At 33.0% G+C, this 143811-nt stretch overlaps 14 protein-coding genes across 28 annotated transcripts; 8 read left to right on the top strand and 6 right to left on the bottom strand.

The window, feature by feature from the left end:
- Positions 1-50487: 50487 nt before the first annotated feature.
- On the top strand, positions 50488-52155 carry LOC138935451 (carbonyl reductase [NADPH] 1). The gene is made up of 4 exons (XM_070300029.1): positions 50488-50659; positions 50786-51046; positions 51346-51584; positions 51703-52155. Exons 1-4 carry the CDS (start codon positions 50642-50644, stop codon positions 52004-52006), a joined length of 822 nt encoding a protein of 273 aa, XP_070156130.1. The 5' UTR covers positions 50488-50641; the 3' UTR covers positions 52007-52155.
- A 70-nt stretch (positions 52156-52225) lies between these two features.
- Positions 52226-53161, bottom strand: LOC138935552 (U6 snRNA-associated Sm-like protein LSm2). Its single transcript, XM_070300209.1, has 4 exons — positions 53004-53161; positions 52815-52882; positions 52643-52733; positions 52226-52538 (listed from the first exon to the last, which is right to left on the bottom strand). Exons 1-4 carry the CDS (start codon positions 53004-53006, stop codon positions 52410-52412), a joined length of 291 nt encoding a protein of 96 aa, XP_070156310.1. The 5' UTR covers positions 53007-53161; the 3' UTR covers positions 52226-52409.
- Positions 53162-53415: 254 nt separating this feature from the next.
- LOC138935468 (ribosome biogenesis regulatory protein homolog) lies at positions 53416-55426 on the top strand. Its single transcript, XM_070300062.1, has 5 exons — positions 53416-53775; positions 53898-54156; positions 54336-54637; positions 54707-54889; positions 55250-55426. Exons 1-5 carry the CDS (start codon positions 53705-53707, stop codon positions 55380-55382), a joined length of 948 nt encoding a protein of 315 aa, XP_070156163.1. The 5' UTR covers positions 53416-53704; the 3' UTR covers positions 55383-55426.
- A 771-nt stretch (positions 55427-56197) lies between these two features.
- Positions 56198-58006, top strand: Wal (electron transfer flavoprotein subunit alpha wal). Its single transcript, XM_070300107.1, has 4 exons — positions 56198-56334; positions 56709-57038; positions 57165-57617; positions 57711-58006. The coding sequence occupies exons 1-4, from the start codon at positions 56293-56295 to the stop codon at positions 57885-57887; spliced, it is 1002 nt and encodes a 333-aa protein (XP_070156208.1). The 5' UTR covers positions 56198-56292; the 3' UTR covers positions 57888-58006.
- A 237-nt stretch (positions 58007-58243) lies between these two features.
- Mrpl22 (mitochondrial ribosomal protein L22) lies at positions 58244-59729 on the top strand. 2 transcript variants are annotated; one of them, XM_070300292.1, is made up of 4 exons: positions 58244-58372; positions 58824-59060; positions 59132-59345; positions 59468-59729. In XM_070300292.1, the coding sequence occupies exons 2-4, from the start codon at positions 58827-58829 to the stop codon at positions 59686-59688; spliced, it is 669 nt and encodes a 222-aa protein (XP_070156393.1). In that variant the 5' UTR covers positions 58244-58372; positions 58824-58826; the 3' UTR covers positions 59689-59729. The 2 variants fall into 2 exon arrangements, with proteins under 2 accessions (XP_070156393.1, XP_070156394.1); XM_070300293.1 differs by having other exon boundaries at positions 58810-59060.
- Positions 59730-59772: 43 nt separating this feature from the next.
- Rpl39 (ribosomal protein L39) lies at positions 59773-60811 on the bottom strand. The gene is made up of 3 exons (XM_070300294.1): positions 60706-60811; positions 60481-60584; positions 59773-60017 (listed from the first exon to the last, which is right to left on the bottom strand). The coding sequence occupies exons 1-3, from the start codon at positions 60706-60708 to the stop codon at positions 59969-59971; spliced, it is 156 nt and encodes a 51-aa protein (XP_070156395.1). The 5' UTR covers positions 60709-60811; the 3' UTR covers positions 59773-59968.
- A 522-nt stretch (positions 60812-61333) lies between these two features.
- Positions 61334-63803, top strand: LOC138935605 (ubiquitin domain-containing protein UBFD1). 2 transcript variants are annotated; one of them, XM_070300291.1, is made up of 5 exons: positions 61334-61459; positions 62013-62384; positions 62477-62667; positions 62744-62932; positions 63029-63803. In XM_070300291.1, the coding sequence occupies exons 1-5, from the start codon at positions 61447-61449 to the stop codon at positions 63137-63139; spliced, it is 876 nt and encodes a 291-aa protein (XP_070156392.1). In that variant the 5' UTR covers positions 61334-61446; the 3' UTR covers positions 63140-63803. The 2 variants fall into 2 exon arrangements, with proteins under 2 accessions (XP_070156392.1, XP_070156391.1); XM_070300290.1 differs by lacking the exon at positions 61334-61459 and adding an exon at positions 61608-61856.
- Positions 63804-66632: 2829 nt separating this feature from the next.
- Positions 66633-69381, top strand: LOC138935506 (uncharacterized). 5 transcript variants are annotated; one of them, XM_070300142.1, is made up of 4 exons: positions 66633-66687; positions 67436-67549; positions 67710-68590; positions 68681-69381. In XM_070300142.1, exons 3-4 carry the CDS (start codon positions 67847-67849, stop codon positions 68894-68896), a joined length of 960 nt encoding a protein of 319 aa, XP_070156243.1. In that variant the 5' UTR covers positions 66633-66687; positions 67436-67549; positions 67710-67846; the 3' UTR covers positions 68897-69381. The 5 variants fall into 5 exon arrangements, with proteins under 5 accessions (XP_070156243.1, XP_070156244.1, XP_070156240.1 ...); XM_070300143.1 differs by having other exon boundaries at positions 67303-67549; positions 67846-68590; XM_070300139.1 differs by having other exon boundaries at positions 67303-67549.
- Positions 69382-69496: 115 nt separating this feature from the next.
- Positions 69497-74247, bottom strand: Wbp2 (WW domain binding protein 2). 2 transcript variants are annotated; one of them, XM_070300146.1, is made up of 6 exons: positions 74094-74247; positions 73415-73749; positions 73133-73285; positions 72328-72486; positions 70309-70394; positions 69497-69865 (listed from the first exon to the last, which is right to left on the bottom strand). In XM_070300146.1, exons 1-6 carry the CDS (start codon positions 74147-74149, stop codon positions 69830-69832), a joined length of 825 nt encoding a protein of 274 aa, XP_070156247.1. In that variant the 5' UTR covers positions 74150-74247; the 3' UTR covers positions 69497-69829. The 2 variants fall into 2 exon arrangements, with proteins under 2 accessions (XP_070156247.1, XP_070156246.1); XM_070300145.1 differs by lacking the exons at positions 69497-69865; positions 70309-70394 and having other exon boundaries at positions 71806-72486.
- A 1452-nt stretch (positions 74248-75699) lies between these two features.
- Ent3 (equilibrative nucleoside transporter 3) lies at positions 75700-85032 on the top strand. Its single transcript, XM_070300279.1, has 10 exons — positions 75700-76094; positions 77079-77233; positions 77623-77751; positions 78161-78235; positions 78489-78712; positions 79064-79172; positions 79315-79485; positions 79696-79883; positions 80077-80317; positions 80493-85032. The coding sequence occupies exons 1-10, from the start codon at positions 75925-75927 to the stop codon at positions 80885-80887; spliced, it is 1857 nt and encodes a 618-aa protein (XP_070156380.1). The 5' UTR covers positions 75700-75924; the 3' UTR covers positions 80888-85032.
- A 592-nt stretch (positions 85033-85624) lies between these two features.
- On the bottom strand, positions 85625-92502 carry LOC138935403 (serine/threonine-protein kinase dyf-5). 4 transcript variants are annotated; one of them, XM_070299945.1, is made up of 10 exons: positions 92397-92502; positions 90047-90319; positions 89645-89766; positions 89363-89575; positions 88852-89199; positions 88200-88364; positions 87852-87983; positions 87501-87773; positions 86533-86747; positions 85625-86155 (listed from the first exon to the last, which is right to left on the bottom strand). In XM_070299945.1, the coding sequence occupies exons 2-10, from the start codon at positions 90200-90202 to the stop codon at positions 86043-86045; spliced, it is 1737 nt and encodes a 578-aa protein (XP_070156046.1). In that variant the 5' UTR covers positions 90203-90319; positions 92397-92502; the 3' UTR covers positions 85625-86042. The 4 variants fall into 4 exon arrangements, with proteins under 4 accessions (XP_070156046.1, XP_070156045.1, XP_070156047.1 ...); XM_070299944.1 differs by having other exon boundaries at positions 92401-92502; XM_070299946.1 differs by lacking the exon at positions 92397-92502 and adding an exon at positions 91268-91557.
- Positions 92503-93662: 1160 nt separating this feature from the next.
- Positions 93663-114557, top strand: Aralar1 (calcium-binding mitochondrial carrier protein Aralar1). Of its 5 annotated transcripts, none has more exons than XM_070299832.1 (18): positions 93663-94011; positions 105677-105733; positions 106057-106199; positions 107006-107121; positions 107235-107374; positions 107801-107947; positions 108261-108402; positions 108679-108772; positions 109181-109216; positions 109607-109697; positions 109815-109890; positions 110216-110334; positions 110410-110580; positions 110824-110964; positions 111052-111246; positions 111316-111418; positions 113346-113436; positions 113901-114557. In XM_070299832.1, the coding sequence occupies exons 1-18, from the start codon at positions 93970-93972 to the stop codon at positions 114070-114072; spliced, it is 2076 nt and encodes a 691-aa protein (XP_070155933.1). In that variant the 5' UTR covers positions 93663-93969; the 3' UTR covers positions 114073-114557. The 5 variants fall into 5 exon arrangements, with proteins under 5 accessions (XP_070155933.1, XP_070155937.1, XP_070155936.1 ...); XM_070299836.1 differs by having other exon boundaries at positions 93664-94015; XM_070299833.1 differs by lacking the exon at positions 93663-94011 and adding an exon at positions 100894-100984.
- A 4307-nt stretch (positions 114558-118864) lies between these two features.
- Positions 118865-122003, bottom strand: LOC138935774 (venom allergen 3-like). The gene is made up of 7 exons (XM_070300607.1): positions 121926-122003; positions 121641-121762; positions 121044-121131; positions 120381-120550; positions 119952-120052; positions 119291-119382; positions 118865-119082 (listed from the first exon to the last, which is right to left on the bottom strand). Exons 1-7 carry the CDS (start codon positions 121936-121938, stop codon positions 118865-118867), a joined length of 804 nt encoding a protein of 267 aa, XP_070156708.1. The 5' UTR covers positions 121939-122003.
- A 2419-nt stretch (positions 122004-124422) lies between these two features.
- LOC138935520 (venom allergen 5) lies at positions 124423-136569 on the bottom strand. The gene is made up of 7 exons (XM_070300165.1): positions 136224-136569; positions 130724-130845; positions 130004-130085; positions 127728-127888; positions 126480-126580; positions 125713-125807; positions 124423-125277 (listed from the first exon to the last, which is right to left on the bottom strand). The coding sequence occupies exons 1-7, from the start codon at positions 136321-136323 to the stop codon at positions 125231-125233; spliced, it is 708 nt and encodes a 235-aa protein (XP_070156266.1). The 5' UTR covers positions 136324-136569; the 3' UTR covers positions 124423-125230.
- Positions 136570-143811: the final 7242 nt, after the last annotated feature.

Below are 143811 nucleotides of genomic sequence, written 5' to 3'. Positions count from 1 at the left end.
TACGAGAGTATCGGCGGAAGAGGGGTCCCGATCGGCAGGTAACCCGTTCCCCCAAGGTTACGTCAACTTCACGGCGGGTGAAGAAACTTTCGCGACTTGCAAAGTTTCGACGACGGAAAATTGGGCTTCGAATCTTTTCTCGTATACATATAGTGTCGCGTATGCACCTCCATGTAAAGTAGAATCGCGCAAGTGGAAAGTAAATAGATAAACGGAATGTCTATATACGAGGGGAGAAAGAGTATATTGTGGATTTAAAATCTTTCGTAAAAAGATATTTTGTATTATGCTTTTAACGGAGCTCCGATATTCTGTAATATTGATTGGACGAACGAATATCGGTGTGTAATCATATATAAAAATAATTATATATAAAAATATATTAAACGACTTGTATAAAAAGAATCACGCGATATTATATCGAATTCAGCTCTTGCTATCGATTTTTGAACAAGGTAACCACCATAATGATCAAACCGGCCTAACTTTTTGCGTATACCGTACGTAGAATACGTTACGCAAAAATAACAGACAACTTGACGGAGGGATATTAAAAATTACAAAACGGGCTGCGCATTTGTGTGCGGGAATTAAAAGCGGCGAGAAAGAGAGAGTCCTGAAGGACCCTCGACGTGACGCAGGCTATCTCGAAATCGCGAGGCCCATCGAGTGCCCTCGAAGATAAAAATCAAATTCTATACGTAGCGACAGAGGTGCGAAGCTCGTGCATGCATGGGTGACCGCATTGTCGGTCCCGGTGACGTCTTAACTAAGTCCTACGTGGAAAAGGGTCGCCCGGGCCAAGGCCCGGATACTCTTCGCCGGTCAGATATCGCGATTCCCTACATCTGCCGCGAGGATGGACGGGCGGAATTAGAGCAGATCTTTGTCAGATCTAAAGGATTTAATACAATTCAACGTCACGAAGAAACGTAACATTCGCGAACGCTCGATAGGGTCGCGAGAAATATATTAGTCGTAAATGTGCAATATATTATTTAGATATCTAAGATTTCAACTTCTTCTCCATTGTTCGTTACGTATACGCGATGTTGCTTCAAAATAAATTTATTTATTTAAGAGAAAATTATATTAATGCAAATTTTTAAAGTGAATAGAAATTTTGAAATATAATAATCTTATTTTTTATATCTTCTATTTTGACTGTGTTACAATACTGTTATTATTCGTGCATTCCACTTGTCGCATTCCGTCAACTATCTCGTTGGAAAATCGAAGATCCATTATAGCTGTTCGCTAATCGCGAAAGACCAGTATCGAATCGGATTTTTTACGGCGGATAAATAGCTGCGTCGATTCGATATTTTTGGCGAATCATTAATTATCGCCATCCGTATGAAAATCACATTACGATAAGCAATAGTTGTCAAAATGACTGTTCCGGGGGGGGAGAGAGCAGAGGGATTTACGGCGGGGTCTCTTCTCCTCCTCGTCTCTCAATGAACCGAGAAAAAAAAACTTCAGGTAGTTCGTTTTTCGTGTATGGGGGGGGGGGCCATATTTGGGCCCCATACGTGTGCACTCGCATACGCGTGCACTCTCGGCGTGTGATATATGCGTACATGCGCGCTCGTATCAGGGTAGGAGACGCACATGGGACCCCATGGAATATGCATGCGTTTTGTATTCAGGAATATGTTAACCCTTTCGCTTAGTCTTTCGATTGGCGTCGCGGAGGCAACACCTCGGCGATGGAGCAACGGCGTTCCTCGGACTGTCCGCGATTTTTCTTCAGGTGAGATATTACAACTTGCACTCTCAGTTTTCACGCGAATACCCTGCACTTACCGGCGTTGCAAAATCGTTCACGACAGCAGAATATTTGCAAGAACATCAGAAATTTCATTACAAGCTGGCGTTAAACTTTTGCATACGTGCGAGTTTTATTTAAAAATATTTATACAATGATATATGAGATATCTTTTAAATAGATATAATATATTTGTGCGAATCTTATTGCAGCGAGCAATAAATAAATTATGCGATTGAACAAAGACTTGAAAAAAATATATAAAATGATAAAACATTTAATAATATATTTTTCATCAACAAATGACATTGCATAATTTATTCAATAATTTTTATCGAGCGAAAATGTATTTATTCTCGTCCATAAAAAGAAGTCAATTTGATTCGTTGTATATTTGAAAATATTTATATATTGATACTTGAAAAAAAAAAAAAAACAAAGCTTTTAGCAATAAAATATGCGCGCGATACTTGTCACAAAATATGAAAGTGATGCGAAAGTAATATTATACATCCATTGATGAAATGGCACGGTAAACCTCCGCTCGTTAAGAAACACCGGAATTCTAATATTGCGAAAATTATTTGTCACGAGTTTGTTCCGTAAGAAGGATGCAATTGCGCGGAAAATGAAATGATATCAAACATTCTGAAATTTCCAGCAGAATTTTGTTTGCTATTAGAACAATTACGATGTTGCTAATAAAATTGTTGCAATTTTAAATTTACATCAATTTTGAAGTATTTCACGTTCCTTCACTCGAGTTTTGATACATTTCTATTTAATTGATTTAGTCGCGAATATAATTAAACACAGTGCTTAGCAAATACTATATTTATGCGTCATAAAAATTTTTCTCGTAAATATTTTCTCGCTAGCTATCGAAAATTGATACATTTATTTTCTAATTTACGTAAAACTTGAAAAATTTTGTCCCCATTTTGGGTTTATTTTATAAATTTCTTCAATTCTTTTGTAGACATGTTGTATTTATTTAAATATAAATATAAAATGATAAAATTGTGAAAAACTCAAGTTGGTTGCTGACATTTTAATTTTTCCAGAATTTTTTAAACGCTAAATTTTACTGAATATTGAAAAGAAATTACTCTTGTTCAAGCGATTTTGCTCGGGGCATTTCAGCTGTCCGATTGTCCGATTCGAAAATGATGCGGAGCCATTTTGTAAGAGTTACCCCTTGTCTAAGCTTCGACGGCCATCTCTGCACCCCCGCGGGCGCCATCCCTAATTCATATTCCGTCCAATTGCCTCGAACCGACACGCTCACCCCCAGACTCCCTGCTGGCCAGCAGTTGACCGTCGGTCAGTTCTCGCTTGACCGTAAATAATTCGATTTTCGACGATAGCCCGAGAAACCTTTAGAATTAAATCGTGCAAGCCCAAAACTTGAGCGGGCATTAAATAAAAGCTGTCCAGCAAGCGTTTCAACAGCTTTTTTTCCGATATCTTTTATAATAATAAAAAAAAAACTATTAAAATAAACAAATTACTGACTTTAGTATGACGTTAATAAAACATGATTGAGGATATTTTAGAAATAACAAGTAACTCAAACAAGATATTTATATTGCTGAGCAATTGACTTGTCGTATCATCGATTCAACTTGCGCAATGTTCAGTTTCCTTTCGTAAACCCCGTGTCGTCGCCGATTCTCCGCATCGCGCTTATCTTTTCCATTATTCATTATCAACGTCGGCGAATTAGCCACAGTGACGCACCTAATATTCAAATTACGCGACAGACTGTCACTCAATCGAAAATTTCGACGTCACAGCAACCGCTGTTTGACAGGTACGATTTCCTCGGATCACGTGGCTCTCGCTTAAAACTATCCGGATGAAAGTACTCGCTCGGGACGGATATTAATTTTCGCAGGCTCGAAACGAGACGGTAGGTGCTAATAAACGATTAAACATCGGCCCGCCGATAAATCACTTGCAGAATACCGTGCTGGGCGCGTGCCGTGAAAAGGAGCGACCGAACATTATCGTCCAGGTCAACCTGGACGAAGAAATGGAAAGAGAAAGATAAAGAGAGAGAGAGAGAGAGAGAGAGAGAGAGAGAGAGGAGATCCGATTGGCGGTTGAATATCCGGTTTTGCGTCTCTCCGGGTACTCCGGCGAGGGTCAGCCGGGCCCCCTGACCCAGGTCGGGGGTCAGCCCAAACAACCTTTCCTCGGAGTCAGCCCACCGCGTATTACGATTCTGATTTACGGCCCGCGTTACCACGCTCGATCTACGCGAACAGCCGAGAGCCGGTGACCGGAAGGTGACCAGGTCGACAGTGACGCAGTCCGACAGTGACCAATTAATCTCGATTGTGCCTCGCATCGTAACGATGAATGTTTCTCGATAGACAGGGAAAAATGATCTGTATACGCTATAATTTTTATTCGTCTAAGATTGTTTTCTTTACGGAAACGGAAAATAATTATTGTAATATAGTGGGAAAAAAGTATGGGAAAAAAAAAAATATTAAATCTTAGGAAATCACAAAAAAAAATTTTTGCTAAATAAAAAAATGTTACATTATTACAATCGCACATATAGGCTTGTTCACACTAAATAATCTATAATTCTCATATAAAATTCGTGATAGAATTCTGTATATAATTTTACGCGTCGTGCGTGTAATACGAAAAATTTTGAAAGATTACAACACATATCCATCGCAAATTCTAGATTGTTCAAAGTGGTCTTAAGAAACAGGAATATACTCGGGATACATAAATGATTAAATTTAATCAAGAATCTTAATAATCTTGCAAAGACGAAAAATATCGTGATTAATTAAATATTAATATATCATCAAATTCTAATTATAAGCCAACGCGTGATGCCAACGCGGGATTACAAGAAGCGAGCAATTAGCGGCAAACATCGACCATACACACCGCTGAGATCTTACGAAAGAGCAAAAGGGGTGAGGAAGGAGGTCGGGAGATAAGAAACTCTTCGAAAACGGACTACTACAATTTGACGGCGGCCTGGGTTTTGAGAGCTCTAACGCGAATCACGCGCGCTCGCGCAGACTAAAAGACGAGTGGTTTAGAGAGCAATGACGGAGAGATTTCTAAGAAGCAATGCCAAACACAAATTGGCGCAAATTGGCGGCGGTTTCCGCAGGCAGGACGCGCCACGCAAGTCTGCATAAGACGCTAAGCCACCGGCAAGCAATTGCAAAGTCTCGCTACATCGAGCCGCGCTCGGAGTTTAGACGTGAGGGTCGAAAGAGGACGGGGAGAGAAGAGTAGAATAGACAGAAGGTAGAGTCGGAGGGAGCAGCTATACGATGAAACACAGAATAGACAGGAGGAAGGGAAAAGCGAAGGACAGAGAGAGAGAGAGAGAGAGAGAGAGAGAGAGAGAGAGAGGGAAGAGATCGTTAGGCGTCTTACGTCTTGCATCCTGCCAGGACGACGAGGGCTTTATCGTGCACCGTTGCACGTACAGCGTGCTCCTTCTGCTCCTCCGGTACATGTACGCGAGAGGACGTACGGTAGGGTGGTTTTGGCAGGGTTCACCCGCCCGCGTCTCGACCCCGAAAACCACCCCCGGCATCAGTAGCGAGGGTCACAAGCCGACGTTGCACCGGTTCAAGGCGACAACGTGTTTCTAAAATCCCCGAATATTCTATCGAGAAAAAAAATCTCTCTATATATATATATTTATAATCTATAATTATGCAAATAAATATATATCATACAGTTGCTTATAGACATCAATCGATATGGAATGATACGGAAGCGTGTAACGAGTCTTGTACATAAATATATTTTGTATGATCTAATGCTTGTGCGCACTCGAGATAAAAATTACATCGTAGCAATATTTATTTATACGTAATTTCCAAATGTTTACAAGTGATTAAGCAGAGTGACAAATATATTTTCACGACGATCGGAGGTACGTGCGATTGTTCCTACATAGATTGTCTCCGGGATTTGCCATCGGTCCCGTGGCTTTTTCCGCGGGAACCGCGTAAGGAGCGGAAATTAGAGAAACTTCCGAGAGATCTGAACGGCTCGAGTACCTCCCTAGGTACTTGTTTGACGAAGCAAGTTCGAAACTGCTTCGTTGAGTATTCCTTATTGACTGGCAGGCAGTGGGAACGGGACATCTTGCGGCGCGCCAGGGGGGAGGTTGCTTAGGCAACTTGAAATTAATTTCAAACGCAGGAAGAAACAATACCTAATACCGATGCGAGTCGCGTTCTACTGTGATAATTATTTTTCGACGAGCATCCCTCTCTCAGAAATCTCTCTCCGCTCTTGTCGAATATGTCGTGACATTTCAAGGGTTGCCTGTCAGAGACGTAAAACGCTCGCGAATCCAATAGATTTCTACGTCATTAACGTCAAGAGAATCGAGTATAATTGACAATCGTCTTTTAATCTTCCGCATTCAAAGGATGAATTAAGCAGCGATTATATTTTTTAATCGTATCAATCTTGTGTACTGAAGAGTTCTCGACGAATTTTCTTCATAAAAACTCTATGTCGCTCAAGAAGAATTAACACGAGATATTAATTGCTCGCATAACGAATATCGTTTGACGAAATATACGAGCATGCGATGTTAATGGAATTCGACCCGGACGAGATGGTTTTGAGATTCCATGTACTAGAACGCGAGGAGAGACAAGGAAATGCGAACGATCGTACAAAGGGAAGGAGAGAGCTCGTGTAATTACGACGTGAAGACTCGGTGAGTCTGCTGCAGTTTCGTACTTTGGTACGAAAGGCTCCCGTGTCGGTAAGTGCAAGCATTCGCGCAGCCCCGAGGACACGAAGCATCCTTTCTGGAGATGCCTCCGGGTCTCGCACAGGGTTTTCCTCTATTCCACGAAACATCCTCGCGCACTTAATCGCGTCTTGTTCGCCGATATACGCGGATGTGCGCGCAAAATATAACGAACCAACTGTAAAACTTTGCGTTAATTCTCTGGAGATTTGAACTCGTCTCTCTCTCTCTCTCTCTCTCTCTCTCTCTCTCTCTCTCTCGTCTCGATAAAACAATTAGCGATAAGATCATGTAGTATAAGACTTTATTTACGTCTCACAGCCAGTTCTTGTTCGACGAGAAGCAAGGAATTGTCACGATGTCACGCAAAGAAGCTATCGAAAATAATTGATTCGATAATTAACTGAGTAGCAAATTATAGGGCTACTAATCAGATTAAAAAATTTTTAAATGAAAAAAATGTAAAATATTTTATATTTATCTACGAATATTTACACAAAGATTAATATTTCAGCGAGTTGAATTTGCGAATTTTTCTTATCTCTCTCTCTGGAATTGTATCTACTAATTTTTCTGGCAAGGATTTTATTAAATCGCGATGTCACAGAGATACGTATTTATAATGCATGTTGCAATGATTATTACATCATTATTCCACGGTATAAGCTCTAATTATCTATTAACTAGAGTATTAGAAATAATTCAATCTCGTAATTGGCTTCTAAAAATCATGAATTCAATTAATGTTTGTCAAGATTGACCAACATCAAAATTCGATTTCTCAACGAGATCTAGAATATGAATCTCGGCTTTTATACCGCGATTTTTTATTATTTAACTATAATGATACATTCTTATAACAATTCCCTCAATTCCGCCTCATCGACACGTCAAATATCTATCATCGCGCATTCGATGAACGGACAGCCTGACGTTCGATGATCGAACGACTTCAAAGCGGAGGAACCAATGATTTCCGCTCGAAGAACGACAAATCCTATCCCCCTTGTGTCGCCCCCTTCTTCGCTATCCGCGACCGGGAATCCATGTGCGTGGGAGATCCCGTAGAATCAGAGTCTCTGGCCGTCTTAACCGGCAACACGATGGATCCCCTCTTTGGCAAGCCCAGAAGGTTACCATGACGACCAACACGTGACGTAACCACCCACCCTCGTGCCCGCTGAAACAAATGAAGGCACGTCCTCCTCCCCGTTACCCCACTGCCCCCTGGGCACCCTCGCACCCACCGCCTGGTTCTTCTCCTTTTGCACCTCCTGCCACTATATTTGCTCTATCTCTCTTTCCCCTCCTCTCTCTCTCTCTGTTTTTGTGGTTCCACCTTCCGAGATCACCGCGAGAGAACGTGGTCCAGAGTGTAGGACAATATGCAATGATGACGAAACGTTGGGACACAAACATTGTTAAACGAAATTGAAAGAATTGCGAAAGAATCTGGAAAAGTCTGATTGACGATATTGGAAGAAAAGATTCTACATCCCGATTGATACAGTTTTTCAAAATAATATGATAATGATTATGGATTTGATTATTTATTTGGAATGAAAGATTTTATTCGCGTACGAAATCGCAGGTCTATCATATCACCTGCTGTATTCGCGAGATACGTCCTAGTCACCTTTGATTTTGATCTGCTCCTTTTCGCCCAAGTACACGTTCGCCATCTTTTCGATACGACGCCGAGGATTCGATTCCGTACTCCCAACACGCTCCGATTTCTCACCAAGTCTTTTCACCGATTTTTCCAATTCTCTCTGTCTTTACCTTTTTCCTTTTTCGCTTACCCAGTCTCTTTCTGCAATTTGGCGGATCCAGAACATCAACCTTCGGTAGGAATATATAACGAGAGGACGCGCGAAAGGACAAATTTCGAATCAGGGTGCCCGAAGGGACGGAAGTCTTTGGGCCGAGGGCGAAGAGTAAAAGAGCGGAAAATATTCTCAAATCTTACGTCAAATCTACCAGTATTCATTAGCTTCGAATGATTTTCTCTGCCCATTCTTCATCATTGACGAGCGCGATTTCTTGGAAGAAATTTGTCGTAAATTCTATCATTAAAAAAAGAAGATAAAAAGAAAGGATAGGTACTTGAGTTTTAAAGAGTTTTAATAAGAAATGTTTGATTAAAAATAAATTGCTTTGCTATAAATGAAATCTTATACGACGCATTACTATTATAAAGTTAGTCTAATTAAGCGACAAAAAATCACTTCGATTTACATACCATTCTCTATTATGGATGACAAAACAAAAATAGAATATATATATAAAAAAATCGTAATCCAATTCATAATCACACGGGCTTCAAAAGACGTTCAAACACGGATAATTTGGAGCAGAAGAAAAAGGGGGCAAAGAAAGAAAAAGAGAAAATTTCCGTATTAGCAGCCGCCTTTGATGAAATTCGCCCTTCGATTCCTTCCAGCCCATCGCTCTCCTCTTTCTTCTCCAAGCAATATGACGCGCCGAGGATAGGAGAACGTCTTGGCGCCGCGTGCGCGTGACACGCTCGAATTCCCTTCCTTCGGGGGTCAATTTTCCCCGCGAGAGACGTCAAGAGTCGCGCGAGGCCACGGCCCCGGAATTCCGTTCGAGTTTAATGTAGAAACCGGCGAGAGAACTAATTCTAAAAAAGAAAAGGAACGAGTGTCGTCAATGCCTGTCGCTCGAGAGAAAGAGGCTCATCCGGAAGGTTCCTTTCTTTATTATAGCTAGTAAAATATTTTTGATATATCGGGGGTAAAAAAGAGAAATATTTTTTATATGAATTTAGCAATTACCTGAAATTTTTGCATTGTTTTAATATTAATAAAAAAAATTATATATATATATATAAATATTTGTAAAATAATATTTGTTGTTAGATTTTTTAATTTCGAGTAGATTAACAAAATTATATAAAATATAAAAAGTGAACTATTAGCTTCACGATTTAATTATCGTAGATGAAAATATAAATATAGACAGTTGAAGCTATATATCAATGTGTCTCGATACCAATTGATCAGAAAATAATTAGCTCCAAGATCGGGATATAAACCATCGTCGAGGACTCGCGGGAGTGGAACAAAAGGGAAATATAACGGGGGTCGATCGACACAAACGGGTGTCACGAGTTGAACCATTATCCCTTCAGATTGGTTATTTTCGGTAAATACCATTTTGAAAAGCCAATAATGCTGTTCCCCATTGTACCGATTTCTCTCTAGTGATCGTGGTTTTTCCTTCTCGCTTTCGCTCGGGATTTCCGCGAGCGTTGCGTTTGTCTGCTCTTGTCTCTCTACGGGGTGTCCTGACAACACAAACCGACAAAAGTAATCCCGAAAACGGCACAGGTGATGCAGCCTCCAGTGGGAAAAAAAATGGGTCCGGAACTTACTGCGGAAACCACGCCGCGAGGGGAAGCTTCGATTCAGGTAACGGGTTAACTCTGTCTCTTTGAGAAAGAGAGACAGAGAGAGAGAGAGAGAAAGAGAGAGAAAGAAAGAGATAAAAGTACCTGGATGTGTATACCTGCAACAGTTTATCGCGCATATCGGAAAATCTGAAGAGGAGGATATAAAGGGGTCCAGTAGGGTATGCGAAGCCCAATTTTCGAATAGCGGGGTTGCCGAGAACTCTGCACCCATAAGAGTGAGAGAGAGAGGGGGGGGGAGGGAGAGAGGGAAAGAGTAGAAAAAGGGTGATGGCTCGAGAGAATCAGTAAGTCACGATCTGCGGATAACGGCAATATTTCACGTGAACTACTGCATTAAAATATTGAAAGAAACAAAACAAGAAAAAAAGACTTTGCACATTCAAACAGAGATACGAGCTAGAAAATGCGGGGAAATGAATGCAAAATTAAGTATAGATGAAAATAATGATTACATTAAATGGCGCATTACAAGATCCCTGAACAATAAATTTTAAGTCATATATAAACGATGCGAGATCTTTTTGAAGGGAAGCGATTTATTGGATCGCCCGTTTGAACGTTTCAACTTCGTTTATCGAGGCTTCAACGTCAAATTACGAGTCGGCGGGTATCACGGAAAGTTCTATAATAACGTCAGCGTAATAAACTTGGTCGGGTATAATGATGACAGTGAATGTGCATGAATTCGACGCATGCTCTCGCGTGTACTTAGTAAATTAACATACTCTTTCATTACGCAAACACGTGCGAAAATTATTATATATAGCATATATATTTATATAAATAAGAAAATGACCATTTTGTCTGTAAAATAATTGACCACGCGCAACGAAATTATGATTTTCTCAATGATCATTCCGCGTTTTTTTTTTGTTTTTTTTTTTTTTTACAAAGATTATTTATTTATGGAAAATTTTATATTTTCGAAAAAGAAATAATTATATATACACAAAATGAACGAATCTATACACAAAATATTTTTACGATTACGGGCGTTGAACGATCGTTCGGGCAGCTTATCGAAAATACGCTACATGAAAGCGGTGCTCAAGAAATGCGAGAGATATTATGATAATCCCGCACATCACAGCTGTAAATCGTCGAGTTTCCGGCCTCGAGTTTCAAAGAAAAGAAAATATCACTGAAAAGCTCTTCGAGGAAAGGAACGAGGAAGTAAAGAGACGCGTAAAATCCGTGCCGACGACGCTGCTGTAAAGAGTAAGCGAGAGGAGAAAAATGAATGAGAGAGAGAGAGAGAGAGAGAGAGAGAGAGAGAGAGAGGGAGAGGGAGAGAGTAACAGGATAAGTGGGAAGAGGGAGGAGGGAAAGGATGGAGGTGCAAGCGTTGAAAGAAGGAAAAAGAGGAGCCAAGGTGAACCTCCCCTCGAGGCGTCGGCCTTGAACTACATTTTTAATTGCGACTTTCTCGCGCATCCCCCACCTCGCCTCTTCTTGGCAAGCTTCTCTGGATGATAAGAACAAAAGGGAAACAGTTTTCCGTCGACGACGCCGCCGCAGACGCCTACCATTACCTTCTCTCTTCCTCCTCCCTTGAATCCTATATACCTCCCGCGACCGCCTACGGAGTTTTCTCCCAGCGTTAAGGCACCCCGTGTACTTCCCCTCTCTCGCCAAAGGTAGGGGGCCAACTTCTGCCCCCTACCTTTTCGCCGATCCCGTCCCCCGCCTCTCATCCCCTTCGCTCCGCTGTGGTCCGTGTCTGCATTGCCCACCCCTTTTCTCCGTGCAACAAGTAGCGCGTTCATTTAAGACGCGTCGGCGTTCTTTTGTTCGTTTTAAAAAGCCAAAGTACCGGCAAAGTTCCGCTTTAAGAAGGCAAGACCGTTATCCCCACCGCGAGGTAAGATCATGGGGTGGCTGGCAGGGCGTCTGTTCCGCTAGCTTCATGCCAACAGATACGGTTTATGTTCGTGTCTTCTGGCTTTTTATCCTCGTTATCGGCTAGTTACTCCTCGATCATTCTCGACGATTAACCGCGATCGTTTATCATTCGAATCGACTTTGGCGAAAATTTACTCTACGCTCCCGCCATATTTATGTTTGTTATTTAATTTACGAGTAAAAATATACAAATAATAAAATATATAAATTCTATTAATTATATAGTTATTATATTGATATTAGAAACATTTTTTAATGAGAAAAAGAAAACTAAAAGTGGGGCAGGTTGTGCATTCCGGGAGGGTCTTGACATATGGCTGATACGCATCATATCCAACCTAGTTAACGCTGGCTTGTGCGCCTGTATATTTGGTACGGAATGTGCCATATACGATCGGAGACGCATCGTCGTCCCAGCATCCCATTGAGAACTATTCAATGGACCATCTCGCTTCGTTAACCAGTCTGTCGCATTTTTTATCCATCACCTATAAAACATTCCCGCGGAAGGTACAACCCTTTTTCTCGCAATTTGAATACATTGTACCCTTCGGCCGACATACATATGTATATCCGACCGATACTCTTTCCCCCCCTCTCGATCCCTCGCTACGAAGCGTTCCTTCCTGGTTTCTCTCTGTCTCCCTTCTCCTTCTCCTCCTCTTTCCCCGCGACTTGCACACATATCGCAGTTTCTACCTGGCTAACCCTACGGGGGGTTTTGTTGTAGCTTGACCGAGTTTTTCCTTCTTTCTTCCATTCTTTTTTTCCCGTGCTACCCCTCTTCATCGCGCGCGCCGCCCCACACAATGCATCTGATTTTGATTTATATGACGCGACCGACAGCTCGAATCACCAATGAAAAAAAGAGAGAGAGAGAGAGAGAAAGGGGGAAAGGGGTACCGCGGGATGCGTGGAAATTATAAATTCATGCATCCCGTGTGTGTATAATACGTACATGCATATGGGAATCCCGAAAAACGCGCGGTTCGTCTCCGCGTTTTGGGGACCCCCCGAATCGCAATCCCGTCTTCCCCCTCTTCCCGGTTCCGTCGCTTTTCTTTTTATATGTCACCCTTTTTGCGCCGGCGAATATGAAAACGATTTCGATGACGCGTGGAAACGCCCGGAGGCATTGTTCGCGGAAGCATCCTCCGACGATTGAAGCTGCATAAATATTTCGACGGATGGATGAACGGGTACAGAAACTGCGAGCGGTGCGCAACAGCAACTGTCTGTTAAAAAAAAAAAAAAAAAAAGGAGGGAGATAGAGAAAAGTTTACGATAATAACTGATTGACATTCTTCGTAAAATACGTATTAGTTTGTAGTTGAGACGCGTGTCGATCAATATTTCACATACAAATTTTTTGTACATTTATTTCATCTTTATCTTCTTCTATGCACAATTTTCTATTAATAAGGCAATCGCGGCACGTTTCTTCATCTAAATTACGTTGACGTGAATTGCGTCGATGATACGCGCAATTCCTCCGTCGCGCTTCATTCTGATCCCCTCGCAGATTTCCGCCGCAGATGTCACTCGAGAACCGAAGAGTACTCCCTGATCCGCGTGTTATCAGGACACGTGACACGCGGAATCGCGATTCAGAATTAAACACGTACATAATTCCGCGTCGATCCGACCTAACTCCGGTTTGATTTGGCATCTCGTAGGCATCGCATTGGGAGCATAATTCCATCCGTATCGTCTCCTTAATGTCGTCGGTCTCCGCTTCATCTAAAGACGCGACGGCTGTGCGCCATCAATAACTGATATCCGTCTACCGCCTTAAAGACCCCTAGGTCCTAGAACCCTCGTGACACACATAAGCAGTTACATTTGCGTACACACGCGCGCATGCCATCTCTACGAGCGGACAGACGGATCAGCAATGTCGCTAATGGGAGCGGAAGGTTCTTTGATCCGTCGGAATTAATAAAGGGTGTAACGGGAAGAATGTGTCGATCTCTTTCTGTCGGGAAGAAACTGTGAAAAAGACGGCACCGTAGAAATTCGAGACACACCCTTTCGGAGACTTTTCACGCAACCCTTTGCTTCGCAACCCTTTCGCGAAGGATGCGCGTGGAAACCGTGCGAGATCTCTTCTGGGATTTTTGTATGTGTGTTTGTGTGTATGTGCGCGCGCGTGTATATATGTTTTCTTCTCTCTGTCTCGTTGACCCCAAAAATTTTGTACGCGACGTTCCACCATTCGGCGAAGGTTCCTTGAGAATCACTCTGTTATAAATCACGCTTCAAAGAGTTACGGAAGGATTACGAGCCATCGAAAAATATTCCCATGTAAATGAGCGACGGGAGTTGAAAAACGATTTGAATGGGGAATAATTGGTTTCTTCATGATCGAAAGGCTAAGGTAACAATGCGCCGAGACATGTGAGAAAAAAAGAACATATAATTTATATTTATTGACGAATTTGATTATACGATAAGTATCTCGAAACTACGATTTAAAATGTCGTTTGCTATGATCTTTGCATTAGATGCGTTTAATTATACAATTTTATTTACGATAATTCGACAAGCTTATCTCAAACATTCAAATTTGGAAGCTATTGAGAATAAAAAGAAAAGTTAACGGAGTATCCGTTGAGAGAAGCTACAATGACACCTTTCATCATCTCGCGGGAGGATCCATGGCAAAGTAGTTAGGAAAATATCTTACTTAAGAGAAAGTTCGTCGACCGACAAAGGATGAGGGATGAGAAAGAGGAAGGAGAGGGGATGGTAACGCGGCGAGGATCGTTGCGAGCGACCCTGGCCCAGAAACAAAAGCGAGAAGAAGCTTGTGAATAATTCAACTACGCGGGAAATGAGGAAAGAGTTCGTCGAGAAGTTTCCACGAAGAATTTTACGCGCGCTCTTTGATCACGCCGTGCCCTTGAAACTCGCGAGGGAAAAGTTGCGATTAAATCCTACTCCGCCGCTACGTTTGAGCCATTTAATTAATTCTGCGAGCATCTACCGTCGATATCTTTTCATACAGAATGTTTTTCCTTCCCTGCGGAAAAATTTTAATCGCACACTATTTCTTCGTAATATTGTAATTTGGAGAATATCGTAGAGTGTGATCAAATCGGAACCTATTGCAAGGGGATCGAAAGGGTCGCGCGAAATTCGCGCTTAAGAGAAAGTTCTCGGGGTATTCTCCGAAAGAAAGGGGTCCAACCGGGACATGCGAACGAAAGGGAGGTACATTGGGGGAGGCAGTAGGTAAAAGAGCGTAAAACAAAGAACCGCGGGGACAAATTACGGATTCAAACGGCCGGCCTTTGTCTCACGGTGTTTATTTCTTTGTTTTTGCGCGGGCCGCATTGTTTCGCGAGAGCTAGACGACGCGAGAGAAGAGACGGAGCAGGATAAAGCCCGGGCACCGGGCTTTGTGGGACCTCCGGAGGCTTTGTTGTGTGCCTTATATATGTACCGGCTTCACGTCGCGCATATTTGCGACTTTCTCCCTCGCCCTTCGCTGACCCCTCCGTTCTTTTTGTTCGCGTATACGAGCCGTTCGCGTGTCTCGTCGAAACGACAGAAATTGCGGCCCGATTGGACCCTGGGAGATCTGTCAACAATTTGCAGTTGCTATCAATCGTTTCTCGTCGCTTGCGAGAATTGCGCTCGTCAAACAAAAATGTTATTATTCACGGAATAATAATGAAACCAGCGAAAATGTAATGAAGGCTGTAAATTGACAGTAGAAATTCATTTGAAATGCCTCGAAGGAAATATTGAAGGAAAATACGATTTAATAATTAAATAATTTCCAACAAATTTAAACTATTTTGTATCAAAAACTAATTAATTTATAGATTTCATGTATAAAAATAGATAGTTTTTAAATGAGAAAATTTATTTCATATTAGAAACCATCGCAGTCTGCTGATGATATTTAAAAATCGATGCTTGTTGATAATTAGCGACTCGGAAAAATTTGGAAAACATTTAGCGCCTATTATCGTTGTGATTTTAATCTAAAAAAAAAAAAAAAAATCTTATCTCAATATTATTTTTTATAAATGCGCGCACAATTAATCGTCTGAAAGCTATCCTACTATTACTTTAAAATTCATACTTTCTTTATTATGCGAGTTCTTAACAATTAATACGATTTAAACTTTGATCATTGAACGTTTGAGTTGGACAATTCGAAGACGCAGATCGTTCTTCTTGCAATACCGTAAAATTTTATAGAATCGATGGGTCCAACTAGATCTCACGAATGAGAGTTAATACGAGACGAATCGCGGTCGACTAAGTCGAACGGTTATTTCAAGCCGATTAATTAACGGGATTATTTGTCAGGCCGGCGACTCGAAGAATATAAATCTTTCAAGAGTGACGGCGATAAAACGATTTTCGGGAAACGAAAACCGTGAGAAGAAGCGGGGAAGGAGGGGAAGTAGAAGAAAAGGCGAGTGGAGACGGAGCTTGCAATTTAAACGTGCAAACGCGCGCCTTCGCGGTAAACTGACAACGAACGTGACGTCGTTCAAAGATTCACGAAGCTCGCTCTCCGGCAGTCTCGGAGCTACATTCTTCTCGCGCTGGTTATCACTAGGACGAGCGATAACGAATAACTTAAGATAAAAACCTGCGTAAAATTCTAGCCATTGCCGAAAAATCATTTAGAAACGGAGACGAAAGGACGAGGACCTCACGACGCGAAAAGATAAGAATATTGATCTGAATCGAACCTGTCGCACCTCTAAATGAATCATCGGGCGATATAAATTCAAATCGGAAAAGATTAATTTTCCAAGCAAAATATGAGAAATGAGGCAGCTGAAATTATTTGAAATTAAATCGAACGACACTATAATTTTTTAATGGTAGTATATTTTAAAATTAATTTGTTATAAAACTTTTCAAAAATCCTAAAATAATCGCATTTTGTACATCGAATAGCACTCTTCGTTTCTAATTTATTTTCGCACAAATTTTTGCGAGAAATGCGCCAAATTTATTGTCGCCGCTCGATATTTTCTCGTTGTAATCCCGTAACGCAACGTTAATATGACAATAGCGATATGCACTTTAAGGAATGCTTTAAATATTAATAGTTGCTAGACATTACGCGTGTGCACAAATACTTTTAATTGCACTGGATTTGTAAATTGCATTATCGCTTGTCGATTTATATCGAGTTTCCGAGCTTTAAAATACTCGTTTCGCCTAATTCAATTGCCAAACGTTTTAATTAATACGGACGCAAGTAGAATAATAATAACGTAAACGGTGAAAACATGCGATGATTATTGGACGATTGAATAATTGCATTTTCAAATACGATTGAATACCAAAGTATATTTCTATGATTTGTAAAGTACTTTTCATTAAATATTTTAAATAAAATTTTAATTCATATACAAACGAATTATTATTTCACATTTATAATCGAGTTAAAAATAACTTGTATATAAATATTTCTATTCTTTATTTTAAAATACTAATTATGCGCATCTCTATCTATATTCAATCGACATTGGAAAATCGGTACAGAAAATGGATTAACCGTGATGCCACTTTTATAAAACACATTTTAAGCGAGAAGGAAAATCGTAATTCATCTCTATGTCGCGAACACAAGGACGAGGAAGAAAAAGGCAGACGGCACGAACGGAATAACGTTACATCGCTGGTCAGACTCGATCTTTTTCGGGAGGTTGGCGACGAGAACGAAGAAGCGAGGAGCGAGGACCGGGGGTGAGAGAAGTGAAACGCGAGGGGGAAGGGGGACAAACGGAACGGTGATAGAGTACGGAGGGGTGTGACGGTCGGCGAGGACCACGAGATCAATATGTATGTTGGGGGATGTGGACCACGTGGGTCGGGGGTGGCCAGCAACCCCCGGCAGCTGATTGGCCAGCGGCCACCCTAACGCCACGCCCACTCCCACACACGCTGTCTTAAACCCCCCTCGTACTACACAGCCACCCTGTACATCCACCGAAGCATCACCGCAGCCGGCGGCGAGGCCGGGGTTGAGCAAGACGGGTGGCAGGCCGTCGACGGGGGTGGGGTGTCGCGGGGGTGTGTGCGGGTAGCGCAACGTTGGGCCAAAGAGACTCTACTTACTATCCCCTAACACTGTTACCGAATTCGGTGGAATCGTCGAGAATTGAAAACCGTCTTAGCCGCGGTCTCGCCAAGTTTCGCCGGGGTATATATTATGAAACTATACCCCACGTCTCGCTCTTTCTCACGCGCGTGCCGTTCCCTATAATCCGATTAAATACGGTACGGAGCTCGCGAAGGAAATTGCCGGAACTCGACGCCTCGGAAGGGTAGCACACTGGGTATACCGGACGGCACACACGTCCCGGGCGTAATCGTCCAGAAACGATGTCGACGAGGCCGTGCGAGAGATTTACGGCGCGCGTTCTCTTCCTCCCGACTGACGTGTTTCCGTCAATAAAGCAACCATAGTAGAATTCCCTCTCTCGCAAATCTGTCATATACCGACCTTTAATCTCGCTCGCGAGAAATTCCGCGAGACATGATATGCATTCGAATATTCTCTCTTTCTCTCGGGCGGCATTAATTACATTAAGATTAATTCTCGACTTTTTTTCGTATATATACTGGATGGAATTAAAAAAACTCTAAGGGAAAAGAATATCAACACTTGCTTTGATATACGTATCGAGGGTCCGCTATTAAATCTCGATTTAATCAGCTGATCATGATAATTCTGAAGTCTCCAAAATCTTACGCGTATCTAATTTTTTTCACTCTCGATAAAGACAAGGAGATCATCAAGAAGACGGATAAAAAATAAATTGACGTAGATTTTATCCGATTTGAATATTTATGTCGTCTAAAAATTTAACCATTAAAATTTAACATTATTTTGTCGTGTGATTAACGATACAAACTGTGGAGTTATCTAAATTATATTTTTATATAGATCAAAAACTTTCCAGAACTTGAAATTTCTCGAACATTATAATAATGAAAATTATACACAAAATCACACACGTCACATTAGCATAATAAACGTAGCGCATTTCGCGGAAACTCGCGAAAACAAGATTGAATAGCAAAGTATTCGGTTTAATCAAGCTTAGACAGCTGCGAGTGAGAAATTAATCAGCGGTATTTTCATGTGTCGCCGATATTGTCGGTATTGCAATTGCAATTGCCAACTTGTTACTGGAAAGTTAGAGAGAGAGAGAGAGAGATTGTGATGCAATGGATTTAATTAGCCATATAGATCCAAGCGCGGATGTGGGGCGATGAGGACGAGTAACGACGTTATCCGACCCTCGTGACGATCGTTCGATAAACGAGAGCATCACCTCGCTCTAATCTTCATTTGCCCGCCGTCTATGCCTACTAGGGCGAAAGGAAGAAACCGGAAATTGCACCCTGGATAGGCAAAGCGAAAACAAAGTGGTCGTTTGCCGCCGCTTGATAATGCGTCGACATACGACGGGAGCGAATAAAGCCGCGCACGGCGTAAAACAAAATCCGATTACGCACGAGAATTCCTTTTCGAAAAATACGTCTTGTGTCTTTACATTCGTCACAGGTTAAATCCATTAGAGGAAGGGAAGGAATAAGTTTTACACGAATATACAATATATATATATATATATATATATACATAATTATTGTTATTTTCAAATGTTAATTTAAATTTAAATTTATTATTACATTTATTATATTTACATTTATTAATAAATTTTAAATTCATATTTGAAGAAGTAATAATAATCATGTATACATATGTGTATAAAATCTATAAAAATATGAAATTTGATTGCACGTTTACAAGGAAAATTATAGAACAAAAAGTGGTAAAGAAGTTAAATTTTCCATCTATTATATCGCATCCCGACGAAACGATTGTAAAGCGACGTTCACGCAAATCCGCGAAGCGATTTATGCTTCGCCTGCTTAAGATCCAGCGTCGTCAATGCCTCTCCGTTTCGATGGTATTCGAAATCTAATTGCATCGGGCGCATTCCATATTTAAGCAGCAAATCAAAGAATACGGGATCGTCGGTCGAGTTTAATGCAGGTACCGCACGCGCTACGCCCCGCGTTCCCTATTATGAATGCAATATCGCCGTCGACATCGCGTCTTCTCCTCAACGCATTCTTCGCTAAACGACAATTAGCTCGCGTATGTCTCCCGTAGGATTAACCGGGTACATAATACGAAACCGCGCGCGCGATATTCGCTGCGTAACCGGCTAATAGCTAATATCCTGCATTCGTTCCTGAGGACGATCGTCGCAATTGATGGTCGTCCGATAAGTTCGCTAATTAGTCGATGAGGTGAGCCATTCAAACGTGATTACTTATGCTCCCCGTGCAAAATATCGACGCATTAGAATGCGCGGGAGAAATTTTTTTTTCTCGACTTACAGCTGCACCCGTAAGCCTTATATCATACATCATTGACCATAATCAGTTGTTGATCGTTTATGGTCGAAATCGATGAGATTTCGAAAATGCTTGAAAAGAATTAAATAATAAATATTCGATGCGTTCCTTGAAATTTTTCGAATTGACAGTGACATATCCGATAGTCAATATTTCTAATTTATTACTAAATGTATACAATATATAGAGTAGAGGAAAAGTAACGGAATGCTCCGTTTCAAAATGTGGATTTTAGAAATAAATATTTTAAACAAATATTGTTTGAAATTTCAAGTAGTGTGCCTCGAATGGTGATATTATTTTGAGATCTTGTCACTTTATAAGAGTCATGTAAAAATCTTTAAATATATGAATTCTTATTTTTTATTATACATTTGTATAGATGATATGGAAATATCTTCGAAATAATATATAATTAAACCCTTCTTTATGAACGATATTTTGAATCATCTTAATGTCTACGGTACCGCAAGTTTGACCGAAAATCTTAACGGAACAAGATTTTATCATATCATTTTGAAAGCGTCTCAACATCGGTTACAAAAATATGCAATAAAAAAAAGGATCATTTTTATATGATCCTCACAAAATAAATAGATCAAAATAATATCATTATTCGCTGCATCATTTGAAGTGCACCACTTCTACAGTTTTTGTTTGAAACATTTCTTTTTAAAATTCATATAATTTTCGACATATCAGAAACTAAAACACTCCTCATTCTATATATATATATATAGTAATCACATGCGATAAGATCTTGCGACTTTCGTAACAAGTGCATATATAGTAAACGCGATAAATCACGATTTACCTCCTTCAGGGGGCATACGGTGTAATTTGAATTTCCGCTGCGGGCAAGGCAGGCTTAAGACAAACGAAACGAGGCCGCCGTCTTATCAAAGCGGAAAGCGGCTGGTTGATACCGACGAGGCAATTTGTGCGCGTAGCGCAGCGGCTCGTGCAAACATATATGCCCGCGCGATGGTGCACAGCCATCTGCGTGCACGCTCCCAGGATTCGTTAGGAAGTAGATGGAAACAGACCCCCATAGGTACACTTCGGCTTAAGCTGCATAATGGAAAACGACTCCCGTAAGTCTTAAGGATTTGCGCACGAATGACGCAGAAGCGCGATATAGAAAGGACCGACGACAGCCGGATATAATTGTTATATATAAGGCCCTCATGTGTACAAGCCGTGTATAAGTGTCCGCTCCGCGAATAAAAATTAGTACAAATTTTATACAAATTAATTTTTTACATTATTTCACTATGAATTTATCAATATTTATCAATATTTTTATTAATAATTTGTAAGAGACATTTATTTTATATATTATTAATAGTAACAGAGTTTTGAAAATTTATTTTTTAATTATTCTATACGTATATAAAATTAGATTATTTTGTACGTATATAAAAAATTAATTATATTTTATTTCGTAACCCCGATAATAGAACAGTTATGATATAAAAATATATAGAGACATTGCTCTTTACAGCTCTCTCATTTATCTCATTTTAACTTCTGAAAATAAAAACGATCCGTCTGCAACAAAACGAGGGCTTTCTATGGCCACTGGTAGTATGAAACTTTATGATAATGCAGTTTTCCCCTGCGAAGAGGGAGTTTAAGGAGCAAAGAATAGCAGGTAGATTAGGCAAGGTTGCAAAAGTTAAGACACTACTAGCCTACTTGCATTTAACGAAATGGTGGGAAAAGCTAGATCAATTTTTAACAATTTCGTTTATACAAACAAGTCTGTCATTCATAATTAGAAAAAGTAGCGATCAAAAGATATCGCGATAGCGATAAAATCTATATCAGTACAAATAAATGAGCCTATATTAAAAATTATTGAAGAGATTAACTAAAATATTTTTTTTAAGTAATAAAAAAATGCATTTTAGCAAAGCTATATATATATCTCTATCTTAATCAACTCTATAAATATTTGATTAATAAAATATCAGTTTATTTTTTTTATAACTTTATAAATATAATTTCTATAATAATTAAAGCAGACACTGGTATATATTTAATTATATTTGATATCGTTTAAATATAATTTTTATAATTAAATTATATATATATCAATATATATATCTTACATGATATGTCATGTCGAATTCAATGCTGTCAAAATCAAAACACAAATTCTCGCAAATACGGAGCGCGCTGCAATTAAATCGTGATCGGCGGCGGGATTCCTGATCTTACCGAAGACGAAGAGAGTAAAGGAAAAAAAGAAAAAAAACATATGCAAAGCAGGGTGTTACGTAGTCTCAGTTTGCGGCGCTTAACTGAGCCAAACTCTCTCTCTCTCTCTCTCTCTCTCTCTCTCTCTCTCTCTCTCTCTTTCTTTCTCTCTGTGGCACGATGCCGCGGGGTAACGAACCACTATTACTACTATACTACTACTGGCAATGCTACTACTACACTTCTGCCGTTCTCCCGTGTGCTCACGCGCGCGCGTCTCGATGCTTTCATTCATAATTATAGAAAAAACAGAAGAGTAGCGCGCGCGAGAGAGAGAGAGAGAGAGAGAGAGAGAGAGCGCTATCTTTCGAAAGAAAACGAGGAAAGAAGAGGGAACGAGGCGCACGTGAGCGAGTGAGATGAGAGGAGCGAGAGAAACGCGGTACGTTCTCCCGCGTAGTGAAAAGAAAGAGTCAATGAAGAAAGTGGCGTAGTAGGGGCGGGGGTTGAGGAGGTGGAGCGGGTGGCGGTTGCTCAATGAATAAGGAAGTAAGAGCGCGAGAATGCCTGCGGATAAGGACAGCGGAACCAAAGTGGTTGGGGTGAGCAGGCGAGGCAGGAGGTGGGCCGGGACGCGGCGAATCTTAAAGACTTTCGCCGTTCTGTTAATTTTCTTCTCAAAGTGGGTTAAATTATTTTACGACTTCCATCGCCAGTTTCTCGCCACAGGCAGCTTGTTCTCTCTCTCTCTCTCTCTCTCTCTCTCTCTCCTTCTCTCTTTCTTTCATTCTTTCATCGGTGCAGCGCGTGGCAGCGTCACGTGCACTTAGCGAGGCTTATTTTCTCATCGAGACCATTACGAGAGAGTTTTCTCTCATCGCGAATTCGTATTCCTGCCTTCTTTCGTCGTTTTCCGCATCTTACGAATGCGCGCAAATTTCGCGACACGCGGAAACTTTTCTATTCGATTTGCATGTATTGCTAATTTTGATAATATTTTATCTTAAAGTTGAAATAAAATCTTGGATTAATAAATAGATAATAGTTATTTTTTTAACTAATTTTTAAAATTATAAAATAATTTTACTTTACAATTTTATAAGATAATATTATTAAGTAGAGACTTATAACAATTTTATATTAATATTATCTCAATATATGAAATAATTTTTATGTGCTGCTGTGTTTCTTGTTTTTGTATTAAATTTTATCTAATAAAATATTTAATTTTTAATGAGATTTAAAAATAATGAAAACTACATGTGTGAGAAAATGTATTCTCTCTATTATTTACCTAAATATTAATAATAATTCCTCTGACAAGTGATATTTTTTACAAGTCCTTTGTCTTATCTGTAATTTATACAGCATTGCATTGCGAAGATATGCATCATTAAGTAAGTTTTCCTTAACGCGAAAAGATAAAAAAATAAATTCCCCAATTGATTAATCGAGATTTTAAACGGGAATCTTTAAGCATGCGATTTTAAGCTCTAAACGCTTAACGAGCAAAATTAGGTGACGATCGTTGATCGTGATGCTTTAAAGATTTTCTCGGGAAAGTGCACGCCACTTCCGCTCACACTTCCGTTTTAAATAAATTCACCGCCGTAGCCAGCCTGGATATTTCCGACGAGAGGAAACTTAACCGCCGCTGAGAACTTTATAAAGTTTCTCCATTTACTCGCGGAAAAAGGAACAAAGTGATGCCGGCAAACAGAATCATGCCTCAAAACTCAGTTTTCGACCTTCGACACCTTTTCCGTGCTTAAGCGACGCGATCATTTTCCGCCTGCATTCTGGACGCCTGAACACATGAATGAAATTATTAGGGATAATTTTTTTTTTTTTTTTTTTTTTTTTTTTTTTTATTCAATTTATACCTTTGTCGATTGCATGTATAGTTACTTTTTTGTCATCAAAATGATGATACACGTGTCATAAATTAATTACATATAATATTTGAAAGAGGGGGAATTTATACGTAACTTTTAAACTCTAACTTGGCTGACCATAATTTACCTTATCTACTTGCGTACTATTCGTTATAGTTATTCGTACCGCGCTTGCTACTTATTCTTATATATTTATGTGAACATTTCACGGTAAGACAAAAATATCATTTTATCTAAACGGCCATAAGCAATTATAAAAATGTAATTTTCTCCAAATTATATCAGATTATAACTTGTCTGACCGTAATCGATTTTATCTACTCGTGTATCATTCGTCACTTGTAATACTTTCTACTAACATTTTTTTCAACATTTATCAATGATGTAATTATGAACCTGAGAAGATGCGAGATCGACGAGATCGCAAACGACCATCAAGAAAACGTGTTTCCCCCCCTGAAGGCAGTCGTGGGGGGTACGAGCGAATCAACGTGGACAGTGGCGAGAGGAAGTAAACGAACGCGCGCGTGCATACATTCGCACGCATTCACGCATATGTACGGCGGAGGGGGGGGGGATTGGCCGAGGCCCCGCGCCGGCCAATGGCGTTTCACCCCCGTGCCGAGGGTGGGTCGTCATAGCAACCCCTCGCCATGCCATATATACGGGCGCGTAGAGTCACATACACATGTATACGTGCACCACTCGCGTTGGGCGCTTTCGAGCAAGCCGAGGGGGCCGAGGGAGATGTAGAGGGAGGAGGACGAAGGAACAGAGTACCATGGGGGAGGATGGGGGGACGGCTACGGGAGGCCGAGGAGGGAGGGGGATACCTCTTCCACCCTTGGACAAGCCCAATCGATCGAGGTGTGCTTCGACCGGACGAAACTCACCCTCTGTCGGCCCGTTCCCCCCCCCTCCCTCCCCTCCCAATCTCCGTTTCGCCGCTGCCATCTACCCTGACTCTTCTACCTACTCCCTTTCCCCTCAGCCACCCACTAAAGCGGCGGTCCCTGTTATTTGAATGAGGGGCTGCCGACGGTGGTTGGGGGATGAATGTGACAGAGTGCCACCCCCGAGGGCCTCTCCTGCCGCCCGTGGAAAGTGCGGCGAGCGAGTTCCATCTCCCCCCCGCTCTTCTTCTACTTGTATCTCCTGTCAGTCTTGTTCTCTCGTGTTCTCTCTCTCTCTCTCTCTTCCTCTCTATTCCTCTTCATTCGCCCTTTTATTCCCTCCTACGACTTTCCACCTCTCTCGTCTCCCCACATCTGACGCTGCCATCTCCCGTTCGAGCGTACGATGGTTCGCGCGGGATGGTGGTTGCGGGGAGCCCGGCGGAGGTGGCGTGGACAGAAATCAATATAAGACGGGCCTCCACGTACTCCATCCCTCTCTCATGTAGCCCTCGCTTTCGCACTCTCTGCCCTTTCTCGCCCTCTCCTCTCATCCTCTCTCGTTCTAACCTCCCGACTGTCCTCCCCCCCCCTCCCCTCCTCCTTTCGCCCTCTCTTACCTCTTCAACCCCAACATTCCTCATCCTCTCTACCGCACCGTATTCCCTCGAGGGTGGACTAGCGCGCATACATATACACATGCACGTACACACATATATACACGTATACACACATACATTCGTAAACATACGACTGTACGCGTACGGCAAGCACCAGCGCGCCGGCAAACCAAGCATTTCTGTACAGGGTGTGTTTCGCTATGCAACGGGTGACTCGTGAGTGCTGATAAGAATATCAGAATGAAATAGCCATTTTTTCTTTTATAATGAACGCACAAGAACATTTAATACTTTTAATTGAAAATATATGAAATTGTAAAACTAGTGATTATAGTATAGATCTAATTCAATTTTACATATGGTGTTCTGATTTTTTATGAAACATGTATGTATATAATATTAGAATATAAACGTTTCTTTTAGATATTTCTATTTTTCTTGGATATATAAATACAAAATATTTTACATTTAATAAATATTTTACGTAATATTTGCATTTGCTTCTATTGTATATATCTGACAAAATATAGCTTGGTACAACTTCCATCTTTAACTTGCGCGGAAAATAACATGAGTAGTTTGGGTGGCGGTAAATCATACATAAATTTAAAGTTTGCACCTTGAGGGAGAACCAAATAAGGGGAAGCCAACTTACACAAGATCGCATTACAAGATCGGCATTATATTATATTTGGATTAGAAACCCAACGTGCTAATTTTCTCATTGCATCGTTTAACGAAAATTTTATGAGACTTTATCCATTCGTATATTAAATCGATCTCGATCCGATTACGAAACGCTCACTAATCCCGCTTAAATCGCGTTTCGCGCATCAATCCCGAAGATTTCGCAAATATTTATTCTTTTTCCTGCGCGCTCACCTGTCGATCGAATCCTTACTACACCTATATATATCTCTCTAGAATTAATTGCTAAAATGACTAATGCCTGAAAATCAAATGAAGATTAATATATCTTAAAATCGAGATAAATCGACAATACTGCTCGTTCTCTCTCTCTCTCTCTCTCTCTCTCTCTCTCTCTCTCTCTCTCTCTCTCTCTCTCTCTCTCTCGGGCGAAGTAATTAAAAACCGGTAAGAGAATCCCGAGTTGTATGAATTTCTCCAAGAGCCTGCGCGCAGGCGACACTTTGCGGACACCCGTTTCGTCGCGGTATATAGGATCGATAGAAGGACAGCAAACGTGTGGGGAGAGCGGAGTTCGTATCCTGCGGATAAGGGAACGGCATCCATAAATTACGACGCAACTCCGCAGGGTAAAAGTCCTATACGGGAGACTTTCTATATACGGTCCCTTCCGTTCTCTTCCTCCTCCTCCTCTTCCTCCTCTCCCCCCCCATTCTACCCCTCTCCCCCATCTCCCCCGTTCTCGCTCTTATTTCTACCCTTGGTATCCGACACTCAACTCACGGTCGTTCTTCGTCGATGACCCTCCTCCCCTCGGGAAGGGCTAAGGGTAGGCGTGCTACGGAACTATAAATTTTATCGTTAAGTTGTTTAGACCCCACGGTCCGCAAACTGCTCGAGCCGTTTTCCGTTATCCCCCTTTAGGTTCCCTCTCCCCCTCCTTCCTCCTCCGTTCCTTCGTCTCCAACTTTTCTCGACCGGGGTTGATTTCGAAGACTCACTTTCTACCAATTTCTCCATTCCCAGCCTCTCAATCTCGGAGGGTCCATCGATACTCTTTATCCACGTGTAGGCGCGATTGAAACGACAGTGGAATCGTATCTTCCCTTAGAAACGCCATTCTATCGGCAGAAAACTCCTCGACGCTCGTGATGATCGAATTCCTTTGCTCGCGGAGTCGAATTCCTTCGAAAGGAACTATCGCTCTGTAAATAAGTAACGGTAGCTTCACGATCAGACTCGATACAAATTCTTGACGTTACAGCAAAGCATTAAGAAAGCAAAGTGTATTTTATGCCTGATAATTTCGATATCAATAGAATTATTTTTCACGATTTAACTCGTTATTGCCAGAAATGAGACTAATCCTGTATCTTCTGATATTTTACCAGATGAAATGAAAAAATATTATATGTATTTAATTTTGTATAAATGTTTTATATTCGAAAATTATTCTAGTCGCTTTAAGATAACTGTCACCACTCACATTTATATTTTTAATATTTTTACTTTTATATTCTAAATGTGTATCGAATTTATTAGAAACTGTTATAATAGCTTTACATGTTAATGCGTGTGTAATTCTTGATTATTTTTATGGTGGAGATAAAAAAAACTTTGAATCTGAGATTCGGACTCCGTGATATCTTTCTACGAACTTGTTTAATTATTTGACAATCTCAAACATTGCATAAAAATCGCGCGCTATCGTCGCTTCTTAGATAAAATAGGCAGAGGCTTTCTCTCGAAGAAACGCATCGTAAAACGCGCGAGATCCCCGGTTGAGTGGAAATATTCCACATGCCACGCAGAAAGAAACAAAGAAGCCCGCGCCGTCGTCGTCGCGGGGTTATCACGTAGATGGATAAGGGAACGGGAGCGGACATAGGGGAGAGGGGGGGGGAGGGGAGATCGACGATGGTGGGATGCCGAAGCCAGGGAGGTAAAGAGGGTGAGTTCGATTCCTCGAAAACTGTACGTTTTTCTCGCCGATAGAATGGCCGGGACGTCACCTGAATACATTATGTGCTTTCCACCCCTGGGGCTAGGATATTGAAATTTTTAATATCGAGGGCTCTGGCGACCATGGAGGAAGGCGGGGGGGGGGGGGAAGGAGGATGACGAGGAGAGTGAGGGGGCGGATAGATGGAGCCGAACGTCTATGGCTTTGCGAGGCATCCCTCGTTCAACCACCCCTCCCATGGCGATCCCTTATTTTGCTATCGATATAACTGGCTACCGATATATTTTTATACGCGAGCACAAATGCGTATGTACGTGATATGCTCACTTGAGCGTGTGAGTATGTCGTTGCTCACACGTTTATATCGTATCATCGTCGGTTACCTGTTGTGAATGAGGGATACTGCGAATGCAGAAACGACGAAATATTATCGTAAACAAAAGTAAAACTGGAACTTAATTCGGAATTGTAAACTAGAATAGAATAGCACGTCGATGAAAAAAATGTAGAGAAACTTTTGTACATTCTTTACTTTTGAAATAAGAATGACGAGTAAATATAAAAATCGTAATTAAAAAGAATTTTAAAAACCATCACAAATAATTTGACTATAAAAGCTTGAGATATAGTATTTTTGTTTCGAAAGATTTTCAATAATATATTGTAGTTGTTCATGATTTTTGAAACGATAAGATGGATTATACGCGCGAATAAAACGCATCAGTTCAAAGAAGCAAAGATAAAGACGGGTCGGTCTCACATCGTCTCTAAGTTAAAAAAAAAAGGCGATCTTTTTGCCGACCGCGGCCAACAGTTCCCTCACGTGCCGCTTCGAAAAGGATCCAGTTTTGCCAAAAAGGGCGCAGGTGCCCGTCCGTCCACATACTCGACGTCGCTATCTGATCGCAACAAAATCGTTGAAAACGTTAGTACGTGTCATAGACGGTAGCATCTCGACCATCCGTACCGTTCTCCTGGATTGTTCTGGCCGTATACCTGGACGTTCCACGCCCGGTGGTGGACTATCCGATAATTTGGCTCTCTCTATGACCGGGTTCGGTCGGGCCAGGCCGGGCGCGTGCTAACAACCCTTTCCGCGCGAAATTCGGGGCGCGACCGAGAAGCGACCCGGCGTCGGGTCATCCCTTGACCCTGGGCGTGCGGGGCCCAGCCTCAGGCCCCTTCGGTGGTCAAAACAGGCGGAAACATGGCCTGACCCTCATACATCATGAGCCGCCAGCGCGAATTTTACTTCCGCGCCGGACACGTTGACCAATTAAAAGGAAATTCGTTCCCTCGCGTTCATTCTTTTGATTTACCGCTCCATTTTACATAATCTAAAAGTTATATAATTTCTTTCTATTTACACATCGTGATTGTACCTCATATAGTACAAAACGTTGCAACAACATTGCGGCAATGTTGCTGCGATGTTGCATGGGTTCTGTTTCTATTTTCTTCAATGTAATATGAAATTTACATACCTTTGCAAATATAATGTTATTTTTGTACAAAAAACATAGAGCTTTTCGTTGGTTATCGTATCATGAATATCAGGCTACTCTTTTGAACTTACGCGAAAGCGTATTAAGTTTTTGTAATCGTTACGCCAAAATATGTAAACATGATGAGGCGGGACTATACCTAGTTACATGATGACTATGGAAACGATAGAATTAATGCGATGAATTGGACGGATACTCGGAGTTACCGATCAAATTTGCTATCGCGTGCGTTTTATCTATGTATATGATTTCTCTCGAAATTCTCAAATTCTTAAATTTCTTAAAGAAAGAAAGATCTCAAGATTCTTCCATAATTTTTTATACTGTCATATGTAAATGCTGGAAAGCAAACGATCGAGTATAAACTCGCGCGAGCTGCTTGTTTCTCCACGTGGAGAATCATCTACACACGGTAGCGGACGATTTTATCCAATGCCCGGTGTGCCCCCGATCGACGACGGGGTACGACGACGACGACGACGACGACGACGACGTTGCTCGGGTTGTGGCGTTCGTACTCTCGTTACAGCACCTCCACTCTGCGAGATTCAATATTCTAACCAAAATCCCCGGGGCAACGGGAAGGAGGGAGGGGCAGGGGGGCCGGGGATAAGGTCTCCGTTCCGGGGAACGTTGCGAGGGGGTGGCGATGTGGTTCGCAGGGATGTAACCGGCAAAACTTTCCAGGCGTGCAGCCACGGGAACTCTGGCTCGACGTGCAGCCACGAAGAAGACGGGAGAACATCCGGGATGCGCATCCGGGGACTAAAGTTTCCCGGGCGACGTCGCCCCGATGTCACCCCGTCTTCGTTGACGGCAAACTCGCGCGGTCCACACACGAGAGCTCCGAGAGTTGGGAGAGGAAAACGGGGGGGAGGGACAGGGAGGATGGCAGGCCGGGGAGCGAAGGGGAGGCTTCACGAGCGAGTTACTTGACGGACTCGACGTCGCTCCGCGTCGTACAGCTACCGCCAAGAATCCGGACCGAGGACGAAGGGAGAGAAACTTTCCTCCCCTTCTTCTAGCTGCCCCCCCCCCTCTCTTGAGGAATTCGGAACAACGACGGGCGTGACGTTACGAGACGCGGGCATTTCCTGGAGATAACGATTGCCCATCATCAAATAGCCATTCTTGGCTTTAATTTTGATGGCTGTGAAAATAATTATCACGTATTAACAATTCATGATAAATTTCTGAAAGTTTCTCCGTCATTAGATATCTTATTATCGAATTATATTCTCTTTCTGTTACAGAAAGTACTGAGCTAGGAATTAATATATGGTTTAATGCTTAAACAGGATTTAATGCTTGAAGAATTTAAAAAAAATTGAAATTATTGTCCTCTAGCTTCTACAAGTCTTAATATATGTTTCTTCCATCTAATTTTATTTATTATGTTGCCTTCGACGTGCGCTAGAAAATTTGCGGATCTGTACATCAGTCTTGCAGAATCCTCGCTACAAAATACATCCGCACAAAGTGCAAAATCTCGTTTAATACCTACCAATGGAGCTTGCGCGTTAAATTAGCCGAGCTCGTACGATGAGCATACAAATACATTCGTACTCGTCGTATTCGACGATTTCTCAAACGTGCGCGCAATATTTCTCGCGTTGCGAAAAACTCGAGAGCAAAATACGATGAATGTTTTCCCTCTCTCTTTTTCTCTCTTCCCTTTTACATATCTCTCTTACGATGTATGCGCGTACACGCATATCAATATTTTTCAAATTCGTTTTCATCACGCAACCAATCGAAGTCGTTGATTCTATCACTGAAAATAAGGATGCCACGCGACGATTTTAAATAATATAATATATATATATTTCATTTATCATTTCTGTACATTTTAGAAATCCATATATTGTCAGATATAAATGCGAGTAATATCTTTAATAATCACCAATTGTACTCCTGTGACTATTAATCTTTATTATTATTAATATCCCAACATTTCGGTTAAAATAAAAAAATAATCTTTTAAAATTTTATATGATTCTTTTTAAACGAATATTTACTGTCCACATGTAATCGTCATTTTTTTCAATTACTTTCACGATGAACAAATTTTTTTCTACGGCGATATGATAAGAAAGTAAAAGTAAAGACGATACGATAGAAAATGTTCTCTATTTCATTTTCTTCATTAGCTGTTACTCTATCGTATCAACGTAATAATCTCTTCATTCCCCCTTCGGCGGTTATTTCGGTCAATTCGCCTCCAGAATTCGGGGACCCACCGGGGAATGTATCGACGTAAATAACGAGACCGGAATGGTCTTGTACAGGAGTGGTGTACTACACTTTACCACCGACTGTACCCATCTTAGAAGAACGAGTAAAGCCTCCTCTTCATACAGAGGCTAAGGCCCGAGGCTATAGCTTCCTATCTTACTCCGCTCTCATTCTCCCTCTTTCACCCCGTTTCGCCCCCGGCGACCATCTCCTCCCCCTTCCGTCCGCTTGCGCGTGCACGCTACGAGATATGGATAACAAAATGCACCGTTGATGGCGTACGCTCGTCCGTTACAGAGCACCGTAAACTTTTGATGTGACTCGACGACGGAGATCTCCCACGTGACCTCATTTCTTTAACGCTCCTCTGATGGGGCTCTTTGAACATCCTGCAGAAGGTTTGGCGACAAGATATCGATGGGAGATAACAAAATTCAAGCGCATTCCTTCGTAAAGTCATAATTGTTTCAGATACATCAAACTTAATAATGATTTCTCTATAGTTTATTTGTGCGTTACTTGGAATTTTAGCTATTTTACAGGCTTGCGCAAAAATTACGTTTGCTTCATGTCGAATTGTTTGCCATCAATGAAGATAAGGGAAATAAAGAAAGGGAGATCGTAAACTCACAAATGGACCACATAACTTAAAAAGCAATGTGAGAGATTTTGCGATGTAAAAATCTTAATCGAAAAAAATAAAAGAATTAAAACTCGGCGATTTCTTAAAATAAAATGCAGTTCTCGAGATATTTAGAAAAAAAAAAGAAACAATTCCTCTCGAGAAACTTTGTCACGTGTAATGCTAAATTATTCCAGAGGGCAAATTTCTCGATTTAAACAAAAGTCTAAAGTGTGCGAAACACAGAAATCGAACGATTCTAAGTTACCTTCGATCAGTATTTTGATGGCAACAGAATGACACATTATACTACTGCGCATTAGGCGATCCGTCGGTTATCCCTCAAAGGGGAAAGGGTAAAACGGGACGGAAGGAGGGGGAATAACCCTTGGCGCGATGGATTTTAGCGCGGCTCTAATGAGGTGCGTCTCCCCAGATTGTAACCCAGCACTTCCACACGCCAGGTAAGCGGGCCCGATTTTTAATGGAGAGCACATACATGTTTGGAGCGCACTCGCGCTCTCCTTTTTTTTTTTTTTTTTTTTTAAATCTCTCGTCATCCCGCTGCCGCGCAACCCTTTCCATCTCTTACCTGAGGACACATCCTAGGTAGCTAGGTAGATAACCTGGGGATCCCCGAGGGGGGGGGGGGGTGAAGGGGGCCACCGCGCCGAAAAGTGTCCGCGCCGCATCGGCGAGATTGAAATTCAAATGAGACCGCGAGGATATTCTAATTCCGTGCGGCAACCCCTTTTTTGCATATCGGGACCCACGCAGCTGCCATTGGGGACCCAAATTATATACATTCGCCTTTTCCATTCTTTGCCTCTCTCTCTCTCTCTCTCTCTCTCTCTCTCTCTCTCTCTCTTTGCGCTATCGCTGTGACTCGTCTTCTTTTATTTTCCTCATTTGGCGAACGCACGTTTCTCGCCACTGCGTGACATATGATTCGCAATCGATAGTAATACTCAAATTTATCGATGGTATATAGCCGATTTACTTGGATCCAAACTAAATAATTCATGAATTTACGATACTGCAAATTATATATACTGTTATTTACTATTTATACGTTGTGTAACGATCTCTATTTCTGGAAACTTTAATAAAGCGAGATCGAAAGTTTATTATGTTGCATTGAATGAAGCGAGAACTCTTTGCGATTCTCCAGCTAATCTTAACAGATTATTATATATATTATATATATATATGAATAATAATGACTAGAACTTTAATAAGAGCGATAATCAAGTTTTATTTAAAGTTTCAATGGATAAAGACAAAATAAGAAACAAATATATAGAGTCACTCTAAAACACTCTAAAAGACTTGACATAAAAATAATTTTAAATGCTAAAAATAAAAAGCTCAAGAATATATAAATCACATTTCTAGTATTGTATAATATCTGTTTATTTCAGAAGTGTGGAAGAATAATATTTTTTATATTTATTTTGCAAATTATAGATATTTTCAAGAATGATGCAATATGTATCTTTTTCGCGACATATAAATAACTCTACATTTTACTTGAAAACGCGTCACCTTTTTCTCACGGTAATTCTTCAATTATAGACATTTTATTTTGCTCGCCATCCTACCAGCTCTCCCGTCTCTCGAGTTTCGCCCATCTTTTCCCTTTTTATATTTTTTCGTTCGTCCGTATACAGTCTCCGATGCTATGCTACCCGCGACAATCGAGAAACGACAGTATTCAAATCCAGTGACGTATCTAGGTACCTAAGCCCGAGGCTTACCTTCGTTTGCCTCCGAGGGATTCGATCGATTTTGCGTTGTGACGAGATGAGAAAGAGAAGCGAGAATACGAAACAGTAGCTTCTGATAACGCTTGCTACGATCGCAGTGTTAAAGAAAAAAGAAAAACGAATTAATTTACCCGTTATAAATTTAACTTTCAAGATATGTTTTGTCAAAATTTTTACATTTTTATAGTCAATTTTTGATTTTTCGAAAACAAGAAAATTCTCAACTCTGATTTAATATATCGTGTATTTGTTTCTTCATGCATTCCATTTTTCTTTACTGCTAATTTGATTTTAGCATCTAAAATAATTTTTTGCGAAAACACAGAGGTAGATAATGAAACGCAGAGAATCTGTAATCAAAAGCCTACATTTGTATTAAATACAACAGTTGCTTTGGTCTAGCAGAAACTTTGGCTGGAATATTCTCAAAGACACGCTAGTGCTGTTATCTGAAAATCGTTATTTGTTCTGCCGGAAGTAATGACCGAACGTCGTAGAGAAATCCATTTCCGACCGGACCGGAGCGATCTTCGGAGGTGCGAGAAAAAAATTCGACGAAAAATGGAATCTCTTCTCGACGGTACCTTGGAAGTGCCGGTCGTTACTCGAGAATAATATAACGTCGCTTTGTTTAGTATCTCGTCGCGAACTCGGGAAGATTTATGATTGCGAAAAGAACTTATCTCGAGAGAGTGTGTTGTTGTGTGTTTTAAAATAACGGCAGGTGTTTGCGGCGTCGTTTTATCGAGCTATGAAATTTACAAAAAGAGAGCAGGGGCTAGTTTTATCTATCAAGTTACGATAAAATTGACAAAAGAGCCAGCATGTCATTTTATATCAGTTTTAAATTAAGTAATTATGATTTGTACTAAAAGAGTTTCAAATATATATATATCGTATATGAAAATTTTTTGAAGGAGACGAGAAAGAGAGAAATTATGCTTTAATACGTTAACTTTTACGCATGTTCTTGTAAACGGCTGCGCGAAACGAGAATGCGATAAAGCTTATCGGGGGAAAAAGTGGAAACGGAGGCTAAGAAGAGAAGGGAGAGAGGTCGCTGTTTTGCATAATCAAATCCTACGACAATGTACTAGAATGCGAAGTGCACCCCCTTGTAAGGGGGTAAAGCCTTGCCGCGAACATGCGAGGCCTCCGAAAAATGCAATTCGCCCCTCGAGCAATCGCTACACCGGGTGGACCCCGGTCATGAGGAGGATTCTTTGTGGGGTGCTTCTGACGCAACTACCCTTCGCAACGGAATTCCGGGAATAAACCGGAAACATTCATCCATTCCGCGCGCGCGAGAGCCCATGAATCCTCAGCAACGATGAGCGAGGTGGCCCCCTCGCGCAATCAAAATGGAGCTCGTGTACATTGACTGTGAAACATATTCAGACTATTCGTAGAGCTACTCGTGAATTATGTTCGTGTTCTTTGGTATGGGGCTAAAAATCGTCATTAAATTGCGCGATGTTGCAAATTAATTGTGACTATTTCGTATGTTAATTAACTAGAGTAAAGTAGAACATGATATAAATTTTCCTAAAAATATACAAATCACACATTTTTAATAAAATTATAATTAAATTTGAAATTAAAATTAACACAATCTCTCAAATAATAAAAATATAAATACATTGATTCTATGATTTATGTTAACGTTACATTAAATTAATATCTAGAATTTATAATGCATATTGAAAATTGGTTTTTCTAAACATTTTCTGTTTTTTTTTTTCATAATTAATCCATTATTATAAGTATCTATTAACGTCTAAAACCGTCAATCTTAAATTAAAAATGCAATTGCATCGAATAGTTGCGTCTTCGGAAGACGAAGAAAAATCTTACGCATTTACGACATAATACGTAACTCGGCGAAACATTTGGCGCTATTTTAAAAATAACGGCCGGTGCTACGATAGTGAGAAAAAAAGACTCTACGGTATTCCGTAGAGAGAATTCCAAGAGCCGAAGGGTAGCTAGCGAAGGGTGGCATACAGCCCGTCGTCAAAATGGACGGGCTAAGCCCGTATAAGTCTAACGGGATTTTCGATCGTAGGTGGGCGGGTGAATGCAGGCCGCAGTCCGGGGACGCGAGGGAGGAATTCAGGGGGTTGAGGATACGATAGAGAAAGTGAGAAAGAGACAGAGAGAGAGAGAGAGAGAGAGAGAGAGAAACAGAGTAGGTAAGGGGAATTCTTCAAGATGGCGGCTATAAGGGATGGTTTAGGGCGCGTGAGGGTTGCGGGTGAGGCAATATATTAGAGGGAGACCCTTCTCGAGGGTTGCTTCGCTCCGGACCGATGGTGGCCGTTACCACCCCCTTTTCTCGTCCTCCCCCTTTTTAGTTCTCCTTCCTCTATTCCGTTCTCCTTGCCACCTTCTCTTCCTCCTTCTCCTTCTTCTCTGTCTCTCGCGTCCTTTTTCGCCCCCGTTCCTGGCATCCACTCGATCACGACCACCCCCTTAACTCGGCCCCGTAGAAGCCCCCGAGTCCGTTCTAGAAAGTATAAACGTCACTGGAGACTGATGGAAATGGACGAGACGAGGGGGAAACGGACGATCGGGAAATGGTGGAAAATCGAATGGGGGAGGGTGAAGAGAGAAAACACGAAGAACCCCTGGGCTGACTCGTCGCTGCCGAGAGGAAGGAGGTTGAAAGCTCGCCTGATCCCAACAACCGCTTTATTCTCTTTGAGACGGAAAGATATCGAGGCAAGCACAGTGGAAGCATACTTGCCGGAAGTTGGCGAGGCATAAGGTTTTAGCTGTCGAATTGCGAATATCGTAGATATGAGTATTTTCAAGGGCAAACATTTGACGTTACAGAGATTGTCTCTTATATTTTCACGTAGCTAATCGATTCTGTATAATTATTTTAATAAAGATCATTCTCGTGATCTTTTTTCGTTTAAATGGTCGCGCTTAAGAATACTCATATTTACGATATTTACAATTCGACAGTTGAAACCTATTTTGAATAAAAAATGAACATCGCGAATCAACTCTTTTCTATTTTGAATTGAGCTTAAGATGAAAGTGCAACTTGCCTGGCGTCACGGCACTCCGAGCATAGAAAACAGGACATTTAAGTATCTCGAGACGTCCGCATTTTCTCGCCTCGTGGCTCGAAACGAGCGGTAATGAGCTTCGATTTTTTTTTTTATTCAGCCACACTTTACGCTCGCGTCTTCTATGCACGTTTCCCCCGCGATCGCAAAACCACGACAAGAGAGAAACAAAAAAAATAGATATAAAAAGTATAAAAATCTAAGTGAAAGAAATTTATTTTTCTTCCAGAAATTGACTAATTTTCAGAAAATTTTTATTTCGATATATTTTTAATCCAAATCTAATGTTATCACATCAAAAGAGCTAATGCAAATCTCTTAGTGGTGCCGCAAAAAAATATGACAAAAATGACAAAGTGCAACATAATAATATAATTATATAATTGTTAATGTGAATGTAAAACGAAAATTGTTATGACAGTAGGATAGTTCTCTCCCTTTTCTCTTGCTGTTTTTCTTAACGGTATAACTGTTACACGGAAAATAATAACAGCATCTTCTCTCTGAACTGTCTTTCTTAACTCTCTCTCTCTCTCTCTCTCCTTTACTCTCTCTAGTTTCACTAAGAAAATTCTTTTTCCGATACAAATCGCTATTCTTGCAGTCTTCCACGCGCAGCTCGAAATGATCTCTTTTCCTTTTTCAACTTTTTCTTCTCTTTAACTCACATGCGAGATGAAGAAAAGCGAGGTGAATATGAAATGTAAATATCTAAAGAAAATCTATCCATATACAAATAAATATAAATAAGAAAAATTATATATCTTGGACAGATGCTGAGAAATATAAAAAATTACTACAGAGAAAAAAGATTTATAGATTGCTTTAGTCAATATTTCCCGAAAATATAAAATATGTACAGTTAATTTTAAGTGAATAACAAGGCTATATCATTTTTACTTGCGCTTCAGAAGCTTAATTTGCACAAAGTCGAAATATATAACTCGAAAGCTATTAGTGTTTCGAGAAAATGAGTCGAGAAATTTATAATCATTACAAGAGTCTGAGACATTCTATTGTATATGAGAAATAAAAAACTTGATAGTACTTTTGACATTATTTCCTTCTCTATGTCACGTAAAAGTATGAATTTCTAGAAACAAATAAATGAAAAAATCCGTTATGCAAACATGAAAAATGATTATAAGCGTAAAAAAAGTTCTGCGAGATGTAAAAGAAATGGTGTTAGTGAACAGCTCGCTTCTTCCATTTACTGTCTTTTTTGCTCCTTAAATGCATCAAGAAGCGCAGCAGCGACGAAGAGAAACGGGGAAAAGAAAACGATGATACGACGAAAGTGAAAAGCTCGCGGTAAACATTGAGCGTGTAATTTGCTCTTTAAAGAACACTTGGACGATAATTAAGCCGACCTGCCAGAGCTCTATTAAAAAGAGAGCGAGAGAAAACAGAATATTTGAATGGGACGATGGAAAAGAGAAGAGAACAGAATGTGCAAAAATTAGGGAGGAAAAAAGAAAAAGATTGAAGAAGTTTGAAGAAAGAAACAGACAAAGGAGAAAAGAAAGAAGAGAGATGACTGAGATAGGAAACGAGACGCAGAAGTTGCTTACGAAAAGGACAAGAGCAATTAAAAAGATTTTTTTTAAAGCGTGGGTTGCAGAGACACGCGAACCGCTTTTAATTAGCGACTAAATTATATCTAAAAGTTGTATCCAAGTAGAAAAACTTGGTTTAAAGTTTACTCGTCCAGCTGGATGGTTTCTTCTCACCTCTTTTCCGCGCGCTCGCTTTTTCTAATCTATTCTTCAACTCTACGAGATATCTTAATCTTTTCCTCTCTAATTTACAAATAAGAGAGTTAATCACGTAAAAAAAAAAAAAATTATACATCAAATATAGTTTGATAAATTTAGTTATTAGTTTGCGTTTTTTTTTGTCCCAGACATATAAATATATAATCAAATATATAAATTTGAAGATTTGACAAAGAATAAATAACAATAACTTCATTAATATCTCAAGACAGTTAAATTACATAATATTAGGCAGATCGAAGTAAGAAAGATTTATAATACAATATTATAGAAAATACTGCAACTTTTTATCGCAAACTTAGAAAGGTTTCGGCAGTGTCTATACAGTATAAGATGTTAGTCGTCTTACTGCATTTGGCACTATTGCCAACGTAACGTCCAAGTCAATGGAGAGGAAGAAGATTTGATTATGGACTTTCCGTTACTTACAAATCTCTGTTATTCGCATTTCCTCCGAAAAATTCACTTCGCTGATTAATACTCGAAGAATACATTCGATCTTTGGCACACATCTCTTTCTTCCTGTTTTAATAAATCATAAACATATTCGCAAAGTAATATCAGTAAATTCAATTTTTATTCATGGAAATCTTCTTGTTATCAAAGTATCCAGCAATAAAGAGTCTCACGGTATAACTTTTGATTAATCTCTCTTTTTTCAGTTTATCACAAATATTAAATTGAAACTTTAATTTTTTATTAAAATTAAACTTATTTGAAAAATTAAACTTGATTTTCGTTATTAGAAACGCGTATAAAAATAACATAAGCAGATAAGACTTTTTAGCAGAAAATTTGAGAAATTGAGTTAATTTTCTAAAAGTCAATTTTAAAAAAGTTCTCTCTACGTACAATGTTATTATTACAAATATATGATTATCAACTATATATATTTCCGATATTTTAATTAATTTCCGTGCAGTGAAATATAAGAATAAATCTCTTCTTTTGAGCTCATAACTCATTGTTATTAATAAATAAAAATTGATTTACTTACAATTTGCTTGCTTATACTCTCTGAGAAAATATTTCAATGCCAAGTTATGAAATAAGTAATTTAAATAAATGGAAAAACAGCCTAACTCACACACATCGCCTAAATAAATAAAAGCAGACCGAAAGGGTGTTGACTTTGTGCTTTTCTTCCCTTTTTTTTTTTTTTTTTGCGCAGAGAACCAGAGCAAAAGCAAGGGCAATAGCGACGGGGGTGGCGTTGGAGTGAGGCGCGCTCTCTCTCAGCGACGTTTTATACGTCGTCGGGTTTTTCATGCGGCGGGGTAATTTTTTTATTAGCTAGAAAACCACTCGACCCGTCGACGTCGCCGTCGTCATCGTTGTGGTAGAGTGAGATCTACCCTCGAGAAAAAGATCGACCACCTCTCCCGCGCCTCTGTACGTTCGCGTTTTCACTCTTTCCTCCACACCCCGTTATCACCCTCGCTCGCGGATTAATCGCGATTCGACCGTCAAAAGAGCTACGCATTTATTTGCTTTATTAAGTAGTTTCGCATGATTTTAAGAGCACGCTTTTTTATCAACTCGCGCGCTCTCGGTCTCTCAAGCTTTTCTTTGCTTTTTTTCTGTTTCAGCTATCCGACAAGAGATGAGACCAATTATGCAACATGACTTGTGATCGGCGCACGGATACGAACATGAGTATGGAATACGTTGTTGAACTTGGAGTTATTTCTGACGGCAGACGACCGATTTTAAGGATCGTTAATGTTAGGGACTCGTGTCGAGTGTCTGTCGGTATAATTATCCCGTGTGCCAATTAAGTATTCTCGTTTGTGAGATCGATCGCTCATTGTTTATTAATCGCGCGCGGTTGACGCAATTATCTGATGGATCAGACTCATTAGGCACAATTTTGAGAATTGAGCATTATATCGCAAAAATAATCTTTATCAATATACTTTTTTTCTACTTTATTCTATTGTCAGTTATCCCATCCATATTTAACAAATTATTATCAAGTAATTATGTCTCTTTAATTAGGCATTTAAAGAAGAACGATCTTTGCCTCGCAAGAAAAATTGTTTTGCAATTACTTTTAACGTATAATCTGGCGCGAATGGGACGGAGAAATTTCAGTTTCGACAAATTCCGGAAGAAAATTAAGGTAAGGTAAAGTTTTTCTCGACAGGTTAAAGTGTCAAGAACTTAAGACCTCGAGAGCAACCCCTCCTCAGATGTCGGGACACTGCTTAGAAACTCTTAGAGGGTAATAAACTCGTTTCACGTGCACGCGTCGCTCATTATAACGAGTTTGAGAAATGCCGACAGGTTCGCGTGTTCTTCTGTTCAAGACATTTGCCAGGTCATCAAACAGGATCATAAAACGAGAATATAAACGTTAACGGATGCCTGTACTACATATATATAATATTTTATATAAAAATATATATAAATTATTCCATATAACGTATATAGTCTTTACAGATTCTACATACATAAAATATCGTATATAAAAAACAATAATTATTTTCCCGCTCACATTTTAATTATACAATAGAATGTTAAACGATTTCGAGCAAGAGACTTCGATATGCTTGTAGTGTCGTAATCATAGGAACGGAAGCCACCCCACGGTATTAATGCGAAGAAAGAAGCCCTCGGTTCCTCGGGTTCTCCCAATCACCGACATAAATAAATCGCGCTCCCCGTCTATTTCTTCGCCGTCGGTCGGTCGGAATCCCTGCCACTCTGACATCGCGAATACGTACATCAGCGTACGTGAGAGGAAAAAGGAAAGTGATCGGATGGGACGATAGTACGATCGGATCGTATCCGCCGTTAAGCCGCGCTTACTCTCTGCCAATCCCGGGGAATGATGTGTAATCAGGCCGACATTCTCTCGATTTATTTAAGATAGCTTTATCATCGCGACTGTACAATACAGCCGATACCTCGGCAACGATAAAGAAGATATATTTTTGCATTTTCTCCCGGGTAACATCGTTCACGCCTTGTCCGCGAGACAAATTTATCACCGTTTTCATAATGTACCTACCAAATATATATATATATATATATATCTTTATTTATGGATTATTTTCCTAATTATGTTCTTCTCTAATTGTCCTTTTCCGATTTAATATACATTTCTTTTTTTATATTTTTTAATCTGTAAATTAAAATTAAATAAATTGCAATTCTTAAAAAAAAAAAAAAAAAAAAAAAAAAAAATTTGAAACCTAATGGAATACTTAAAAAACGAGTAGTTACGTCAAGTTTTAGGCCCGATTTATTGGCCATTGTTAACTAGTGAAAATTGCCTAACGCAACGTAATCGTAAATTGGGATATGTATGGGAAGGCAACTGGAGTCCCGAGGCGGACTTTTAGGGAGAAGGGTTCTTGGTACGACGCTTAAACATGGACTTTAACCATTAGTCTACGAGCCATTAACTAAATTATGCAAGCATCGCCGAACTCCTGCAAACGTAGCACGCGTAAACTTCAGCCATCGCGTTGGGATCCGGATCGATCGAATTATTCATACCACCCACATATGCTACTCTAACTTATGTTCATCATCAACCCTTTGCGACCCAGTACCAAATTTCGTAGCCATTTTTGCCCATAAACTTTATGCAATGGAGTTTACCATACATATCGAGTATATTACATTATAATGAAATAGATAACGACATGTAATTTGTTAATTTTTTTTTTTTGCATTTTTCGTAAAAATTGCCTTCTGAAATTAAAGATTAATGTCTTGAGAGATAAATTAGCGATGATATCACGAGATGTTATTCCTTTTTCCTTAAAATCAATCTGTGATGAATTATTCAAGTTATTCGGGCATGAATTAATTCTAGACTTATTTGCAGTACATGATCTGTGTTATGGTAAAGTTCGATTTGTTCCCGAGGATGTCCTGCTCGTACCCAGGTGCAGGTGACGAGAGGGTCGTTAATGCGCAGCCTCGACTTAACTGCCGGCGATTAATCTCCCCGTGCTAATTATTTAGTCGGTTACCACGACGGAGAGAGTTCCGGACGGTCGAATAACGGCGTTCCGTTATCGGGCGCAGTAGGGTCGTTCGAGTGGCAGTAGCGACTGCGTGGTGGTAGGGTACCAACAGCGACTGGGGGGAAGGGGCGCGGGTCGAGAGGGTGAGTAAGGTCTTGAGGTTTGGTCGCGCTCACGAGGATACGCTTACACGAAGGGTTGGGGATCTCGCGCAAGAGTAAATTGATTAGAATTAAAGGGTTGGCTAGCAGGTGCTGCTATGGAGCTGCCTGCAGACCTACCGACGAAGAAGAGAACTCCGAGAAGCGAGTAGCGGCGAGGAAGAGCCCACGAGCGAGAGGAACGGAGGGAATCTGCAAGCCGGAGGGAAGTAGCAAGATGTGGGAGGGGAAAGGACCAAAGTTACAACGGTGACCACAGCCTCGACGCTGATTGGTCGAGTCAAGTTTGTGGCAAGATGGCTGGCTGGCTGGCTGGCTGGCTGGCTGTTGCCACCGCCGCTGCTACTGCTTCCGCTTCTCTATACCCACGTCGTCTCCCTTTCTAGTCCTCGCAACTACCGTCCCCTATTCCCGGCCCTCCTCTCCTCGCCTGGCGCAACTCTTCCTCTAGCTCTACGCCGTTGCCGTAGTTTCCTTCTACGTGGTCTCTAAGATGCTTTACCTATGTGCCAAATAGATGTATGTACGTGTACACGCCTGTTCGAAACAATGCCGGGCGTGCAACCACCCTCGCCAACCCCTTTCTCCGGCCAACCATCCCCGTCGCTGCCCGCCTTGTGCTCTTCCTTCCGAGGTTGCTACCATCCTTACCACATGCCATACCAACCCTTACTCGCTACCTATACGTATTCTATTCACCGACCACCCACATCGCCCATCTCACCTTCGCCGTTCCCGTCATCCATAGCTCTCCATCTCACCTCCGCGAGCACGGCGTCACCACTTCTACTATCCGCAACGCACACCACCATCGCTACCCATCTCCTTTTACGCACGCCGTCCTATATAGACTCTCCCTTCGCGAGCATCTCTTTCCCTTTCTATTTCCACTTCCATCTTCCTCAAATGCCCGATCCAATCCGCCCGGCGGGTACGGCGGGTACCGTACGGTACCGTAAGTACGGGAACACCAGCACGATCTCTCAAAGAGAATGCTATAATACGAAGAACTTCGACTAATGAGTTAATAGTTGGCGCCTCGCGTTACCGGCATTACTGGGAAGTACTTTATTCGACGTCGCCGGGAGCAACGATATTATAACGCGGCGAAGTGAATGTAGCTGCGAAGCACGTAGGCACATACATACACGTATCTCCCAACTACGCCCGTTTGCACATATCCGGAAGAAGTATATGCGTAACGACGGTGTCGACGGTGGCGAAGCCGTTGAGAAAACTCGTCCAAGATAATCAGGCGACCATCTCGTTTCCACCTACGTTTCCAAGCCGTCGCATTCTCGCGCGCTTCCACTCGACCTCTCCCTTCAGCCTTGAACGACTTTTCCTTTTCTTTCCGCGCAAGGTCGCCCGCGGTGGCAGCTGATTTACTGCCGGCTGACGCCGATCGAAGCGACGTTCATAATCGCGCTCCCGCCTTAATTAACAGGCCTTCGGATCTTTCGGGATGCGATCGACACGAGGGTAGAGGGTAATAAACGAGTAATTCCGGCTAATAAAAGAAAAAGTGCGATTGACATTTTCATCATTTTTCCTCATTGATTTGCCTGCGATCCAAAATTATAAGATTTTATCGATGAGCGTATGTACAATATGTTAAAAATTATTAATTTTGAAATTTTGTAGAAACTAACAAATTAAAGAACAATATATGATTATGTTGAAATATATAATATAAAAATTCTAAAAATTCTCGGCCCTAATTTGAAATATAAATTTTCAGGAAGAAAGAGCTATCGTTTATAGATTATTTTCCATGTCGAATGTCTAAGCATGAGATACCCATTTTAGGCAAATATATTATATATGCATCCCTCTAGCATTGTTCGGCGTCTCTTTTTTGATTTAAACATCGCGAGAGAATTCACGTCTCGAGAATAGTCTCGGCGTGGATGATGACAAAAAGGAACGACGCGCGATTCTCCAGCCTCATTCTCGCGTGGAGAAAAGTGCAACCAATAATTTTATTTTTCCGCGATAAAGCACGGCGCCGCCAAGACAAGAGGGTGAGTGCGGACCGTCATAATGGGGAGGGGGCACGGGATTGGGGTGCGACGGAGGCAAGCCGCGTATCTTTAGTAAGTAAACAGAGCGTCTTATGAATTTTAAGCAGCGCGAGTACCAGCTTTCTCTCTCTCTCTCTCTCTCTCTCTCTCTCTCTTTCTGCAGCTCGCTTATTTTCATCGTCTCTCCTTCTCTCTCTTCCATACGCGCGAATACAATCTCCCTTTACACACACACACACACACACACACACATACACACATATAGATACAGACTCACACATACACTTTCTCTTTCTCTCTTTTGCAGCATTCTCCGCATCTCCTAGCATTCTTGGTCGCTCGTTTTCACTCGCTCTTTCTCCTTTGAGGCGACCTCTTATATGCACGAGCCGAGATGGTGAAGAAGGGCAACATAATTTAGAAAAGTAGATGCGCCAAGATTGTGTAAGCGACGTTCTTTTCCTTCGGCTTCGCGGTCAAAACACGGAGATGACGCAGGCAACGTAACGGGGTCGTTACTCGGCAAAAGCGATATATCGTGTGTTATATATTTATATAAATATAGAGAAGAATCTTTATAATAATAAACATCGAAAGCAACATGGATTATTATTATTAGCGGTTGCGTTTGTTGCTTTTAAAAATTATTGAAGGCTCTAGGTTCCTTATTGGTGTCATATTGATCCAAATCTTTATAGATTTTCTAAACCGTTTTCCAACTTCAAAAACATTTTGATTTATTAATTCCAGGTCTCGATCCTGTAATTTTGTTTATTTTAACAAACCATTTTCTCTACCATCTCTCGAGGCTGAGTAATCGGAAAATCTTGCCGATCTCGCGATCCCGTCTTTTTATTTTCGTATACTTTAACGCCCCATACAAAACCCCTCGGAACCTTTCGTCGGCCAAACCGCCCTGCGCGAAGGAAAAAAAAAATAAATAAAAATCGCGCTGATAGAATTTTGTTTGTGTGAGACATCGACAAAGCCTCAAGATTCGCATCGTCCTACGATCGTGGGCAGTCACCCGACTATTGTTTTGATATTGATCTCCAGGATAGGACAGCGTCGTCGTCTAAACATTCTAATGGCAAGGGATCGGGATTCTGCGCGCTGCGAGGCGCACATGCTCCTAATGATTTTAGTGTGTACCCCCCATGATATACCCTCTTCGGCAATGTATAGTCATAGGCGGGCATGCATAGCCGCGTATCGTATCCGCATTACCGAGGCGCGATGTAATATGTCTCGGAGAAGCCCGAGGGAGTGAGGGTGGCCAAGGAAAGGGGGGAGAAACCCCCCGCGATGGTCTTGCGGGATTCTTAATGGCAAGGAGCCTCTAAGGTAACACTATGGCTATTAAACGCAGACTCTACCACTCCGTCTTTTCTTCCAACATCCCTCCCCCTCCCCTCATGTACGTATCCCTCATCACCCTCTTCTACAACGCCCGATAATTTCACTATGCGGTCGAAATTTCGATAAGAAGAATCTCGTAGAAGAATCTGCGCTTGCAGAGAGAATTTAATTTTCATAATATATATTTTCGCAAATCTATTTCTTCCCGATTAATCCGATTTTATGTGAATCCAAAATTATGCACGATCCAAAATTATCCAGAATTAAGTTACATCGATATCGCACGGTTAACAGCATATAATATATGAAAAACTGTAATTTTGAATATATATTTGCTCCTTATTGTTATGTGATGTATAAATAATATAATTTTTAAATAATGATATAATCAAAATAATAGAATAATTATAATAGTATTATATATAATATATAATAGTATGATATATTATAATTTTAAGAAAATTAAAAAATTAAAAAAAAAATATGCGTACTTTATATTCCTGTATTAAAATAATTTTAGTATGTGTCATTTCTAAACTTTATGTATGCGAACAGATATAACTAAAGATAGCTACAGCTATTGAAATATTAATAAAAAAATATTTTGTAAAATTCTCTAATCAATCAATAACTTTCATATAAAAAAAAATTGTACAAGGTAGATAGATTTTTCACACCAAGTTAATCAATTTTGCAAATAAATCATGAGACTCCGTATATTATGGACGAAATTCGCGAAAAAATTGCAAAAAGAAAGAAATTGTAGATAATACAAGCACGTGAATAAAATTAAAATCACACGTGAAGTATCGTTCGTAAAGGAACGAGGGACTTGAAAGCATATATGGTGGCGGGTCGCTACGGGGGTGAGTAACGAAAATGTAAGCCCGGATCAACCGCGCTCATCCTCTTTAGCGTCGGCGTTTGACGCGACCGCTGAAATTTTTACTTCGATTTGGCCTTTCGGTGAGATTCTCTCCCCGTCCTCCGATTGGTGGACCCTGACCACGCCCCGCACGTAAGGGTGACTCGTTCGCTCGAGCACTATCAACCCTTATGTATGCCCGATGCGAGCACACTTATGTATGTCGATACGTATACATACGTATATGCGCGCTTGTTTGCATATATGGGCACGTGTGTGTGTAGGACCGCAGCTTCACACCGGGTACATACCTGAATATATACGCCCGATACATAGACGTATAGGGACCGGGGTAGTATACCGGGTGGGGTTCCGTTCAGGAGACGCTCAGTGGGCTTTCGATACTACACGGTCGATCGAACCGCTCGCATTTTCGATATCGGGGGTGTTATCTCGCGGGAAGATAAGCGCGCACCACAGGATGCTTGAAAAATATTTCGATACCGTTTTGCCGGTGGCTGTATGTACTTATATACGATATACGCAATGTTTTTTTACACACGAAAACTGTGTTTATGTCGCAAGAATTTTCGATAGAACAGAATTTCATGACAAATTATTGCATTTTTATATCTATTATTAATTAATTCCGATCTATTTTAATATCAAAAATTTCTATAATCATAAGCAAAGAAAAATTGTGTCTCTCCCACGTGTAACGCGATTATATTATAATAGAATAATTAAAATAAATCGTAATATATGACAAATCTTTTAATTATTATAATATATTATATTATATATTAAGGATTTAATTTGTCTTGTGTATGATAAATAAATTTATACATATTTAATATATATCTATTACAATTTTTTACATATGTATAGATAAATTAATTAATTAATTAAAAAATGCCAATGATATCATGATGTAATACAATATTTGTATAAATAAATATAATGTGTGTAATATTTTTCTAAAAAATTATCTCTAGATCAAATTCAAGAGACATTCGCAGAGTAAAAGAGAGAAAGGATTTTTCAAGTATCTTGTATTGTTATTTGAAACGGAAAAGAAGATTCTCGTGTAATGTAACAAATCAAGTTCCATTATTCTCAATTTCGGTTACACTAAAGTAGTAAACTACTATGATTCGTAGATACAATGTCTCATAAACGGTTCGAACAATAATAACGATGTATTAATGTACAAGCAATGGTAATAGACATATTGAACGGATGCTTGATGACATCGCGTTGTGTTGGCATATGTATTTTGAGACAGATATCAGATGCAAATGAATTTCGCATGCAAGAATGGGAAGCCGCGGATCCAGATCGCATGACTAAATTTTCGAGTATTTCCACTCTCCATGTGTTTGTTATGCTAAATTTAGTCTCTCTCTCTCTCTCTCTCTCTCTCTCTGCATTTAATAACGTCACGTATGCTGTCTCATTCATAGCCGTTATCTCGCGTCACATGACAACCACACGATATATTTAATATTTACGTGTTTCTCCATAATTCCACTCTCTATATCGGTTCGTTACACCTATATATGTATATCGATGCTTCCCAAAACCAGGTGGAACTTTAATAAAACAGTGATATTTTTTACTTTTGCACTAAAGTCAATTTTTAAATAATGATAAAGAGAACTGCGAGTGTAATATTATTGTACTTTACAATTTTATAAGATATAATTATAGGTATAATAAGATATTATATTAAAAGATAACTACATCTATTTTATTAGTAACATAAGATTATTTTTAAAAATATTCATAATTATTAATTTTTTTTAATATCTTAAACAATCCTACAATCTAATATTGCACATTGATCGTTTATACTTAAATCTTTTTATCTTATTGTACATATAATATAATATATAATAAAAATATTGTTGATCTCTCTCTCTCTCTCTCTCTCTGTTTGATCATAAAAGTCGACTTGTATCGCCCAATAATATCTCGTTGGTAACTTAGGCCGGTATTCATAGTCAGTTCTTATATTTAAGACCGTCTTAAGCACAATCTTAAGATGTCCTAAACCAATCACAGAGCCGTATTAGCATCTTAAGATATTACTTAAAACGATCTTGAAATAAGAACTGACTATGAATACCGACCTTAGGCCCTGCGCACAATAGAGAAAATATTAGGAATAGGAATAAAATATTAAATATCAGGAGGAGCAATTTGGAATTATTTTACTTTAAACAAGGGAACGGAATGGATTAACGCATAATGAAATAAAAAAATAAAAATTAGAAATAATTAATCCTCCTGATTTTATTTCTATTCCTAATATTTTCTCTATTCGTGCGCAAGGCTTTAATCTAACTTTTCATATAAGGATACGCATGCGCTAGTCTTCATCCAATACGCAGCAATGAATGATGTCTTACTTGTTCGCGACCGTATGGATAGGCCTTTAATAAGACCGTCAAACCATTGATAATTAATTGATAATGGGCGCGTTCAGAAAACACAGCTGTTGAGCATCGTCTTGTCAACTCGACGTTGATTTGTTGGCTCTAGAAGTAAGAACCAATCACGTTCGATTGCTACTCAACGGTTGTGTCTCCCGAACGCACCCAATCTAATCCAGACAGGATTGAAGAAGAAGCATTTGTATCAATTTGTATTGTTATGCTCGTCAGAGTCATATTGTTATTATATCATCAAAACATCGAATAGCAAATAGCAGTGTCAAATCGTAAAAAAATATCAATTTTACCAAATATTGAGTGAGAAACACAATGGGACGTGTGGCTGTGGTATGTAATTAGGCACGAATTACAAAATTAAGAATAAAGATTTCTTGCATGTGTCTACTGTTAATTATTTTTAACAGAAATTTTCATAAACTTGAAAATTTGCAAGTCACGCTATCTCGTTTTTAGGTAACAGGTGGAAACAAAGGTATCGGCTATGCAATTGTCAGATCCCTTTGTCAACAATTCGACGGAACTGTTTATTTAACGGCCCGCGATATCACTCGCGGCTTGACTGCTGTCAATGAATTGGAGAAGCAAGGTTGGAAACCGAAATTTCATCAATTGGATATCACCGATGACGAGAGCGTCACAAAATTCCGAGATTACTTGAAGAATACATATGATGGTTTGGATGTATTAATTAACAATGCTGCTATAGCATTTAAAGTAATTAAAATATTCAAACTTGATAGTTTTTAAACTCGGTTTTAAAGAATAATTTGTCTATTTTATTCTTCTTTTTTCTTTTTAGTTAAAAAATATATGTGGATCTTTTATATATTTTTATTTTAATGTCAATAAGATAAAACATCTCGTGAAATATAGATTTTTGATAAAATTCTATTCTAATATTTTTATATACAGAATAATAGAGAATTTATATAAATAAAATGTATTATTATATTTAGAAAAGAACATGTGTGTACACAAAACTAATAAATAATAGATATATATGTTAATTATAGACTGATGCAACGGAACCTTTCGGGATTCAAGCTGAAGAAACAATACGAGTAAATTATTTTAGCTTACGTAGAGTGTGTACTGCACTTTATCCATTACTTAGACCACATGCCCGAGTGGTCCATGTTTCCAGTAGCGCTGGACGTCTTTGCAACATTACTGGCAATACATTGAAAGAGAGATTATCTGATCCAAATCTGACTGAAGCAGAATTAGATAAAATTATGCACGAATTTGTCAAGTAAGTAATTATATAATTTCAATCATTTGTATATAGAGATTTATGTTAGTTCAAAAAACTTTTTAAAATTTATATATTTGCATTTTTTATATATATATATATATCTCTTCATTTCTAGCGCTGCAAAATCTAATACACATGTACAAGCTGGTTGGTCAAATTCAGCATATGTAGCAAGTAAAATCGGAGTATCTGCTTTAGCTGGTATTCATCAATCTATGTTTAATGTGGATTCCCGAAAAGATATTGCAGTGAATGCAGTACATCCTGGTTATGTAGATACAGATATGACTAGTCATAAAGGACCTCTGACACCAGATGAAGGAGCTGTAGCACCTGTTTACTGTGCTTTATTACCAGAAAATACAGAGATAAAGGGAAAATATATCTGGTATGATATGACCTTATCAAACTGGAAATAATAGGAAATATATAAATCCTGATCGTATGCTAATTATTTTTCTAAAGTATAACACAAATGAATAAATAAATGTGATTAATTATATAAACATACATTGTTTAAAGATTTTAAAACGGCTATTTGTTACAAAAATTAATTTTGAACAGTTGAATAAAGATTTATATATATATATATATATATATATATATATATATATATATATATATATATATATAATCTTTATTCAACTGTTCAAAATTAGTTGTATCGAATAATACATTATTATTCACATTTTCTGAAATTGTATGAAAAATGTTAAATGATTTTCTATCTTATTTTTACATAGAATGTAAAACATGTATGCATTAATTAGAGGAAAGGAAAAAGATTTTCTTCACATAAATGATACTTAATATAACTATAAACTATCTTGCTTGAACATTCATTGCCTCTCTGCGTGCTGCTTCAGTTAAGAGATGGATATCTACTTCATCTACTGGAAGTTGTACGTATCGCACCACAGATCCACGGATAAAACAATTTTTTACCGATAACTGAAATTTAATGTATAATTTAGTTATATTTGGTTATATATATTACATAGATAATTTTAATAACTATTTGAATAGCATGTAAAAAAAATCAATTTTGTATGTACCATATGAGGATACTTCTCAGAATCTGTAACGCTAATATCGGCCAATTTTATGTTCAGATACTGATCAACGGAATATAATGTTCCACAAATACTAAAACAAAAAATATCGAGTTATTGGTTTTCATTGTGATTTGAAATTTTGTTTTACTACTGCATAATATATATACTTTACCTGAGATCATTTTTTAATTCAACAACTACGTCTTTTCCAATCAAGGACTTAAAGAAGGAATAGAATAACTAAAATTAAAAATACATTCGATTGTATTTAATATAATAAAAAATGACACGTAGAAGAAAAAGCCGAATGTGATATATACTTGCTATATCATATATGACGTATTCTTATATTATAACTTACCATAGTTAATTCTTGGAGATATATAGTCGTATATTTAAGTATATTTATTATATGCTAACTTATATGATTATTTATAATGAAATGCACGTTATAAAATAAATCTCATATCATAGAATTACAAGGCATCAAAATTGATGGCTTGTTAGAAACAATCTAGAAACTCTGATCAGTATTGTCAGATGAACAAGTAATAAACGGTAGTGCCAACTTAGAGAAATAATTGTATCAGGATTTTAGAGTTACCAAAATTTACTTCTGGATGTAAAATAGTATACACTAGGATTGACCAATCAGAATAAAGAAATGTTTGTCTCTTTTTTTCTGATTGGTCAATCAAACATTACTCTACTCCAAAAGATAAAGGTGCCTTTACACTTTAAATTCTGGAATGTAACGCTGTTTGACAAATAATTATGCACTTCCGTTGCGGTTTTGGTCAAGTGCGGACTTGTTCATATAACGCGTGTGTCCTTCGGATCTTATTTTTGAATCCTCTTTTAAAGAGGAATTCCTTCTGTAGTATCCTATCAGTAACTCACATCTAAATAAAATTTCTGATACTAACCCACAATTTGATCTCTACAACATTAGCACTATTTATATTCATCGACTTGGCCGTGTGGGCCTGTGTATCTCAGGCCCGGTGCCATTCACAAGAAGAAAAAGAAGAAGAAGATGACAAATAATTTATAACTTACATCATGGAGCTTGACATTGATTTAGGAACTTTACTTGCATCCGATTATAATACTTTGGATATGAAAACTCTCAAGTAACTTAATAATAATTAATAATAATAATTCATTAAATTAATATAATTAATAATTTAATCAATTTATAATTTATAATAACTGATAATATTGTTATTGTTAAATCTATGCTTATATTTTGCAGATCGAAATCGGATTCATACTTGAAAAGTTTGACGAGAGACAATGTGCAGTTACTGATTAATAAAATCTGGGAGCTGCCAATAGAACGGACAAATGATGTTATAGTGGCTACGTTGCCCAAACCTGAATATGTATTGCCACGCTCACGTGTTATTCCAAAATCCAAACCTTTGACAAAGTGGCAACAATTCGCCAAACAGAAGGGAATACAGGTCAAGAATAAGGGTAAAACCAAATTGAAATGGGACGAAGAATTAAAAGTAAAAGATTTATTCTGATTTAAAACTACTTTATTACATTTAGTAATTTAATTATATATGCAAGTTGAGTCATTAGAAATTGTCTTCTAAGATATCTTCATATAATTATAATAATTTTGAAGTCTAAATATAATATATAGCTTTCAATTTATCTGATCTTCCCTGAACTTTTTTTTGAGGAATGGATACCTAGATATGGTTATAAACGAGCAAATGCTCTGAAACAGAAGAAATGGTTGATAGAAGCCAAAAATGATGATGATCCAACCAATGATCCATTTTCTGTAGCTAAAATAGCTAAAAAAGAAAAACAATCCAAAAATGAATTTCAAAGGCTTCGCAATATAGCCAAATCAAGAAATATAAAACTGCCAAGAGTCGGTCTACCCACTAGAGATCACTTTCAAAATTCTCAACAGCTTTCTGAAGCTCTAACTATAGCACGTACATCGACCGCATCTGTAGGCAAATTCCAGACTAAGTACGCTCTTTATATCTTATAACTTATTTTCTCTAATTGTTTTCTCAAAATAATATAATATTATTGTAGGCTACCAAAAGAGAAGGACGCAAAGGGAATTGCCAAGGAAGTATCTGGAATGAAAAGGAAGAGAAAAGCATCTCCATTAAATATTGTTGAGGAAAAATTTCGAAATAAAAACTTAGTGGATAGCATATTAGAAAAGAAAACAAAAGTCCTCCATGAAAATTCTTCAGCAGGAACTACTGCAGAGTAAGTTTTTATTTGTACAGATTTAATTTCAACATAATACAAACATATACACACACACACACACACACACACACACACACACATATATAGTAAAATAACAAGTCTTTCTCCTCTATGCCCTTTAATACAGACTTTAATAATCGATTTATTGAAGACAAGAAGGTGAAAAAATTGTTTGTTTAAAATAAAAGAATTCTAATTTTTCCTATTTTAGTACATATATTTAGTACATATTTATTATATAGTACATTTTTAGGACATATACAATATTTGAAAATGACAGGAAATCATGGGACATGACAATATATGTGCATATATATGTATTAATATTTATAATGATTAATTTTATTTATATTATAGGATAAAACAAACTCCAAGTAAGAACAAAAAGAAGAAAGATTCACTTAAACGAAGCAAAGGAACTAAAAAACCAAAAGCAGGAAAAGGCAAACGAGACTTACACAAAAAAGTTGGTGGTAGAAAACGAAGATAAATTGAAATATTTGTAATGTCTAATATAAATTAAATTTTATTAATAAAAACTATTAATAAAGTCAATAAAATTATGTTAAAAATTGAATCGCATTTATTTAATCACAATATAATAATAGAATAAGTAGATAATATAAGGAAAAATCATATGGGATTTTTTATCTAATTGTAATATTTCAATTTTAAATTACCAAAATATATATTTCGACTTCAATTACCTAAGAAAGAAATTAATATAATTTTAGATTTTTATACTCTATATTTTTTTATTTAAAGAAGAAACAAAAATAATTATTGATATTTTGAATCTGAGTGCACATAATTACAAGTAGTTGAAATAACTTTTGCAAATAGAGATTTTCAAGTTAAAATGAAATAATTAAACATAATCACACACACACATGTATATATATATATATAGTTTGTTGATAAAGTATAAATAAAAATTAAATTAAAAAAATCTTTTTAGCCATTTTTGTTTGAAAAGAATATTAACCAATCGATAAAAATTTGAATATATATACATATAATGTCCAATATGGATATAGATATAGAATTTGAATGTATATACCGACGGAGACGGATTGAATAACGAAGGAGGAAAATAGATCTTATGATATTTATATATAAATGCTACACACAAATATCATAATAAATATAGCTTTTCCAAATATATATTTGCCTAAATTATATATTTTTAATACACGTAATATATGTTCTGTAATTTGTCTCCGATTTATCATGCATGCCTATGTAAAAACCCCCACTTTTAGTGATATCTCTACTCTACTATAGCTGTTAGGACTTTGAACCTTATCGTCATCGAGATCATAAAGCATTATTTTTATACAGTTATATTATACAATTTAATATACATTAAAGGCAAGAAGAGAAATCAAATTTCCATAATAATGTTTTCTACTTGTACCAGAACATTACGGGTTGCTAACAAAGTGAGCATGTTTTTATTTTAACGTTTCTGGTTATTCATTTATTTTAATTCAAATTCGTATCTCTTGCATTTTCTGATGATTATGATCTTAAAGATTCATTCTAATTCTGATACTCGTTGCATTTTATTGCTTTAAATTTGAGCAAGAAACATAAAACATTTTGCTATTTATGTTTGTTTAATGTTAGCTCGATAGTGAACTATTTTGTAAACGTATTATGAACTCTGCAATTACCTTCCAATTTTAAAGATGCTTGCTTATTGAAACTTAAGCATTTAAATGACAATCTTTTTAATTTTATTTATTTTTGATATATGAAATATATGTGTGATAGAAATTTAAATATTTTAAACATATATGCCATTTATTTACAGTTTGGCTCATTGATTCGTTATGAATCTACCTTGGTTATTGCAGAACATAATAATGAAAATTTACTACCAATCACCTGTAATACATTGACAGCTGCCAAGAAAATCGGTGGCGATGTAACTGTACTGATTGCTGGCACAAAATGCAACACAGTTGCACAGAACGCATGTAAGGCCAAAGGTGTATCCAAGATCTTCCTTGCAGATAGTGATGCATTTAAAGGATTTACTGCAGAGTCATTGACGCCACTTATACTTAAACTGTATAATGAACACAAATTCACACATATATTAGCTGGTGCGAGCGCGTTTGGCAAAGCATTGCTTCCCAGGGTTAGTGTACAACACATTTTCAGTTCATACACTCTTTAAAAGTGTATTATGTATCAACTATATATATTTATATTTTATTTTGTATTGATCCATTTTATTAATTTATATAAATATATTTAATTTTAGATCGCAGCCAAATTAGATGTATCTCCAATAAGTGATATTATTGACATAAAAACATCAGATACTTTTGTACGCACTATATATGCTGGTAATGCTATTCAAACTCTTAAATCTAAAGATAATGTAAAAGTAGTATCTGTGAGAAGCACCTCTTTCGAACCGCTACCTTTGGAAGGTGGTGATGCTAAATGTGAAAATCTTCCTACTAGCGATTATACCCCAAATCAAGTGCAATACATTAAACAAGAGCTTAGTAAATCTGACAGACCAGAGTTGACATCTGCCAAAGTTGTAATTTCTGGTGGACGTGGAATGAAATGTGGTGAAAATTTCAAATTATTATACACACTGGCAGATAAACTCAATGCAGCGGTAGGAGCCTCTCGTGCTGCGGTTGATGCAGGATTCGTGCCGAATGATCTGCAAATAGGACAGACAGGGAAAATCGTTGCACCGGTAAATAAAATTAATTTTGCAGAATCTTATTTTAGAATAAGTTTATCTCAATCTTTTTGCATATGCATGTAGAAAGTCTCATTTTGGTTTCAGAATCTATATATAGCAGTTGGAATTTCGGGTGCAATTCAACATCTTGCCGGTATGAAGGATTCTAAGACAATTGTAGCAATCAACAAGGATCCAGAAGCTCCTATTTTTCAAGTAGCAGATTATGGATTAGTCGCAGACTTATTTAAAGTTGTACCCGAACTTACAGAGAAATTGTAAATATAAGTTGTTTACATATATAAATATTTTTATTTCATATAATCAATTATATTACATAACTATTTTAAATTGTTTATATATAAACACTTGTATTTCATATTTTGTGATATACTGTTTTATTATTATATAAAAAAAATGTAATTAAAATTTTTATAAACTTTATCAAAAAATTCGTTTTATTTTCTTGTCATTTTAAATATCACTTTGTTTCATGTAATATGTAAATATTAAGGAAAAAACTTTTTTCAACATTTATTTTGTAAAAGCAAGTGTGTGTGTGTGTGTGTGTGTAAACTGAATGCTGTTGGTGAGAAGAACGAGAGAATGAGCGCATGCGTCTACACATACACAAGGTGTATCAGTATATCACGAATCTAATTCAACGCGTATAGTTTTGTTTCTATATGTGTATAGACAAAAATTAATTTATTTTTATAAAGTAAAGACAATTAATATTGAAATTGAACAAATTGAAAATTTTCTGCGTAAGAATATTTTTATAGTATATGTGCGTGCGTATAATAAAAATAATATAATTGATTATTAGGTTATAGTTTTTGAGAGAACGTTTTACTTTACGAAAGTTATCTAAATTTTCCTTGTATAAATTTATCTTTCATTAAAAAATCTTAGTTGGAGTTTGTTATATTTACGTGATTATATATATATATATATATACATATGCATATAAACATTATAATTTTCTTGTCATGCAATTATACTCCATATCTTGTCAGCATTTACATCTATTTATTTTTAAATTTATTTGATATTTCTGAATTTATAAATGATTTTTAATGATTAATTTTTTAAGAAATCTTATTTTTATTTTTGGCACTTGGCTCTTATGTGAATCAGTCCTCTATTTTACTTTATAATACTTAAAGATCGATTTTTATTATAATATACAGCTTATATACAGGTATACATTTATAGAAAATGCAGAGTATTCGTCAGTGTGTGAAACATTTAGCATTTTATGGTAGAATTGCTATAAATAGAGTGGATATATCATCAAGCACAATAAAGATATTAAATATACCAACATGCAGTTTCCATCTTTCTTCGATATGCAGGGGTAAATTGTCTGGTTATCAGAGCCCGACACATTTTCTTGATTATAACAAGACTATTTTTCCACCTCAAAAACCAGATGAAGAAAGAAGGCCTGCTGTAAGTCTATTCTATTATACATAATGTGAAGTAATTGTTTATCATTCTTATCATATATTTGTTTTTTTCAGTATGTATGTCATATGAAAGCAAATATAAAATATAGTCCAAAAAAAATGTGGTATGTTGCTGGTTTTGTGCGAGGAATGTCTGTGGACGAGGCTGTAAAACAGTTGAGCTTTTTGCATATGAAAGGTGCTGAAATTGCTAAAGAAGTTATATTAGAAGCTCAACATTTAGCTGTAGAAAATCATAATGTCGAGTTTAAAAGTAATTTGTGGGTTGGTAAGTATATACAAAAATATTATTAATCAATTATTGATTACATTAATTGAGTTTTGTTATATACCTATACACGTGTTAAGTCTTTTAACAATATGATAATAAAGAAACTAATACTTTTACAGCAGAATCATTCAGTACTAAAGGTATAGTAATAAAAGGTTTACGACGTCATGCTAGAGGTCGCAAGGGAACTATTCATTATAGATATTGTCATTATTTTGTACGTTTGGAGGAAGGACCACCACCTAAACATTACTATTTACCATATCCTAAAACTGGACAAGAATTGTTAGAAGATTGGTTAAAGCAGATGCATAACCGCAAAATATCCAACTCTTTGTAAATATTTTATGACAAAATAATATACAAATATATATATATATATATATATATATATATATATATATATATATATTAAAGATATATACCAGTTTTATACTTTATATATATATTAAAAATATACACCAGTTTTATACTTTAACAGCTTATTTTTGTTTGTGCACTATCGCAGATACTGAAGATTACAACAAATATTTACTTTTTTTAAGTTTTATATATATGCATGTTTATTATTAAATCATGCGTTACATTGTTATAATAACATTATGTATGTTTACATGGTTTTACAACTTCAATTTAGTTCTCCTCCAATGACGCCTCTTAGCATTGTATCTGAAAACAAATTATATATAAAAAAAAACAGCTTATAAATTTTTAATATTTGTCAAAGTCAAGAATTGATAATATAATAATGTCTTTATAATATCCAACATTAGAGAGAGAAAGAATATAGCTTTAAATAAATTGTTACATTCATAACAAAATTATAATGCTGACAGTTTGCTTACATCAAAGACAAATGAGAAAAATCAATACACACTATACAAAGATAACATCGAACAAAGAAAATACGATGGTCCAAAATTTTATAAAATCATATCTCCAATTTATTCACAAATGTATCTCCATGATTCAAATATAAATGACTCAAATATAATTATACTATTATATAAGAGATACAATTTCGAAATATTTAATATGCAAATTAAATATCTAGTGAAAAGATATCTTTCAATTTGTATATATACAATAAAGATATGACAAAGTTTTGAAGTAATTAATAGCTTAAACTTACCGGATAGTATTACCAGTACGCATTCTCACCCATTGTGGAATCGGCCTGTTTTGCTTTAGCTTTTTGGCAAGCTTTCGCTTGATAATAAATGTCTTATGCGCCGACTGGAACACATACGAAATGAAATCAGAGTCTGAAGATTTGATTCTTAAATACTCTCACATATAGAATAACACGATGCCCAACGAAATAAATGGATACATCGTAAAGAAACGCAGAACTCACCATCGTCCTTCTTTGGCAGAAACACGCGAAGTAAAAAGATCAATTTGGTTAGTGAAATATTTCTCGTGCTCTACATTCTACCGTACGCAGGTCACGTGTCGCATGCGGCGACATGTGATAACCAATCGCGTCAGACTATACATTAAAGATTGAAATACGGCCAATCGGAATAAAGAAATTTTAGTTTATTTTGTTTTGATTAGTCGAATTTTAATTTTTTAATCTATAGTTTCTATGTAATATGTACGACTACTGATTGGCCAGTTTTAGAACTACGAGTGTTATTAAATCCGATGCGGGTGACGTCTATAATAATATATAATAAATCATTATATATAAATCACAAGCCTACATACATTAAAAGCTAAGATTGATAACTGCTTTAATCAAATTACATCGATATTGCGTAATTTTATTATTGCATGATTTTAATTGACAGATATGACAAACATTTTCTGAGCCCCTTAACCCCACTAACGTTATAATGTAACCATTATTATCATTTTTGAAACTTATGTGATATTTAAGATGTCATATGATCTTATATATAAATCTTTTCTTTATAAAAATCTCTCTCTCTCTCTCTCTCTTTCGGTACATTTTATACCATGTTTCATTGCGTAAAGCGAAATATATGGATTCAAAAATTCGAAAGTCATTCTGGAAAGCATACGTCAGAGATATCACGATGAGCAACGCTCTCTGTGATAATTTTGATTGGCCAATGAAACACGGTTCAACATGGAGTACGTTGGTACGTTGCTAAATCCTGTTTATTTTTCATGTGCTTTCTCGTAAAAATTTTTCATCCCCCAGCTTCTTTTTCACCGTCCTTTCTTCTAATCGTGTAAGAAACAAAAGTAGCGGATTAGATGCTTCGCGTTTCGTCAAAATGCATTATTGTGTATTTGTGTATGTCAGATGATTTTATGATCTGTTTCTTTCTCTCTCTCTCTCTTTCTTTTTCTCCCTCTCCCTCCTTTTCTATACTTGTTTTTATCGAAAGTTTCTTAGTGTATAATATTTGTAAATTATTATTTATCGATTCCCTGATGCTGCAATGTACTTTCTTTTTTTGCGATTGGACGCTGAAATATATATATATATATATATACTTTTTCAAGAACAAATACAACTCGAAATTTTTCGATGTAATTTTTCATGGTTTCCGTAAAAAAAAAAAGTTTGCAACAAATATCGCATTATTTCGATTTTGATTCATATAAATTAGTCGATTGTAAAATAACTACTACTAGGAGTTCTTGCGAAACAGATTTGCAATATTAAAAATTTTCTTATCTCTCCAGATACAGTAAAGAACGACGACAATAACAGTTGTTGCAACTCGTCCTCGTGTTCGGAGCTTGCCTCGAATCTCAAGTCCACGGAAAATTTGGAAACAAATACAAAGGAACTTACAACAGAGCAGGAAAACAACATCAGCGAATCACAGGATACAACAGTGACTACCTTGCAAGAAACATCCACGGAGAATATAAATTTTACAGTGATTTACAACAAACAAAAGATTAGTGTGAATTTTGCTTTAGACGGTACAATTGCCGAATTAAAAACACATTTGCAGAAAATTATCTCAGTACCACAGGCAATGCAGAAGGTTATGTTTAAGGGATTAGCCAAAGATGATCAGACTCTTAGGAATTTGGGAATAACAAAAGGTAATCTTCGAGCTATATCTCTTAGAATTGTTTAAAATATTTATTTTTTGTCATCTAAAATTGTTCTTTAATCTTACCTTATAATATCTAAGGTGCCAAAGTTATGATAGTTGGATCCAAGTTAGATGATGTATTAGCTGTGTCAATTCCAACAAAACAAGATCTCATTGATGAAGCTGTTTCTTCGGTGAGCAAAGAACCTCTTTCACAACAGAAAGTGCATAGGAAAGTCTTAGATAAAGGTATTCCAGAGGATGTGATGCCAGGAATACTAGATAGCAAGGTTGTATAATTTCTATAAGTCTATTATATATATGATGAAACTTATTATAACTGATACCAACTAATGACATATATAGGAACCTTTGCCAGAATTTCCATTAGCTGGAATGTTAAACAAATCTGGAGGAAAAGTTAGATTAACATTTAAATTGGAGCAAGATCAACTTTGGATCGGCACAAAAGAAAGAACAGACAAAATACCTATGAATTCAATAAAAGGTGTTCATAGTGAACCTATTCACGATCATCCCGAGTATCATATTATGGTACATATATTGAGCTTATATTAGGTTTATTATTATGCTGCAAATGTAATGATCTTATCTCTCAAAGCTTAATCTAATAATCTTTGAAATTTGCAGGCGATACAATTAGGCACTACGGAAGCATCAAGATACTGGATATATTGGGTCCCTGCACAGTACATATCTGCTATTAAAGATGCTATTCTTGGCAAGTGGTGTTACTTCTGATTGAGTTGCTGGAAATTTAAATTTCTGTGAAAGCAAAATTAAACCAGGTGTAAACATTGATACAAACATTGCTGTTCCATTGACACAAAAACTGTCAGCTAGTCACACACATTTTTAACAATAAGTAATATAATTTATTTTGAGTTGCATTATATTCATCGAGAATACCCAATAAACATAGTCTATCTTATTAAGAAAATAATTTAGATGACAGTAAGTCTTGATTTATTGGGAGAGAAGATGTAATCACACTATATATGCCAATGTTTTATATTTTCATAGCCAAGATTTAAGTGTACTCTGAATTTTCTACGCAGCTGAATGTAAGTTAGACAGTCTTTTACACGAGAACTGTGATTAGTGGAACTTCCATAATAATGTGTTGTGATAATATTATATGCGTCTTTGAATATATGATTAAATTCTTTGTTTTTATTTTATCAAAGTGTCGTATCTATAAATTTTTTGAAATCTGCAAATTTTATTCAAAATTTGTAAAAATAAATAATGAGTATGTGTGTATGTATGCGTGCGTGCGTGCGTGTGTGTGATTCTATTGATAAAACTTTCTTGATATAAAAATGTTATTTTGATGTAGATATTATGATACAAAAGTTATAATTGAACTAAAATATTAATTGGAGTAAAACAAATATTAATTTTATACTGATGTATTATTTATTCAATAAGAGATTTTCACAAAATTCCATTTTATAGACCAATTAACTCTTTTGCTACAAAGAGTGTGTATTCTGTGCGTGTGCGCGTGTGCGTGTATTTATATATGTATGTGTATATATGTATGTATGTATGTGTATACACACACACACACACATCTCCAATAAGTGTACAATTATTTTTCTGAATATATACTCTTTACAGAATTTATAAGTAAAATAAAAAGAAACGATATTTTTCTATTATTTGTGTTGAAATTGTGCATAAAAATGTGATCTACTAGATTTTCATAGTGCTTTCTGTTATGAAAATATTGTAGCAAAAGAGATAAAATCATAATACTACATTTATAAATAAACTTTTAATCAATTATTATTTATGCAACCTATGATTTAATTTTTATTGCTCATTTATTTTTATATAACTCACTCAGTTTGTGTGTATATGTGCATGTGTATATATCAAATAATTTAATATTATGATATTTGTATATTTTATTTTTTTTATCATTTTTGCAACAATATATATATATATATATATATATATATATATATATATATTGTTGCAAAAATGGTATATATATATATATATATATACATATTTTTTCTGGGTTTTGAAGATTTTATATACAGGATAATATAAAAATCTTAGTATATACACAAGCAAAATAAAGATGATTTTTCACGCAAATACAAGTTGAAAATATAGAACAAAATTTTTATATTAATTCATATAAAACTTTGTTTTTGAAAAAATCTACTTAATCTATTTAACTTAAGATCTATCTATAATATATAACCACTTGACTATTAACAACGAGAGTCAATTCAACTGATCTCATGTACAATTATTTCTATTCATATTTGTAACCAATGTAATAACTGTTATAATGTAATAATTGTTTATAAATATGAATAAAAATAATTGTAATATGATCTATTAAGCCGATTTTTGTTATTCAAGTGCATACTTGATGGATTTTTTCAAAATCGAAAATGAAGATGTGCACATATTTTCTCAAAAAAGCGAAGCCTTATATACAAAAATTTCATTCTACATTTATGACTTTGCATATGAATTATTTCTACTTTGCTTGTATCACGATTTCCAATACACCCTGTATATACAGAGCGTAATAGAAAAATGTATTCAAATTTTAAGGCTGAGTTCTGCATACGAAAATAATAAACAAAGATTATATAACGAAGGGTCCTGAAAGATTTCTTTACAGAGATAATAATCGTTTGAAAATCCGAAATTGCATAATTCTTTTATCATTAACGCAAACATAAAACAACAGTTTTATTACTGTGTTTGAAAATGCGAATGTTGATATAATCCGATTAACCAACTTTAAACGCTTTTCCATTTAAAAATTAATATAATTTCGATATTTTGGTATTAGGATTTTCATCTCCAAATGACTTCAATGAATCTGCCAGATAGTGCGGATTTAGGACATCCTGTATACATTTATTTTTTTCATAATATAAGCTATAGCGCATATTATTTCATTATCGATCAAAGCAGTCCTCGTGAATAAAAAAAATGGATTAACAAAGTTTACATCTCGTTTATCATATTAATACGATAACAGAATAACAACGAATATTTCACGTTTATAATAAAATTTAAAAATTCCATTCAGAGACATTTTATGATTAGCCTACTAGCAAAAAGTAACAAGTGTAAAAAAAAAGATCAGATCGAATCCATTATTATGCTATGATCTGTGAGATCATAAGTTAAATATGAAAAACTCACGTATATTTTTTAATGTTATGTAAGTTAGATTTTATAACCGTTTATTTAAGAGAATAATTGCTCGAAAATAAAAATTTGCGGTAATTCATATATACAGTTAATAACTGTCTAAGGAAGATTGCGTCGAAGAGAGAGAGAGAGAGAGAGAGAGAGAGAGAGAGAGAGATTTACTTCGGAATAAGTCGAAGGTTTGAATGGGACTTGTACATTACGTTGTGTGATTTGATAAAATAAATACTTCTGAGACTTTGTTTTTTAATGATTTTCCATCTTTTTAATTACAATTCTAGACCTGACTAAATGCAAGTAATAATAACAATAACAAAACAATAATAACAGAATAACTTTAAACCGTATATATATATATATATTATCTTGTCGATGCTACATGAAGGGTCCAGGGGAAGAACGTACCAAAAGTCTATTTTTTGTCTTTTCAAACTAACACTATTGATGTTATAGTAGCTCTGATAAAGTAGTTTTAGATTATTCTAAAAGATAAAGAACCCGCTTATTAGGCCGAAGAAAAAAGCGGTGAAAGAACATGTTTAATCACACCAATATACAAGAAAATTTTTGATTTTTTGTAAAAATACATGTTAAGTTACTAATAAAATTGCATATCAAATGAGTTATATTACACTGTAATCAAGATTATTTTAAGTGCTTCAGAACAACATAACATTATTGTTAGGACTCATTTAAAGAAGGTACGCAAACTTTAAAAATGCTCTACTGTAAAATTAGCATAAAATAACTTTGGTACATTCCTTAGTTCATCTCCTTTACATGAAAAACGTTTTAAAATGTGCACGTGCGTATGCGTATTGTATGCGTGCGCGGGGGCACACACACCACGCGGGTGCAAGCTATTTTTCTACTAGAGATGGAAGAACACATCTGTTGAACACGCTACGCAGGAAACGTCTTGTTAAAGTACTTAGCTGCAGCTTCCATTCGCAAAGCAGATGTGAATGTCGTTGGAAGGAGAGATCCCCACCAACTTTGTGATGAAAGTCTTCTGCTGTATAATCAATAGAGCAGTTTTGCACCTCTCGCAGTCGCGCGTATGTAGCTCAAGGTCGAGCAAAATGTTGCGCTCAACTGTATGAGCTGTATTATATCGTATATATTACTTGACAGTGTTTTATGAATCACATGATCTCTGTCTTCGCATATATATGTATATATAGAGTGTTTCTAAAGTGACTATCTATATTTTGGTGAAATTAGAGATATTTAAAAAAATTGTTATACGTTGCTATTTTATAACGTACGTTGGTATTTTATAATGTGTGTGGTACATTCATTATTAAATTTATATATTTTAAAATATAAATTATCTAAAACATAAATATAAAATATATAAAATATAAAATATAAATATATATTTTCAATATTGCTTGTATGTTTCGCGAAATAGTCGATCGCTTTGATAGAGACATTGATGATCGCCACGTAGAAACTAATTAAATTAGATCCATAAAGTATTGTATATATTTTTTATGTTTTAAAAGAGAGTGTTTTTATAATTCCTATTTCGTAAAATAGATAGTCACTTTAAAACACCTTGTATGTACATATCACGATACAATGATTCTTATATATAGAAACAGATCATGTGATTCATAAATTATCAAATAATAATATATTATTATTATTATTATTATTATTATTATTATTATTATTATTATTATTATTATTATTATTATTATTATTAGAGTAGCGTTTTATGAATCACATGATCTGTCTCCGTGCATAAAAATCACTGTGTCGTGACAAATAACGCGGCAAAACATTATTCAATTATTCGGAGAGAAACTTGAACTTATAATTTAGATTCTTATAATTTAGTTCCATAATCTTCTGATACAATGTAAATAAACAATTCACGTCAAGTTCTAAATAAAGCAATGATTCATGTACAATACAAATATACGTATTTGCGCCCAGGAAGAAATGATAAGCGTAAGTAGAGACACACGTAATGTCAACAGTAGAAAAAATGGCTATATTAATCGTAATATTACTATTAATATCGAAACTCGATGGAAATTATATAACGAATATCGATGAAGTAATACAATTGCAATAATGAAATATATCGAAAGTTTAATTTGTTTTATAGTAAAAAAAAACAAGAAATATATTCAGCTTGTTAAAAAATCATATAAATGAAGCTAAAGCTATGAACAGCTTCTTACAAAAACGAAACGAAAGGCCGATCGAGAGTATGATTACATTTAAATTTCCATAACGAACAGGATGGCAGTGAATAACGTAGAATTCGTACGAAAAATGTTTTTTAAATTAACTGAAAATTATATCCAACATGGGGCCACGATGAATGATTTAAAATCCATCACTACGACAATCGACAATGGGAAAAGTGCGAAAAATCGTAGCTTCACGAAGAAAATATTGGCGATGCTATTCGTGTTCCTCCTATACGGTTTATTTAATAGATATCTTAATACGAATATAATTAAAACATTTCAAGAAACTCGATGCCTGCTGCCGAATAATTATCTCGTATGGGAATTCACGAGATCGATATCGAATTGCGATTATTGCCGCGACATTAAAGCACCATTAATTCTACCCAATTTGACCAAAGAAGAATTTCGCTCTTATTCTTATTCGTCTCGGCCTATGATAATAAAGGATGCGGCTCGCAACTGGCCCGCGCGTGACACGTACACCTTGGAATTTTTTCGAAATTTATATGATCGTGTCGAGGGCGCGTACGAATCGGTGGAGGAGGAATGCCAGTTCCTGCGTTTCAAGAGCGACTTCGCAAATCTTCGCGAGGTGTTCGCAATGAGCGAAGCGCGAGCGCTGCATCGGGAGGGCGAAGATCCCTGGTACGTCGGCTGGAAAAACTGTCATCCGGGAATATTGGATGCTATGAAGCGGTTTTACAGCGTACCTCATTTCCTGCCGGACGACGCGGAAATTCCGTGCAGCAACTATATCTTCATGGGTTACGAGGAGGGTGCCGTTATGCACGTGAGTTTTCTTATTCGAAGGGACAAACTCTCTTGAAATTGCATTACACGCTTGTAAATATTTACAATTCTTTTTTTCTTTCTTTTTCAGCTGGATTATATATCGAGACTCATGTGGCAAGCCCAGATAATAGGTAGTAAAACTTGGAGCGTGGCTCCGACGCCGGAATGTGACAGCGAATGCGCATCTTTTCAATTTACCGTCGACGCGACGGACGTTGTATTGTTGGATACGAGGATTTGGTATCACAGTACTCGCATTGAAAATGGAAATCTTAGTCTGACAATCACTTCTGAGTATGGGTAGACTTGGAGAAAACGATTTTACACGTCCATTATTTTTAGATCACATATATTTATATATAATGTACAAGCTGCTTGGATAGGACTCTAAGCAGTTAATCTTTTTTATCATTTTGTAAATATAGAGATTGAATACGATATATTAATATCGCATCTCGTACCCAGCATTTCTCTATTTAATGCTGCAATTTTTTGCCATTTTTCAATCATTCGAATAAGTAAAATAATATTGTTGAAAAGAAAGATGTTTGAATACATTTTAAATGGTTAGTTATATCGAAAAAATCCAAGAATAATAATATAGCTTTGTGATAAACTATCTATTGTAAATAAATCAGCTCTCCTTCTTTTTCTCTCTAGTTAATATGGAAGAAATAATTTTGTATAAAAATATATTTTTCCAAAGATCGATATTGATCTTCGTTTTTATATTCGACTACAATATTTGTAGCGTTATGTTGTCAATATCATACATTTTTGTAATTTTTAATAAAGGAAAGATTTTGGAAAGAGATACATGTGTTCATAACGAATTCACAATTGTACAAATAGTTTACATATTTACATGCGTGTAAACATTTATTTTGTAATTATATAGACTCGCGTGAAATATAACAATACAATTGTTTTCACGGAATAACATATACATAAGAAATTATTTTAAATACTCGCGTTAATACATAGTGGTATTATTGCAAATATCTTACAAAATAATGCCTGTGTTTTAACATTGCATAGCGCTGTAACGACAAAAACGATAGCATTTCTTTTCAATCTTTATCTTGAATCTACGCGTTTCGATTCAAGAATTGTTGTATAACAAACGTAGTGCACAAATATCTGAAATATTAAATACGCGACAACATACAATTTTGCAGTTTTCGTCTAAGGTGGAATGCATATCGATTGCATTATATAATTTATGCAATGTACATATTCACTGATACTTCTTAGCATAAGCCGGTGGACTTTCCTGAAATGATGTAAAAAATTTATTACATACGTCGAAATTGAAAAATTTCGATACATATACTGTTTTGTAGTATAGTGTATGCGCGAAATCTTCCTAATCTAGGAAAATAAAAATACTTTCATTGTTGATGAATATAGATATAAGTAGATAAGTAGAACGATAACCAAAACTTCGATATTTTCTGACTTTATACATTTTTGATAAAATTATCTCTCGCGATAAAAAGACACAATAAAATTTATAATGTAGTAGAATAAGATGAGAGAGATGATTTGCTTTGTGTATTAAAAGAATAGAGCAAAGAATAATTTACGTGCGTTAGAAAAAAATAATTTTTGTAAGAGATGTCGTGTTTAAAAAAATTAAAATTTTAAATGTGTGTTTGATTGCCACTACAAATATATTTTATATATGTATCTGAAAAAATATAAAAAGCTCCTTACATAATATTCTGGTGGTGGAACGTAAGCGCATTGAGGTCTACTAGGATCGTAATATGCGCTTTGCGCAGCTTCGGCGGCCTTTGCATCTGATGAATAAAAAAAGGTAATGTCGAATAAAACTTGGATACAAATTAATAATATATTACATCTTGCTGTTGCGTTAAATTTGTTAAATTTTAATGACAGTTTTTTTTGCAGAACTAAAAAGCGATTTTTTTCTTTAACAGAAATGTCCGTAATAAAAATTTTTGTTTAAAATTTATAAGAGAATTAGACAGCTTCCTGCATATATTAAGTTTTAAAATGCAAATAGATAAGAACAATAAGTATATTTATTTTGACGGTTTTATAAATTGTATATAGAGATTAAATATAAAAATTTGAAAAATTGCGATAAATGAGATTATCATACAAAAATTTTTATTGAAAAAAAAAGGGAAAATTGCCGGCGTATCTGTCACTGAAGTGCAATGGCGACAAATTATTTCGCGTAATCCATATATTTTTAGCACTATTAATATCAAAATTAATGAAATACATACAAACATTTTTTTTATTTGATGCACCGAATTTACTTTTCTCTGGCATGATTTTAAATATTCTTGGTTTCAACTGCAGTTTTTCCTATTGTTGTTTGTTCAAAAACTAATATAATTAATATATATAAAAACGTGTTTAATTATTATAAATCGTAACAATGTATCATATAATAATATAACTTTTATGATGACAAATTTTGAATAAAGAACTTTTATACTCGTTTTGTTTACCGCTATTTTTTATTTCATACATTTATCAAATTAGATATAAATCGTTAACTTTATAACAATAACAAAAACCTTTGTCTATGCACCGATTTATATATAAAAAATGTATGGAAAGTTCACAATGTATCGTAGTAAGAAGTAATTTGTTAAGACACAGAAATTCTACTATATCTATCTGTCCAAGTCGTTTCGCACTATGAACTGACAACTATGAGATATTAACTGATTGTGAGCAAAGTGAAAGCCAATCCTATTTCAGATCGAGCAAGGACGAGTTATGCAATCGCGTTGCTTAATATGCACAACTCTTAAATTTGTTAGATTGTTGTATTAATTTTTTTCAGCTATTTGATACATTCAAACTTCAATAACAGATTTGCCGGCAATTTTCGTTTTTTTTTGTTTTTTGAGAATTTTTTGAATGATAATTTCACCTATCGCAATTTTTTGTTTTTATTTTGAAATAATGAGAAGTCTCTCAAATTGATAGGTTTAAATAAAAACAGCAAAATTATCTTTAATCAATATTTAATATTATATATATAAACTACTTTATATATGTATATATATAATTCTATTATATATACCATATATACACATATATAATTATATTATAATAAACGTATATGTATATATATATATATATATATATATATATATATATATATATATATATATATATATATATATATTAATAATACATCTAATATAATTATAATCTGATGAAATTAACATATATAAATATAATTATTTGTTATATTCAATATGGAACTGCAAAAGATATAGCGTAATTAAAAAAAAAAATCTGTGCCTTGCAAACACAAAAATTGTTCTCAAAGAATATCCAATGTATTCTTTCGTTATTTTTCCAATTGCTATTATGCGTTTATACACAAAATATTCGGAAAGAGCTCGTTGTTTATATTCGGCATAATATTTTTAGAATCTCCGAGAAAGGCGTTTATAATATATTAAGTTAATATTCTCTTCGTAAAATCTTCATAAAATCTCCATCTCTTAATAAAATCTCTATCTCTCATATATAGTTTTAACGAGAAGTATATAAATTTACAGATACATTTACATGTACATTTTGTTACAATTCGTTAGTATTGAGGTGGGTATGGATAAAGTCCTGGCTGTTGATAAGATCCAGGTTGTGCATTGCTGCTTTGCGGATACGCCGAGTACGGTGGTGGGTTAGGTGAATAACCGCCATAAGGCGGTTGTCCATAACCGCCGGGATACGCACCTGCTTGAGACATCGGCTGGCCGTTGTAATTCGGATTAGCCCATCCTCCTGGCTGTCCTGTACCTGTACCTCCTTGATGCGGCGGTCCGCTCGCATATCCATATCCCGGCTGTATACCGGGATACGGTGGCGGACTATCCGTCATGAAGACCGTATTTCCTAGAAAAGAAAAGGAGTAGTTTAACAAGTATTATATGTATGGTGGGCCAATTAATACAAATGCCATTCTGAAACAATAATCGAAATATAATTTCATTAATAATGCAAATTTGTAAGATATTTTTCAACATTATAATATGAGGTAAAACGTATTTTTAAATAATATTTTATGTAAGAAAAAATGGTTATTTCCACTGACAGCAAGTATTTTGTTTTTATACACTGTGTGTGTTACATATAAATGTGAATACTTGAAAACATTTTTTATGCTTGCAAAATAAATGTAACAAAATTTGTTAGGAAAAAGTTTAAATGATTAATAAAATAAGAATTGTTTATCTATTTTTTTACATTAATCGTGCAATTGAAAGGACTATTTCTCTCTCTCTCTCTCTCTCTCTCTCTCTCTCAAACCTCGTTATATATTATAAAAATCTATTACTATCTTTTATGCATGGCTTAAAAATCAGAAGTATTAAAGAAAAATTACTTTAGATTACTATTTTGAAATATCAAGCAAAGAGAGAGAATTTAGCTATTTAAAATAATGGTAGTATAGTTAGTAAGAAGGCACTTTTAAGATTGTACAGAATATTTCTTTTATAAAAGTAAATGAATATTGGAAACTAAAGTGTCGATATTAAACCTGGTGGAACATCGGGAAATACATTGGTCGGAGGTATCCATCCATAATATCCAGTTGGTGGGGGTTGATAAGCTGAAGGTTGTGCTGGATACCAATCGGATAATGGGGGTGTATATGGTGGTGGCGCATCATTGGAAGGGCCATTGCGTTGAGCTAAAAGTCACAAGATATAATTTAATATATTTAATATTTTGATAAATTCTTCTTATCAGTACACCTGATAATACTATTGATCCTATTGTTATCTGATATGTGAAGAATACATATTTATTTATAACTTACCCATTGACGCAACTCTCAGCAAAGCTTGTGCAAATTCCACTGCTCCTCCACTCTTAAATCGTAACTTAAATTTGCATTCTCCAATCCAGTTACCATTCGGTTGGGCACGGCACTTGCCCCCTATATAATTGGCTCCAAAGACTGGCTGCTCCAGTCCAACTTCGCTCAATGTTACAAATGGGAAGCTAAATGACTGCATTTTCTCTTTTTGATCTTTAGAATTGAAAATCATTCTATGTGTCGTCAAGTACAATCTGCCTTGCTTCTTTCCAATAAATTCCGCCTGTTCCTGTCCATGAAATTCCATACTAACATTGTCGCAGAAGAGTATAATACTGAAAACAATTACATTACATATAAATTAAAAATCAGCAATATAAAAATTTATGTACAGTTTTATTTTACTGATCCGATTAGAGTAAAAATGATTCGTTAAATATAAAATATATATATATATATATATATATATATATATATATGTATCGTTTAAATGATCTGAATTATATGATCGTGTAATTGTAAGGCTGATTCAACAAGGTCGTTGGCAATAAACTAATCGCCGCTAAAGACTATGGCGGTATTGCGTATTGCAATACGTCGTGTCAAGAATATTCGAGACGAAATATATGTAACTTCATATTTAAAGTCAATTTTATATAATTTATAAAATGCGACTTACCATTCGCCAGCGTGGAGAAGAACTCCGCCGTTAGTATGTGCCGTGTTCAATGACATGTCTCTTTACGTCAAATGTACGAAAGATAATAAACTCTTCAATAAATATCGTCAAACGTCAGACCACCAGACCTTTTCTTAGGAACTGTAAGGAACTGTCAAAGAGGGAGAGAAAGAGAGAGAGAGAGAGAGAGAGAGAGAGAAATAGAGAGAGAAAGAGAAAAGAAGAATATTCAAATTGACTCAGATTGGCTACGGTCAGGGAGACACTAGAAATACTTGGAAGTGTTTGATTGACCAATCAGGACAAAAATAGTAAAGATTTCTTTATTCTGATTGGTTAATGCAATGCTTCGAAGCATCTCTAGGATCTTCTCGACCGCAGCCATTGACGTAATTTAGGTTGATATTACATTTATGCAACAAAATATTTGTTGGACGTATCGATTGGCTATCAAATAGGGATTTCTTAGAATCTTGATTGAAACTCTAGAAATTCTCTATTTAATAGCCAATCGTCGACAAAGAACAAATTAATCAATCACAGTCAAGCATTCTTACTACGTTGTTAGAATGCTTGACTGTGATTGGTCGCTTTTTCATATGCAATGATCTTTATACAGAATTCACACTGCAATGTATGTACTATGTCCGATATCCAATAGAAGAGCTTGTTTTAGTGATTATAACTAGCAATATTTTGCAATCTAGGGTTAAGTTCCATATCCAATAGAAAAACTTGTTTTAGTGATTATAACTAGCAATATTTTGCAATCTAGGGTTAAGTTCCATAAAACGGTGTAAAATTTTCTCTCCGAGAGAAATTTTACTCGATGGTCAGCCTGGAATCAATCAAAACAGTTTCGGAACAGCCGTCGGAGTAAAATTTTTGCTCAAAGAGTACGTTTTGGAACGTAGCCCTATTAGAAATGAGAATTTTTTCGCTTTTGGATACATCGGATATTACGATGTGGCATTCAATTGGGTATATACTTATTGGCCATTTGAACATAGAATTTTCTGATTGATCTGTGCTGATTATCTTAAATAACCGTCGATATATTTAATTTTTTCTTGCTTCATCTTTCAAACTTTACTTGTTCTAAAAAAGATCGATGCAAAGATTTTTCTAATTATGTTTTCAATTATTCTGCTTATTATTTTCCTTACATATACGGACAGATTATACAAGAGAAAAAAACATATATATGAATATATTTTATATACAATATAAATTACATTGCGCGCTAGGCACGCGGCGAAAAGAAACAGCCCATTGTTACGCCGATTATTAGGCATATGCGAGGAAACATTTGGAAGAGCGCTTTACAAATAGTAATCGCGTAACACGCAATAGGCTGTCTCTTATTCTCGCCGCGTGCTATATAATAACGCAAATTAGTCAATCTTTTTTAATTAATTTCCCATTAATTATTACGAAAATCGCAAAACGATAAAGAATTTTCCAAATTTGTGTTTTTGCGCGCTATATTATTTCTCCTCGCTGATAAGAAAAATAAATACCCGGGCATATCGGCTAGCGTGAAAATTCGGCGCGCGCAGAAATCAATGCCGTAATTGTTAAAGCATGCGCTCAAAGATAGAATGGGAGAACCCGGCATACGCAGTACGAGAGAATAAATAACATTGTGACCAGGTGCGCGATTAAACGATTCCGGCAAACAGGAAGCGAGCACTCGCCGCAAGCGAGGAAGCTGTCAAGCGCGAACGCGCGAATTCGCGTACCATGGACTCGTAAGAAGACTATATTGAGTTCGAACCGCCAAATCTCTTTGAATTCTCCTCCTGCTGATTTTTCTTCCCCTTCCGGCAATATGGACGAGAACTTGAGCCGGGGATATGTTCAACTGGGCAAGGCCAGGGGCATGAACGAGTTTAAATTTTCGAATGGATTCACGCATCTCTCGCCGCCTGTTGATAAATGCAACTTCATTTACATGGCTCTGATTCTTGGTGGCATAGGATTTCTTCTCCCTTATAACAGGTCCTTTGCGCAAACATGTATTTTGTTACATCTTATATACATGTATATCCTTCATCGTGTGTGTTGACTATCGAAAATCATTGCATTACTATATAGTTTTTTTACTTTTTAATAGCTATCTGGATTGCTTGAAGAGAATGACCGATGACAATTTAATTAATCATACATTGTACCGTCGTATGTGTTAAGTGAAGTTCAAAATTGGTTCATAAAAATTATGATTTCTCAAAATCATTGGATATTCTCTTTATTACAGATTCTTTTTTGTCGATTTAAAATGGATTTTTTCTCGGTAAAAATGTCACTCATAGTTTTTAAAAATTGGAAATAAAGAACTTCCGGTCAAATAAATTTTAATAAATAAAATTTTATTTAAAGAATCGAATTATAAAAATATACAAAGTTAAAGTTTGCATAGCCGTAATATATTAGAAATTTGTTTTGTTATAGAGAAATTATTTCTAAATTGGTTGTAGAAGATGCGCTTAAAAGAATATATATATTTGATAATCCCAAGATGCGTACGTATTATATATAAATTTTAATCGTGTGAAGAAGTAGACGAGGATAACAGAGTTATATAAATTGGTAATCGGTTAAATTGAATTATTAATAAGGACAAATTTCCTTAAAGTTTTGATCGACATATTTCGCAATCATTTTTTTAGTAAAAAATAAATTAATAAAATAGGAAAAATTTAAAGACTACGAATATATTTTTAACGCTGTACAAAAAATTGCAAAATCGATCAATCATATTTTTGACGGTCCAATGATATCTAATCATTAATATAGTTTGTTCTATTGCAAGCGATCTAATTACCTCAGCAGGAAAGTTTATTTATATATAATAATTATCCTGTAAAAGAATTTTTTGATTGTTCACGATATATTTTAGATATATCAAATTTTAAAACATTAAATTTTTATTATAAAATTGTTGCAATTTTTACACTGACAATTGTATGTCATTGTTCTTTACAGTTTCATTATAGCGGTAGATTACTTTCAAGCGAGATATCCAGGAACTACCGTGATATTCGACATGTCTGTCGTTTACATTATTATGGCTTTCTTCGCAGTTTTCGCAAACAATATACTGGTCGAAACCTTATCGCTGAATACACGAATTACGTTTGGTAAGATGCGCTAAAAGTGTATAAAGTTAATCGAACGATACTAAGATGAACATTATGACATTGCAATATTTTTAATAATATAATTAATAATTGATGAGAGTTTTAAATAAGTTTTGAATTTTTTTAATAATATTTTACACATATTTTATATATAATTTTTTGGTAATTAGGTTTCTCGTATAATTTTATTATTTTTGTGCATGTATTCGAAATGGTTTGATAATAGCGATTATTCTAATCTCTTAGTGAGTTAATATTGTAACTTCGTTGTTTAATAAAAACAGATTGTATTGAATTACGATCATCGTCGTTTCAATTTATTTACTTATAGTAAGAAAATGAAATTTAAAAAAAAATGAAATATACATAATCTAATTTTTATTTTGTAGGATATCTGGTATCCTTTGTTACTTTGAACTTTGTGGTGATCTGCGAGATTTGGTGGGAACTTTTCGGTGTTGCGACTTCCTATACTATTAATTTAGTTGCCGTTGCGATAGTATCGCTTGGTTGTACAGGTACAGAATTAAAGAAATCATTGATAAAGATATCGATTGATATCAAACAATTGAAGGAATATCCGGAAAATTTACCATTTTCCGATTAATTAATAAGTATTATAATTTGTTTGATAAATATAATTTAACAAATATTTAATGTTAAAATATGTCAAATGTGAGGACATACATACATACATATATATATATATATATATATATATATATATATATATATATATATATATATATATATTGTAATTACGCATTATTGATAATTTTTCAAACTCTTTGTCCTAATCTTCCAGTTACATTATGCATTAGATCTAATTAATTTAGAACTCGCAATATTTTTCTGAACAAATTCCTTTAATTGTTAACATACTGCAAAAATTTGATCTTATTACTTCCTACTATTTTGATATTATAGTTCAGCAATCGAGTTTTTATGGATATACATCAATGCTTCCCAGTCGATATACGCAAGCTGTGATGACGGGAGAAAGTGAGTATTAGAGAACACTCTATGAATAATTAAAACTTATTCATGTTTAGATTTGGTCGCTAAGATGCATTAAATGTCGAAATTTCAAAAGTCAAAAATAAGATTTTTCTCGATAATTTTATTAAAAAGAAATTTTGTATATATATATATATATATATATATATATATTATAAATAATATATTGTATCCCCTTCCGGTAACTTTGATGTACATTATGTAATATATAAAAAAATATTTTATTGCACTTTTTCAGGTGTTGCTGGCTTTTGGGTATCAATTAATCGAATAATAACAAAGTCGCTACTCAATGATGAGCGTGGCAATACATCCATGTTCTTCGTTCTATCGAATATGACGATCCTGTTGTGTTTCGTTTTACATCAAATAGTACGGAAGACCGATTTTGTACAATTTTACATAACATTATGCCAGGAGAGAAATCGAATCACTTTAGAACCAACGGAAGATGTTGGTTTGGTATGTAATTACACACTCGTTCATTTATACTAAGATAGATAAAAAATATAAGATTTCCTGTTTTATTATGATTTTTATTTATCGCTTATGCACAAATTGTGTGGACTTATTGTGTTAAAATATAAGTTAATGATTGCTTTTCAATATAATCTTTCCGAAAAAATTGATGCACCTTGGCACAAGTTTGAAAATTTCCCCTTAGTGAAAATTCGACGCTTGATATTTAAACCATTCTTGAATAGCATTCTATATCACTGCCGAAATTATCTAAAATGTTTCGCTTGCAACAAGCTAATGATATATATATGTGTGTGTGATTAATGTATACTTAGTATACTATATTGTTTTCAGATGGATCCATTAGATCAAGTCGGCGATCCCTCGAAAGGCCAATACGGAGTGTTGAAGATTCAAACGAGTCCATTGGGGACAGAATCCACGAGTGGAACCGATTTGAATGGTAAGCAAGACATTAATTTTACATCATTTAAATACAGAATGATACTTGATTTGTTTATAGAGGAATATTTCTTAGTATTGCGCTCGAGAAAGATGCGTTATTGTATCGAGATTACGACAATAATATGACTGTATTATTTCAGCGTCTCGACAATATTCTGCATTCTCGTTCAGCAATCCAGTTTACGAGCCTAGCGCACCTTCGGGTAATCCACCTGGTAGCGCTGGACCGACTTATAAGGTCGAAGATGTCGTAGTTATGAGAGGCGCTTACGGAACACAAAGCACAAGTACACCATGGTCTGGCATAAAAAGTAAGAAAATACAATTTTTCTATTTTATTAAAAAGTGAATAACCAAATCATTTTTCACATACACGAGCTTGTAATATTTGGCATTATCTTTTATATTTTATACGATTGCGTGAAAGCATAAAGATAGTTATTGCGGAGACAAGATTGATCCGGAATGTGAAACATCTCAGTTTTATGATTTATAGCGAAAATTTAAAATAACTTTTTTAGGAGGTCTACTCGCAAGACTCGAAGTTGCCAAATTGATCTTTCCATACATGGCCAGCATTGGAGTCGCTTATTTCGTAACGCTTTGCTTATATCCAGGAATCGTATCGGAAATAATATCCTGCAAGTTCGAATCGTGGATGCCGGTTATTCTGATGACCGCATTCAACGCCTCTGATTTATTGGGCAAGGTTAATATATCGCCGATTATACAAATTGTTTATAATATTAATCCTACTTTTTTCTGCTCTATTTTATATTTAATAGAGAGATAACGAAATGTTTCTTAAAAGTAGACAAACGTCCATAAATGTGTGGAATGACAAGATTAAAAAATGTTTTTTCTACAGGATCATAACATAGATTATCCGGTTTCTTTTATAGGTATTCGCTTTAATACCTTACGAATGGAAACGTACCCAACTACTGTATTTCTCTAGTGCGCGGGTAATACTTATTCCCCTATTTCTGCTTTGCGCAATTCCACGTGGTGCTCCTATTCTCTCCGGCGAGGGATACCCGCTCTTATTCTCTTGGCTGCTTGGTCTTACGAATGGTATAGTCGGTTCGATACCTATGATCCAGGCACCGAGCAAAGTACCAGAGGAACATCGAGAACTCGCAGGTACTTATTATAAATCCAAATTTTTGTTAAAATATACTAGAGTCGATAAAAAAGTAAGATTCCTTGTTTTATTACGAATGCTAATTTTATCCAAATTTTATTCAAATATTCAAAATTAATCTGTCATAGGTCATACATCAAATTTAAAAATTAATACGACATATAATTTCGCTAGGTAACATTATGACGTTATCGTATATCACCGGATTAACTATCGGTTCTCTATTGGCATATATGATGGATGCCTGTCTCGGGCCACCTGTGCAAGTCAAGGATGTGTGTTCCAAGTTGGTGAAGACTCAAACTTCGTCGACCATGTTCAGTAACGTGACGGCGAGCATCTTGACGACCGCGATATCCTCCACTTTGCCCGTCGAGAAAACGACGATAATACCGAAGCCGCAGATCACCGTCAATGTGCTAACTACAATTCTGATGTCCACGTTATTGCCGAATACCACCGTAAGCTTATTAAACGATGAAGGCTCGCTGAATGCATCGACAACAGTCTTACCAAAGATCTTAGCTAATGTTACCACTTCGGCAAGTAACGCGATTCTGCAACATTAGGACGTACATGTTTGTGTGTTGTGTTAAATCTGGTGTTTACATATAAATATATGAGAAATAGATAAAGAGAGAGAGAGAGAGAGAGAGAGAGAGAGAGGGTGGGAGGGAGGGGGAGAGAGGAAAAAGAGAGAAAAATAAAAAAAATATGTGTACGTGTCGTGTACGCGTGCGCGCGCACGCACGCGGAAAAGTGATATACGCGAGTTAAGAAGTTGCTACAAGATTCAAGTATTTAGATTGGCTAAACTTTTGAATTAATGTAATAATAATTGTTGAAAAATATGTTCTCTTCTTGTATTGCCAACTCTCTATAAGACGCAATATTTATTGTTCATATTATATATTATCGCGGAACTTATTTTTTGCTTAATTAATTTATGTATATAAAAAAACATCATTTTTAAAGAGATTAGAAAAATAAAAAGAAATAGAATACGTAATTCTATTACAAATGATTATAATAATACTGTTTAAACAATATGTAACGTTATTAAAACACGAGATGTTCAACAACTATTTATAAATCTTCTGGTCATTAAAAAAATTGTATAGATGAGATAGAATCTCTCTCTTGGAAATAAAGGCCAGCGAGAAAATAGTGCAAAAAAATTAAATTTTTTAAAGATTTTTTTATCTATATTATATATATATATATATATATATATATATATATATATATATATATATATATACATATATGGTAATCCGATATTTTTTTAAATCATGTAAAATAGAAACAAACAAATTTCAAATTGTAAACCGATTCGATATCTATTTGAAACATTATTAGTATTAATATATTTTTTATTCACTAATAAGTTTTTTTTTATCAATATGGAAAAAAGAAAGAGAGGGTAAAGTCTATTTCTTCCTTATTATGCAATTGATTGTATGCATTGGACTGTATCGTATGAGATAAATGTGGAAGAGAGAGAGAGAGAGAAAACTATTTTGAGAATTGAGTTTGAAACGACTGCTGTGAGAGAAGAAAAAAATTAAAATTTAAAAAAGCTATAAATAATTATTTTTAGATTAATTATCAATAATAAGATTATATTAAAAAACAAATTATTATTTATTATTAAATTAAGTATTAAGTAATAATATACTTTTGGAATTTACAAACATTCTCGAAACATATACAATTCTTATTTATCTTATTGTTTTCAATAATTATGATGTTTGATTGTTTTAAATAACATAAATAACGCTCCTTGACTTTTGCTCTATCTAAAGAAAGAGTTCTATGTTAAATATTCTTTCTCCGATGATATTTTGTTAATATTACTTTTATTTTTGCACGTATAAAAAAAAGTTGTAATTTGTTCCATAATCTGTTTATTTAAAAATAAATAAATAAACAAATAAACAAATTTTTGAAAAGAAATTTATATGTTTTAAAAATGGATCACATCTATATTCGCATAGAAATTGGTTAAATTCCCTTTTTTAAGAGAAACAGTAGATTACTTCAAAATTCTCTCTCTCTCTCTCTCTCTCTCTCTTTATATTACGTAGTTGAGCGGATTATTTGAGGTGAGAAGAGTGTTTAATATATCTTAGTAATTTACATAATAATAAAAAAATATACATTGTATATAAATTTGATATTATTGTGAGAAAAGCTATTATTTAAACAAATTAAACATAATTGAAATATCAAATGTTAATGAACACAATATACTATTTATTATTTTATATTTAAAAAATTCAAGCAATGTAGCTTATCTTAACCATCGTTTTATCCAACATCGAATTATTATGTAATACGGATAAAAAGTATAAGTATTTTAATTTATATCTAGCAAAAAATAAGAATAACATAAAATTGTTTATTATATATATATATTTGTGTTTCAAGTTGATAATAAAAGGCATTGCATTTTGTTAGATATGTTAGATGTTCAGTATATAAATTTCTGCTATTCTTGTAAATTGCTTGATGTATACTATAGTGAACGCTAGCTCAAATAAAAAATGATTTTTTATTTTATTTTATGGGAAATCATATGGTGTGTGTTATATGAATACTGCGTTCATTAATATTTATTTATGCGCAAGTTATATTGATGTACTTTATTTTGTATGTACTGTGATAAAGTTGTCTTTCGAAATATCACCAGATTAAACACACGCACAAAGGAATCGCGACAATTCTGTATAACATTGCGCTTATCGGTATCAAGCTGAAGAAAATGGTTTGCAAGACATACGTGAGGCTCCACAAATGTTCCTTTTCTGTTGAGGATATCGTGTGCCTTTTATTTCGTATCAGCAAATTGCTGTTTCGAATAATATTTTCAAGGGCGATAAAGGAGCAAAACTGTTGATTTTTGTTTGTAGAAAATGATATGTTATACATATATACTTATCTTGTATATTAATTTACGTATTTGTTATTGCTTTAATGCGTAATAGACTGTTAAACTATATTTAATGGTTGATAATCAAGAAGTTTTTGCCAATAAGGTTACTGCATGAGTATATTCTGTCAAGTTGTTATACGCATCTACATGTGTATATATAGTTGATTGAGACTTAAATGTAAAATACGTGTAATTTATGTGGCATATTAGGCGTCTCCATGATTACTTTACAATTCACTAGGTCTATCACTTTTTAGATGCACTTTTGAAAGGAATACATTATAAATAAAACGCATTATGCCACATTATATATTATGATTCGTAGTAAAAAAAAGAGGCAACAATAAACGATAATTGACATAACTACTATTTGATATACATATGTATTACATCTCAAGCATAAAAAAGACTAAAGTATAATCCATTATAAAGATCCTAATCATAATATAAAGAATTATAGAGTTGAAGCACAATTGTTTTCATGTCTACCGATTTTAATTTAATCATTGTAAACAACACATAATCATTTTTTTATTTATGCAAAAAAACAAATATTTTTGAAAATTTTATCAAATATCGCAAAATTTATATAAAGAAAAATATATTATTAAAATTACTTTGTTTATATAATTTAATTGTTGTTCTAAAGAGATAGGACAATGGTTGTCAAATTTTATCTATAAAATAAAAATGAAAAAATAATGTTTATTAATATCAAACTTTTCTACGATAATACAAGTCCGAAAAAATTCAAGTACTCTTTTATTTTTATAAAATATAATATACGTCAAAGATATTGGCTTAGTTACGACCATTGTTATTTGTTTTTCTTGCTACGATCACTCATGACATATCTAAATAGGAATACGTTGACACTTCATCTAGTAAATATGAATTAAAATCTTATGAAACATTTAGTACGATATACTTCCTAAAAAAGAAAGATTGGTCTTCTCACGTTCCTGCTCCTTCCAATTTTGTTAATTGCATTATCTGCTCAAGACATATCCGATGTTAGGTAGGAGATTGTAATCAAAGTTTGTGAAATTAAGACATAGTTAATAGCTCTATGTATTATAAAGAAATATGTAATACATTCGATCACATAATGCGACCAATTGAATATCTTTCTCTGTTTCTTTTTTTTTAAATATATAACATATGCCCAGTAGCGGATTTTCCATTAGGCACAATATAGATGCACATTTTGGAACTTTAATATTGTAGTGAGCTTCTCCCAGATCACACACACACACACACACAGGTTGTATCCTGACACTTTGGTTTTACAAGAGACATCCATATCAAGCTACGCTTGAAAGTTTGAAAGTGTCAAAATCCGCCACTGGATATACTCAAAAAACACTCATCAAAAAAGAAATAAATTCAAAAAAATCTCCTTTAAAACTAATTAATTATTTTAATTGCTAAATCAAACTGTAGCAGTTCGATGTACGCGCATTATTCGTAGTCAACATATCGTCTACTTCTGAAAATTGACGTATATAGCTACATATATAGAATGTATTTGAAATAACTACACGCTTAATGTATTGATCTCCTTCCTGTTTATACAACTTCAAAGAAAAAGGCCCCATAATATCTATGATATTTTAAAAATAATGTGTATAAACATTTTATTCTTATGGCGTATAAAGTAAAAGAAACTTTTAGTAAAGCTTCTTCTTTTTTTTTTATATATTAAACCTTTCTCTATATGGATTTTGAAGAAAAAAATACAAATATTTCAGATGGATATTGTTACTGTAGTAGAAATTTTCCCCTTTTTTAAAGTTTCTTATTGTTTAAAACAAAAATTTTTTTGCTTTATAATAACGTTTCTTGTTTTATTGTTTTACTTAAATATTGTGAAATTAATATATTGTATATTGACGTCTTTGAGGATAAATCATAGTCTAGCTAACAGTGAAAACAAAGATGTTATAAATACATATATTTGTGTAAATACATATATTGTTATATAATAAGAAATACGTGTATTGTTCGTTATATATATTTTATATTTCTCATTCTAATAATATAATATCAACGTACATTATATCAAATATAATGTGACACTTTAACGTTGATTTTTTAAGCCCTAAGCCAAATGAATATGCCGGTTGACATAGTTTGCAATTGTCATTTTTTTGTTGTATGTAACTCCATAATTACATATTCTCGGATTTAATTACCGATAATTGCGCTTTAATCAACTGTCGTACATATCACGCCACATCGGAAAGTTAATTAATATATACAAATTATACATATGTGTAGATGATGAAAAGTACACCTTATATACATGCGTATTTGTGTATGTATGTAAACATACACACATGTACACAATATAATGTGTATCTTATAGAACTGTATATATATATATATATATATATATATATATCTTGCACAGCGTTCAGAATTATTGGTTTTTCAAAAAATTAAACTTTTTCATATATGATCAATTAACATGAACGGTTTATAGTTAATAGCAATCTATATAATTGGCTCCTAAACTTCAATCACATATATGAAAATGCTGAAATCCTCCATAACATGACGCCGGACTTTTATTCAATTCTCTTCTTGTTTCGTCCCCATTTAATCCGAATACGATTTGATTTTATAAAATCGCAACACAGGAAAAAGAAGACACAATTTGTTTATCTGCATTCCTGCCATAATGGAACGACAACGGTCGTTCTATCACAGTTAAAGTTTGCCTAGAAGAAAGGCTACGATGACAAATTATCAATATAAAAAGAAAAAAACTAATTTTTCTACAATGATCATTTGAGATATTTCGCTGCCCAATCCGTTCGGCCGTAAGGTCCGCCACTCGCTTTCGTGTTGAAAACGTTTCCAAACAAATTCGGTTGAAACGTGGGCTTATTGTTAGTCTCTATAAAAAAAAAATTAGTATTCACATTAGCTGATCGTGTGCTGCCTAAAATCTATTTTTACAGCATTTGCGTTTTTGTTTCAAAAATATTACTGCTCAGAAACGGGCGAAAATTGCCCATTTGTCGAGAATCGAAAGAAAATCATTGCATTAAGATATTAGATTAATTCTTATAGAATCACACATTTTTTTACTTTGTTCTTAGTTACAACAAAAATTAAAAAATAAATTTTAAACATATTTTTTATTGATTAAGAGGCCTTCGGAATATTTTATTGTTAAAATATCGATAGAGTCATAATGACTCACATATGACGTTTAAGGGTTAATAAAAAAAAATTGCGCAGCCTTGAAGCAAGAATCTATTAAGTACTTACTGATACTTTGGGTACCGTATACGCTGGGATAAGGTAATCTCAAGCTTTGTTCGGCAATATAACGGTTTCGCGCGAGATAATGCTGTCTTGTTTGATTCTCAATACTATTTCTAGATCCCCAAAAGGACTCCGTAAAGTCCTCATATTTGTTGGATGTTGCTTGATTGATGAATCCGTTTAGTAGTTTTGATCTGTTAATATCGGAATCCCCATTTCTTGAAAATGAATAGAGAAAAGCATTAAACTGTAGACAATAAGAAAGATGTAGCATAGATTGTGTGGTAAACGATATGAATGATTTATTGTTTATTTGGAATTTACACAATGCAGATTACACAAGTATATCCAGTATAGCCATGAACTAAACATTTGTTATTATTTATGCATTTTAATTATAAAAAATTGTTCCATTTAGTACATATCTACTGCCATCTAAGGAACGTGAAAAGCATATTGCCGAAAATTCGATAATCAGAAATACGATTGTCAAGATATATTGCAACGCGTTGATCACACATAACGTAAGCAACCGTGTTCTGTCCAATAGGTGCGTAATTATCGTGAAATATTTTACGAGATGTTTTACGTCACAGTGAATTGACAAGGTTTGAGATAAGTATAGAAAACGTCTTAATATAGCATGGAGAGTAATCCAAGAAATTCGACAAATCGAAGCGACAAGCACAGAGATGTTTAAGAAGATATTTAATGGAAGTGAAATTGATATTGACAGCATATCGGTTAAATATTGCATAATATTAATCAAACAATACACCGATTTACAAATGATCGCATCATAAGATTGCTTTGTTAAGAAATAGTTGTTTTCAAATGGCGCAATCTCAGACAAATTTATCAAATATCTGGAAAATATGTTCCATCTGATGTGCGACCGCACTAAGAGACCGATTATCAGCACTGTGCACGCGATAAGGATTCTCTCGACTGGATTTCGGAACGTTATATACCTGGATGACAAATTTGTGCTCTGGCCTGCAACATACCGAGCCACGCTGAGGTAATGTTGCTTCGCCGAGACTTTACGCGAGTTTTTCATTTGACTGGATTGGTTTGACTGATTCCACATCCTCGACGGTTGTTCATTCCACGCTGGTAGGGCCCAATTTGCATTACCATGCTTCAAATTATCGGGTTGCTGATAGTTGGTATTCCAATTGACACGATTTTCCTTATATATGCGATCAGGGATGAGCATTGGATTTTCCGGGCTGACTTTTCTTCTGATAAATAATCAAAAGATTAGATCGGATAGTTGAAAAATGATACATAAATTCGTCGAGAGAAATCGTACAACTTACCCTAGAAAACCGGCAAAATCACCCTCATCACATTTGGAAACGTTGTTGTCATGCTTATTGTGATTGTTATAATTTAGTAGTGGCAAAGCAATCGTCTGTTGTTGTTGCGATTCAATCATTTTGTCGGGTACTCTATAAATATTTGATTTCAATTTTAATATTTTTAATAACATACAGAACTCGTGAAACTATATTTATCGAAATCTTCTCTTCTCAGATTCAAAGTATAAAATATTCCTCTAAACTGTGATATTTATTTTAGACCTACCATTACTTATCGCAATAATCGAATGTACACGAATTCTCGTATATATGTGAATATATATGCCATAATAAAATATATCTTACTTCGATTGAAGTATATTATTAACGAGGTCTTCTTGAGAATAATTATATTGTTTAGGCGCAGGTGGTGGAAGATTTATTTTGTTCATGGCAAGCTCTCGTTGAGATACAACACCAATTTTTTTACTATTAATGATACGCGGGTCGCCGACTTGAAAATATGGATATCTGAAGATACGATAAAAATCATTACTGACGGTTTCAGAATCCTTTTAAAGCTATGCAAAAATATTTCAAAAAAGCATGACAAATGAATTAAAAATATATTAGTGTCTATTGTTTTATGTTTTTTTTTAATACAAATTTAATATATTAAAAATGTATAAAGGTTTGTGTATTTGCTAAGTGTGCGTATGTAACATGAGTAGTTATACCTATATAAACTATATTCAATACTTCAATTTTTTGTTTCTTATCTAGACATATTTGAATTACATTTTGCATGCACTTTTATTTGTTAATAATATTTTAATAAACAACAAATGTAATAGTTAAAATTTTTTTGAGATTAGTTAAAGTCATTATTTACGGGTGTTTCGCTAAAGTAAACATTTATTTTGATTATTTTACGTTTTTACTCTTGTTTTTAAGAATTGTTTCCTCTCTTTTAATTTCTTATATAATTTATTAAATACTTTATGTAAGACTTACATACCTAAGCGATTGCTGTGCTGTTGGTCTCTTTATAGGATTCCATTGTAACATATCTTCCATAAGTATAACTGCCTCTTGACTAGCATTCGGTATTAATACGGCCAATGAAGTACGGGTAAAATTCGGAAATTTAAAATTCATAGCCGCGGCCAATTGATACCCCTCTGGCCAATCATCTTTATCAGGTGTCCCAATTACGGAGCATATTTTAAATATTTCGTCGATCTCGCTTTTTCCGGGAAACAGGGGCCTAAATGTGTATAACTCGGCCATTATACAGCCGACCGCCCAAATGTCGATTGGGCTGTTGTAAGTCGTAGAGTGTAGCAATACTTCTGGTGCTCGATACCTATATGATATATGATATTTTAACTCATCTTTAATCAAAACTGTATTTGTTTTTATTAAATAAATATTTTTCATGAATTTTCCAAGTTTGATTTTTCAAAATATAGCCGTTCTCTCAAAGGATTAATTGATATTTACAAATAATACTATCGCGAAATTATTACCATCTCGTCGATACATAATCTGTATACGGAGGCCTTGACCGAATCTCTCTCGCTAAACCGAAATCAGCGATCTTTACTAATTCGGGCCCCATACATAATAAATTTTCTGGCTTCATGTCGCGATGAAAGAAACCATGTTTATGCATGAAAGCGAGACCTTGCAATACTTGGTACACCATATTTCTTATTACTGGTTCAGGAAAGAGCTTGTCCCTGCAATTAAAATATTCTGAATATAGATACGAGACTAAAAATAAAATCGCTTATATGCCATATATATACCTGTCCTTCATTAATTGGTAGAGATTTTCTTTCATGTATTCGAATACAAAGTACAACACGTCGTTCTCTCGTATAACTTCTTTAAGCTTTACCACGTTTGCGTGACTGAGTTTTTTCAATGACTACAATAATAAAAAAGAGGAAAGGAAGATAAAAATTATCTTTTGATAATTGTTGATTTGATTGACAAATAAGATTGCAAAGAGAAAAATAAAATAATTATTTTCATAATTATGTGTTCAATTATATCAAGTGTTTTGATTATATCTCCGCAATATTATTATTTATTATTATATAATATTAAATATTATATACTGTACTGCACATATCTTTTTCTGATTTAATATTTTAGGAGGTTTTGTTTTCAATATAAGATTTTCCAATTATTTTATTTAATCGTACCTTTACTTCTCGTAGATTCATAGCCTCTTCCCAGGAATAATATTTTCTTTTCATTCTCTTTATAGCTACCTTTTCGCCCGTATCAATACGTTCTCCAAGAACAACGGAACCAAAGGTTCCGTCACCCAATTGATTCAAGGTTATATATCGATTCATCTTCACTTACGTTATGTTTGGAAATTTTTATATCACTCGTTTTTAGGTAGCGAATCTCAGCATTATAACCGGAACATATTTACACGCCGCCGTAAACGGTAGCATGTTCTTCAATATCTATTGTAATCATAAAAGTTAAAAATGTTTTATACATTTACTGACTTTTAAAATTTTATTCTAAAACATAAACATATATATTTATCAAAAATTATAATTGTATAATCTATAAAATATTTAAAACGTAAGTGTAAATTTTGCGAACATGAAAACAAAATAAATAACAAAATATACTTATAGACGTAGATTATTCTTTTTCCTTAATCAACTTACTAATACGTTAATATATTCGCAAAATAACAAATATTTCCCCCCTTCCCTATTCGTTTTATTTATGGAATATCTAAAAACTACCTAAAAGACGATAAAAGAATTTTATTTTTACACTCTCTTTCTCTCTCTCTCTCTCTCTCTCTCTCTCTCTCTCTCTCTCTCTCGTAACAATTTAAATCCTCTTTGTAGAGATTTTCTACTACAATTTATTTTAAATTATAATTAAGAAAAGCATTATATAAATTTAAATTTTAAATTGTGTGTATAGATTTGAATGAGTAGGAAAATCATAAAAATTCCGATGTTTATGTTATGTTATTAAACTTCTATATGAAGCGGATATTTAAACCTTGATTCGAAGGTGCGAGTATCTTATACATATAAGTAAGGCTTATAATACAGAATAAGAGTTAGCAAACTTAATTTCATCGGCACATAAATAGATACTTGGTGCGAGTTATCCGGAGTATTGACTCTATAACGGTAGAATGAATATTTGATAACCGACACTCTGCCATATAAGACTGGAAAACCGTTGACAAGATGGTAGAAAAACTTTTACGCTGTTCACAGTCAGAAAGTCTTAATCCGTTATCAAACATTTTAGCTACGATTCTTGGTGATTTTCACGCAACATCGTAGAAATTGCATATATTTTAAGATTGAATAAATAAATATGATCGGAGAACAAATGATTTTAGACAAAGTTTTTTTTTTTTTTTGTGCACGTTGAACCTGCTTGGAAAATTGCACGACGATTCTAAGGCACTCGACACTTTTTTACACGTGTCATACACGATAGCTCGATTCTGTGACTCTCACAAACGTAATCTAGGACACCGCTCGTATATATGTCGCTCTGAGATTAGCATTTTCTTACGGTCGCATGCGAACAATCTTTGTGTGAGCCAGACATGCAAGAATATAGATTTTCTCCAATGACGTTACTCCACCTGATCGCTAACGCATTTTCGTCATTTTCTACTCTAAGCAGGAGAAAGGAATAAAGTAATTTCGATGAATTTAAATTTTGATACTAGAAAATGTATCTTACAACTCGCAATCAATTTTAATAACAGATTCTCTGATAAATCAAAAATTCTTTTTAGGAATTATGAAAATATTGTAATAACAATAGTTTTCGAGTTATATGTTATCACGTGTAAAAATGGTCTTTATATTTAGACATGGTGCAATAGTAAAATCTCGATAAAATTTAAATTATTGATAATAATAGCAATACTGCTATGACTACAATATTGCAATGCCTAATTCCGAATATCTTAAAAGAAAAAAAAAAAAAAAAAAAAAAAACGAGGAAATATAAACATACAAAGTTTATTTTATTAGCGAGTTCAAAAAATTCATAAAATTAATTAATTTTAGAATATATATTTTCATGAAATATAATTTAATTATAATTTTAATCTTTCAGTACCGTGCCATAATTTTTCTCAAGATTCAAAAGTCTTGTTTTTTGGAAAAAAAAAAAATATATATATATATATATAATACAAAAAACATAAATAATTTGATATAATTATAACAAAACTTCAATTTTTTAAAACATAATTTTTAATTCTACAATTACTTTTTCTAAAATTCGCTTCTTCGTACAAATATATATCGCATATAAAATTTTGCATTACACACGATTCGCAAAATAAATCTGAGGAATTATATATGTATCTCGATTTAATGCAAACGCATGAAACGTTAGCTATTAATTCCCAAGTGACTGAAATAGAGAGTGCGACGACAAAATCAAATATCACTCCGAAATAACATTACAGATTTAATACATTAAAAAAAAAAAAAGGATATTTCGTTATCATTAATTATATAAAAAGAATCGGAATTGTACTTGCAGAATGCAAAATGCGGAGATCCCTGGACGTTTATGTATGCGCTTGATTATCTTTGTAGCTGTCATTCGCAACGAACTATTAATCGAGCGACCATACCTTGCGGTCGCTATGGTTACGAATACTAAGTCAAACTCACAGATTTCTATATATCCTACTTCGATGCTAAAGCCGCGAAATCACTTTTGTATAACGCATAATGAAATAAACCAATCAAGATCCGCAGAACGAGACGAGGGGATGAGAATGAAGGACTCTGATTGGTTTATTCCTTTATGCGTTGTACGTTATGCGAAAGTCTGTGATTCCGGCCTAAGGATGAAATAAAAAGCCGGAATTGCGAAAAAATTTCTTTCTCTCGAGACTTGAATATGTTTTTATACGACATAGAAAAAAATTGTGATTCCCGCAACGCAAATACCTATTCTATATATCATAATTATTATATTTTTCTATAGTTTTAACCCCTAAACTTTCGATTTCAAAAAAGTTTAAATCATTAACAATCTCAATTAATTCTTTCATGTTCATGTAATCGTCTGGTGACAGATATATTGTCAGGTTTTCGCCAAGTGTCATACAAAAGATTGAGATCGAAAACTAAAGTTTAAATTTGACCAATGAGGATAAAGTAATTTTAGTTCCTTTTGCTCTGATTAGTCAACTTCGAACTTCAATTTTTGATGCGTAATCTGATACGATCTTAAGCCTTTGTTTCGAAAAGAGTCAAGAGAGAGGATATAATAACTGTTACTGTCTTTTTTTCTATGTACTTTGTGCGCATGCTCAGTTTCCCTTAATTCTCCTTGGATGCATCCGGATGGAGAATCGAAACACTAGTGGCAATCCTGTGGTAACTCTAGAAAGTTTTATCAACGTTACCAACTTGTCCCTACATTTATATATTTACTAATTTCATTTTATTGAATTATTGATTGAACTTTTTATGACAACATTTAATTGCACATCAATCTTTTTAATATTTGTATATTTATTAAAGATTTATTTTTATAAAATATAAGAAGAATCTATGGCTGCGGTGGAGAAGACGCTAGAGATGCTTCCAAGAATTGCATTTACCAATCAGAATAAAGAAATCTTTACTCTTTGTGTCCTGATTGGTCAATCAAACGCTTCGAAGCATATATATATATATAGTTATTTCATAGAAACGCGCCCGTTGTCCTATGATGCCATCTGTCATCTTGTTGTCGGTATGCGTCCCGAGATGGCGCTGCATGATTAATTGATCGCGCAGTATCATGTCAGCTTCCATTCTGCGTAGTGTTTTCAAAGATCGAACAAGTATATCTATATCGTCGTTGCGACGCGTACATCAGCGTGGATCAACGTTTCGCGATTTTATTGCATCGGTTTTATTGCTTGTAGTCGCCGCCCCTGGAAGTGCCCGCTAAACCTGTGAATGTATGTGAGAATAGTGTATCGTGAACGAAATAATCCAGCGGTCCAGTATCTTCATTCCGGTCTCTGTGCTACTCGCCGTGTTTCTCTCGAGGGCTACCGATCATCGTTTGTGACAAGGAAAGGCTCGAGGTAAACTTCCTCCTGGGAATGTTGAAGGACTCGCTTATCGTTCGAGCATCCTGCCAAGAGGTGGGTAAGTTTAGTTAATGATCTTCTCTGTTACGCGCATGAACGGACGATGTATGCGCGCGCGCGTGTGTGTGTGTGTGTGCGTGCGTCTGCATACATGGTGTATATGCGTGCGTGCTGCATCTCCTGGAACAAGTCAATGAGTTTTGGGGTGGTTTCGTTGCATCGCTTCGCATCGCGCCCTTCGCTTGTGTTCCAAGATCCTCCGCGTAGTTGGGATATCGAGATTTAAGATTGTTATATTTTATTTGTAGATTCAGGATCAAGTGACAATTAATAATTGAAAATCTAATCATTTTTTTTTTTTGCCTTTCGTTTCTTTCTTTTCTCCTTTTCGAAAGCGAGGGAAAAAAATGAAGTATGCTTAGTTCGTTTTAAATGCAAAAAGTTGCAGTAAAATTTCTAGATTAGTTTTTTGATTGATGTGTATCTTTTTTTTCTTCTACCGTTCTGCTTTTAGAAATATTCTTAATAAAGAGAAGAAAAGGGGAATAACGTTCGAAAATATTGTTGATCTTTAAATTCTCCAACAAAATAGCGATTTTTATTGTATGAAATTCAAAATGAATAAGAAAGTTCAAATGTAAAAAAAAAAAAATTACAATTTGCAGCAGGTATATAAGATAATATTTTCTCTTCTTTAGTATACATGCTCGCGTTCTTTCTTATTCCTTTTCTCTTTATCTCCTTTGCACTAATTTACCATGCAAGAAGAAGAATGTCAACCGATTGAAAACCGTTTCTATTGTTCATTCGGCTTGCACGTTTTTGACAAATGTTCGCGTCGCGTGACGTGATGACTCTCGGCAACTGAATTGCAAAGAACTGACAACGGTCGAGTGACAGCTGCATAGTATCGGAGCGTCTGGCGATGCGAATATCGATCCTAAAGTCTGTCAGAATGCCGAGGCCGGTTTGATTTCGAGGTCACTGGGACTGCCGCAACCCTCATTCTCGATCTCGTTAATTCTTTTGATATTGACTATACGGATTGCAGTTATTAGCAATCCGTACATTTGGATTCGTATCTAACACATTTATTTTTATATTTTTTATTTTTATTTTTTAACTTTATTAAAATATGATATGATAGAAATATATATGCCTTAATTTTGCGGCGATATAATTAAATTAAAAAATAAAACAAGATTCGAAGCTATCAAGGAGAAGAGGTATATTACATATAAATTTAATCTTTGTTATAAATTAGCTTAGAGTTTCAATAAAGTGTCAATAAAGTATAATACATGTATTTCAGAATTGAGTGATTGTTTGCTAATCGCTGCTCTATTTTAATTAATATTTTTACTTTTGAAAAGACAAATCTTTTTTAGGACACTTGTAGAATTATACATCTCTTAAAATCGGACAGAAATTATAAGGATAGATAGGACAAAATAAAACTTCCCTTCTAATTATAATATTATAATTAATTAATTAATACTCTTATAATTACAATATAATTAATTAATGTTCTTTAGTTTAATAGCCAGAATTATTTGTTTAAAATACACAGTCTGTTCCAAAAGTTTCCGAACTTTCTTCGTACAGACAGTATTATTAATGGCGCTGTCTGTTTAATCAAAGTCACGCTGTTTTCGTACAAGCTTCGTTAAAAATTCTGATAAGTTCGATCGAGATCCCATTAACAGCTGATTTATCACGGGGGGGCAGAAGCGATGTTATCTCTTTGACACTCGTCGAGAAATCACCATGGAGCAAGGCGTCGACATCAAATTCTGTGTTAAATTGTGACTTGCTAATTCCTGTAATATTCTCGATGAATCTCACGGACATGTAACGGTCTTTTTTAATCAATTCACGATTTTTTTCTATGGTTTCGACTGACCGATGGCCGTCCGCAATGCTCGTCGTCTCACGTTCTCTGTCGTCCTGAAACTTTGCGAATCACTCGTAAATTACTGTACGTAATAGTGCTTGATCCTCATAAGCCTTTCGTAACATTTCGAGTGTTTCTGTAAATAATTTGTTCAATTTAACAATTTTTAATAAAGCTTCTACGAAGACAGTGATCGCAGTGATCTTGATTAAACGGATAACGCTACTAATAGCGTCTGTACGAAGAAAGTTCGGAAACTTTTCGGATAGATCGTGTATCAAAGAACTCTATTGAAATATATGTATAAAATTTATAGAACTATTGAAAATATATAAAATTAGAGTCCATCGAGACTGTAGTTATTTACACACACACACACATTCATATTTTATAAACTTACAGAAGAATTAACTTGTAATTGATAGAATACATATTACACTTTTTTATAAAAATTTATTTAATTTTACATAAAAAATTTAATTTTTGTAATGTAGTTTTACATCTTGTATATATGTATATTCTTGCTAATGAATAACAGTTGTTTTCCGCTATTTGCGTCATATTGAATTTACGTAAGTAAATCCCCTTGCAGAGCGCTTATCATCTGACCTCTCGATTTTGAAACAAATTTTCATTTTTATCATGATCCACGCAAGTCGAAGATACAAAGAATTAATCCTTTGTGGAAAAAGCAAACAACATGTATCGATATAAATGATCGAAATTGTATCGATATCGATACCATAGTTATGTAAGTTATTGCGAAGTTTGAAGTGTTTCAGTAGGACGCTACATAAACCCGAAATACTCGTGCTCGCAATATTCAAGATGTTCTAATTTTGAGCTGTGTCTATATTAATTTCTGAATTATGTTGCGTAAGTTGTACGGAGACAAGAAGGTCCATTCATTAATTACATAGAATTTGTAAATATACATCAATATTGTCAGTGTACGTCTTAATATTTTTTAATTATGTTTTCTGTTATAAACTGTTCTAAATATGATTTTGATTTTATATTTTAATCTGAATTTTATTTTCATCTTATTATTAGAGTAAATTTTTGCAAAATGCACCATCTTTATATACACTAGAAACAGGCTAAGGCTAGCGATTTGGTCAATTCCATAAATAAATAAATAATCGATAGAATCCATACAAGTTAATTCTACAAGTATAATTATTCTAAATTAAATAGAATTTTTAAATAATTTCGGATATTTGAGGCTCTTCGTTATATTATTTAGTATTTAGTTGTTCAATTATTTAATTTCGTTTCACTCAGGTTGCGATAAGATTGTATTTTTATGATGCAGTTTTTTAAAGTTTTACACGCGCAATATTTTTCCGCTCATGAGATGAAGTATTCGCGTAATGTTCCTTAAAAATTATTTTATTCAGTTCTTTTTCAAAATTAACTTCCTTATTCGATCGCTTATTTGAGAATCTGAAGGAATTTATAGTATTATTCAGTGCAAAATTTTCAGATTTTTACAATTTCTTGGTCAATTAAAAATTGATTATAATAATAATTTAAATATAATAATATTACATGCAGCTAATATTGGAGAGATTTGTTTTGACATAGAAATGAATGATCGAACTTGAGATGCTATAATCGTTTATATGCATATCACTAATTTTGTTAGTCCTACGCTAAAGAATATGTCATCGACTGAACGAATGTATATCTATAAATGGATTGGCATGAAATGTGTTTGCGTAATCAGATTCCATTTCTATAGCATTCGCTAAAAGACCCATTTTTATTTTTAACACATTTTGATATAATAAATTCGATCGATCGAATTTTATTTTTATTGTTAATTGAAGATCAGCATAATAGAGAGAATTTATCGAGATTGGATTAAATGTTATCTTGACAAATAACATATGATAGTTCAAAATGTTGCTATTATTAGTTACTATTTAGTTAACAAAAAAGCAGTATTACAATTTTATTTTGTATAAATATTACTTACATCGTATGTGAATATCAAATAAAAAAAGTACTACATCGAACAGAAAATAATTTAGTTATGAAAATAGATCGAATATCGACTGCTTTTATTTTTATCGCGAACCTTAAGCTTTTTTTAAAAATCTTGAAATGTTTTATGTATACGTATACGTATGCTTTCACAAGTCTTTTTATTAAATTATTGACTAATTTTTTTAAATTCTGCAGTGTATGACTAGTTCGTCTTTTTATATATATAATATATATATCATCTCTGCATACACAATTTTGAATCGATATTAATTCATCTCTCTCTATAACTGACTAGTAATCACGATATGAATTGATATAGTGAATATGAATAAAAAAATTGATATTTTTTTCTCGTTTGTGATTGGAAATAAATATTTATTTTATCCAAACCATTAAAATAAACAAAAGAGAAATAATTTTTATCTAGAAAAAAAAAAGTCAGTTTTTCGTTAAAAACAAAAAAAAATTAGTATTGAGAACTGTTTAATATGTATTTAAAATCTTTCTCTTTTTTTCTACATCAAATAGAGAGAAAATTTCAATTATTAAAGTAAATATGTAAAATATATCAATTCAAATGTAAAAAAATAGTATTGTGTATAGAATTATTTGCTATATTTTCCTGATGAAAAAGAGAAAAATTAATTTTTTTTTTTAATATCGTTTGAAAAATATTTTCAGATATCATTTGTGAAGATGAAAATATTTTTGGGAAAATAATTTTTATCTTGCTTCATAACAATTAATGATATAAATATAAGTAAATAAAAAATCAAGATTGCAATATTGTTTTTTACCTTATTGTATTAATAGTATTGTTTAATGAGAATCAGTGAGACATATACCATATGTTCTACAATTCTACATAGTGTTAAAAAATATCAAATCATGAATGATCGTTACAAGTCGACGAATGCAATTATACCGAAAAATCAATACATGTGTTAGCGGATTCGATTAGTGACTATATTAATTATTTATTACACTTTGATTTATATTTTTATAGTCACCGATCAGTATACCATGTTACTAAGCCGGGCTGTTATATCTGATCCTCCTATAACAGTTTCGCAGTAATTTAAGCAGATCGGGGATTCTGTCCACCTCTTCTCATTTTCGTTCCCAATCTGCAGCAGTTGTATCGAGAACTTCTAGCAGTGAACCCCTTTTGAATTAGCATGTTAGCGAGATCTGAACAGTAGTCGAAGTAACTCGATCGATCAAGGATATCGTTTCCTCGATGTTGTATATCATGATATTGTTACTGGTGATAGATTGATGAGTGCAACGATATTATCTGAGAATTTAGTGCGAGATCTTTTAAGTTTTGAGAGTTGGGTTTGTTAGACAATTGTTTTTGTCACATTGTGCTACGATTTTTTATATACAGTAAAGTATTGAATCGTTAGGATATTTATTAATGCGTATTGATACCGAGCTACTTGATCATATATATTTTAATAATATATATTTTTTATATGATATATTTTGATTACGTGATATATTTTTTAATAATATGGATAACAATTTTATATAATCTAATACATATCTCATACCTAACAATAGCTTTAGTTTCTAAATAACAATTTAATTGTTATTAATGCCTGAAGAGGGAAAAATCCTAAACGGTAGTCTATAAACTTCTAATGTAATGTAATGAAGTAATTGCAAGGATTTGCACATCAGTGTTTAGCCTTTGATTGTCTTCTCTCCTTATCGTGATTAAAATTTTTTGAAGAACTTTTCTTCCATTTATTTACACACACAAAAGAGAAATAGGTTAAGATATATATTAGTTTAAAACTTTTGACTTTTTTAAATAAAATCGTTAAAAACGATTCGTTGTAAAGATGGATTTTTACATTATGTTTATTATGGTTTCCTTTTTACTCATAGAGTTTATAGAAATATTTAATATCACTTCCAATAGTATGATAGTGCGATAAAAATTTATAGTAGATTATTTATTATATATATTTGCTGTATTTAAGTTATAAAAAGAAGTAAAGCACGTGTTTTACTTTCAGAGATATATAATTTATTATAACAATTTTAGATCAATACTTTCTTTGTACAAAACACCATTTCCAAGAAAGATAAGAAATAGGTTACATATTTTAATTACGAATTAATGTATTATATGTTTTTTGATAATATTACATTATACTTATCTTATATTTCTACTTTTTTCATTTGTTTTATTTTTGCTTTTATCTTTATTACTTGTCTACAGTGCAGTTAGAAAAATTAGATTAGATTGTGTCCCTCCACATATCGTCGCACCCTATAACTTGTACATCAAAATTTTGTCTCCAAGTATTGCATTCAACGAATACAAGAAAAAAATTAGCTGATTTTATCTGTATTTATCTTTTATGAATATCTCGCGTATGAAAATTTTCCCCCTTAAAATTTTCCATTTTAAAAGATAAAAAAGCGCATTGTTCTCAAAAGTATTTATTTTTATAAATAAATAAAAAAACAATGTATTTGTGTGTAAACTATCGAAAGCTTGAAACAGTATTGTTAAAACTGTAATACGATTTAATACGGAGTAATTATTGTATACTTACTAGAGATAATATATGTATACTCGATAAGAGTACATGTACAGAGATATAAATTCTCAAGTTTTCACCTAGAGATTAGAACGTAAAAAAGTAATATGTTGTCTTTTGGAGTCTCTTCTCTACTATTTTTATGGTTATTTTTTATATTTGTAACCATGATAATAATAATCCAAGGTAACTGCATGCGCATAATAGTGTGGTAATAATTGACCAGATTTTGTCCACACACGCATATAAAAATGCCATAACGCTCTTAATATGTGTGAACAATATCTGATTGATCGGCTACTATGCATATCTATGTAACGAAAACATCTTACCTTTTTACATCATGTTCATAATTGCAGTAATTATGATATATACATGGCAAATCTAAACGACAAAAAAAAAATCAGAACACTGATTTTTCATTACAAACCTAAATACATACGTGAAAGTATGGTTTTTGTCACAATGAAATAGATGTTATCTAGTGATCTGAAAATGTTTTCGGAAAGATGGCGATTTAATTGTATCCATACGAAGGAAAAAAAAGATGACGCGTGAGAAGAAAAAAGGGGAACCCGATGAGGTTAGCAATTTTATTAATCCTAAACTGTAAGAAATAATTGTAGAGTGTTAAACTATAATATACGTTAAAAAGAATGTACAGTACAGAAAAATATCTTATCTAAGATATTCACTTAGACAAATTATTTTGATATCTTTAGTGCTTAATGACACATTCGATTAATATAATTGAGATGTTTGAGTGTAAAATTTACAATAGTTAAAAAGTAGAATTGAGAAACGGAGAGTCATTTTCTATTTAAGCTAATTCTAAAAATAAACTTTTAATTTTTATCGATAGTGTATGTATTTAATCGATGATACAGTATTAATTTTCTTTTTGACAAAAATTGAAAATTTTCAAAATTATTATCTAATAGATTTTATATTTTATGAGTCACTAAAAAGTAACCTTTTAATAAGACAAAAGTTAAATAGTTTTGAAAGGGCTATATTTTTGTCGTCTTATTATTTTTTTTTTTTTTTTATGTAGGCGCCAAAAAATTTTCAACAGATTATGTCAAATTTTTTAAACGAGTAGCCCTATTTTTAATCAATTTTTTCGATTAAAAACATCTATTTTCATTTCAAGGTCACCGTAAGGTCAAAGTGTCGTTGGATCATTGGATTCGTCTTTTCATCCTCTACTCTACAATTATAACTGATTAAAAATAGGGTTTTCCATTTAAAAAATTTGAGATAAAACTTTTTGGCTAAAAAGAACTAAGACGGTTAAAATGTAGATCTTTTAAAATTATTTCACTTTTCTCTTTATATTTATTTCCGTAATTGTTATATGTCAATCAGTTTAGTTCAACTCGTATTAAAAGTATTTTAGTAATGAATAAAATTCATTATGTCTTAATTTTTATTTTGTATAAATCCAACTCATATCGATCAAAAAAATCTTTTTCTTTGTATATCGAAACTACACCACAAATATAAAAGTATTAATTTTTTTTTTTATTAATATAGATATTTTATAATTGGTTTTTTTTTCTAATTCTTAAATTGCACAAAATAATTCAAGATGAATTAGCATGTGTAGCGTACTTGAGAGAGATAAAAAGCGAGGAGAGAAGAATAAAAAGAATAGAAGAAGTCTGTTTTATTTGTGCTTCGATTGATACGCACGCACGCACGCGCGCACTTTTATACGATAGATAAAAAATATGAAATACTTTCTCTAATAGAATTGACACGAAGAAATAAAGAGAGCATATAACGAAAGATATTACAATAGCTGGTCGGACAGGGAATAACGAGCGGTAGCAAAACAAGAAAGACGAAATTAACAAGTATGAGGAGGGGATAGAGATATAGTCGTCTCCTCTCTCACGTATCAGCAGCTAACATTCAGTCCCCTCGTGACATTCGCGTGCTGATCGCGTTTGCTCGGTGCCTGTCGCATTCTATCCGTTACTCATCGTTTTTTTGCACGGCACACGTGTACTTATCGTTAGACATATTATTGCATTGGAGATACATACCTAGGAAATTAACAGCTGTGTGGTGGCGCGAGCGCGCAAACTTTTCCACTGCACGAAATCTCGCCCGATGTCATCGTACCTGGTGTTCGGTCATTGTCGATAACGAACAACTGAAAAATTTCAGCTTAGCTTAGCAGCATGCCAACCACGAGAGTAGGTGTACTTGATCCGTGAAGGACGTGTTTCTTTGCCTCTGTGTTGTCGATAGACGACATGACCTTGAATTAAGACAGTGCCGAATACACGAGGCGAGGAAAGCACCCACTTTGCCTATAGGCTCTTAATTTTAAATCTTTCAGACGTAGTGTATCGTGTAGAATCTCTATCATTTTTATCATCTGAAATATCTCCCCCCCCTCTCATCCCTCCCCGTCGCTGTTGGTAATACGCGAAAAAAATTTGTAGAAAAGAAATTATTTGATCTACGTATATAATAATTCAGAGTGTCTACTTTATCTCTGGAAAAACGTGGAAAATCTGGAATTCTTATGGAATTTTATTGGGATTCAATTTAAAAAAAAAAAAAATTCTCTCTGATAATTTTGTTCTCATATTGTAAAAAGAGTCGGCAAGCCAAATGAATTATATGTCTAAAGATATATTATATTACAAATATATATCAGAGATAATAACTAAATTAAATTGTATTTAAATTAGGTAAAATAATAAGCATTAAAGATTATTAATTTCCATTGCATTTCTTATGTAATTTCATCATATGTCAAATTTAGAAATTAGAAACTGATAAGAGTTTGCGTATAAGTAAATACATTTAATCTGCTCAACGTAAATTCATAGCATTTTTAATCTCGCAGCAATAAACAAATACGAGCTTTTATCATATACGTTGACTTAAGGCCAAAGCATACGAATTCCGTAGCCATAAGTATAGATAAGTAACCGTAAGAATCAACCAAGAATGCAAATGCAAATTTGCTTTTAACATTTATTAACAGCAACTGTATATATGTATATTTACGTTAATTATTTATATTATTTTTTTTTTCTACAGAATATTGAATTTTTTAATCGCACTTTGTATACATATAAAGTACGAATAAAAAAATTCAACATTATATATGAGAGAATAGTAGAAATAATTGAAATGAATATTTACATAATCTTTAAATAATTAGATCCAAAAGATTTCTGACTGATATTTGTTGTCAAAAAGTTATGATCTTGAATAATCTTTTAAAGATTTTAACCGTCGCTCATCATTTAATAAAAAGTTGTTAACAAATGAAAGTTCATATACACATAACAAGAGATTCGAATGTAGATTGACTGAAAAAATTCAACACAGTTTATATAAGTATTATTATGCATGCTGTGGTTATTAATAGAAAGGAAAACAGAAGAGTTTTCAAGAGATTAACATAAATGGAAACTATATAAGTTATAATAACGAATAATGAGAAAACGTGATGGTTAAAATTGTTTAAAGATACACAGAATTATAATTTTGAAAACATATGTCAGCAGCGAGGGAAATTTTTAGGCTTAATCGTATAAAGATAAATATTTATTACAATTAAAATAATTGAATAAAATTATTATTTATGCGTAATGTCAAGAGATTATTTTCATTATTTTGAATTATTTTAAATTACTGAATAGCGTATGGTGTTTTTTCATATTTTGATAAATATTGAAACAAAGTTAATAACCTTGTGGTAGTATTATATTCAAAGTTAGGCAAACTTAAAGCAAAAGAAGAAGATATTAATCTTAAATTTTCAAATTTAATTTTTTTTTAAATTGACGTCTCGCGCATGTAGAAAATAAAAAAATTAAATTTATATTTTTTAAGTGAAACATCTTTATCCTTGTTGTATTATTTATAATGAAGCATCCTGTACACTCCATCTATCTATTCATGCAAAGCGGTGCATTACTGTTATCCGGTGCTATAGCAATCACGTGTTTTTATGGGCTACGTTATTAGTGTTACTAGAACGTGTACTAGTACAAGTGTGTGTATCAGTTTTGATATTTTATAATTAAATAAAAATTTTTTAGTTATTTAGAAATTGATCGTATCATATATTCAAGATTCTAATGTTTAGGAAGATTTATTTCTCTATTTAATTTATTTAAGTATCATTTTTAATTTATTGAAACTGATACTGATTGTATCAATTAATCTATCAACATTGCTCGTTCTTTTTTCGGCTAGCCGATTTATATTTCTCTTTGCCATTCGTTATTTGTTGATTATATTATGTCTATAAATGGATAGTATTCTAGAAGCGATTTGGATTATCTCAACACAATTATTCTATCAATATATATATATATATATATATATATATATATATATTATATAATAATATATATAATTTATATAAAATATATGATGCACCAAAAATTTTATTTAATTAATATATATTTTATAAAAAGCGATATTTATAAAAAATATATTTATAAAAAAAGTAAAACTCTTTTTTTAAATAGATTATATAATTTTCCTCTTTTTCATAATAAATTTTCAAAAAATTATGTTTCTTTTTCTCTTTACAATTGATTTCTTTCATTATTTTGTGAATAAAAGTATTGAAGTAAGATAATCGAAAAATGAATATTGTATTTCATAATTTATGTAAAATTATGTCAAATTAATATTATTATTAATTAATATTAATTATAAAATATCTCGTAAACTATTAAAATTAATTTTTGGCTATTCTGCCCTTATAACTTTTTACCGAATATTGCGAAGAATCGATTTATATAAACACATTAGGGTTGTTCCATTTTAACAAATAAAGATGATCTCGAAATAATCTCATAATATTTATCGAAGGTCAAATTAAAAAATGGCATCATCTTATTTCTCCCTTGAATTCATAAAACTTTTATACGAAATATTTTTCGGTAGAAGTCTTGGCTCTTGAGAAATATTAATGCGTCATTTAAAATGGGCCACTCTGTACAATATACAATTGAAGAATTTAACAAATTAATAAACAGTTTGCTATTTTTTATAACAATTATAAAATTAATTATTTTGAAACATTCCGATCATATAAACTTTATTATTAATTCGTTCTCTTAGATACAAGGAAATCATGTTTCAAATTTATATTTTTTATATATCTTGCTATTTATATAAATATTTTTAAGCAATTATATATATATATATATATATAATTTAATGAATTGTGAATACATAAGAGTTATTCTTATTCCTTTATTCTTATCCATCATATATTATATTTCAGGGTTCCGGGTACTTGAAGCGTGCAAATACTGAACGCCTCCATGAAATTTTTAATCAGGTAATTAAATAAAAAATGCTTCTGTAAATTTGAATAAGTCTAAGCATTTTCTTTGTAGAAATATTTTTGTAAGAAAGTTATATTTTACATACATTTCTTTTGTTATTAAAATATTTTCTTTTGATTACTTTATTCATTTCTCCGGTAATTGAATTAATAAAATTATTGGCACAATTTAGTACATTTGCAATATTTCTAAACATTATGTGTGTGTTATACTTATCTAATTTATAATATAAATTTTATTATATATTTTTTTATATATTGCTTGCATACGATAATTAAGTTTTTTTCTTTTTTTTTTTTTCTTTATAAAATTACAGTATGCCTCACAGGAGAAGAATGGTGAGAGATTTATGACCTCATCTGACTTTGTACGCAGTTACCTTGGCCTTTATACGGATGCTGATTATAATCCCGATTCTGTCAATTTACTTGCTGGTATCGTTGACACTAGCAAAGATGGGTAAGTTATGTACTTAATATTATGGGATAGTACACAATTTCTGATATTATTAAATAATCAATATAAAATCAATGATATATATATATATATATATATATATATATATATATATATATATATATATATTTCAATGATATTGTTAAATTCTGTAGGTATGTGTGTGAAAATGGAAATACTGGGGGCATATATGAGGGAGATATTTAAAAATTTAAGAAAAATATTTTTTTCCAACGCTAAAATATATTATTTTTTATAGATTTTATATATTTTATATGAAAAAAAGTCTAGATTTTATTCAATTATTTACAAATACGATTTGATTTTTTGTTGCCTAATTTTATCGACTTTATATAATTATTTATATAAAACATGCAACCATACATGCTGAACAATTGTTGATAAAATATTTACTTTAATACAGATGAAGAAACAATATTAAAAAATTAGTTCAAATTTCCCGAAAATTTGTTTTATATCTTTCTACATACTTCTTTCATAATTAATTATGATTCATCGTAATTTTGATGCCATCCAAAATTATACTAATATTTCTATTCTATGCATTGCTTAAAATGCTATAATATCTTTACAATATATTTAATATTTTTTAGAAATCATTTATATCTTTTGAGATATATTGAAGAATTCTTAAACCATCTACATTTTATATAGATACACTCGCACGCATGTACGCACATGCACAAATCAGTTATCTTATAATTAATTTATGAAATAGGAAGAAACAAAATATTTCGCATTGTATTTGGAAGAATTTACTTTATATAGTTGATTTTTTTTTATTTTAGTCTCATATCATTTGCCGAATTTCAAGCATTCGAAGGTCTTCTCTGTGTGCCAGATGCTTTATACAAAACAGCTTTTCAACTGTTTGATACTAATGGAAATGGAATGGTTGCGTTTGGTAAGAATTATTATCAAAAAACTTTTTTTAAACAGAGGTTTTTTTAGATAATATATGTATATATATATATACATATATATACGTATTTTATATATCTTATTTTTAAATTGCAGATGAGTTCGTTGAGGTGATGCGGCAAACTGTACTGCACCAAAAGATGCCCTTTAATATGGACAGTAGCTTTATTAAACTCTACTTCGGAAAAGATAAGAAGAGATTAATCAGTTATGCAGAATTTAGCCAATTTTTGCATGTAAGTATTTTGCTATATTGTACACCTGATTGCGAATTTGGTTTGCTACGAAATGAGCCAAGTATGATGTAACAAGTAAAGATGAAACATAGTATACATTTGGTTTATTGTTTGCAATAACTTTACGTGTATAACTCGACTAATATGTTGGAAAATCGTAAAATAGCATTTCTTATCTCGAAACTTTTAAAGCACTTTATGAAATTTGATTTATGCAAACTTATATAGAAAATACAAAGATACAAAAAGATAAAATCAAATTTTTTAGAGTATATTTTTTTATGAAAATTTTTATTTTTATTTTTGGTTTCTTAATTTTTGCGATTGTTATGCAGTATATTAGAAATGTTTATAAATATAAAGATTAAAGTATATATATATAAAGCAAATAGAATAAGATTTAATGTTAAAATATTATCTCTTTAGGACTTTCATGAAGAATATGCAACAGAAGCTTTTAAGAAATTCGACAAGGATGGCGCGGGTTTTATTTCAGCGTTAGACTTTCAAGATATCATGCTTAGTATTAAGAGTCATCTACTCACAAAAGATGTGAAAGATAATCTAATAGCTGTAAGTATTATGTAAATAAAAGATTTTATGCAAACAGAATTAATATATATACACATATACATAGGGTGTTTCATAAAAAATGGTCATCTTTTATCTTTTAAATTAAAAGAGATATATTATAACAAATATATATCAAATTAAATTGTTCAAACTATACTCTATTGTAAACATAGTAGTTGCTTACAAAAGCTGTGTTAATGAGATCTTATATATTATATTTATAGAATATTTGCTAATTATTTAATAATTACTCAAAATGTTAAAGTACTTAACACATAGTATAAAGAGAATTTTATTTTTACTTTTATTGTAGGCAGTTAGTGCCGGCCAAAGCGGACGAAAAGTCAGTTTCCCATATTTTATGGCATTCAACTCTCTTCTAAACAATATGGAACTTATTAAGCGTATCTATCTAAATGCGACCAATGGCCACAGATATCAAGAAGTCACCAAAGGTATAATTTATTTTAAAGACAGAGATGATGAATATATTATTAAGTTGATCAGAAAATTTCTTTATTTTCTGCTTTATTTTATTGACGTAAGAGCCATATTAAAAACAGAAACATATTTTTTTGTTAATTTGATATAATAATTAATATAATAATTAATATAATAATAAATATACTTTTATAATCATTCAAACACATTAATTTTTACTATTTATTTACCAATTTTTATAAATTTCAATAGACTATTGTTAATATTTAAGCATTGATTTTTGTTGCCAGAGGAATTTCTTTATTCTGCACAAATGATGTCTCAAATAACCCCATTGGAGGTCGACATCCTATTTCATCTTTGCGACCTACTCCATCAAACTGGGTGAGTATCTTTGATTTGAAATATTCTTTTTCTTGTTGATTGATTGAGAGAAAATCACGTGGAACGGGGCAATTGCTTTAGCAATTAGTTCCAGCAAAGAAATTGTGATTTATTAATTGAAGAGCGACTTGTTTCCACGTTGATTTTGCGATCAGTGCGATAAATAAGAAAAGAAAACAAGTCACATAATGCTATCTGCACCAGCAAGCACATCGTCATCATCCAAATGTCAAGTATGTCTCGTTCTTGGCAAAGAAGACGGAGATCTTCTTGAGTGAATCATTTCTAATCGCCTTCTATGCCTACAGTGTGTGCTTAATTATTATTTTTTCGATAATTGAACAAGCAATTGAGGCAAATTTCCTATATTGAAAACGTTTGTTTACGTGTTTACGCTGCCTGGATCAGACCTACGGAAGATGACGAGGCAGATTCGCGGCTTGGGTGCGTCTTTGTATTACAGACTATCACGTGTTATAAACATGTTTTACATAATATATATTGTATATATGTGTGTATCTCAACGATATTTTTGTTCTCACTTACGTTCCTCAACATCTATCTTAGGACGGTGATGTACGCAAATATACATATTTGCACGCCATAGACATACTAATGATTCCATTATTTTGTCCTCTATTAAGACAGATACGATTTAAGGGCACATATGATGGATCATATTGGCAGGATTCTATTTATTGCTTCAAACAATACCATCAACGCCAATGCATCTGTTTTTTTAACAGTTTATTCGTATATCTTTTTTCATATTTAAACTTTATTGCCGCAGCTTTGATACACATCCTAAGCTCGTATTTGTTTTTCATATTTCAGGAAGATCGTGTATAATGATCTCGTGGCTATTACACCTGAGCAGTATTTCAAGCAGATTACAAAGCGCGTTGCCGCGATCAAAGCGGTGTCGGTAAGTGTAGCGATGGAAGAACTGTGTAATCTGATAAATTAATCACACATTCTTTATGCCAAATATCTGATGAGAACATTAGATATTTAATTTAGCAAGTACTATTATATCTTACAGAATCCGGACGAACGCGGTATTATCGTTCAAATGCTTGAGAGCGGTTATCGGTTTGTGCTTGGTTCTATTGGTGGAGGTATGTATAAAAATATTTCTTTCTTCATAACTTTTTTTGTAATTTTTTTGATATGACATTATTATTAAATACAATAATAAAATTTAAAAGATGATATAAAATTTTTTGGTTGATATTATATATAAACTTATATAAATTTTCCAAGTTTAAACTAAATGTTTTCTACAGAATGCATACAATTCAATCCTTTCAATATAAAAATATAGAAATTTGTGTATATCTATTTATTTATATTTCTTTCAAAATCAAAAAATGATTAGCAATAATAAATTACTAAACTTTTGAATTGCGATAATATATTAAATAGAATAATTGTGTCCTTTAGCTGTTGGTGCTACAGCTGTATATCCTATCGATTTGGTGAAGACCAGAATGCAGAATCAAAGGACTGGATCTTTCATAGGCGAACTGATGTATAGAAACAGCATTGACTGCTTCCAAAAGGTTGGAATCAAAAAGTCTCACCGTGTAACACTCTCTACATTGTTAATCATAAAGTTGGTATTTCGTGTTTGACAGGTGATTCGACATGAGGGCATTTTCGGCCTTTATCGAGGTCTGATGCCTCAGTTAATGGGCGTAGCCCCAGAAAAGGCTATTAAACTTACAGTTAACGATTTCGTCAGGGATAAGTTTATGGATAAAAATGGAAATTTACCGCTATACGGAGAAATTGTATCTGGCGCCTGTGTAAGTACTTTATATTACATTTCGTATTTTTAGTGCTCTAAAGCTCCAACTAGATGAAACGTGAACTTTAGAATGAGACACAAGATGAGCGGATGAGCAGAAGACCAATATCAAATACAAGAGATATGAATAATAAGATATCAGTGAATTTAGATGGTCGCACGTATTCTTATCGCACACTTCTGTAATCGGAGAACAAATAATAAGGTATTTATGCAACAAGATTTCATTTTTTTTCTACAGGCCGGAGGGTCGCAAGTCATATTCACCAATCCTTTGGAAATCGTAAAAATTCGGCTACAAGTAGCTGGAGAAATCGCAGGAGGGTCAAAAGTTAGAGCATGGGCCGTCGTCAAGGAATTAGGTCTATTTGGATTGTATAAAGTGGGTAGTGATAATGACATTTTATTAACACATCTGTTATCTTTTTTTTTTTTTTTACTTGCGCTGACAGTTGTAATTTTTTTATAGGGTGCTAGGGCCTGCTTTTTACGAGACGTGCCATTTAGCGCTATTTATTTTCCTATGTATGCTCACACGAAAGCGCGATTGGCCGACGAGGGGGGTTACAATACGCCATTATCGCTTCTCGTTTCTGGTGCGATCGCTGGTGTTCCTGCAGCAGCGCTAGTCACTCCTGCGGATGTAATAAAAACGAGATTGCAGGTATATTTTTTGCCGATATTAAATAAAAATATCGCAATTTCTTTGACGAGTTTGTTATGTGTGATTTAGGTCGTTGCTAGAAAAGGCCAAACCACATATAATGGACTGCTTGACTGTGCCAGGAAGATTTACAAGGAGGAAGGTGCCAGAGCATTCTGGAAGGGCGCGACAGGTATATCATTATGTATTTTCTACGAATTAAATTCTTGGGACAATTAATATTTTATCATCTTTGCATAAGTACACTGGAAAGTTTTTTAAAAAGATTTATGAACACACTGATATCACACGCTTCAGTAGGATGGCTGTCGGAAAAAAGAAAGAAATAAGTAATCAAGTTGATTATAATCTTTTTATTTCTATAAGAGACAGAAATAAAATGAGATTTTCACGTTTTTGTTTCATTTTTTCGTTACAAGCTTGAAAATATAGTTAGTAATATATTTTGCTTTTATCGATTGCATGCGCGGGGGATCGACCCTGCTGCATCTTTCGATCTTATTTCCTCCTCCATATGACCCGGCGATTTACTTATCAGTAAGTACCTCTTTTCTTCGTTTATGGTTACCTGTGTTCTCGTTTTTTTCCAATTCGCAGTCAACATACTTACTCTTTGTATCCACAAAATAATCATCGAATATAACGTATTTCACAACATCTTATATTCATGCATATTTCCAGCTGTAACTTTGAAAATGCCGGTCAATAAAATATAAATCTTTTATACATACAATACATTGTTGAGTATGTTACAAAGGCGTTATTTTCCTATTTTTATCAAGAGCAAGTAAGAATGAGATATTAAAATGTCTTTCTTTTTTGTGGGAAAAGGATAATACTGGAAGAGAATTTTTTAAATATATAATATATATTAATTTATTATAATTATCATAATTTATATTGCATTAAATATATGCATTTATTCAATTGACACAATATATACTTATTTAAAAGAGAAGAAACTTTCCAGTTTTACTTTCTAATTTTTTTCAATGTATAATATGATACAATATAATGTTATAATGTAATATGATTGTAATTTTAAGCTACATATTGTGTGCATCAAGTCTCTTTAATTTTTTATTGACTTCTTTATTGAATTCTTTATTGACTAGCATTTTCTCAATTTTGGCTAATATTTATCTACAGATATCTCAAAATTAACCGCATAATTGAAAAAAATTATATTGATGTAAAAAATGTTTAAAAATTAAAAATATGTGAATAAAATGGCCCTGTGTAACTGAGTAGAGCAGTAATTTTGAAATAATTAGAGATATAGGACAAATATCAGAATGGCAAAATTAAATAATTTTAGACACTTCAAATTTTTTTGTTATTTTTATATATTTTTATTATATAAGTGCAGTTGTGAAGTATAATTATATCTTTTTTTAAATGAAATCTTATACTTTTAATGCTCTAATCCACTTTAATTGATACAATATTTTGTCCGTTACAAGAAACTATGAGGAAGAGAGAGAAAGCTATGCCTAAAGATTGTTAATTTAGAAATTATTTTAACTTTGAGTTTGCAAACTAGTATTGGCTCTATCAGTAGATTGATTTGTTTTTTCTTATTTGTATGTTGCTATTCAGAAGAGTTAAATGATACTTTGTAAAATAGCTTATAAATAGCTTATAAAACTAACAATTTTTAAGCATAATTTTCTAATAGTTTCCCGTAAAGAATAAAACACTTCATTGATACATAGAAAAACGACACACTACGTGACACATAACCATTTAAAATTTTGTCTTTTGACATTTTTTATCTATCTCTAATTCTTTTAAAAGTACGGTCCCGCCCAGTTACATGAAATTGTATACATATATGAGCGCGCATATAAATAAAAATTATATATATATATATATATTATTATATATATATGTATAAATATTATATATAAATATAAATTTTTTAAATATAAATATCACTTTTTCATAATGCCCATTTTGTTTTGTTCTTCTCGAAAGAAAATAAGTTGCCATCATGCTTGTCATTGGAAGATTTTAAATCTTTATTTGGACAAAGAATATGAAATGTACACGCTCAAAATTTTATATCCAAGTTCATTATTTTTTTTTTTTTTTTGCAGCACGAGTGTTCAGATCATCACCTCAGTTTGGTGTCACTCTTTTCACATATGAGTTGCTACAAAGGTTGTTCGTTGTCGATTTTGGAGGATCGTGAGTATATAATTTAAAAAACATAAACTAAAGAATATAATGTTATGTAATTTTGCTTTACATTTGGTACTAGTAATTGTATTAGTTTTAGTCAAGTTGATTCAGTAAATTTAAATCTTTATTTGCATTTTAAATAATTTAAAATTATGCTAATAGTATTAATCATGACTGTATGCGATTATAACTATCTTATTATACTGTTTTTTGTTATAAGTAATGAATACATAAATTAAATCAGAATATATAATCTGTCTTATCATAAATTTAAAATAGAGATTTAAAACAAAATGATTGTTTATCATTAATATGAATTATCCAAATGTGAATCCAAATTATAAAACTTGTTTCCTATAACAAAATATTTGCGAGTGAATTTTCGTTATTACTCTGACCCTGTTTCCCTGTATATATGTATATATAAAATACAAATGTACAATGTAAACAATGTTTAATATTATTTACAGTCGACCTACCGGATCGGAACAAAAGGTGCCTACCATGGGAGTCGCGGACGAAATTCGATCAACGAATCCAGATCATATAGGTGGCTACCAAGTAGCTCTGCCCATTTTCACGGGTATAGAAAGCAAATTTGGTCTTTGTCTACCCAGGTTCCAGGCTATTACCGGAAAGTAACAATATTGTTAGCAGTTAGTTGCTAGAAGACTAACTTGTAGCAATCCCTGCCATAAATAATGTACGAATACCAGTTTCTGATTGCTTTATCGATTGCGTGAAGTGAGTGAGATGCATTGTGAGCTTCACAAACTACAAATTATGAGTCCGCAAAACATTTCATCTCAATAATCGTCTTGGCCATTTCGAGTTGGGTATTATATAGACTACAGGAAATTGCGATAAGAAGGAACAGTTGTTGTTTGAATACATGTTGAATCATTATGTGCGCATAGAAAGTGTAATTATAGATTGGTCAAGGAGAAGTACAAATTCTGTAGCTTGCAGAATGCCCAGGAAGATTCGTAATAGCTAAGTCGATGCAGTCAATTGATATGAAAACAGAATCAATGGCATTGAAACTATTTATTTTGATACTATATAAATATGTTATATCAAATTGTGAGAGATGCCGTCTGTGAATAATTATTTTATAAAGCGAGAGAGAGAGAGAAAGAAAGAAAGAGAGAAAAATGGACATTTATCGACAATTTGTTGCTAACTTAAATGTTTCTATCATACATATATAGTAACCAACTGAATGTATGTGTTCGTTAAATTACAAACGATTAACGCCAACAGATGATACGAGTATGATGTTCTAACAAAGGTTATAATAATCTTCATGATGGCCCCGACGTATATGCACCAGATACATTTATGTAAATTTTAAAATAATGAGAGTTAGGCCTTTGTAATTACATTTCTTATACAAATGCTTAGCTTGTATAGCTTGTATAGTTGGTGAGTAGGAGGCCAGTAAATTTGTTTTAAATCCGCTCGCTGTACAACTGCAAAGCAATTATTGACAAATAATACTCGTATATATTTGTATTCATCATTGAAGGAAAAGAGAGATAAACAAAGATTTACCATTTACTTGTTATTTTATCAATATTATCTATTAAAATAGAATATAATAGATAATGTAGAAATAAATTGAAATTCTTTTATATACATTTTTGTGTATAATAAAATTTTTGAATGATATAATTTTTTTTGTTTGTTTTTTAATCACGCAATTATTTCATGTTGGATTTCTATAATTAAAAAAATATTCAATATTGTAACAATTGCAACTTTAATTAAAACGGACTTATTGGCACTTTATAACACCAGTTATACAATTACACAAGTAAATGGAGAAAAGAGTTAACGCACATAATTCTAAAAAGTTTCTTGAATTAAAACGCATTTCTCCGTTCATCTTCTTTTATTACAGAAAAATTACACAAAATAATAAAAAGATTTTCCGAAAAGACTTTGATCCATAAAATACAGGTAATATATATAGGAGGATGTTTAAAACTTATCTAAGACTATCTACTAAAGTTACCTAAAAATAATCTATGGCAACCCGCGACAGCGGTGTTTTTCAAAGTTGCGCCTCATTGGAATGTTTGATCTACTCTCTGCCATCTATCGACTGCTATAATTTATTTTTATGTAATAATTCGTAGGTCGTTTCCCATATGGTTTGGACATTCTCCTTTATTAAATGCACGAACCTCTCTTATAAGTATTAATTGCGCTTAATTGTACAGATCTTAATTGGGAATACAAGATAACAAAGAGAATCACTTTGTTTATATACTGGCAAATTTATCAAATAAATAAACTTTTTTTTAAATATATGAAATTTGTGATATTTATTTTTAATAAGAGTTCTTTTCCTTTAACCTTGTTAATTCTGAAATTTTATTTATTCGGTGAGGTTTGATAGATTAGTATAATTTTAGCCAAAGAGAGAGAGAGAGAGAGAGAATGCAATATATTTAAATATTATTAAATAATTCTTTTACTCAACTTGAAAGCTCTTGTAAGATGGCGCTTAACCGAATAGTTTCTCGTTAAATTATTAGAAATATATTTACTCCGATCTGCAGCATCGTTTATTAAGTTTAATGAAATCTTATTGTCTGGAAAAGAAGTAATTATTTTAATTGATACGACAGTTAAGATATGTAAATATACATTACATACCTATATTCTATAAACTTGTTTTATTAAAAACATATCATTACATATGTGTTAAAAATAATTAGATATTTCCGTTAAATGTATGGTCGGAGTATTATATGATAATATTTTAAATATTTATATATACGATTTATTTTTGAGTTGCATTATTATGGGCAAGTTGCTAATTGAAAATTGAAGAGATTTTTTTTCAATCGCTTTTACATCGAGTTTACGTTTTTTTAAATTGTGTGACTTTGTTTTAGTTTTAGTAGAAGACCTAAGAGAAATAATGGCTAACCCACTGCACAAAGCTATATAAGCAAATGACAATTAAAATCTATTTTACGAAATACTACGCGCGAGCGTGAATCTCATTCATTAATATATTACAGCAAATAATTAATAAGTATAATAAATTAAACTTCCTTCCGTACTTGACTGTCTTATATCTTATACTCGGCGTTGTTGCCGCGGTTGTCATCGCAGATAGATCTTTTATTAGATTCGTTGAAATGTCGCCAGTATCACTGTACAACATTGTCAGAATTCAGTATACAATTTTATTAAATTTTTTTTTATAAATAATATTGAAATTAAACGGTTAAAATCGATTTTCTTTTTCAAGATTTTTACGTAAAATGTTGATTTTGTGACCATATTTTTATTTTTGGATATTATTTGTAACGTAATTAAAATTGGTCTAATTGTATCAACTGTTTAAGACAATGCTGCTATCAGTAGTGTGACGTACAGATATGGACGAGAAAATGTTTTCACGCAATGAAAGGTGTGGCACGATTTAATAATGAATATTTAATATATATATCTGTGGACATAAACATTATATGCTTTGATGAAGCAAATTAAACTTCAAATAAAAAATTTTGAGCAAGTTCTTTAAATATATATTTTTTTTGTGCCCGCGTCATGCATCTCATCATAATAATAATCAATATATAAATTCAAAAATGATATATCTTATCGTTAGACGTAACTATATTACAGTAACTATAAAACAAAATTAGTTTTACCATTCGTACAAAAATTGGATATATAAAAAATTTCGGATTTTTATTATTAAATATCTTGACAATGCAGTATTAAATCAAATTTCCTTTTCATGTTCTATAATGCTTAAAGAGAAAATTTTGCACAATTTAATCAGTCCTTTTAATCATTCTTTTTGAATTATCAAACTTCTATATATCTTCTTTAAGAATTGAAACTTGAAGATTTATAAATATTTTAAAAAATATGTAAAATATATATATTATATCAAGGAAGCATAATTTTTGAAGTATTAATATAAATTGTCAGTTTTGTATGACACAGCTGCTGACTTTTCTATAAGTAATTAGCATGCGCTTAATTGTATGTGAAAACATTATTCTTCGTCGACGTTCTACGTTCTGTGATCAATATCAAATTCTTATACCGGAAGATCATAGTTAGATAATTTCGAATTAAAATTCTTATTATGAAGTATGCGGTCATAATATTTGATAAATTTATCTTATTACGAAATGCAAAGATATATATACTTGTAAATCAAAATCTAATTATGAATAATACCTAAGCTGTTGTGGATATGTATATTTTAAAATAAGAATAAATATTATTTAAAAGACATTTTATTGTTTGCATGTTATTATTCTCTTTCTCTCTTTTCTCTTTATTAATACAATAGTATATACATTTCAGAACAGAGATTTTTCTAAGTTGAAATTAAATTATAGTTACGTCATATTTACAATTGAATAGCCCATATATCCGTAAAATAAAAATAAAAATAAAAAACTAAACAGAAATGAAATAAGAAAGGCGTCAATAAATGATTACTTTCGTATTTTTACCTTTTATCTCTCATCAAAATACATATGAAAGATATATATAGCAACATCGTCTCCGAGAAGGATGAATACTCGCTATCGCACATCGCCGCTACGTTGCACATGTATTTATAGAAGCTAAATTCACACATAAATATGTTCTATACGAAAATCAGATTAGAAAAAGTATATGTCATGATTCTTTGTTATACTCCTAAAAAAATTATATACCAAAATATTTATAAAAAGAGGATCTTTCTCTCTCTCTCTCGCTCTGTCTCTCTGTCTTTCTGCCCGTCTGTCTGTCTGTCTGTCTCTCTCTTACCAATCATCTTTATCTTGAGACATATCTTCCGGGGAAAATCTTGAATAATTCGGGATTAGATGTAGGATGCTTCTGATTACTAATAATAAGATATATATCATTTCACTTACTTATCAGTATATGCTTATTTTAAGGAATCCGTACTCAATGAATTTGACATTGATAAATATATTGTTTAGTTTTAATAATTTTGAAATATCCGTCTTTTTCATTCCTTAATGAATATATATTATTATTATTATTATTATTATTATTATTATTATTATTATTATACATATATTTGAAATTAATCTAGTAGAGGATTTAAATTTGTTAAAGAAATTGAAAATTTTATTGTGAAAGAATTATTTAAAAAATATATTTTTTAATGTTATTCTTATATTTAGCACATTAAAGCTTTATTATCATATTAACAAAATATAATGAAATTGTTGGAAAAGTGTTTAAACAGACATGAAAAGGAGTCTCCCAGAAATATCGCTATAGCCGTTATTATTTAAAACTGCTTGACTGCTAGCAGGTTTATAATATTTACTTTTGCTAATATATTTGCAATATTTATTATTAAACAGAAGAATATATTCGATACAAATTGGTATGCTATTATAATGAAAATTATGTAAACATTAAAATCTTATTACAATATTATATAATAGAATATCCATGATAGAAATAGATCTGCGCATTTTGCGCGAACAAATTGATTTTTTCTCTGGTACATAGGACTGTTATCATTATGTATGTTACGGTGCACGTTTAAAAATTTACGACCATTTCTGGCAGATGTGGATCTCTTGTCACTACGAATTTCTTCAACGTTGTTTTTGGGGCAACTTACTGGTACGTTCTTAAAACCTGTTGAATTATATATTATTATTCATTTTTATATACATATCAATAATTTTAATTATGCTATACACACAAACATATATTTATTGCTGAAATATTAATACATTATATATTAATAAATGTAAAGCTATAAAAAAATAATAGTACTTTAAATACAAATTACACATTTTTATAAGAATATATTTTTTTATTATATTAACAAAATAAAACGTACTGCAAAGATTAGGGTATTTATCCGAAATTTTCAAAGAATAATCACAGCTACGGTTGCCTACGATGTAAGGTAGCTTACCAAATTCGTTGCCACTTTGATTATTAAAAAGAAAATGTATATTATATGATTAGTTTGAAATAACGTATATGAGACTAAAAATTAAAAATTTTAAACAGTGTAATATATTTATCGGATCGTATAAATATATTTGTACATATGTATATATATATATATATATATATATATATATATATATATATATATATATATATATATATTGTACTTCGCTTATTGCCAAAGAAAGTTATATTATGAGTAATGTTAAGCTCTTTATTTTTCTTCATTATCTTTTTTTTCTCTTAAATATAAGAAATATGATTCGAATTGAGCGATTCACTTTACGCATTTTTTAATATTAATACGAAACATATATATTGATATAAGAACATATCCAAGTACATACATACACAGAAAACATTGTTTGCAAAAGTGATACGTTAACAAAAAAAACAGGGATAACGTCATAATATATATTCGTATAATATTATGAAAAGGCAAAGCGATGTATCAATTCTCTTTTTATCCGCGCAGTAATGTTTTTAATTCTCTTGCTTATTTATTTGTTATCTAATTTTTGAAATGATATTTCTATATGACTTACGTGGGTCCATAATGGCAGACATAAAATTGGTAAGCGGTATTATTCGACGTTTTATATTGTGAATATCCGCATCCGACCAGATAAGTATTTGCCCAAGCAAGCTGTTGTCCCAAAAAGTAGAGATGATAAGAGAAAAGTCATGATATATCATTACGATTATTTCAGAATTTCTTCAATTTATGTCAAGTTTAATAATATTTGATACACCTTACTTGTGTGAAATATTTGATCGAATATCGATTATTCTAGTAATATGAGAAAAATATGTCTTTTGTTGTCATAAAATAAAATAATATAAGATACAATAGATACAATATCTTTCTTTTTAATATAAATATTATTACTTTATCACAAAATTGTTTAATTACGAGTTTTGAGTGTTTGTAGTATTTTATTTTGATTTTATTAATTTTTTAATAGTGGGTATACCTGTGTGTAATGACCAACTACTTTTATAATCTTTGTGTCAATAGCGCTAAACTGGTAGTCCTCGTGCTCGCTGAACCATTTGTTTATTTGCTTAGAAAATTCTATTTTTGCAATATTCTGACTTCCTCGCATTTTCTTTAAGCCAATATTTTGACCGACCGGGAATCGCTCTAAAAAATATTTTATAGATAATTTTACATATATTATAGATAATTTTATTAAGATATAAATACATTTAATATGTGTTATTCATTTGAGGAATTATTTTACATATAATGACAAAAATTTATATCTTAAAACATATAATATGTATTAATAAATACGTTTGTATCTATCTGTTGCATGTAGCAAAAATCTAGATGACGGTATAAAAATGTTTCTATATCTGAAAGATGAAGTTCTTATATAACTCTATCCTAATATATAATAGAAAATTCGTTTCTCACAGAAAAAAAATTTTATAAGCCCGAAATTGATTTATTTTCAATGGAAATATTAAAACATCCAATCATTTCGCAACTATATACAAATTTTTCCATATTATGTATTTTTGAATACAGGATAGCCTATTAATTTTTTAATTAATTTATTTTTTACTATTTCACTTTTTATTCTTTTACTTCAATTTTAGCTTATTTACTTATGATATTAGACTATACATACCAATTTTCCTGTCTTTCTCATCATTATGAGCAAATATGCATTGATTTGCCCAATTCTGAGCACCGGACGCAAGCTCGGAGTCCCAATACTGCAAATGTGCATAATCAGTATTGATGATCGTTTTGCATTATATAAATGGACTATTGGTATACAGAATGTTCGATTTTAAAATTTTTACGCGATTATACATATTTCAGAAACTAGGGATTTTATATATATTTATACATATATAAAATTCCTTACACGTGTTCCCATATTTGATTAAAAAATTTGTATTTATTTTCTATTAAGATATGCTTAAAGCACAAATTTTATAGTTATTGAATTATTGTACAGAAAGAAGTTTTATAAATTTAGATAGTATATAAAAAGTTTAAAAATATTTAAAATTAAATTTTCTTAGCTTGAAGGGTATTTGTACAATTAATCAGAAATTTAAGCAATATTCTTTCTTTAAAAAAAAAAAAAAAAAGTCTAGTCATAAAATAATTTTTAAATATATATTAAAATAAAGTTTTTATATATAAAATATTTTTTAAATATTATCATGTCTAGCAATTTTTTTATGGACAAGATAAATTATAATTTATCGCGAACCAGTTCATGCATATTGGCGGCAGGTGGTTGAGCATTAATTGATCCTTCGGCGATGGACTGTCGTAGTCTATTATGAGTATCGAGAATATCACGTATGATGTCGCACGTCATATCCTCGTTTTCTGGAATATAATTCAAAAATGTCCGGATCAGTGATAACGCTTATCCATTATCGAATTATGTGTTTCAATCTTATTTTAATAGATATCTCGTGCATGATGCCTCCTATATATGTAAGATAGTATGTAACATAGTATATATAATTCTCTCGTGTATTATATTTACCTAGTATTTCCATATCGTGGCATTTTGGATTCGCGTGTATCCTTGAAATAATAAAACTAACGAAACAAAATTGTATCAAATATTTAAATCTGTCCAATTTAAATAATTGCTTCAAACTTCCTGTATACATATATGTATATATTTGTAGCATCCTAAAAAAAAAATTCACATTATATTTATAATTCAAAAAAAGTTTCTAGATCCACACATGTTTATATGATCTTTTCTTATCATGACAATGAGTACAATACGCTCTTAAGTTTGATCATCTATTTTCGATACATCTCGTATATATACATGTATGTATGTGTGTGTATAAAAAAAATATAAATTATTTTTATATATTTTCTTTTCTCAACAAAATTAAGTACCTCAACAAAGAATTATTTTGCTCCAAAATGTAATTAAAATATTTATATGTGTATGTATGTATGTGCTTATGAATAGATCAATTATCTTCACAATAAAAAAAACAAAAAACAGCAATTTTTGGCTTCTTCAGAACACTTATTGTTAGCACGAGCAAACACACTGTAAGCGATTTTCAGTACTGTGTTGTTGAGTTTTGAAATAAAATCTGTGCGATAAGTCAATAATGTCTCTTTCAGATTATTGTCGCTGCTAACGTTTAACTGAAGAGTTTTTTATCTCGAGTGTCGCTAGTCCGCTATTACTCTCACAGCAAACAATACTCTGGCGATTTATTGAGCGAAAAATTGATTTTACATTTTTTTTAAATCTTTTATGGGCGATTGCTTTGCATGTTCGACGCCTCGTTATGTCTTGCATTTGTAATTTATAATGGCATTGATAGAGTATTAATAACTCTAGATATTTTGCTATAGAACTCTTAAAAAGTGTATTGTTTAAAAAAAAAAAAAAAAAAAAAAAAAAAAAAAAATGTTATATAATTTTGAATACAATATGAAATAATAATAATGTAACATAATAAATATAACTAAAGTAATACACACAGAGTATTCAATTTTAATGGAAACAGCTGTATATCCACTAAAATTGACATTGTAAAAAGAATGTCTCCGATCAAAGTTTAAGGAGGGAGGGAGGGAGGAGAAGGATATTAGAACTAATATTTATTTCTTATTGCATTATTGCATAACTAAAATGTATGATGTAGCGATTTCGTATATTTCAGCGAAAATTGAATAACAAATTAAGTGTTAAGTAAAGTGTAACGCGTTAACAATCTATTTATAAAATTATAAAACTAAAAGGACACTCCAGCGCTCGTTAATTTTTATAAATGGAACATAGTAATAATAAATGATCTTATAGTAGCAATCGATTTTCAAGCGATTTATCGAGCGTAATATCTGTATTGCATTTTTATCGTCTGCAGTTAACAGCATTCAAGATTGATGCTTTATCACATTTCGTAGAAGACATATATGCAATTATATCGGCGCATGTACACATTAGAATGTATATATGTTGTGTGTGTGTCTCGATTGTGATGCATTAATATTTTTTGATTAATTAATTTAAAAAAAGGATTATACAAGAAATGTCCAATTATTTTCTCAGAAATATTTTATTATTGATTGCATAGTAATTTTTTAGATTATATAATAGTACTTTAAATTAATTATAAATGTAAAAATATATAATAATTGTAATAAGTATAATTAAAATGAAAAAATTTTTTAATCGAAAAATTATCAGTTTTTCTTTTTATTTATATGATGTAAAAATTTATAACATTAATTTTACACGAATAATAAGCTCTAAGATTAAAGATGAGAAAACTTACATATGCTTTCATAGGTCTCAATGAGAAGTAAACAAATAAAGACGATACAAATAAACCGATAATTTTCAGAGAACATAGCAATATAATAAATATTTATTATTTAACATTATAAACAGAAGGATCAAGAAGAGAGAATATTTTAATATTTCCTTTTTTAATTAAAATTATAATTGAATAAAATAATTCTGATAACGCGTTCATAAATATTGATTGTTGTCTACATATATGTAATTTTTGATGCTCAAGCAATCTTTATAATTAAATTAGTAAGCATATATGAGGGACTGTGAAATACATAGGACACAAGATAATTTTATTTGTGTGTGTATTGTATTGGTGTAAAACGCTTGAATTGATTAAAAACTCTTGAAAGCAAATCTACTTATTTTTTTTAAATTTGAAACAAGATTTATATAGGGTGGAAAATGAGTGAAAAATATGTTTAATATTATTGAATGCTCTTCTATCATCGTCATATCGCAATTTTATATTAAACAAATGTTTGTGTATATGCGTTTCAATGTATTTTTCATAAAATATTAATTTTAGACGATATACTGGAAAAAGATAATATAATAAATTTTTTAGATTTCTTTTTTCGAAAATTTAGGAAAGAAATAGAGATTTATCGATTAAATCAATAATAAAATAATATCGGCTTCAGAAAAATATTGTTTCAGAAAAAGTAGATTTATAATAATAATAAACAATGAAGTATTGAATAATATTAATTTAATATTATTGAATGCTGTTCTATAAATAGGGCTATAAATAGAGACTAGATAAATTGGACGGATCGAGAAAGAGAGAGAGATTTTCGATTTTTCTAACTTTTATCATAGACGAAACATATCTTTTCGATACGTATTCTTTAATGAAAATAAAATAGCTAAATTATAAATACTTGTTTGATTTAAGCGTACTTCTAGTGCATATTTCCCCGAATACGTTATATAATTTTCTTAATACACAGGATTAATGAGAAACGAGGAAGATAACACAAATTACTGAAATTTAGAATCAGCTTGATATTCAATTATATTTCATACAACGATTTGTTATTTTTTTTAATTATTTGCTTTTGAATCTGAGCATTGAATAATTTTTTTGATATTGAATAATTTGCTTTGGACATTAAAGAATTCATATTTGCATTTGCTTGTTAGCGTTTTTTTTTTTCCATCACGAATACAAATTTTGCGTATAAGGATTTCCAGTCAGCTCACGGCGGATTGAGAGAAAGAGAAACCAAAGAAATTTCTTCACTTGAATTCGCTCTCTCGGCGGCCTTAACTCTCTTTCTCTCTCTGCATTTGTCTAATTCAATATTACAATCTCGTAGACACATATTTACATGATAATAAGCATAATTGCCTCATTGTCGTTTATATAAATCGACAACACGCGAATCAGCTGTTTCTTAATCGACGAAACTTACTAATTACAATTTACGTAATGCAACTGATTGCTCTATTAGCGAAAACCATTCGCCATTGTTTTGATTGATATTTTTCATAAACATCCATATGTAATACTATCCATATACACATAAAGCTCCGAGGTGATAATAACTTCCACGAGCTGTAATCACATAGTGTGTATTAACGTACATGTGCGTATTTATTTTCAAAAAAATGAACGTAAACTAAAAAAATTTGAATAAAATAAGAAAGAAAGAGATTTCAATATAATATTCTTCCTTTCACGCTTATTCCATGAAAAAATACTATTCTGGATATTAAACCGATTGTGAGTCTATTTTTAAACACAAATAATACGAAAATTTTATAGATTACACGTATTCAAATCTGGAAATCTGTGAAAAATATAATTTAGCATTTAATAGCAAAAAGAATAAATATAACTTCACATTTTCACAGAGAGAAATTGAGATTTTATAGAAAATCATGGATTTTATATAAGATATTAGAGATAAAATTGTAATGTATTTAATAAATTAAAAAAAAAATATGATGAAAAATTTAAAAAAATAGTAATGCTAATTATGATACTAACAACACAATCCGGCGTATCTGTTGCTGTAGGACATTCCGTAATTGCCGCATGCAGGTTGACCCGATTGATAAGGTTGATAACCGAGTATGTTCCCGCTGAAACGAAATAAAGCAAGACGATGATTTTTTTATCATATGATTTTTTACATACATCGAGAAAACAATTTCTCCGTGTCAGCTTTCAAAAAGATTTGATATTTACAATATAATTTGGATTTAATGACGAGATAAATGTGAGAAGTTACTGAAAAAAATTAGCGATTACATGTCGTGCAATTAAAAATACAGATTGTATTAAATTTATAGAAAACTTTACGAGAATTAAAATTATTAATTATACTCAAAATCAATATTCCGAGTCCTAGAAATAAAATATCTGAATATTATTATTCGCCCTCATTGTACTTTTCCGTGGATTCAAAAATATATTATCTCGCCTAATTTGAAAAGATTGCTGTGACAAATTTATTTTCTCTTTCTTCTTTCTTTTTCTTCATATTAAACGTCTTTCTCCGTTGAAACTTTTTCCAATATAATAAAATTAGTTATCTATGAAAAATGCAGAGTTATTTTTTGATACATTAATGCGTTTATAAAGGATATCGTTCTGAAATTATATAAAGAGCCTCTTGAAGAAATATTTTCTTTGATAAAAATCTAGTTCTGTGTATGTCTGCGTATAATACGCCTTGACACAATTTCCATATTCTGATATGAAAGAAACGAAATAAAAAAGAAGTTAGTTATATTTCGAAATAGGATTCTCACCTCGGCCCGTAGTTGCATACGTAATTCTTGGTGTACCCGCGAGCGGGGTTGTAGTAAAACGAATATCCGCATCCCAGCAGAAAAGTGTTGCCCCACACCAACTGGAATTAATTCAGAATGTTTTCTGCTTCTTAAAGATCTGTGAATTGCTCGCGCACGTGAACATGAAAAGAGTCCGCGAGCGGAACAATTTATGCTTCGATTACTTTGAATATGCTGTCTCGCGGGACAGAAGAGGCGTTTAATTGTAAAATCAAGGATTTTGATTACATTTTCTTCAGCTCATTTGAAGAGTTTCATTTTCTTTGATAAAATGGTGGAGGTTAAGTCTTAACAGCTCTTAAGATATAATCGATTGAAAATAAAATGCTGTTTAAAAATTTAGATTTTATAGTACGCAAATATATAACGAAATGTTATGTTTAATTTAATTTTGTTTAATTTTTTAATATAGTAAATTAAATTATATTTGAGTATCTTCTATGCGTTTTCGATAATATGATAAATAATACGATTAATAAAACGAACTTTTTTTTTCCGGAAGATAAACTCGTCGTTAAAAAGTTCTTTCGCAAATGGCGATCTCATGAAAATTCATAAAACAACAGTACAAATTCATGAAATATGAATTAACGGTTCGGTGATCGATCGGATCTATAAATCGCGGATTTTTTTAGACTTATTTTGAAACTGACCTACGAATAAAATCAATCTTTAATATATTTTATACAGCTCGATTACTTTAAGAAAAAGAGAATTTACATTATATTTTATCTTGTCATTGCAAATCTTGCCAATTATTATGTAAATAGTAAATAAAAACTCGGCTAGAGGAACATTATTTGCCGACAATAGTCTTGTTAAATTCACAAATATTATTCCGTTATAATAATCAATTGGCGAAAAATATTTATTAAAAATAAAAAAATTATTCTGATTGAAAGTATTACTCTGATTAAATGATAAATATATATTTCTATTAAAACACAAATTTTTTCGGTAAGATTTTTTATTTTATCAACATAACACATATCGTTGTGATATCGAATAACTTGATTACACGATAGCCTTGTCTAGTCGTTTTCATATCGAATATGAAGTAGTAAGAAGATAAGAATTTTACAGTGCCAATAAAATCCTTCTCCTCTTTCGTATAGAGACCTTCCTTATATATCGTTTTTATCCTAATTAGAGTTACATAATTTTCTAACGCTTTTATCCTTTTCCGACTTTGCAGACTACTATTACCTGCGTGTAGTGTCCGGTCGTTTTGCTATAACCGAAGTGATAGTATTGTACCTCGTTGAACCAGCCAGAAATTTGTCGTCTCCAATTCGGCTCACCGTCGTAAGGTCCCGGGGGCCTAGTCGTCCATGAGCGAGCGATATTCTGTCCTACTGTGAATCTACCTGCGAATCAATTGGTTTGATCAATCATGAACCCGTTCGTAAATCTCGGACAAAGAGTACATGAAACTTTTGCCGAAACTTTTTGCCAACGATATACAGAAGCGAAGCTAAAATGAAACATATTATAAATGATAGTTTTTATTTTTTTTATCAACTTAGTACAGATTATTTGTATACTTTTACTGGGGGAAAAAAAAAAAAAAAAAAAAAAAAAAATATTTTTATCAATTTTGTTTGTTACAAGTTTTATTAAAAATTTTATATTTTGAAGATGCCGTTAATTAACATGCATTTTTATATTTTATAGAAAAGCACATTTCTTTGTCGTTTTTCTGAATTAATGTATACTCGTACATCAAAGAGGCAAAAGATCTTAATAATATCAAGTCGCTAGCGTTAAACTTTGTTATGTGTCTGTTTCGATATATTGATTATCGTCGAACAGTTTAATTTTTCTTTTAATATTTCTACGATAATCTTTCCAATGGTAATTCGATACTTCATATCGTCGCGACTCGTTTAAATAAAAGAAATTCACGCGTTAATGCTAATGTGTAAAATACGTACGCTATGATAGACTTTTTTTGGGAGGGAGAATACACTTTTAGAAAAAAATTACAACATTTAATATGTAGAATAATGGAAGATAAAAGAGAAATCGGGAGCTTAAGGATACTTTAAAAGCTTAATCAAGCAGCGACTGTTTGTGAGACTATACGAATTATGAGATATTCAATAAAATTAACGTAATACGATTTGTAATGCTATGACTACCCGCAATATAAATGTTGTTATAATATGTTTGCATGATTATTGTTACGATTACCACGTGACATTTCCACTCGAAATTTAAATGTTTAATTTTTAAATATTGTTCGCATTTTAATCGGTATAATATTATAATCATAATAATTTTAGTTTAATTGCGTTGACATTTGTTAAAGTTTTATTTTTGTTTACCTGATTCTCCGCTCTTTATGATGGCACAAGAAAAATAATTCTCTTGGAATTAAGTGCTACTTATAAACTTACGAATCTTGCGAGTCAAAAATTTTGAGCTTATCGACTAGAAAAAGTAAGAATCTTGGTTTTTCTTTTCGGAATGGAAAAAAAGAGAAAATGTTTATTCAGGCTATTTATAAAATAAATACATGCATTGTAATTTTTTAGCTAAAACATTGCGCAGAAATATTATCATGCTTTGGCATACAAGAAACTATAGTTAAAACGCAATAAATTTAGAATTTTTATAATGTGTTTTTTATAAAGCGAAAGAACTATAGTCAAGAAATGATAGAGATTTATAGCAACTTTAAATATAGTTCTTTCTTGTGCCGAAAAAAAGAATAAGGGTATTTCTTCTGCAATGCCAAAATCAAAATATGCATTTTCATAAAAATTGGAATAGTCTTCAATTTATTTTAAACTTTTCTTTAGAATAATTTAAAGTGTGCTGCATTGCTTTAAAGAGATAGAGCTTAAAAATTCAAATTATATCGATTTAAAAGCTCACAAAAAACTAATCTAATTCTCCTACTAAGCGGAATTCGATATTCTTATCTCTTAGGGCGATGGCGAACTGAGTGAACATATATAAAAAAAAAAACTCGGCTTTCCTAAAATAAAAATAAAATATCTTCCCTATGTAATGTACGCGCAATTTTTCAACTTGCGGAAATCGAAAGTTCCTAAATATATAGCACATCAATTTTTTTATTTTGGTAAGAGGAAGGAATAGCAGTTAATCGTAGCTTTTCATATCTTTATATATATTTTATATGCATTAATTTATCTTGTCAATTAAACAATTAATATAGTTTTTTTCTTATATACTATGGAAAATTTTTAAAGCTTTATTACTGGATTTGATAAATATCTTTTTTTTGTATGTAGTTTTTAATTATTATTATTTTTTTAATTATTATTATATCATTGCAAGAGTTTTATTATAATGCTGCTATTCTAGCATGTATTGCTATTCTATTATAATATGCTGTTTTTTCGGCATTGTAAAGATATCTTGTCTCATATTGTTTTTGTGATATATACATTAAAAGTGTCATAACGTCAATTTGCGCAAACATGCAATATAAACGCTAATAAAATTTTACTTACGGACATTTCTTAGACTATCATGTGACTCGGTGCAACGATCCGCCCATCTTTGTGCTATCGCAGCAAGTTCGTCGTCCCATATCTATGCAACAGCAATTAGTAACTTACGCGTCGAATTAATCCGTCATATGGCTTATCGTGTAAATTAGTATCTATCGCGCGAGAGTGCTTTTTTACAAATATAAATATGCTGCGAGATAAGAGAATATTCTCATCATGCTGCAAAATGAAGTTTAGTTCAAATCTTTTGTTTTTATGTTGGATGCGATAAGTAGAAGCAAGTAAATCACTTGCTTTTAATTCAGACCAATTTAATTTTCCGATTTGTTTATTAAGCGATTTTATTACTCGATTTGTTATGCTTATTTCTCTTAACTTTGTTTTTGATTTCAGACAAAAGTATTTATACAATAGAAATTGAAGGGAAACATATAAGATGATCGTATCCATTTTTTTTTTTTTTTTAAATTCTTTGTTTCAAGATAATTATTATCTTGAGTTTTTTTAAAAAATGAGAATACCTATTTTTGACTATAGGTTCTTACAATTGAAATTTGACAAAAGGATTCTGTCGAAGAAAGTTTTTCGAGAAATAGTATATAAAAACAAATTTTTTTCTTAAAAAGATTCAAATAGAATTTAGTTTGAAAAAATTCTACTTGTATATTGCTGTTGAAAATGGCGATTCTCTAAGAAATAAGATGAAACGCCTTGACTTACCATCTCCATCATATTCGCCGCGCCAGGTTGACCATGTATCTGTCCCAGTGCCACTAGTTGCCTCAATCGATTGTGTTCGTCCAGGATAATCCGTTTCTCTTCACACGATACACCACCGGGCCCTATAAGATAATATATATTTTGAGCTGCTGCGCTTTCCGAGCATATATAATATATATTTGTCTCTAGAGACAAATATTATGTATTATAATACGTATTATGATACGACCATTCCTGCTGTAAGATAGAATAGAAGATGCAGAAACAAATATATTTAAATATTCAGTTTTAGAGAGAGAGAGAGAGAGAGAGAGAGAGAGAGAGAGAGAGAGAGAGAGTAGTAGTAGTAAAAAAGAAGATAATAAAAAATAAATAATATAATCTTAAAATAAAATTTTAAAATTGTATACACTTTATAACATAACAAATATTAATATAATATATTATATTATAATTTTTTAATATATCATATAATTTGTCAGCGTTACTCAATAATTTTATTATATTTATTTGATAAATGGTTAACATTTTTTACAATTTTATAAAAAGAAATTTATTTATCCATTTGAGATATTCATATATTTATTCTATGTTAAGATTTTATTTTAAATCTAAAATAAAAATTGAAAGACATTGTGTGCCATGCCCCGCGTTACTTTTTCAGCTTATGAAAATATAATATCGAGGTAGAAGAGAATTTATGAGATATCACTTGATTTCACTCTCATCTTAGATAATCTTTTATGATACCAGAACTTTATATGTGTGTCTCTTTCCGGATTTTTCTCCGTTTTTTTTTTCTATTTTGGTACTATTCCTTGCAAGCTCCAGATTGCGCAGCTTCCCGAAAAACTTTTTATGGAAGTTGGGCTTTAACCTTGTTCCCCTTGTCTTTCATTTGGTGCATGAAGAACTTCCGTTTCGTAAGTTTAACTTCTCATTGAAATGGAAATGATGGCGTTCCTTTTGTTCACTTTGTTATGTCGTTTCCAGATACGGTGAGCGCGCTAACTCATTCCTAACAATCCATAATTAGGAAGAAACTGCGAAAGTATCTGAAAATGTCTTCGAGAGAGAATACATATATATTCGGATATCTGTCGAACTGGCGCGAAATTTTTTACCAATTATCGAACTCGTCGTTTTTTCTTTTTCTCTTCTTTAAGCAAATGTCAAACGCGAAATATTTTATCCGACTAGTGCATAAATATGTCTCTACGAATTTGTATAGTATCTCTTGTATATATGTCGAAATTTATGCTATATATATTTATATATTTTTTAAAGCAAATAAAATTCTAAATTAAACAATTAGACAATGATTTCTAAATTTAAAGCACATTTAAATTGATCGATATTAATTGATATTTTGGTATTTGAAGACAAATAAAATAAATTGATTATCATTACGAGAGAGGAATTCATAGCGTTATCATTTATCTTATCTCTTATTGGCATTATCATTTATTTCCCGAAAAGAAAATCCCCGCAATATTCTGTTTCACGGTAGCTGCTATGGGTTTAATGACTTTTCTCTGTGAGCGCATCGCAGCGGCAGAAGCCAGCGGTACGCTTGATCACAGGGAGAAGAACGAGAAAGGCCGGCACTAATTGCGCGGTCTTTGTAAAATAGACGAGGTGCCGAGAGGTCGCAAGTTTTGCATCAGTAATTCGACCGACGGTCGCCGACAAAAGCTTCGCGCAAGTTAATTACTATCTACCGTGAGAGCGGGATATCACCAGGATGGACCGGCCGCCACGTCCTCCGGGTACTTTCAATCTATCTTACGAGACTACCTCGCTCGTCCCTGTGCGGTCTTCGCGGTCCCTTCCAGATCCAAGAGTGGCTTAATGAGGTAAGTGGACGACGCTGTCGGCTCTAGCTTGAACGAAGTTTGTTTAAGCGGCTCGTACACGATGTGTATCGGAGCGGAGACACTCGTTATATGTTTCAGCATGCTTTTAAGATTAATTGTCGCTGACCATCTCAAGAATATATAATAAAATATTTTTATTACACTTATATTATATTTTTTATTAATTTCTCTTAATTTTTCTTAATTAAATATTTATTATATTAAATATTTTTATTACACTTGTATTATATTTTTTATTAGCTTTTTATTGAATTTTATTAATTCTACGGTAAATTTTACAAAATTTCTTTTATTTACACCATGTGGCAAGTTTTATTTGTTACACAACGTGTATTCAAGAATTGCTGCGAGATAATGCATTAATTTCTTGCATCACAATTAAAATTCTTTAACAAGCTGGGGTTTTAATTAATTTTTATTTATATCACGCTAGAGAAAAACATAATAATAAATATGCAATAAACGTATAATATTTTTTAAGTATAATTAAATATAAATAAATATGAAATTTATATTCACACTTGCGTAAAAACGTATGAATATCAATATAACAGCGGCGAAATTGCGCAAAGAATTAAATATATTCCGATGTAAAGCGATCTTAAATCGATAGAGGCTATTAAGTTAAGAATACACTGTACAGTTACACACGTGATAGAGAGAGAGATCATCAACTATTTTCAAACCGGATTGTCTTTATTTACATATGGATTTTCCGTAAATATAGCTCGTATTCCGCGCGCGAGGCATTCTCGATAATGATCGCCGATTTAAATTTACGGCAGTCGTCGGCTTCTATTTCTGACGAATTCGATACTATGTCGAATGTTGAATAATTTTTCTCACGCGAGGATATGCCCACCAATTTATTCCCAAAATCGATCTCTGTTTCGGATCCCGAATGGTATAGTTTCTCCTTCGAAAGTATAGAACAGAAAGACTTGAATGTATATATTATATAAAAAATATATACATATATATTGTACAAGGCCTATCCAGTAAAGAAACCGAATTTTAAACAAAACGTTCAAATATGATGACGTGGGACCATTTGCTTCGTGGCATTGTATAATAGGATTTTTTAGCAACTTTCTTACAACACGAGTGATGACGCTATCGTTCTTAGTTTACGCTTTGATAGTGATTTAAATAAGATTATATACATATAGAGATTTTTCTCTCTTTTAATTAATTAATATTTTTTTAAATCTTTTTTTTTTGGTTTTAACTTATGGAAAACGAAATGTGCAAGAATTATAAAAATCGAAAATAAACGTATATCGCGACAAAGTACAATATATCTCTCTACTAGTTAAAAGATTATTACAAACTTCTCGCTCATCTAAAGCGCTTCTCGCGTTTATAACAATTATTACAACTAATTTATTTATTTCTAAAATACAAGATTTTCATTTGCGCTGTTTGCAACAGTTGGATAACGAGCACAGATCATTAAAAGACAAACATTGTCGGAGACAACGTTTCCTTCTCGACGCACGCCAATTAATCGTCATTCGAATCGACGCGTATCGTCCGTTCGTTTAGCATCCATTGAAAAGGTGAAACAAACTCGGGTGACATCCGCTCTTGGTTGACGGCCGTCCCGCTATGACGGCAAAATGTCAGTTTCTTTTTGCGCCGGAAATGAGATAGGCTTGGTATCGAGCGTAACGATGCAATTCGGTCGACACATCTACACTCCATTCTACCGTACAGCTCACAGTTAACTGAATTTCGTGGGAATGGACTCGCAATGATGTGCTAAATAAATAGCTCTCGATCGGCTTACACTTTAATTGCTAATTCTGTTCGTCCACTTTTTACGCGTTTCTTTCGGTAAAAAAAAAATAAACTATGTACGGCATAGGAATATTAGCTATTACGATAACATATTACGTTTGATTAATTTATATTAGTTTCGTTAGATTAAAGAAAATGTTATGGTCATAGAAGTAATATATTTTAGTAAAATATTTAGAGAGAAAGAAAAAAAAGAATTTTTTTTACATGTTTAACTTTATGTTATTTAAATTTAGAAAATAGGATTGCTCTAGTTTCACAAGCGGCATTTTTTCATGAAAAAAATGTCGCTTCTCTGTATAGGAACATTAGATAGATAATTAAACTGAAACATTGCAATCAGAACTATTTAATCTGATTTAGATATTTATAACGCTTTTATGTACAATATATTAAATGCACATTTTCTTTGATAATTTTTCCTGTGTAATTTAATATGGTAGTAAATATATTAATTTTTTTAAATTATTTATTATTTAACTAACGCTAAAAATATCTGTTGAAGATAATTTGTTATAACATTTCAGTGACTAACGGATATTTTACGATTTCGTGGGAAAACTAATTTTTACGTGAATATGATAATTATATCCAGTGTAAAAAGACTATTATGTAACGGAAAATTTGGCAATATAAAATTTATTAAATTACAACATTAAAAAAATGTTCTTGCAATTTACTTTTCAATTTACTTTTTGGATGATCGTATCCAAGGCGATACGCTAATGAAACGTGCACAAAGCTCGAAATATGTGGACCTTCGGTCGTAATCTTTTTCCTCTCTCTCTCTCTTTCTCGATATCATCTTCTCTTTCGTTCTCTCATTAATTATAAATCATTGAACCCCATATCTTTCTCGCGGTTCGCGGTGTAAAGTCGCGTCGTGACATGGCGAGAAGAATTAATTTGCACGAGAATATACGATTCATATTCCGTCGCCTTTTCTTATCTGATAAATGTTGTCTGGAGGAAACTGATGGACGAGAGGAGTCCTAGAATTGCATCGAACTTTCTCGGTGAGAATTATATCTCATTAATTTTATTGATTATGAGATTATCATAAATTATTAAAAAAAAAAAAATAAATACTGAGGTTCTTTGCCGACTAAATCTTTTTTAAAATTAAAAAATAACAGCTGCTACTTCTTTCTTTATTCAAATTGAAATCATTGACGTTATCATAGAAAGTTCAGCTGCACTTATGTCAGTATAACAAATACTATAAAGTGTTTGTCAAAAATTATATATGTTACTTTATGTAGAATTTGTTACTGTTTAAGTTCTTTTATGCAATTTATAGTTTTATAGATTCAAAATGATACTTTATATTTTTCTTAAAAGAGCATATAAAAAATTATAAGAAATAAATTATGTAATTTTTAAATTAGTATCTTATTTCGAAAATTAAAAATTTACTCTTAAATCTTGAATGATAAATTTAAATTTTTGTCTATTTCTTTGTAGTCGGACAATGAAGGATTTCATATTTCTCTCTTTTACAGCTTTAGTAAAGATCAAGTTTTCCGCGAATCAAATTTTAAAGATGTATGAAAAAAAAAAAAATTATATTTGACATCAAGTTATTATGTAAGACCAACTTTATATTAATAAAAAAATTCTAATTTAAAACTTACATTAGTTACTAAAATATCGAATGATGAAATTTGAGAAATTCTTATAATTTCTTTTTTTTCTCCATTTCTCGATATTTTTTCGTTAAAAATAAATGGAATAAAATTGCTATTTATTCATTTGTCATCAATTAGCACGGAACATTTTGATTTATCAATATTAAAACGAGAGTGTTCAAACACCATACTCACTCAGTATAGTTTTTCCTATGCACGACGTATCGCATTGTATCACTAGCAGACACGTGACAGTTATTAGGAGAAAATCGACGTTCTTCTCGGTGAGTATCATTGTGACAGATAAGGGTTCCACCGGCTCCGAAAGCACGAGGTTACGAATCCGGAAGCGTAATAGCAAGATTTCAATCGAAATGCGAACCTCGGTAACGATCGCGGCAATCAAGGGCTCGGTCTCCCTTGAATCTGAACGACGACGGGAAGCTGGAGCAAGAGCGAACTGAACAAAACGCAACGTACAAGCAACTCGAAGTCGTTCACTCCGGCACGTGTTGGACCAATATCGGCCGATTAAATCGGACGATTTACGATCGCCCAGGAGAAATATAGAGAATCGGAAACCGCCTGCGAACCGGTTGGTGGAACGAGCCGAACTAATAGCCGGCCGCGCTGATTCCTCGTGACTTTATATATCGTACCACCTGTGCCATGGGTGTCCATGTAATCGTTAATGAATCAGTCGCAGTAGGGAGTGTTGCTCATTCAAGAGCAGGGTGATTCTGATTTAGCACATGTATGCCCAAGGTTGAATATACGCGGACTCGGTGATTTGAAAAACTGTTGTCACATCGATGGATTTCATTGTGCGATTGTTTAAAAATTTCTTAAATCCATAAAGCGCTTTTAGCGCTCAATATATTATTGTTGGATCTTAAACTGGATCTTTTGAAAGAATAAAAAATTTTAACTTTATTTTTAATACATATATAATTCTTTTTTATTTGAGATATTAATATATGTTTTTTATTATTTTCTATAGTAGACGGTACAAAATGGCTTGACTTGAAAAAGTGCTTAAATATTGTTCATTTTATTTGAATTATTAATTTCTCTTTTTTATTGTGTTAGCTTGTACATGAATTAATTTAATTTCAACGATGAAAGAATAAAAAATTTTAACTTTATTTTTAATACATATATAATTCTTTTTTATTTGAGATATTAATATATGTTTTTTATTATTTTCTATAGACGGTACAAAATGGCTTGACTTGAAAAAGTGCTTAAATATTGTTCATTTTATTTGAATTATTAATTTCTCTTTTTTATTGTGTTAGCTTATATATGAATTAATTTAATTTCAACGATGAAGAAAGATCAGTTTATTAATCTGACTAAATAAATTCGTACTGATAAATAAAAGTCGCAAAATGACTTTCCATTAATTGAGTTGAGCGCGAATCGGCGTATAACTTTGATTATCGGTTTCGAACGTCTGATTCAACTCATTCCTCATCGGCTTACATCTTCTACTACTTCGCTGTCCGCTTTTGCAACGATGGATCGAAATCTCTGCAAAGTTCCAAAGAAGTTAGTAGCAATTTCTTCAGAACTTTAGCCTGTAAATGTCTATCGTTCGTCTAGCTGGCTAGTTTGTGTCTGAATTAAAGAGAGATTTATCTGAAACGGTTTGTCAAAAAATTCCTAAAATTATGAACCAAAACGATATTCCTTAGAACCCAGTTATAGGGATAGATAAGTTATATCACAAATAGTTATCGACAAAATATTCCATTAGACATTATATAATAAAATATATATATATATATATATATATTTCTACAGTCTCATATTTTTTCGGAATTATTTTATAATAAAAAGTCAAAAAGTAGTTTAATTAAAATTTACTTGGCTATTAAGATACTAGTGTTGTCAAAAGTGCAAGATAATCTGATCTAAAATAAGATTTTTTAGAATGACAATGTATGCTTTACTTTATTTATAATTATTTAGATAATTTATTAAGCTTATTTTGTAAACGATCGGTTGTTTATAATTCATGATAAAATTTTAAATTACAACTTGTGTGTATTTATAATGTTTTGTTTATTTTGATACATGTATCGTCAATATGTAAAGATAAATGGTTAAAATCGCAAAAGCTCATTCGTGATTTCCATTTTTATTCAATCAATCTTTCTCGCATTGTTTGCATCAAAGAGAATTGTTTAATTTTAAATAATTAAACTCTTTTATTATATGAAGCGGTCGACAATTCGGTTTCTCTCTCTTCTCTGTTGCAAGTAAAACTGTCAAATTTATAATCCAAGGAGCACGCTATGAACGGTGAAAAGCTTTGCTATTAATCTTATTATCTAGAATCTAGAAGACATTCCTAGAAGTCGAAAAGTCGGAAAAATTTATTTTTCTAATATGGCAATCAGCGCGTTAGCAGAACCGATGGCTGGCGAGGAATCATTTTGTCGGCGAGCTTATTAGAATTAATCGCGCCACGAAGAAAAGTGGAGGCATTTTTCTAGCGCTGATTACTATGAATGTATACTCCTTCGTTGCGCTTCCGCTTCTCTTTGTCTCTTCGTAGATTTACGGAGTAAATTGGGAACAAAGTAGCCATGTCGGCACTAAAATTTACTTTCTTTGTTCCCCATTTGTTTTAAAGCGTTTGCTTTTCTTCTTCAAGAATTTGTTATGGCAATTGGGCCAAAATTCAATAAAACCGAAAGTTTTATTTCCTCGTGTAAAAGTCTTTCCAATTTACATTCGTACAAGCAATTAACTATTCGCAATGATTCATTTATTATTCGCATGTATTAGAGTCAGAGTTTAACTTTAACTAAGCATTTACATTATAATTTAAATGCTTGTTGAATGCTGTTTAAATTTTGCATTTTATATTATCTTATTAGATTTTAAGTGGATTATATACGTATACCATATATGTGCTTATATATGTATATGTATGGAAATTGTACATATGTCATATTATACTATAACTATAGATTATATGGATTTTAAGGATAAGATGCAATCTTTTGTGGAACATATATAAATATAAAATACTCAATATTTGTATTTTTCTTTTATATTGTCATAAGCAATAAGAAATATTTATGAAATGTGTGAAATATATAAAATAGAGATAGATAAAACAAAAGAGATAGATATAAACAGACAATATTAATATATTAATTCTGAAACTGAAAAGCTGCAGCGGACAGATTTGCACAGCTCTGAATAGTTGAGATAAGAAGGAACACAAAAGAAAAGATTAAAGTGCACAGGTGTTCGTAATACTCCCGTTGAAAATCGTCAGAACAAAGATGAAGATATAATTAATTTCTATAAGAATATCTTTTTAAATTGTATATTGTGTAAAAGTGAGATATTAAAAGTTCAATAATTTTATTATAAGATAGACAAAAAATTAATATGTCTGTCTACGATATATAATATATTTTGCAATATAATATATCTTATTCCATGTTTCTTAAAGTCATGTTATTAATTTTAAAGACATTGTTATGAAAAAAGGGACATATATTTATTTGCATTCGTGGATCATATAATGATAATTTCTTAATTGTTATGTATTTTATTTTATTTTATTTATTTATTTATTTTTTTTTTTTTTTTGCGAAACGCGTCCTCTTTCACACGCCGTAAAAAAGATATATTTTATTTTTATTTCTCTTTATCAATAATGCTTTATTTGAACAACATCTGGTCGATGCCAATCTCCAAAAAATACTTTCGATAAATTCGCTTCTTTTGATAAATACCTTTGTTAATAACTGTCGCATGTCTATTTTTCCGCTCTTATTACGAGGGAGGAGATTAATCTCGTTGTTTGTTCGTTGGAAATCGAGGACGAAAAATGCCCGTTGTGGCCCAAATCGATTATTCTTCGGTGTGGGCAATGTTGTATTTCAAATATTTTCATTCCAGACGATTTATTTCCAGCCGCTTCTTCCTTCTAGTCGTTCGCGGAACAGGTTTAGGCTCTTGTGTCTTCGCACAAATAAATTCGACTCTTACGTATTCGACCGTTTTATACCTCATCTGGTGTGCGAAAATTTTCGCCTTGACGAGTAAGGTCATAAAACGGAATCGGAAGAATATTAATTTTGTCATGAATTGGCTTTGGTGAGAATTTTATGGAAATGCCAGTCAGATGATTGAACTTGCGATTAATTATGGCGTAATTAATTAGATGACCACTCTTGGGTATACTCAATCATACAAGTAAAAGCATGGATATGTCAGATATATTTTTTTTTCCTTCGGGCGTTTTCCAAGTTTTTACAGCTGCTTAGCATATTTAGAGCCTCGTAAAAAAAAATTCTGTTTCGTTCTGTAATATTTTGCTCGGAGGTCATTTAGGATCACGTTTTTCGTCTAATGAGCGACGTTTAACCGGTGAACCAACTGGTTCTAGTCAATTAATCAAGTTGTGATTTGTCGGATGGGAGTAGACAGCCGGGCACCGAAGACCCGCGTTTTTTTTTTTTTTTTTTTTAAATATGATATATAGGATGTACTAGCTATCATCTGTTTTCTCTTTGAATATTGGGAATTGGACTTAGTAGAATACTTGGTTTGTTTCTATTGTAAATTATATTAATAATTTTCATGTTAGAAGCAAATGAATGTAAGAAAGTGCAACAAGCAAATAAATTTTAAATTAAGTTTAAAGTTTATTAGCACAGATCTTAATACTTAAAAAAGAATTAATTTATAACATTTTTCTAATATAGTGCGTAGATAATATGTAAGTTTTGACTTTGGGTTTTAATTAAGTGTTACAAAGAAAGGTTAATCAAAGATTTTTATCGAGCAAATATTTTCTTCAATTTTATAAAAAAAAATACACTTCTAATATTTATAATATAAATATCATTAAACACACCTTATATAATAACTTATATATTTATATGTATAGGTATTATTAATATAACGTGTCTACGCTTTTTAAAGCCATGCGGGAGAGAGTCTTGCATTGATTAATGATAATCATCGATAAGAATATGCGTTAATCATATTCACATTCTTGTTTCTTGTTACATGAAAAACTTGCATGAATATGCGCAAAAAAATATATTATATTATTTGATGTCCTTATGTTTAACGAAGATTTAAACAAAATCTTCAAATAGTATGAGAAAGAAATTGACCGACCGAAAAGCGATACTTGAAGTCTTTATTGAGACATTGACGATCTACTTCGTAGCAGTTGCCGACTTTCTTTAGATAGAAGCAAAGTTTAATGGGAAATCTTTTGATATTTTTTATACGAGTTTTATTGGACACGTGAAATCATCAGATAGATGTACGTATATGTGCGTGAATACATAATTATATGTATTTACATAATATCTGTCAAATCTTTATTTTATTATTCATGCCTGTAATTAAAAATGCGAAATAAAAAACATATGAATACATATTAATATATATTACTCTCATCAAAAGATTAGATTAAATTAGAAGACATTTAGATGTTGTTTCTAAACTTACGAATATGTTTGTATATATATATATATTTTTTTTTTTGATATGCGAAAAAAAACATGTTCAAACTCTATCATAAAAAATACACGTGCACGTCCGTTTGGGAAAAACATCAATCTTAAAGTATTTTATAAGAATATCCTGATATTTCTTTTAATTTTAGCACTGCTCGTTTGGGACATTAATGATAATACACATAAGATGACACATAATACGAACTGAAGTGTTGATGCCAGTATGCAAACAATCTTTTTATTAAACTATTATTTGTTAAATAATTTTTAAATTATTGTTTGTGATTATTTTTAGCTACAGACAATTTTTGCCTTATAGTAATACGCAATAATTTACAGATGTGAAAATAAATAATATAAATGTAATTAAAAGAAATGAGAAAGGAAAGAAAATCAAAAAGAATCAGAGAGAAAGCGAAAGAAAAGAAGTATGCATTTTTGCTTGCCTTATCTATATTTCAAGTTTGAATTAACGAGCTGTAAATCTTAACATCTTTATTTTGCACATTCTTTGTTGATATCTAACCAAAGGTTAGTAATTACCTGGTAAATAACCAAGAGAGAAAAAGAAGATAAGAGATAAAGAAAACAAGTTTTACGCATTTTTAATAAATTTTTGTTCCTACATTGTTTGTTTGTCTTTTCTTTCAGTATTCACCGTGTAATAATCTACTAAGTACTTTAAGTTGGCGCATTTGTTTGAAAATAATTACAATATTTTCTTAAAGAAGACTCGTTACGTAGAAGAAAATGGAGAAAAAAAAAATGCGTGCAATTTTTATACAGAATGATAAAAATGTTTGGATAAATTTGATCAGCGTGTATCTATAAAATATTGCTACAGGTATAAAAAAATTGTTATCTAATCGTATATTTTAAAGTTGCATATCTTATCGTTATTCGATATCTTCTATCATTTATACACCTTATTATTGTATTTATATTACATCAAATAATTTTTGTTTCTGTGAGCGTCTTTTTTCATTAATATATACAATATATAATTGTCAATGTCTATAATGCGAAAAGAGCACTTGTGAATTTTTTCTCGAGACATTTTGTTATCAGAAAAATGGAATGTTGGGTAAAGTAAGGCCAACTATTTTAGGGACACTTGATGTAAGATCTGCACGAAATTTATCAGTTTTTTTAGAAAGATATAATCAGTTTTAAATCGAGTATGCCATCATCACGATATACGAAGGTTTCGTGAAAGGAAAGGGAGAAGCAGCCTCGTTGCACCCGTCCTGGTTATGCCAATAAACATTCCTGGTAATCGACAACATATCGGACAGGCGGATCCAATACTGGATGCAAACACGCGACACTCATATCCGTCGAGCTTACCTGGACAGCGCGAGAATGTAGTCGGTCGGATTATAGGAATGTTCCTATAACGCTGGTTGAAGCAGAGCAAATTAAAGTTGTACGCTACAGGTGCAGTGCGCGTCCTTCGAACACGGGAATGTAATATCGTATACGGGATCGTAACACGGTATAAGGGGATAGAGGAAGAGAAAGGGGTCGGTGGGAAGGGATTGGGAATCAAACGCGTTGAGGTGGCAGATCGACGTTATTCTTTTTTCTTTTCCACCCTAGCGAACATCGCCGAGAGTTATCCGTTAAAAGGGAGGAAGTGCGCCTCGAGATGGGAAGAGCTGAAAAAAAAGGGAACAAAAAAAGTTTACTATCGGATGATCTCTGAACTCGGTGAGATTTCTTTATTGACGTGCAAGAACGAAAGGTTTCATTGCCGATAAAAGTTACTTATGGATTTAGGAATATTCGTGTGCGGCATGTGAAAATGAAGGAGCAAATGCTTAAAGCGAGAATTATGTCCTTATGGATATATCGTGTTATTTTTATATAAAAGGAATTTTCTTTTTTTTTTTTATAATAAAACCGTCGCTATTATTGAAAATTTGATGTAAGAACGATCAAATTATTCAACATTTTGCTATTATGTTTTGTAATATTTTGCTGTTAAATAAATTACATAAATTTGCTATTAAAATAAAATAACAGTCTATTCCTAAATTTTGTCATGGCAGCAAAATTGTCACTCTATTTTAATGAGCGATAAAAATATAATTTGTTATTACACTAAAATTATATAATTTGCAAATTTTTGGGGGGGAAATGAACTTAGTATTTTTAATAAGTTTCCTTGCTGTGTCTTGCTTTTTGTTCTTGACTTTTTAAATGGTAGGTTGGAAGGGAATTATATCAAATTTAAATATATATACGGATGTCTTGAAATAATAATTTTGAATTCTTGC

Source organism: Polyergus mexicanus, unplaced genomic scaffold (genome assembly GCF_030449975.1).
Source record: "Polyergus mexicanus isolate NDT 795.1 unplaced genomic scaffold, iyPolMexi1.0 SCAF_8, whole genome shotgun sequence".
NCBI classification, from domain to species: domain Eukaryota; kingdom Metazoa; phylum Arthropoda; class Insecta; order Hymenoptera; family Formicidae; genus Polyergus; species Polyergus mexicanus.
This window is presented reverse-complemented; position numbering and strand designations above follow the sequence as displayed.

What these genes read in the sequence shown, in the direction of transcription:
- LOC138935451 (XM_070300029.1), top strand. An exon ending in ATGCTGCTATAGCATTTAAA is followed by an intron (nt 51,047 to 51,345) that starts GTAATTAAAATA and finishes TGTTAATTATAG; the next exon opens with ACTGATGCAACGGAACCTTT. An exon ending in ATTATGCACGAATTTGTCAA is followed by an intron (nt 51,585 to 51,702) that starts GTAAGTAATTAT and finishes CTTCATTTCTAG; the next exon opens with CGCTGCAAAATCTAATACAC.
- LOC138935552 (XM_070300209.1), bottom strand. An exon ending in GAATTAAAAAATGATCTCAG is followed by an intron (nt 52,734 to 52,814) that starts GTAAAGTATATA and finishes TTTTTGTTTTAG; the next exon opens with TATTTGTGGAACATTATATT. An exon ending in CTGAGAAGTATCCTCATATG is followed by an intron (nt 52,539 to 52,642) that starts GTACATACAAAA and finishes ATTAAATTTCAG; the next exon opens with TTATCGGTAAAAAATTGTTT.
- LOC138935468 (XM_070300062.1), top strand. Translation starts at nt 53,705, where the DNA reads ATGGAGCTTGACATTGATTTAGGAACTTTACTTGCATCCGATTATAAT. An exon ending in TTGGATATGAAAACTCTCAA is followed by an intron (nt 53,776 to 53,897) that starts GTAACTTAATAA and finishes TATATTTTGCAG; the next exon opens with ATCGAAATCGGATTCATACT. An exon ending in AATGGGACGAAGAATTAAAA is followed by an intron (nt 54,157 to 54,335) that starts GTAAAAGATTTA and finishes CTTTTTTTTGAG; the next exon opens with GAATGGATACCTAGATATGG.
- Wal (XM_070300107.1), top strand. Translation starts at nt 56,293, where the DNA reads ATGTTTTCTACTTGTACCAGAACATTACGGGTTGCTAACAAA. An exon ending in GCAAAGCATTGCTTCCCAGG is followed by an intron (nt 57,039 to 57,164) that starts GTTAGTGTACAA and finishes ATTTAATTTTAG; the next exon opens with ATCGCAGCCAAATTAGATGT. An exon ending in CAGGGAAAATCGTTGCACCG is followed by an intron (nt 57,618 to 57,710) that starts GTAAATAAAATT and finishes TTTTGGTTTCAG; the next exon opens with AATCTATATATAGCAGTTGG.
- Mrpl22 (XM_070300292.1), top strand. Translation starts at nt 58,827, where the DNA reads ATGCAGAGTATTCGTCAGTGTGTGAAACATTTAGCATTTTATGGTAGA. An exon ending in ATGAAGAAAGAAGGCCTGCT is followed by an intron (nt 59,061 to 59,131) that starts GTAAGTCTATTC and finishes TGTTTTTTTCAG; the next exon opens with TATGTATGTCATATGAAAGC. An exon ending in TAAAAGTAATTTGTGGGTTG is followed by an intron (nt 59,346 to 59,467) that starts GTAAGTATATAC and finishes ATACTTTTACAG; the next exon opens with CAGAATCATTCAGTACTAAA.
- Rpl39 (XM_070300294.1), bottom strand. An exon ending in CGTACTGGTAATACTATCCG is followed by an intron (nt 60,018 to 60,480) that starts GTAAGTTTAAGC and finishes ATTTGTTTTCAG; the next exon opens with ATACAATGCTAAGAGGCGTC.
- LOC138935605 (XM_070300290.1), top strand. Translation starts at nt 61,766, where the DNA reads ATGTACTTTCTTTTTTTGCGATTGGACGCTGAAATATATATATATATA. An exon ending in ACAACTCGAAATTTTTCGAT is followed by an intron (nt 61,857 to 62,012) that starts GTAATTTTTCAT and finishes TTATCTCTCCAG; the next exon opens with ATACAGTAAAGAACGACGAC. An exon ending in GAATTTGGGAATAACAAAAG is followed by an intron (nt 62,385 to 62,476) that starts GTAATCTTCGAG and finishes ATAATATCTAAG; the next exon opens with GTGCCAAAGTTATGATAGTT.
- LOC138935506 (XM_070300142.1), top strand. Translation starts at nt 67,847, where the DNA reads ATGGCAGTGAATAACGTAGAATTCGTACGAAAAATGTTTTTTAAATTA. An exon ending in AGGAGGGTGCCGTTATGCAC is followed by an intron (nt 68,591 to 68,680) that starts GTGAGTTTTCTT and finishes TTTCTTTTTCAG; the next exon opens with CTGGATTATATATCGAGACT.
- Wbp2 (XM_070300145.1), bottom strand. Translation starts at nt 74,149, where the DNA reads ATGTCATTGAACACGGCACATACTAACGGCGGAGTTCTTCTCCACGCT. An exon ending in GCTGAGAGTTGCGTCAATGG is followed by an intron (nt 73,286 to 73,414) that starts GTAAGTTATAAA and finishes TGTGACTTTTAG; the next exon opens with CTCAACGCAATGGCCCTTCC. An exon ending in ATTTCCCGATGTTCCACCAG is followed by an intron (nt 72,487 to 73,132) that starts GTTTAATATCGA and finishes TTTCTTTTCTAG; the next exon opens with GAAATACGGTCTTCATGACG.
- Ent3 (XM_070300279.1), top strand. Translation starts at nt 75,925, where the DNA reads ATGGACGAGAACTTGAGCCGGGGATATGTTCAACTGGGCAAGGCCAGG. An exon ending in TTTCTTCTCCCTTATAACAG is followed by an intron (nt 76,095 to 77,078) that starts GTCCTTTGCGCA and finishes TGTTCTTTACAG; the next exon opens with TTTCATTATAGCGGTAGATT. An exon ending in AGTATCGCTTGGTTGTACAG is followed by an intron (nt 77,752 to 78,160) that starts GTACAGAATTAA and finishes TTGATATTATAG; the next exon opens with TTCAGCAATCGAGTTTTTAT.
- LOC138935403 (XM_070299945.1), bottom strand. Translation starts at nt 90,202, where the DNA reads ATGAATCGATATATAACCTTGAATCAATTGGGTGACGGAACCTTTGGT. An exon ending in TACCAATTAATGAAGGACAG is followed by an intron (nt 89,576 to 89,644) that starts GTATATATATGG and finishes TTTTAATTGCAG; the next exon opens with GGACAAGCTCTTTCCTGAAC. An exon ending in ACAGCACAGCAATCGCTTAG is followed by an intron (nt 88,365 to 88,851) that starts GTATGTAAGTCT and finishes TCGTATCTTCAG; the next exon opens with ATATCCATATTTTCAAGTCG.
- Aralar1 (XM_070299832.1), top strand. Translation starts at nt 93,970, where the DNA reads ATGTTGAAGGACTCGCTTATCGTTCGAGCATCCTGCCAAGAG. An exon ending in AATTTAGCCAATTTTTGCAT is followed by an intron (nt 107,375 to 107,800) that starts GTAAGTATTTTG and finishes TTATCTCTTTAG; the next exon opens with GACTTTCATGAAGAATATGC. An exon ending in GAGGCAGATTCGCGGCTTGG is followed by an intron (nt 109,217 to 109,606) that starts GTGCGTCTTTGT and finishes TTCATATTTCAG; the next exon opens with GAAGATCGTGTATAATGATC.
- LOC138935774 (XM_070300607.1), bottom strand. An exon ending in CCGCCAATATGCATGAACTG is followed by an intron (nt 121,132 to 121,640) that starts GTTCGCGATAAA and finishes GCACATTTGCAG; the next exon opens with TATTGGGACTCCGAGCTTGC. An exon ending in TAAATACCCTAATCTTTGCA is followed by an intron (nt 119,083 to 119,290) that starts GTACGTTTTATT and finishes ATAATTCAACAG; the next exon opens with GTTTTAAGAACGTACCAGTA.
- LOC138935520 (XM_070300165.1), bottom strand. Translation starts at nt 136,323, where the DNA reads ATGATACTCACCGAGAAGAACGTCGATTTTCTCCTAATAACTGTCACG. An exon ending in CATAGGAAAAACTATACTGA is followed by an intron (nt 130,846 to 136,223) that starts GTGAGTATGGTG and finishes ATTATCTTATAG; the next exon opens with GGCCCGGTGGTGTATCGTGT. An exon ending in GTATGCAACTACGGGCCGAG is followed by an intron (nt 125,808 to 126,479) that starts GTGAGAATCCTA and finishes ATTTCGTTTCAG; the next exon opens with CGGGAACATACTCGGTTATC.